The 144,179-nt window shown below is 42.1% G+C and overlaps 2 protein-coding genes, 1 long non-coding RNA gene, 1 other non-coding gene and 1 pseudogene across 5 annotated transcripts; 2 read left to right on the top strand and 3 right to left on the bottom strand.

Annotated features, from left to right (window-relative positions):
* Nucleotides 1-35,675: 35,675 nt before the first annotated feature.
* Nucleotides 35,676-45,444, bottom strand: LOC121280265. The gene is made up of 2 exons (XR_005943578.1): nucleotides 45,138-45,444; nucleotides 35,676-35,979 (listed from the first exon to the last, which is right to left on the bottom strand). It is a non-coding gene; the product is annotated as an uncharacterized LOC121280265 (long non-coding RNA).
* A 229-nt stretch (nucleotides 45,445-45,673) lies between these two features.
* mvda (mevalonate (diphospho) decarboxylase a) lies at nucleotides 45,674-88,015 on the top strand. 2 transcript variants are annotated; one of them, XR_005943577.1, is made up of 11 exons: nucleotides 45,674-45,813; nucleotides 47,841-47,911; nucleotides 56,563-56,677; nucleotides 62,742-62,888; nucleotides 63,605-63,804; nucleotides 69,888-69,962; nucleotides 71,156-71,371; nucleotides 75,141-75,256; nucleotides 82,779-82,887; nucleotides 84,254-84,459; nucleotides 86,234-86,313. XR_005943577.1 is itself a non-coding variant. In XM_041192081.1 (10 exons), the coding sequence occupies exons 1-10, from the start codon at nucleotides 45,744-45,746 to the stop codon at nucleotides 86,306-86,308; spliced, it is 1,194 nt and encodes a 397-aa protein (XP_041048015.1). In that variant the 5' UTR covers nucleotides 45,674-45,743; the 3' UTR covers nucleotides 86,309-88,015. The 2 variants fall into 2 exon arrangements, 1 of the variants encoding a protein (XP_041048015.1); XM_041192081.1 differs by lacking the exon at nucleotides 84,254-84,459 and having other exon boundaries at nucleotides 86,234-88,015.
* trnat-ugu lies at nucleotides 55,783-55,855 on the bottom strand. The gene has a single exon. It is a non-coding gene; the product is annotated as a tRNA-Thr (tRNA).
* A 6,070-nt stretch (nucleotides 88,016-94,085) lies between the features above and the next one.
* Nucleotides 94,086-119,414, top strand: LOC121280591 (cytochrome b-245 light chain). Its single transcript, XM_041192765.1, has 6 exons — nucleotides 94,086-94,249; nucleotides 94,691-94,760; nucleotides 101,392-101,466; nucleotides 101,722-101,805; nucleotides 103,478-103,559; nucleotides 117,338-119,414. Exons 1-6 carry the CDS (start codon nucleotides 94,192-94,194, stop codon nucleotides 117,533-117,535), a joined length of 567 nt encoding a protein of 188 aa, XP_041048699.1. The 5' UTR covers nucleotides 94,086-94,191; the 3' UTR covers nucleotides 117,536-119,414.
* A 20,993-nt stretch (nucleotides 119,415-140,407) lies between these two features.
* LOC121280613 lies at nucleotides 140,408-140,622 on the bottom strand (annotated as a pseudogene).
* Between the last annotated feature and the right edge of the window lie 3,557 nt (nucleotides 140,623-144,179).

Below are 144,179 nucleotides of genomic sequence, written 5' to 3'. Positions count from 1 at the left end.
AGTGATGGTAATGCCATTTAACATCAAGGGACAATGGTTGGATTCTCTCTTGTTGGAGATGGTCATTGCCTGACACTTTTCTGGTGTGAATGTTACTTGCCATTTGTTACCCTCAAGCCTGGATATTGTCCAGGTCTTGCTGCATTTGAACATGGACTGCTTCAGTATCTGAGGAATTGCAAATGGTGCTGAACATTGGGCAATCATCAGCGAACATCCCTACTTCTGACCCTTATGATGGAAGGAAGGTCATTGATGAAGCAGCTGAAGAGAGTTGGGCTGAGGACACTACCCTGAGGAACTCCAGCAGTGATGTCCTGGGGCTGAGATGACTGACCTCCTCCAACCACAACCATCTTCCTTTCTGCTAGATAAGTCTCCAACCAGCAGAGAGGTTTCCCCCTGAATCCCATTGAATCCAGTTTTGCTAGTCAGCCTTGATGCCAAACTGCTGCCTTAATGTCAAGGGCAATCACTCACCCCAGGAGTTCAATTCTTTTGTCCATGTTTGAACCAAGGCTGTAATGTAGTCAGGAGCTGAGTGGCCCTGGCGGAACCCAAACTGGGCGTCAGTGAGCAGGTTATTCCTAAGCAGGTGCCGCTTGATAGCACTGTTGATGACTCTTTCCGTTACTTTACCGATGATTGAGAGTAAGCTGATGGGGCAGTAATTGGCCGGTTTGGATTTGTCCTGCTTTTTGTGTACAGGACATACCTGGGCAATTTTCCACATAGCCGGGTAGATGCCAATGTTGTAGCTGTACTGGAACAGCTTGGCTAGGGGTGCAGCAAGTTCTGGAGTACAAGTCTTCAGTACTATTACCAGAATATTATCAGGGTCCATAGCCTTTGCAATATCTAGTGTCTTCAGCCATTTCTTGATATAACATGGAGTGAATCAAATTGTCTGAAGACTGGCATCAGTGATGCTGGGAACTTCCGGAGGATGATCCATCTGATCATCCACTCGGCACTTTTGGCCGAAGATTATAGCAAATGCTTCAGCCTTATCTTTTGCATTGCTGTGCTGGGCACCACATTATTGAGGATGGGGATATTTGTGGAGCCTCCCCTTCCAGTGAATTGTTTAATTGTCCTCCACCATTCACAACTGGATGTGGCAGGACTGCAGAGCTTAGATCTGATCCATTGGTTGTGGGGTCGCTTGGCCCTGTCTATCGCTTGCTGCTTATGTTGTTTGGCACCCAAGTAATCCTGTTTTATAGCTTCACCAGATCGACACCTCATTTTTAGGTATGCCTGGTGCTGCTCCTGACATGCCCTCCTGCACTCTTCATTGAACCATGATTGTTCCTTTGGCTTGATGGTAATGGTAGAGTGGGGGCTATGCCAGGCCATGAGGTTACAGATTGTGTTTGAGTACAATTCTGCTGCTGCTAATGGCCCAAAGTGCCTCATGGATGCCCAGTCTTGAGTTGCTAGATCTGTTCGAAATCTATCCCATTTAGCATGGTGGTAGTGACAGCCTACATGATGAAGGGTATCCTCAACGTGAAGGCCGAACTTTGTCTCTACAATGACTGTGCGGTGATCACTCCTACCAATACTGTCATGGACAGATGCATCCACGGCAGGCAGGTTGGTGAGGATGAGGTCAAATATGTTTTTCCTTCTTGTTGGTTCCCTCACCACCTGCCGTAGACCCAGTCTAGCAGCTATGTCATTTAGGACTGAGCCAGTAGTGGTGCTAATGAGCCACTCTTAGTGATGGACATTGAAGTCCCCCCACCCAGAGTACATTCTGCGTCCTTGCCACCCTCAGTGCTTCCTCCAAGTGGTGTTCAACATGGAAGAGCACTGATTCATCAGCTGAGGGAGGGTGGTATGTGGTAATCAGCAGGAGGTTTCCTTGCCCATGTTTGAGACTTCCTAGAGCCCGGAGTTGATGTTGAGGACTCCCGAGGCAACTCCCTCCTGACTGTATACCACTGTGCCACCACCTTTCCTGGGCCTATCCTGCCGGTGGGACAGGACATATCCAGGGATGCTGATGGCCGTGTCTGGGGCATTATCTGTAAGGTATGATTCCGTGAGGATGATTACGTTAGGCTGTTGTTTGACTAGTCTGTGAGACAGCTCTCCCAGTTTTGGCACTAGCCCCCAAATGTTGGTAAGGAGGGTTTTGCAGGGTCTACAGGGCTGAGATTGTGTTGTCGTTTCCAGTGCCTAGGTTGATATTGGGCGGTCCGTCCAGTTTCATTCCTTTACAGTGACTTTGTAGCAGTTTGCAAAGTTCAGCCCTATAATTCTGTACAATGAAAGGGTGACATCATGGTTTGGTGTGAAGCTGTCTTTGGGATAGCATGGATGGTATGGGCCTGCAGCTCACTAAGCTGTCCCAAGAGGCTGTCTATGAGTCTTCTCATTAATTGGCCCTTAAGGGCCTCGATTGGAGTGAGGGTGGGTGGGCTGTCTTAGCCTCACCAACCCTACATAAAATTGAGGATATTCGGGGGCAGGCGGGAGGGCAGTGGCAATACCATCTGGCTAATTAAATGGCCGCCCTGCCTGCATATCCGCTGGCAGGGGACAGTTAAATTCTGCCCCTGGAAATTCCCCTGGAGGTGGAAACACATTGGGGAGCCAACCTGACTCTGTTTTCCCCATTTTCCTACCCCTTCTGCCTCCAAATCTGTTTCCAAAAGGGCTGGGAAATTCAGACTGACTTGCAGAAATCCACAATGCCATATTGCCCTGTTGTAAAAACATTGTCACAGGGAACTTGTGTGCCACACCATCTTCTGGCTGACAGAGCTCCATGATATGAAGATTTCATCACATAGAACAAGTACATAGGGACCAGGACAGATTTGCTGAGTTACAGAAGCAAGTAGGACATGCTGCTGGGCAGTCCAAAATTTGGAATGAGTGTGAGGCAGTTTTGAAGTCTTGCAGCAAGTTCTTGCTGCACTGACATGTAGCACGAGCTGCTACCAAAAATGACCAGGTACAAGAGCCAGATAAATCTTTGCTTATTTTTATGTTTGTATTTTTCCCCAAGAAATCTAATTTAGCTGTTGGCAGGAAATGCTTTATAAATGAACCGCCACAAAGAGCAACTGAGAGAAGAATGAGGTATAATGAAAAATATCAATGGACTACACCCTCTCTTTTTATGATTTCACAATAAAATGGTGGATGTGTACAATTTTACAATGGGCGATTTCATTAAACAGGATTTCAATAGTGCAACTATTAAAAGTACCTATAATAATGATGCTTTAGCACTTCCAATGCAACGGAATAACTACTTCTATAAATATGGAAAGCTTAATAGTCTCGTTGAGGACTCTGATTGTTGGAACATAATTGCTCAATGAAATCATGAAACTCCAGATTGATGGTAGTAGCGAGGATTCCAGTAGAAATACAAAGATGACTGGGTGGTTAAATTCTAGCCAAATGGAATTGGGAATTGCTTTGCGCTGGGCTAGCAGCACCAAAATATAAAGGCTGAAGAGTGCAAGAAGTTGGTTGTCAGGGTTTATCTACATGTTCAGCGTGAGTTGCTATTGTCTGTTACCCTCCAGATCACCCGACTGATGAACCCATGTGTATTTTGACAGTAATTGTCAGTGTCTTATTCAGCTGTCTGTTTTGTTGGGAAGTGACAAAGGAAAAGACATTTACCTTGGTTGTTTCAAAGGAAGGGAAGTCATTGGAATATTACAGTATAAAAATATTCCATTCAACCTGTCAACTCCACAACAGTGTTATTCTCCACAAGTCACCTATTCTAAAATTACTCTCCTGTTTTTGTGTCTATTTCCATTCCCCCTTTTAAAGCAACTGTCTAATTCCTTTAAAGAAATTTATAGACTTTGATTCAATAATGGTTCTTGGCAGAGAATTCCAATTCTAAGTGACCTATGTAAAGACATTTTTCTTTTACTTCCATTTAATTGATTTTGTGATTATCTTAAACTTATACCTTCTCACAACTGAAACAATTTATCAGATTGTAATTTGAGATTGTACATGCTTTGAGAAATACAAGCATCCAGCAGGGTATGTTAAATTTCACACTGATAGTTTTTTGAAACAGAGTGAAAAAAGCTAAGTTCAGTTTTCTGCTTAGTGGAATTGGGGGAGTAATTTTAACCTAATTTGCTGAGTACGAATCCCACAAGTTCAGGTAGAACACCCATTTCACACACCATTGACTCTCCGTTGACTTGAATAAAGAGTGAAATCTGGTGGAGTGTAAAACCAGTGCTGCATCAGTTTACCAATGGGCTGGTTAGGTTAACATTGCCCCCATTAGGTCTTTATGCTGTATCGTTATTCTTGTCCTCTTGATAACACTTCGCATTATATTCTGGCTTTTTGAATAGGTTTATTTGCTGGTTTAGGATCGTATGTTCTTCGTTAAATATTCATTGGATAGCTTTCACCTATTTAAGTGTCCTTTATAGATCAGAAATCAAACATTAAGTCCCTGAAGCCAACAGTGACCAGTCTAAATAGTCACTTTGGAGGCTCTATTGGATCCAGCTACCATTGAGGATGTGCGGTCCATCTCTCTCACCACTCATTTTACCCAATTAGCTGAAGGTTTCATAGTGAAGTGGACAATGAGCGATATGATGAAACATTTAGACCATCAGTAGTTTGGTAACAGAAAGGGATTAGCCCCAGTCCATTGTCTCATAGATCTTCTCAATCAGCTGTGTCGTAATGCTAAATTTAAAAAATCATCAACAGTTATGCCATGCCATCTGATTTTTCCAAAGCTTTTGACCATGTAGACCATGGCCTCGCAATCAACAATCTTCTTCAATTTTGAGTGAGCCATCATGTGTACATTGGATCTCGGACTTTCTCAGCCGTTGACAACAATGTGTTTGATACAAATTAAGTACTTAACTGGATAACACTAAGCTGGGGCCCCACAAGGAACCAAATTAGGCTCTATTTCCAGCCATCATGAACAATGACTGTATTGATACTATTCATCGCTATAAATAAATGGATGACCTGACCTTCTTGGAATGTTGTAATCAAGGCAACACATCTCACATGCAAGGGGCAATCACTTTGCAGACTGAGTGGGCAACAGTGAATCACGTGAAATTGAACCCCAAAAGTGCAATGCTATGGAATTGTGTTTTATTTGCAAACCCCCTGATTCCTCTCTCATCAACTTAGGTAATGCTGAGATTCCGCAACACATGTGCATTAAACTATTAGGAATCTACATTCAAAATGATCTCCAATGGGATTACCAGATGCGTGAAATGCCTCAGAGAGCAAATGGAAGACTTCAGATGCTATGTTTTCTCAAGCATCACAACGTATCTCAAACTGACCTATTCACTATGTTTAATCCTGCAGGATTATAGTATATTTAACAGCTTTTATGATGTGGTTGATTTTTCGGCAGAACATTCTTGACCGTTATATCTTTCCCCCTTCTTCCCCCCTGCCCCCCGCTGCTCCCCACCCCCACCAACTGATTAATGTTACCGATGGCTGGATAATCTAAGCGTGCATTCTCCAAAACAGCTGACCAGCAGAGAGAAGATGCGCTTTCTAGGTTGACACCAGTCCCATCAGTTTCTGTTTCTTTTTGTGATTCAGTATTTGGTTGTTATACAGTGCTCTATCTTGTGGTCTTGCAGCAAACTGGCTGAATTCATCCAGTAACATAGATGATATGTAAATTTTGCAGAGATGAGGATTCAGACTTGTCATTATGAGATGAAAGTTTAAGCTGTTCAAATATATGCAGCTGTGGCGTGCCCTCACCACAAAAATAAGTAACTTTATTTTACTAAGTATTTGCAGAGCCCATTGCCTGTTGCCAGAATTGATGTGCAACTTCATTAACTTTCTAGGGGCATAAGGGAGTATATTGAAATGCAGATTTCAAATTGTCTTCCCTGTACTAAATGATTGTTATTAGTCCTCAAAATCTAGCTGGTTGCACTTCTCCAGCTGGACTGTTTTGCGTATCTGTTTATTTCTGTGCCATAAGTTGTAGATCAGAAGGAGAATGCAATTGTTGTCAGTCTTTATTTTTAAAATGGTGGACCTGGTCCATTGTTTTGTGTGTTTTGCCTCCATTTGTAATTTTAAAAGATAAAAGGGTGGTTAACAAAATTGAAGTTAATGGAATAGGGTAGGGGGCGACAATGTCAGCTTGGATAAAAAATTGGCTTAAGGGCAGAAATAGCGAGTCGTGGTAAATGACAGTGGTGTTCCCCAAGGGTTAGGGCTGGGATCGCTGCTTTACATATAAATGACTTGGAGTACAGAGTAAAATTTCAAAATTTGCTGATGATTTAATTATTTTAACTCAGAGGTGTGGCAGACAGCATGGATATTACTAATTAATTGTAACAAGACATAGGCTAGTAGACAAGTGGCAAATGGAATTTAATACAGAGAAGTGTGAAGTAATGCATTTTGGCAGAAGGGATAGGGAGAGAAAATGTAGACTAAATGGCACAGTTCCAAAGAGTGTACAGGGAAAGGGGAAGCTGGGGTTCATGTGCACTGGTCTTTGAAAGTGGCAGGACATATTGAGGGAGTGGTTAGCAAAACATCTGGGATCTTGGGCTTCATAAATTGGATGCATTGAGTACAACAGCAGGAAAGTTATGCTGAACCTTTATAAAGCTCTGGTTAGATCACAGCTAGTATATTGCATCCAGCTCTGGTCACTACACTTCAGCAACAATGTGAGGGTCTTTGTAAGGATGCGGAGGCGATTTAGCAGAATGGTTCCAAGCCTGAAAGATTTTAGCAATAATGTTAGATTGGAGAAGCTGATATTGTTCTCCTTGGAGCAGGAGATTGAGGGGAGATTTGAGGCAGGTGCACAAGATTGTAAAAGATTTAGATAAGGTAGACAAAGAAAAACTGTTCCCATTAGTTGATTGAATTAAGGGACTGCATTTTTGGACAAGATACAGGAAGGATGTGAGGAAGAACTTTTTTACGCAGTGAGTGGTAATGAACTGGAACTCACTGCCTACAAGGATGATGGAAGCAAGACGATGATTAATTTCAGAAGGAAATTGGATGGGCATCATGGGAAATAAACTTGCAGGGCTACGAGGATAGAGCGGGTGGAGGAGGGGAGGAATGGGACTGACTAGGTTGTTCTACAGAGAGGCAGCCTAGACTCGGTGGGCTGAATCACCTCCTCCTGTGCTCTAATTACTCTATGACTCAATGTAAGAGCCATTGTTGATTACGCAGAACCTGTTTGGAATGCTGGTCTTTCAAAGAGCAAGTGAACGAGTTCAAAAGCTTTCAGAAATGAGCACTGAAATTGATCCTAGGTAATGTGTACCAAAGCTACTCTGATATAAGCAGTCAACTAAATATGTGTCCCTTTGCTGAAAGGTGGAAACAGCTCTGCCTAGACATTGTTAGAAAACTCTTCAATCCTACCTCCCATTGCCACAACCACGTAAAAATAAATCTGTAATGGAATTAAGGAGAAAAGACCATTCCACAAAAAGATATAAAAACTGAAAAGACTGAGGCAGCCCAATTCCCCTACTTTATAAAAATCATAAATAGTATGTAAATGTTTGAGAATTTAATGAATTCAACCTGACAACATACAATTTATGGACTTGAATATAAAGTGCAGAGTGCAGTTGGCCTTCCATTTCTATTCTGTAAATTAAGCAGATCTGCACTTTCAATTTGTGTTGAAATTATCATAATTGTGCAGTCCTTTTTATTATTTTATACTTTATTTTTAGTTTAACGATTGTCTATAACTATGTTATGAACTATGTTATGAACTTAATTACTGATTTTATTTGTATCGTTATCACAATTCAGCACCAGCCACCTGTATGCTTTCTCAGTAAACCAAAAATTAGCTATCTATGCAACAAGAAGAATGTCTCACATTATAACACACTTGTAATTTCAGTTCTTGTGCATTCTTAGTCAACACAGTTCGTTAAATTTTGAATTGCATGGGATTTCAACTTGTATCTGCTGCATGATCAATCAAGAATTCTTGCTTGACGTTAGCGCCTTTTTAAGGTTAATTGTTGTGCTGTGAAATTACAAAACATCAAATGATATCATAAAACTGATGTACAACAACAGACAAGCAAAACCCGACATTGCACCTGCAATCAACATAGATACCGGAAATGATAAAGGCACACATTACCCAGCCGACCCTGCAAAGTCCTCCTCATCAACATTGGGGATTTGTGCCAAAATTGGGAGAGCTGTCCCAGACTAGTAAAGCAACAGCCTGACATAGTCAGATTCACCAAATCATACCTTACAACAAATGTCCCATCTCCTCCATTCACTATTCTTGGATATGTCCTGTCCTACCAGCAGGCACAGTGTTATACAGTCAGCCGGAAGTGGTCCTGGGAATCTTCAACATTGAATCCAGATGTCATAAAATCTCACATCAGATTAAACATGGGCAAGGAAACTTCTGCTGAATATCACCTACCACCCTCCCTCAGCGAATGAAACAGTGCTCTTCCATGTTGAATACCACTTTGGAAGAAGCAGCGAGGAGACCAAGGGCACAGAATGTATTCTGGGTGAGGACTTCAATATCCATCACCAAGAATGGTTCAGTAGCACCGTTGTTGACCATGCTGGCTGTGTCCTCAAGGACATATCTGCCAGACTGGGCCTGTTGCCCAGAGGCAGAAAGGAGGAAAAAACCTACTTGACCTTGTCCTCACCAACCTACCTGTCACAGATACATCTGACAATGACAGTATTGGTGGGAGTGACCACCACACAGTCTTTGTGTAGATGAAATTCCGTCTTCACTCTGAGAACAAACTTGTGTGGCACTACCACCATGCTAAATGGGATAATCTCAGAACAGATCCAGCAGCTCAAAACTGGGCATCTATGAAATGCTGTGGAGCATCAGCAACATCAGAATTGTATACAGCCACAATCTGCAACCTCATGGCCTGGCATTTCCCTCACTCTACCATTACCATCAAGCCAGGAGACCAACCGTGGTTCAATGAGGAATGTAGGAGGGCATGCCAGAAGCAGCACCTAGCATACCGAAAAATGAGGTGTCAACTCAGTGAAGCTACAACACAAGACTACATATATGCTATAGACAGAGCAAAGTGATTCCATAACCAATGGATCAGGTGAAGGCTCTAAAGTACTATCACATCCAGTTGTGAATGGTGTTGGACAATTAAACAACTAACAGGAGAGGAGGCTCCAAAAACATCCCCATCCTCAATGATGGGGAAAGCAGCATGTCAGTGCAAAAGAAAAAGCTGAAACATTTGCAGCGATCTTCACCAGAAATGTCATGTGGATGGTCCATCTCGACCTCCTCCTGAGGCTGCCATCATCATAGGAGCTGGTCTTCAGTCAGTTTCAATCACTCCACACACGAAATCAAGAAACAACTGAAGGCACTGGATACAGCAAAAGCTATGGCCTCTGACAACACCCTGGCTGTACTAATGAAGGCTTGTGCTCCAGGACTAGTTGCAATCTTTGCTAAGCTAAGTTCCAGTACAGCTACAACACTGGCATCTATCTGACAATGTGGAAAATTGCCCAGGTATGTATTGTCCACAAAAAGCAGGACAAATCCAATCCGGCCAGTTACCTCCCCATTAGTCTACTCTCGATTATCAGCAAAGTGATGGAGTTGTTGTCGACAGTGCTATCAAGCAGCACTTACTCAGCAATAACCTGCTCATTGATGCTCATTTTTGGTTCAGCAGGGCCACTCAGTTCCTAACCTCATTACAGCTTGGCCCAAACATGAATAAAAGAGCTGAATTCAAGAGGTAAGGTGAGAGTGACTGCTCTTGATATCAAGGCAGCATTTGACATCAAGGAACCCTAGCAAAACTGAAGTCAATAGGAATCAGGGGAAAACTCTTCACTGGCTAGAGTCATATCTAGCACAAAGGAAGATAGTATTGGTTGTTGGGGACATCACTGCTGGGGTAGTGTCCTAGGCCCAACCATCTTCAGCTGCTTCATCAATGACCTTCCCTCAAACATAAGGTTAGAAGTGGGGATGTTTGTGGATGATTGCAGAGTGTTCAGTATCATTCACAACTCCTCAGATATACTGAAGCAGTTCATGCCTGCACGGAGCAAGATCTGGACAATTTTCAGATGGGATGATAAATGGCAAATAACAAGTACCAAGCAAAGACCATCTCCAACCAAGGAGAATCTAGATATTCCCCCCTTGTCATTCACTGGCATTTTAATCACTAAATCCCCACCATCAACATCCTAGAGGTTACCATTGACTAGAAACTGAACTGGACCAGCCATGTAAATACTATGGCTACGAGAGCAGGTCAAAGGTTGAGAATTTTGCAGCAAGTAACTCAACTGACTCCCCAAAGCCTGTCCACCATCTAAAGGGACAAGGCAAGATTGTGATGGAATACTTTGCACTTGCCTGAACGAGTGCAGCTCCAACAACACTCAAGAAGCTCAGCACCATCCAGGACAAAGCAGCCCACTTGATTGGCACCCCATCCCCCAACATCAACATTCACTCCCTCCACCACTGTGTGTGTACTTACACCATATGAATTGCATTGGTTCAAGAAGTTGGCTGATCATAACCTTCTTAATGGTAATTAAGGATGAGCAATAAATGCTGGCCTTGCTAGCGATGCCAATATCTCAAGTGTAAATAAAAAGGCACTCCAAAATGGAATAGTTTTTCAAAAGGGGTCTTCAAATCAATTTGCTTTAGATCAAGGGTTTACTTTATCTACCTAAGTATATACTATATTTTTAAAATCAGATTTAGTCGTCATTGTTTCTTCTGACCTCCAAGGCCAGTTCAACTTTAAGTCTTTCCCTGTTTGCAGGTGCTCCGTAACTGTGACTGTGGATGCTTTCTCATCCCCCTCCATCTCTATGGCATTATGTGTTTTCAGTGTGCATAGACACAGCTACCAAAAAAGAGTTTTAAAGAGAACCATTTCCATGGCAACAGCTATTTGTTTATGCTCTTTGGCCAAGGTTGCACTGCTGTGGCTCTCTCTGAGTAGAATGGGAAAGAATGGAGGTTCCTGCAGTCTCTCAGAGCCTATTCACTGCAGATAATTAAGCTGTACAACGCAAACCATTGGCTGCCCCCAACTCCCCATCACTTACACAATAGTCCTGTAATGCTTAATGAAGTAAAAGTTGTTGATATGCTAAAGTCTTTAAGGGAAACTCAAGGGCACTATTAAGTAAAGCCCAATTTTGAAAGAATGTAGCTTTGTACTCACCCCTTTCATCAAAGAGCTGGTTCCCATGTGTAGAATTTCTTACAGCGTTCCTCTTGTCACCTTGTTTATTATGAAACTCTGTGTAAACACTGTCCCTTCATAATTTGTCTCACTCTTTTTGACACCTCACTGTTCCTCTTCTTTCATCTGTGATGTTGTCTCATTCTCTTTATGCTACTTCTTTCCCACCTTTCTTCCACTCATTCATTCTCTTACAAACACAGAATTACATGGAAATTACAACACGGAAATGGGTCATTTGGCCCAACTGTCTACATTGCTGTTTACCTTCCACTTAAACAGCACTCTTGATCCCACATGTGTCTGCACTGTTCCCATATCCATTAATGTCTTCCCTTCGACATCCTATCCAACCTGTTAAATGTTTCATGATCTCCGTATTAATCAACAACCCATAACCTCAAAAACTTCTGCATAAAATGCGTTTCTCCTGCTTTCTGTTTTAAATAGTTTTATTTTGATGTCCCCTTGTTTTATGCTTTCACTGTCTTGCATGAAGATGTATACAGCACTCCCCAACATATTTAAAATTGCCACAATTAGAATTGTCCATTCATCAATTATGTAAATAAAGAAAAATACAGTGACCAATTGTCAAAATATTTGTGGTCATGCTTTCTATTTTCTTTTCCAATGCCGCTGAAAGCCACTGAGCTTTGAATCCTGAAAATATATTGATTTCTGCATTGAACAATAAAAAGTTGTGAAAATATTACTTTTTAATGATTATTTTGAAGGAAAGGTCAAGAAGGCAGCTCACCACCATCTTCTCAAGGGCAATTAGAAATGGGTATTAAATGCTGGCCCAGCCAGCGACGCCCACGTCCCATGAATGAATTAAAAAAAGTTTCAAGTTCCATATACCTAAAGTTACCATTATACATATATCAACGTACGTAACAGTTCATTTACATAGTAATGCAACTGCTAGATGCGAGAAATGTCTAAATAAATGTGCCAACAAAATATGGGTGAAATCCACCTCAGGCAGTAACACAAAATAGGTGATAGCAAATTGGCTGCTCATTTTTACACTCTGCGCAACAATCTTTTCCATGAAGCCAATTTCTCCCCCATTGACTTGTACCAAGGACACTACAGTGTGAGCTCAAATAAAGACAAAATTTTGAAATTAAAAAGTTAGGTCAATAGTTCACATATTCAGTTGTATTACTTTTGTGCTATTGATATATGAACACACGACATACAAATTAGGAGCAAAGGTAGGCCATTCAGCCCCTCAAGCCTGTCCCACCATTTGATAAGATCATGGCTGATTTGATCATGGCTTCAACTCTACTTTCCTGTCTACCCCCTATGCTCTTTGATTCCCTGAATATTACAGGTGGGCGGAAGGCTCACCACCTCCTTGCCCCCTCCTGCCCCCAGGAGCAAAGTTGGCATGGAACCGAGATGCTCCACAACGGCCGCTTAGCAGCCATAGCACGCTGCGGGCAGGCTAAACAAGGGCCCAGTGGGGCTTCTGGCCTGCACCGGGAAGGAAGTCCTGCCGACTGGAACTCAGCTCTATCAGTCCTGGAAGCACCAAAAGCGTGTTAATGGGCGTTGCTGGGATTGCAAGAGGAGGAGGAAGGCGGCCTATGGATCCCCGGAAACAGCTAAATCCGGGGTCTTGGGCAGGGATGGTTTTGGGCAGGTCAGGGAGGAAGGTATGGGAGTTAGAGGGGTGAGTTAAGGCTGTCGGCAGGTAGGGAGAAAGGGGGCGATCTTAGGGGGGGGCCACTCCCTAATCAGCAAAGGACAGCACCAAAGATAGAACTCCCCTTTCATTCCTGCCTTTTGAAGAAATTCCTTTAAAAAAATCAGACTGTCCACTCCCATCCGACTGCCTACACCAAGGGTGGAATCATCCCAGATTTGCACTAAGTGTGGCAGCGGGCGGGTTAAATGGTGTTACATCCGCCTGCCATGATGACGGGTTTTCATGCCAAATTGTTCCAAACCCGCCGCGTTATTTATGCATTCCCAAGAAACACACCATTTCCATGGTGGGCTCTCATTCATCCACCTGCCACCACCTCACTGCTTCATCATGCCAGATGCCATATTTAAAGTCCAGCCGCCCACACCACATCTCAGTGCTTCCAACCCATGACTGCTCCAGGGAAGATGTCCACGAAAGGCAAGAAGACTGCAGGCCCTAAGTTTAGCAACACATCACTGGAATGCCTTTTGGACGCTGTGGAGTCCCACTGCAATGTCCCTTAACCCCGCGTTGCCCACAGTATGGGGAGCAGCATCAGCAACCAGGCTTGGGAGGTGGTGGCAGTGGTGGTCAGTGCCAATGCCCTACAAAAGGAGGACAGCCACCCAGTGCTGTGAGATGATGAATGACCTCCTCCATTCCGTCAGGGTAAGTCACTCTTCTCATCACTCTCAACTCACACACTCACAAACCCATTACACATCCACTGGGCCCTCACTCACTGCCAGTTCAATGGGCATCACCATTCACTCTCTCACACTCACCACCATTGTCCTCATCCCATCCATGGGACCATTCACCACCCACACATGCCAGGCATACTTATCATCTGTCCGGCAGGCATCCTGCTTACACTCTCTCCATCTCTACTCTAGGACAAGCTGGCACACAACAGGGAGACATCGCAGACTGGTGGAGGAATGCCTGAAATCAAGGTCCTCATGGACTTTGAAAACAGAACCATCCAGCTGGCCGGCGACTACCTGGACTGGTCCTGTGCTGACGGTGAGGTCAGGGTGTTCTACAAAGTGAGGGTCCAGCAGTGCAACATCCATTAGGCAACCATGCTATAAGTAATGTGTCCTGTTTTACAGGCCACTGCCATGCACTTGCTTCCGCAGGGAAACAGCTGACAGAGTCCATGACCCAGGGCCTCCAACCAAGCCTCAAAGAAACTTCTGAAGAAGAATCTGGAGGCACCTTCTTTGAAGTCCGTTCACAGCGCTCACCCACACCCTCCGCCAGCACAGAGACACAAACTTTGGTGGGACCGAGCTTTAGAGTAGCCTTGGGATCGCAATCTGGTGAACACATCGCACTTTCTGATCCACTGCAGGCGGCGGCAGGGACTTCCCAGGTGTCCAGCACTCGGAGGATTGCTGGAGGCCAGAAATTTGTTGAGTCCGAGTCAGATGACGAGTCTCTGGACTCAGTCATGTCACAGTTTCTGGAGCTGCAAAAAACAAGCTTGGGAACATCAGGAAGAAATGGCCACTACACTCCTCAGATTGCAAAGCATGATGGAGGATGCTGTCTGTCTTCAGGTGGAGGTGATAGTGCTGGCATGCCAATGCACGGAGGTCAACACTGGTAGTATGGGGCCACCATGGAGACCTTGGTCCAGGATGTCGCTCCTGCACTGCTGCGCGGGCTCAACTCCATTGCTGATGCCATAGCTGGTCTCTAGCAGTGTGTCCATGACAGGGGTTCTGGGCAGCTCAATCTCACTCCAGCTATCCCTTCTCAAGGAGTCAGTCTGTGGCCCTTGGGCACCCATTGGGAGGAGGGTCAGCTGGTGCATACCCCGGGGCCATCCATCCAGGTGACTCCGGCAGTGTCCGGCCCATCTGTATCCCCTCTTCCTGTGACCTCAGCAGCTCCAGTCCCACAGACCAATGAGTGTGCCACTGCCACAGAGCAGGCTGGGACCCTCCAGGTCTCAGCCCTCCAGAGGATACCTACCAAGGTCATCATAGACTGGGCGTATTAGTCAACAGGCTGCCTCCACCTCCACTGTGGATGTTGGAGGAGCACCAAGGCAGGCAGGCTTAGGAAAATTAAGAAAAATTAGTTGCACAGCCTGGGCAAGGGTATTAATCACTTATACATACTGTTCGCTATTGTCAATAAACTCCCAAGAATGTCTCCCTGCCTATGGCTCCTTGTTTTGATGAGCAGTGTTCTTGTCACTCAGATGTGAAACCTTTCTGCACAAGATAAAGACAGGTGTCTCAGTCCAGGGCCTCTTCCCTGTGACCTGTGCAGCCTTCAGACCAAAGTGATGGTCCAGCCTCACACTCCCTGGACACATTACTGGTGCCTGTACCTCGGCGAAGCTTGTCATTGCTGCCAGAATGTAGTGGGCAGGCATCACAGAGTTCCGTCATTCTCTATATGTTCTCAGAACATTTAAGGTGGGGCTGGCCCCCATCTCTTCAGCATCTGTGACCAGTGATGCTGTACTCCTGAAGGGCTCAGGTGCTGAAGGCAGACAAAGGATCAGATGCTTCTAAAGTTTCATGGTTGTGTGTCTATGATCTGACCCTATTCACAGAGCGCAAGTGAGCTGCCCTCAGCCAGACAGTAAACAGAAATTCCCAGAGGCTAAGTGAAGAACTATGTAGTGTCCTCACTGCATGTCATCATCATCCTCCTGCAATTGAGCAGTTATTAGGGCTTCCACTACATCTCCATGACAGGAGCATTCTCCCCGAGAGTATTCATGCTACCATAAGACAGACTGGAGTCAAATGTTCACAGATGCAATGTGAGGATCCATAGTGTCTCCTCACTGCATGTCATCATCATCCTCCACAAATCTAGCAGCTGTGAGAGCCTCCCAGGAGTGCCTACCTCATCTAGCCAGTGCGAGGGCTTTTTCCCCATCATAGTCGCCTTCAAGGACCTCCTCACCCTCATCCTCGTTGGCGTCCTCCTCATTGGAGGAGACCTCCAGCTCCTCCATCTCCTCAGCCAGCTCCTCTCCCCATTGCAGCACCAGGTTTTAAAGGGCACAGGAAATGATGACAATGTATGACACCCTCCGTGGACTGTATTGCAGAGCTCCACCAGACCGGTCCAGGTGCTAGAATCTCATTTTCAGCATCCTGATGGTCTGCTCCACCAAGTTGCGAGCTGCAGCATGAGCCTCTTTATACCGTTGACCTGCTGCAGTCTGAGGCCGCTGCACAGGTGTCATCAGCCATGGCCTCTGCGGATAGCCCTTATCTCTGAGGAGCCATCCCTGCAGCGTCTGGGCCCTGGAAGACTCCAGTGATCTGTGACCAACTGAGGATGTAGGAGTCGTGCACACTCCCTGGAAACTGTGCGCACACCAGCAGGATGTGTTTCTGGCGGTCACATACCAGCTGTACGTTCAGTGAGTGGAACCCCTTGTGGTTGATGTAGTTCACCACGTGTTGCGACGGAGATCTAAGCACCATGTGAGAGTGCAATCGATCACAACCTGCACTTGTGGGAAACCCGAGATCTGGGTGAATCCAATTGCTCTCGAATCCTGGATGTCCTAGTCCCAGGCAAAATGCACAAAGTTGTGTGATCTCATGGATGCATTTGTAGGTGGAGGCTTGTGAGGTCCTAGAGGTCACCTGTGGACGCCTGAAAAGGGCCACTAACATAGAAATTGAGCGCTGCTGTCACTTTCACGGCCACTGGCAGCTGATGCCCTCCATGTCCCCATGGCGCCAAATTCTGCTGTAGCTGGCAGGTGTGAGTGACCAGTTCCCTAGACATGTGCAGCCTTTGGTGACACCAGTTCTTGGTCATCGCCAGGAACAAAAGGCGGTGTCTACAGACCATGGGTGTCACTAGGCGCCAACCAGCCACAGCTCGCTGTAGCTCGTCGGTGATGTGTACGGGAGCCACAGCCTCCCCTTCTTCCCAAGGTTGCTGCTCCTGCCTCTGTGCAGCCAGGCACCTCAGTCGCTCTCTTCTCAGTCGTCTTCGCTCTCTGTAGGCCATCAGGCTTACAGCTTGTTCACCAGGCTCCATGATCCTGATGTACTCCTCCTGCAGGATGAAAGAGAGACACATGGGTTAGCTTGGGTGCACTAAGAACCTGTCCTAGTTAAGTGTGAAGGCTCCTTAATGCTTCCTGGAGAGTGCTGGCCACCACTTGGATGGCCAGAGATTAGTGCGCTTCATAGCTGCCCAAACCCCACCCACCTCTGCTCCACTCCACCCGATTGATTGGCAGCAGCTTTGCCCATTGGATTGCATGCTGTGCTCTCAGCTCAGATACAGGTATTCTTCTAACCCATGCTGCATGGCTGCCCTGTTAGCTCAAACCATGGGGGAGACTGGTCCAAACCAAGATGCTGACATTACAAGGGGCTGTGAGCTCCTCCAGCAGTGACTGCTCCATGGCCAGCTTAAGCACGGAGATTGTACAATGTGTGCAGTCATCCAACTGTCCATTAAAACACTCATGATTTTGCAGTCTGTGCCCAAAGGGTAAAAATCTCTGGAGCACTCGGTGGCACTTCGATGCCTCTGCATTGCTTGGGTGGGCAGATAAGCTAGAAGCCCAACTCCAACCATATCAATGTGGCTGTGCCTGAACTGTCTCAGCTGCAGAGGAATGGTCACTTTATACAGGATTCCCTAATGCGTGGCTGCTTCCCTCACCCACCCTACTCCCCACCCCAAATGCTTTTGCGCTATATTCAATGGCAGGGTTGTCCTTGCCCTGTCCCTCAAAGTCGCCTCAACAGCAGGGCTGCCCTTGACACACCCCCCCACCAACCCAACCCAACCCCAATGCTCCTCAAGCTTGGAAGTCCAACAGGCGATCCAAGCAAGCGCTGCACATTGGTGCTGTGTAGTCACCTCCAAGTTTCCCTCAAAGTGCAGCCCGCTAAGTGCACGCCTTTTATGTGCTGTTGTGAAACACATTGGCTTGCTTTCCTGGCGACATGGACAGATGATGCAGTGGTGGAGATGGGAGGGAAATGATTCCGGTGGGCTGGCCTAATAATGATATGCAGATGTATTACAATGAGGTTCCCAATGTCCTATGGCAGGAAATGTGGCTCGTCATTGGCGGGTTGAGTGGCTGATTGCGAACTGGTTTCATGACAGCATGAAACCAATTGCACCATATTGTCCGCTCACACCACCGAACGCACCCGACACCGGCTAGCACAGAAAATCCCTGTCCAAATGTTTCATGATGTGGGCAGTATATTATCAGGGTCAACTGGTTTGGTAGCAAGTCTAATTGATCCTTGAATATCCAATTAAATATGGTGGAAGGGTGGCTGATTTCGGCACCCACCATGGGGATGAGCTCAGGGATGGTAGGGAAGGGTACCCACCCTATTTTACGTGCCCTGCCCTGCTGTAAAATGCAGCCCTAAGGATCTAACTCAGCCTTAAAAGTGTTCAATGAGCCAGCTTCCACTGTTCTCTGGGGAAGAGAATTCCACATACTAAGGAAGGAAAACATTTCTCCTCTCCTCATCTCTATCTTAAATGGGAGATCCCTTATTTTTAATCTGTGCCCCCTCAGTCTCTCTCGCAAGGGCAAACATCCTCTCAGTATCCACCCTGTAAAGTCCCCTCAGGATCTTATATGGTTCAATAAGATCATCTTTCATTCTTTTAAACTCCAATGGATACAGACTCAACCTGTCTATAGATGTCTGTAACATCATGTTTATTAAAGTTTTTGTAAAATATTGCGCTGGGAATGAACATTATAATGTGAACAAGAATGATATTACAGAACACTGCACTAAAACTCTGTCCTCAGAAGATGCATATGCACCATGGCCTCAGTTCAATTTCTCTTAGTATCTATGCTTCTAGACTCTGATTAAGAGTCTTACTATCAAGTTATCCAAACAACCTCATTACAAGACTATTCTTTCACCACTTTAAAATGTGTGTGTCAATTGGCATATTTTAAGTGTTTTGCACAGTTTTACCATTAGATAAAAAGCTATAAGTAATGTATCAATAATTAATTATGACATTAAGTGCAATAGTGAGGAGCCAATACGCTGCAGTATCATTTAAAATATATACTGTCAGTGAATATATCTGCATCATCTAAGATAAAATAGAAAAATAATACATGAGGATATGTGAAACCTAAAGTGCTGGTAATTATGGATAAAGACCATCTTGCAATGGCATATGTCCATTTATAATTATTCTTCCTCATTCCAAAATATTAGCTATAAGCTAATTGGCTTTATAAAGAGCATTGTCTCAGCATTCGGATGCCCCTTTTTTGGGTATGGGGTCACAATTTGTGACCTGCTTGCACCTGCTGAGATTACGATGGGCAGCGCACAAATTTGGCGCACCCACCTCATCTGACTGATTTTAGCATCTGGCCGAGGGAGTCCTGTGCCACTGTCTTCTTAATGCTACCAGCTGGGGAGCCCAATGGTGTTGTTCTGAAGCCACATGGTACAGCCAATCTGCTACTCTCAAAGGCAAGCTGTCCCTCCTTAAAAGGGAAGCTGCAAAATATTGCTGCAATTTAAATGATAGCAAAGTGAATGCCAGGGCAGAGAGAGAGGGTTATAACGTGATGGATATGGCACTGGTGGCGTTAGAGGTGGAGGTGGACAGGAGGACAGACAACATGGTTCCACCAAGAGGCCCTCAGTAAGAGAATGAGAGCAGGTCACCGGAGAGTTCAATGCCCGGAATCGGGACATGAGGACCAGGAAATGGTGCTACAAGAGGTCTAATGATCTCCTGTGGGTGCTCAAGGTCAGGGAATGCATCTTCACATGACATCTCCTACCCGCCATTCCATCAGTCACTCACATTGCTCAATGCACCACACCATCATTCACCCAGCAGCATTCCTTCACACTCAGGTCTAACATCCAGATACTCCATCGCACCCTCACCTTCCAATGCTGTCAGGTTAACACCCACCTCTTGCTGCCTCCACATGCCCCCAGCTATTCTGCTATAGTATGCACATCACTCAAAAGTAGGATAGAATCCTGTGTGTGGTGGGGGCTGCCATCTGGAGAGCCAACATGAGACACACGTCACCTCTTTTATACCAAACATTTTTCCAATCAGGACTTAATTGGGCTGGAAGCGGGAGGGTGGTGGGGTCCCCACCCTTCACCTTCCCTTCTGATTTAATGCCCAGCACCACTAAACTTACCATGGAGGAGGGCACAGGATTCCACCCATAATGTAACACAATCACTAACATATTCTGCTCTCTCTTTCTCAGGACATAGGGCCACACAATAGAAGGGAGTGGAGTAAAACAATTTGCAGACAAGTACACTCTCATCCTTTAAGGAAGAGATGGTTCTCTACATTATGTGGTTGGCTGAGACAGGGCCTGCATTTGGCTTTGATGAGAACATTGCGGATGATGGTATGTTCCTGCCTTATGCCCCTATTCAACTCCTAGCACATCCTCATCCCGCTATCTGGCATGATAAGCATGTTACAGATGGATTTTTGCTTCCCGCCCGAATACCCTTCCCTCACCCTAACCCTCCCCTTTGAGTTCCTGCTTTCAGTCACCCACAAACTGCCACCAGTCCAGCCACAGGAGCCCCAAGGTGGGAGAGAGCAACAGCAAAGCTGATGAAGAGGCCCCATCACTTGATCTGAGACTTGCAACCACCAGCTCAAATATTGGCGCATTGAAGGCTAATATAGTTAGAATAAGCACATTGTGATTTCCCTGTGGGTTAACAACTGGTTGGGGGAAAAGGATGGTTTGTTTTCCAGCTTACTGGAGGGCGGGATTGCCGACACGTTCTGCTGCAGAAGATTCAGATGGGGTGACGGGGTTTCATACAGGTGAGCGCTTACGGTGCATTGGCTGGTGTGCCAGCAGCTCCTGCACTGTCAAGGAACATGGAGGAGTCCAGCTCCAAGTTGGCAGATATTACACAGAGCTTGCCCTCTTTGCAGCCTCTACTCCATCTCCCTGTCATTCTGCAGACCCAGAGGCACTGTCACGGCTGTCCCATAGCTGTTGCAGCCTTTATATGGACAAGTCCGCTAATGCCTTACCATACCTGAGAGGAGGTAGTAACACTCCATGGCAAATCTAAGAACTCAACACAATACTCTGAAAAAAGAGACATGCTGTTGAAGCTTTTTGTCTTGCACTCATCAGGACAAATTTGCAAGAATACCAAGTCTAAAGTGAACAACAATTTGTACTGCCTGAGAAGAGGGAGGTGATTGGTTGGCAAGTGCACTCTGATTGGTAGAGCTTGCTATGGAGAATGCTGCAGGGAAAAGTTAACTCTAGAACGCAACTGTGAGCCACACTGCAAGCCCAACTGATAATCTTAACTTGGCTGTCAGTATAATTCTTAACACAATCAGGATTGTATAGCAAGTTCTGTCCAATTGTGGAATCACATCTAATGTTGGACACTATGTTCTGAGTTTTGTAAGCTTAGGCTGGTTGGGTACAGTCAGTACTTCGCCTGTTGCGACCAGCCAAAAGAACATGCTGTTTGATATGATCCACTAGTCATACAGTCTACATACCTAGCATCACACTGGCACTGAAATTCATATACCACATTACTCATTTGTGTGATAAGCAGAAAGTCTTTCTGGGTTGACGGACGCATCCTGTTAATGGAGAATACCACGCATGTTGCTACTGCATAATAGCAGCATGGAACAGCTAGCTTTATCTATTGCTCAGATTTTTGAGACATCTTGCCCTTCCAGGATGACCTGAGGTAGATTGGGCACTTTTCAGGACTGAAAGTGGCAACTAAAGGCCCATTCATGAGTTTGCATGAGATATAGTTAGCAATGATCTAGTCAAGGTAGCCATTATCTGACAGGCTAGCTTTGATGCACTATTGGCCAAATGGTTGAATGATCTGAGCAAGTTTTCCACATACATGGTGAAGGATTCCTTCACCCATGCAAAGACCATACAGAACTTAAATATCAATAGCAATGCCATGTCCATGTGCTCGTTTGACATTGTATCTGAGGTGCTTAACCTGCAAGGCTACAGACCAGGTGCTGGAAAGTGGGATTAAAATGAGTGGCTAGTTTCTTTTTTCTCTTTTTGGCAACGCAGGCATGATGGGCTGAAGGGTCTCTTTCTACACTAACTTTTCTACAGTTCTATGGTTAGCCTGTTTACCAATGTACTGCTCAAGGAAGCCATAGATATTTGCAATGCATCACTATATGCGCCACCATTGTCTGAATCTGTATTCATTGAATTTATGAACCAGTAACTCACGCAACTGAATTCAGTTTTAATGACACCAGGTATGCCCAAATAGATGGTGTTACCATGGGATCCTCCCTAGGCCCAGCTCTTGAAAACATCTTTGTCAGTTTCCATGAGAAACACATCTGTAATGGAATGGCATATAATCTCCTACCCCTTGCTTACTTCTAATACATAGATGATATATTTGCCATATTTGAATTTGCAGCTGCATGTAGAAATTTCCTTACACACCTTAATGGGCTACAAATTCACCTTTGAAGCGGACCAGTCAAATGAGCTCCTTTCCTTGATGTACTAGTTGAGAAATCTGCCAATGTGTCCTCTACTACTGTCTAAGGCAAGCCCACCTTCACTGTTCTATATCCACATTGGGATTTCTACAGTTCATATGCTATAAGGTTGGCTTTATTGGCCACATTGTAAATAGGGTCCGAGCCACTTGCTCACTATGCAAGCTTGATGCTGAAATAGGGCGTATTAAAGCTATTCCATAAAGCCAGTCCCTGAATCATTCCCCATGGCAATGTATTGGCCAATCAGCATCAACCTGCCTCGTTTGAATTTAAACAAGAGCTGGCAGTTAACTGTTCCTGGTGCATTCTCCATGCAACACCTCTACCAATCAGAGTCCATTTGCCAACCAATCAACACCTTCTTCTTATGCAGTATAAATTGTTGTTCCCTTTAGATTTGGTATTCTCTTGACTCTGTCCTGATGAGCTCAAGACGAAAAGCTTCAATAGCATATCTCTTTTTTCAGCAATATTCAAGTTCTGTACTACCAAGCAACTATTTAATACTCTGAAAACATTCCAGAGTACTTCTAGACACGTTGCAATTGAAATTTTTTTTAAAATTACCTTACCTGCATTCAGGGTGCCTGGCCCTTTAAAGTGCAGGATCATCCTCCAGCAGAACACTTATTGATTGCAGAGTTTAGGAAGATGTTGTATGGACCCGCGTGGTCCAAATTTGGTATCCTTGCATCACGTCTCCACGTATGCCCTTCTGATCAAATGCTGAATGGAATGCTTGGCAAGCAACCAGTAGCACAGGGCACCCCACAAAAGTGGTATAAACAGCAGAATTTCATATCCCATGTCTCTGAATAGGAAAGGCCTGTCAAAACAGGCATTCCAAGGTACAGTGCATGAAAATAGCATAGTACCACCAAAATGCACTTCAAAGAAGTAAATATAAGAAGATTTGTAAATAGCAGCAAGGTAAAGAAATCCAGTAGATTGGAAAACAGAGTACAATGGCAAGGATGCCTGGAATTACAATGGTAACATTTTTTCTATGTGTGAATCTTCAATTACTTTATTGAACAGTGATATGGAATTAGTAAAAGTAGGTATCATAACACAAAGGAAATTACAAGATGTTAAAATAAATTGTAATGTTTAATTGATTATATATTTCAATTCTTATAAATGCTAAGATCATTATGCAGTTTCACATTTCATGGCTCGATATTGGTTCCATTACCAGTAACCTACAAATAAAGTGATATTTATAGTCAAGCATTGTTGCTTCAGAAATTACAGTTTGGTTGATGGAGTATACAACCATTTAATAATGTGATAGGTAATTTGATGCATTGGAAATGTCAATTTTAACAGACGAACTCATATTGGAGTTCAGTGTAAATGGTTTTCACAGTGCATCAGTCTTGTTCATTTATATATCCCAAAATCAATAACATTTTAATCAATAATTTTACTCTCAACTACAGACAAGTTTTGTATCTTATCTTAGCTCCTACAACCTTTTCTCTACATTAGATTGGTTTATTATGAAGATATCTGTGCTGTCATTCAGAGTTAGTTTTTGTTTTCCATTTATGCTATATTTTCTTCCATCATGTTAATCCCCTGTACCTATACTAGCATTCTAAATTAAGTTAGGGAGAGGAGGTCACAAATGCAAGTACTGCTGCTCCTTTGTCCCTCACCTAATTTTTCCCTTTGCCCCTCCCCACCAACCCCCCAATAATCACTTTGCAGTGAATATTTTCTATCTAGTATTCAGATGACCTCAGATTGACATTTTATCTTCTAGGAGATGGCCAATTCCAAATGCCAGTCGAGGCACTAAACTGATCTTAGGTATCTTAGTCGGGATGCTAATGTTCTTAATGCTATTTCAGTGGGAGGCCTTTAACAGGAAGTAGCACATGAAAAAAATGATACAGAGAAAAGCAACAGCAGAATAGCGTGAAAATAAAGTTCCAGGTTTTTGAATTGTGGTTTTGAAGGCTAAAATATAACCTTCGCCCCATTTTCACTTTAAAGAAGGGAAGACGGCCATCAGTGTTTTTCGCTTCACTTTCCATTGAGACTCTTTTGTACAACCTGTTTTATTTCATCCCGAAATCCAGCCATTTTGTGCCCATTATGCACCATCAATGCATTGCTGCTAGGAGCTTTTCATGCCTAAACAGAGAGGTTCTGAGGTTATGCTAATTTTTGACAAAGGCAGAGATGTGGAGACAGAGCAGGGCAGGGAAAAGAACCCTTGCTGTCAAATAATTAGAGCCACAAAGGATCATTCTATATTCTACAGGACTATCCCAGGGTGTTTATCTCTAACTAAATTACAAATGAGAAGAGGAAATCTAACTGTAAACAAACATGTTTTTATTGTATTTTACACCAGCAGGTGTTACCCTTTTTGACAGAGATAGCCTAAGCTGGGGTTCAAACTTTCTTCAAAAAAATGTTTTTTATTCATTGATTCGAGAACTCTGTAGAATGATTAGAAGAAAGTGCAAAGTAACAGGAAAAAAACAAAATTAAGAATAAAACCCACGAGTTTTTGAGATGCTTAGGATATTTGCATTTTCCTTGACAAGTTGTGGTAAGTAAGATGGTGCTCTGATTTATGTCCGCAGAAGTTACCCCATGACCTGATCCTTTCCTGACCCTGGCTTTTGGAATAAACGTCTTGGACATGGTAAGTTTCAAAGTTTGTCTCAGAACTCAACTGTTCATCCAGATTTACTGAGTGTTATTTTCATTACAATCATGCATAAAAGAGAGAAATCTGCAAACAAATAAAAATAATCTAATGCAGAGCACTAATTACCTAAAGCAAAAGGAGCAATTATAAATTAAACATAAATCTTAATAACTGGTTTCTCATTCCTTTCCCTAATAAATCTTGTTCGTCACGATAAAGTGATTCTATATATCAGGAGGCAGTTGATTAAGCATTACTGATTGACTTGTAGAACAGAGGGATCAGCATGTTGCAATTTTGAAATTGATTACATTCTGATAACTCTTAACTTTGGATCGGTACCTGGGTTTGAGATTGCTATTTCAGCTTGGTTAGAGAGAAACCACATTCTTTACATAAAGCATTGTGATTTTCAGATCTACTGTTTCTTATAGCTAAACTGGAATGGATGCTTTTAAAACGCATAGTATATAGCAGTGATTAAATATGTTATAACCAGAATCATTGGCCTGAATTTTGCTCTGGTAATGACGGTGAAACTGTCAGTCTTTGCTGTCATTACTCTAATGAAACTGACAACAACTTTGGGAGTCTGGACATGTACTGAATCATTAGGAAGTCCAGAGGTTGCTGTCAACGAGCCTATGCTCTTCCATAAGTTGTGTTGTAGGGATTCCGACAGGCTGCAATCTCTGTTGTAATCATGATTTGGCATAAATTTTCACTTATACCACTGTTAGTCTCACAACAAAAATGCTTACAATAATTACACCTTGTTGAATGAGGTGTAACATGGTTTTTAACCACATATTAAGTTACTTCTAAACACTCAAACCGGCCCTGAAAAGCTAACTTTATATTTATGGAATGTCAAATTTCTCATCAATGATAAGAAACTCCATACATTTTTAAAAATGTAATTTTCCTTTTTTATAGGCCTGTTTGTCTTTATTTTAGCTTCTATCTTAATATAGTCATAAGCATTAATTTTACTATTTGAAAATGTTAATGAAAAAGGAAGGGATTCAGTGCTTTTCGCTTTCTGTTTTGTTATATGTGAATACTTCAATGTGAATGGCTGCCTACCTACTTGTTGGCATCACTTAAGAATGTAAAACGACATAAGAAACAGGAGGAGAAAGCCATATAGCCCCTTGAGTCTGCTCCGCCATTAAATAATGAGCTCTGATGTGGTTCATCTGCGATTTGTAGTCATTAAGCCTGTGTGTCCCCCTCCCCCAACATCTTCATAGGACACACCAGGGTGGGACTATCTGCCCCAGAATCATGCATGTGCAGGGAGGCAAAGGTATTTGCTAGCCCCTTGCGATCCACGTGTACGGAATCTCTCACGCACACTTAGCCTTTGCCCTTCACACATTCATCTGTTCCAGCTGCCTAGTATTGTTCACACTACATGCTGGGGGTCCCCTTCAGTTATCCAGATGAGCTGACCTGCTGCTCCATCCACCCCTGCTGACCCAACTGCCATGCAGCATCTGGAGCTCTCGACCATGCGAGTGGCCATGGTTCCTGTAACCTTTGATGTCCAGTGCAATAGCTTTACCCCCTCACCACCCTACCCCAATAACCAATAGCCACCCCCACCCCAAGTGTAATATCTGACCTTCCCAAGGTTACCCTCCAACCCGCCCCCTTCACCCTCTGTCCTGTGCAGCTGAATGTCCACATCCCCTGCCTTCCCAAGGAACTCACCCCCATGACAGTAGGTCTGCCCCCTCACATTCTGCCCAGCCCCAGAATCCGCTTTTTCTTCCGAATCCCCTCCAACAACTGTCAAAGACCAATCACCCATCAAAGGGGAGGCGATGGTGTAATGGTATTATCACTGGACTAGTAATCCAGAGACCCAGGGTAGTGCTCTGGGGAGCCGGGTTTGAATCCTGCCACGGAAGATGGTGGGATTTGAATTCAATAAAAACCTGGCATTAAAAGTCTAATGATGATCATGAAACCATTGTTGATTTTTATAAAAACCCATCTGGTTCACTAATGTCCTTTAGGAAGGAAATCTGTCGTCCTTGCCTGGTCTGGCCTACATGTGACTCTAGATCCACAGCAATGTGGTTGACTCTTAAGTGCCCTCTGAAATGGCTTAGCGAGCCACTCAGTTGTAACAAATCGCTAAAAAGGCACAAAAAAGGGAATGAAACCGAACAGACCACCCGGCATCGACCTAGGCACTGGAAATGACAACAGCAATCGCAGCCCTGTTGACCCTGCAAAGACCTCCTTACTAACATCTGGGGGCTAGTGCCAAAATTGGGAGAGCTGTCTCAGACTAGTCAAGCAACAACCTAACATTGTCATCCTCACAGAATCATACCTTACAGATAATGTCCCAGACACCACCACCACTGGGTATGTCCTGTCCAACCAGCAGGCCAGACCCAACAGAGGTGGTGGCACAGTAGCATACAGTCAGGAAGGAGTTGCCCTGGGAATCCTCAACATCGACTCCAGACCCCATGAAGTCTCATGGCATCAGGTCAAACATGGGCAAGGAAACCTCCTGCTGATTACCACATACCACCCTCCCTCAGCTGATCAATTAGCGCTCCTTCATGTTGAACATCATTTAGAGGAAGCACTGAGGGTGGCAAGGGCGCAGAATGTACTCTGGGTGAGGGGGCTTCAATATCCATTACCTAGAGTGGCTCAGTAGCATAACTACTGACCGTGCTGCCCGACTCTTAAATGACATAGCTGCTAGACTAAGTCTGCAGCAGATGGTGAAGGAACAAAGAGGGAAAAACATACTTGACCTCATCCTCACTAACCTGCCTGCCACAGATGTATCTGTCCATGACAGTATCGGTAGGAGTGACCACCGTACAGTTCTTGCGGAGACGAAGTACCACCTTCACATTGAGGATACCCTCCATCGTGTTGTGTGGCACTACCACCATGCTAAATGGGGTAGATTTTGAACAGATCTAGCAACTCAAGACAGGGCATCCATGAGGCACTGTGGGCCATCAGCAGCAGAAGAATTGTACTCGAACACAATCTGGAACCTCATAGCCCAGCATATCCCCCACTCTACATTACCATCAAGCCAAGGATCAACCCTGGTTCAATGAAGAGTGCAGGAGGGCATGCCAGGAGCAGCACCAGGCATACCTAAAAATGAGATGTAAACCTGGTGAATCTATAAAACCGAACTACCTGCGTGCCAAACAGCATAACCAGCAAGTGATAGACAGAGCTAAGCGATCCCACAATCAATGGATCAGATCTAAGCTCTGCAGTCCTGCCACATCCAGTCATGAATGGTGGAGGATAATTAAACAACTCACTGGAGGAGGCCCCACAAATATCCCCATCTTCAATGATGGAGGAGCCCAACACAGCAGTGCAAAAGATAAGGCTGAAGCATTCGCAACAATCTTCAGCCAGAAGTGCCGAGTGGATGATCCATCTGGGCCTCCTCCGGAGGTCCCCATCACAAATGCCAGTCTTCAGCCAATTTAATTCACTCCACATGATATCAAGAAATGGCTGAAGGCACTGGATACTGCAAAGGCTATGGATCCTGACAACATTCCGGCAATTGCACTGAAGACTTGTGCTCCAGAACTTACTGCACCCCTAGCCAAGCTGTTTCAGTACTACAATACTGGCATCTACCCGGCTACATGGAAAATTGCCCAGGTATATCCTGTACACAAAAAAGCAGGACAAATCCAACTTGGCCAATTACCGCCCCATCAGTCTACTCTTAATCAGTAAAGTAATGGAAGGGGTCATCAACAGTGCTATCAAGTGGCACTTGCTTAGCAATAACCTGCTCACTGATGCCCAGTTTGGGATCTGCCAGGGCCACTCAGCTCCTGGCCTCATTACAGCCTTGGTTCAAACATGGACAAAAGAGCTGAACTCCTGAGGTGAGGTGGGAGTGACTGCCCTTGACATCAATGCAGCATTTGACCGAATGTGGCATCAAGGAGCCCTAGCAAAACTGGAGTCAATGGGAATCAGGGGAAAAACTCTCCACTGGTTGAAGTCATACCTAGTAGAAAAGGAAGATGGATGTGGTGGTTGGAGGACAGTTTTCTCAGCTCCAGGACATCACTGTAGGAGTTGCTCAAGGTAGTGTCCTAGGCCCAACCATCTTCAGCTGCTTCATCAATGACCTTCCTTCCATCATAAGGTCAGAAGTGGGGATCTTCTCTGATGATTGCACAATGTTCAGCAATATTTGCGACTCCTCAGATACTGAAGCAGTCTATGTCCAAAAGCAGCAAGACCTTGATAATATCCAGGCTTGGGCTGACAAGTGGCAAGTAACATTCATGCCACACTAGTGTCAGGCAAAGACCATCTCCTACAAGAGAGAATCCAACCATCGCCCCTTGATGTTCAATGGCATTACCAACACTGAATCCCCCACTATCAACATCCTGGGGGGTTACCATTGACCAGAAACTGAACTTGAATAGCCATGTAACTATTGTGGCTCCAAGAGCAGGTCAGAGGCTAGGAAGCGTGCGACAAGTAACTCACCTCCTCACTCCCCACTGCCTGTCCGCCATCTACAAGGCACTGGAATGTGATGGAATGCTCCCCATTTGCCTGGATGAGTGCAGCTCCTACAACACTGAAGCAGCTTGACACCATCCAGGACAAAGCAGCCTGCTTGATTGGCACCACATCAAACATTCACTCCCTCCACCACCGACGCACAGTAGCAGCAGTGTGTACCATCCACAAGATGCACTGCAGGAATTCACCAAGGCTCCTTAGACAGCACCTTCCAAACCCACGATCACTACCACTGAGAAGGACAAGGGCAGCAGATAAATTGAACACCACCACCTGAAAGTTCCCCTCCAAGTCAGTCACCATCCTGACTTGGAAATATATCACCATTCCTTCACTGTGGCTGGGTCAAAATCCTGGAACTCGCTTCCTAACAGTACTGTGGGTGTACCTACACCACATGGACTGCAGCGGTTCAAGAAGGCAGCTCACCACCACCTTCTCAAGGGCAACTAGGGATGGGCAATAAATGCAGGCCCAGCAAGCAAAGCCCACATCCTGTGAATAAAAGAAAAAAAAAATCACCAAACACTCACTTTCCTAGCTTCCACTGCCCCCTTTAACCTTCATCATCCCTTCCTATCACCAATTTCCTCAGTGTACCCTCCAGAACTCATCAGATCACATCATGGACCTCTCCCTCTGAACCCCTTTCCATTCTTCAATTCCAGCCCCACCCCCCCTGCCCCCCACCATGCCTGTTTACACCTGCACGACACCATCACATACTCCACCATGGCCTTTCCTACCTTCCCGCTCCATACCACCATTACACAACCCCCACAACAGTTCTCATTTTCTCCTCCTACCCCAACCTCCCCCACTTTCCTCTAGGCCTCCACATCCACCCCATGTCTTCATTCCTCTCCTCCCAGTCTAATCTCCCCACCCCCACCACAGGCCATTACCACCCAACAGTAGCTCATGCAGCTATCCACCTGCAACTTGTTTTTCTATTATTCGTTCAAGGGATGCAGGCGTCACTGGCTAGGCCAGCATTTATTGCCGATCCCTAATTGTCTTTGGCATTTAAGAGCCAACCACATTCACATATAGGCCAGACCAGGTAAGGCCAGATTTCCTTCCCTAAAGGACAGTAGTGAACCAGTTGGACTTTTACAACGATCAGCAATGGTCATCATCATCAGACTTTCATTTCCAGATTTTTATTGAATTCAAATTTCATCATCTGCTGTGGTGGGATTCAAACCCAGGCCCCCAGAGCATTACCCGGCATCTCTGGAATTCCAGTCCAGTGACAATACCACTATGCCATCACACCTCCATGGTGGTGGAGGATACACTTCCTGGAAGCATCTACAGCTTGAAGATCCACCTCCTGGAAGCTGCTGTGAGATGATCCATGTAATTAATGCTCCACCACCCACTGCTGCATGCAATGTTCCAGGGTACATGGTCGCTGGAGGCCTCCATCTTCCACTCCCCTCAAGCTGCCCCAGGCATTCTTCCAGCCAAGGCCCGACATATACACACCATGTTGGTCTAGACGTGTTCTGGGCCAGTGTGAAACCCCATTGGCAGTACAGCTGATTGGACAGGTGGAGAAAATTCTGGTCAGGCCTTCATCTGCATCTCATTAATGGGATGCAAAAGGGTTTCACGTAGGCCTCTGGCAGGCAGGGAGACCTGCCATGACGGGTGGGAGTGCCTGTTCCACACTCCCCCACCTGCCATTGGGTGGTGGGGGGTGGGGGTGGTGCGGGGTGCGGGGGGTGGACTAGAAAAATTTTGTTTGGAGGTTCTCTCTCCAAGAATGCTGCCTGAGTTGCTGAGTACTTGCAGTATTTTCTGTCTCCAAGATATTCGCCTGACTTCACACCGAATTTAACCTGCCATCGGGAAAGGGAAAGGCCATTCCACAGAGATTTCTGGATCTTTGTGGGAAACTTTCTTTAAGGTCAGTGGTGAGCTTTCGTGCTTTACCACTCTGCAAAATATTGGCCATTAGCTTCCATTGATTGGAGAAAAATTATGCTGCAAACAGAAAATAAATGTTGGACTTTTTGGGTAGCAATCTCACCATAAGAGAAATATGGTCATTTGGGATAATTGAAATTCTTTCATGAATACAGTTTTAATATAACTTCATTATAAATTTGGAAAAAAAAATGTACTAACCGTGTCCCTAGCTAAGCTGTTCCAGTACAGCTACCATACTGGCATCTACCCAGCAATGTGGAAAATTGCTCAAGTGAAAGCAGGACAAATCCAACCCGCCCAATTACCACCCTATCAGCCTACTCTTGATCATTAGCTAAATAATGGAAAGTGTTGTCTACAGTGCTATTAAGCAACACTTATTCAGCAATAACCTGCTCACTGACATTCAGTTTGGATTCAGACAGAGTCACTCAGCTCCTGACCTTATTACAGCCTTGGTCCAAAAATAGACAAAAGAGCTGAACTCCTCAGGGAAGGTGAGAGTGACTGCTCTTGATATCAAGGCAACATTTGACCAAATGTGGCATCAAGGAGCCCTAGCAAAACTGGAGTCAATGGGAATTAGGGGAAAGCTCTCCACTGGTTGGGGTCATACCTAGCACAAAGGAAGATGGTTGTAATTGTTGGAGGTCAACCATCTTAGTTCCAGGACATTGTTGCAGGAGCTGCTCGAGGTAGTATCTCGGCCCAAACATCTTCAGCTGCTTCATCAATGATATTCCCTCCATCATAAAGTCAGAGGTGGGTATGTTTGCTGATGATTGCGATGTTCAGTGCCACTCATGACTCCTCAGATCCTGAAGCAGTCCATGTCCATATGCAGCAGGACAACACACAGGCTTGGGCTGATAAGTGGCAAGCAATATTCATGCCATACAAGTTCCAGGCAATGACCATCTCCAACAAGATAGAATCTAACCATCTCCCTTTGATGTTCAATGACATTACTATCTCTGGTTCCTCCGCTATCAACATCCTAGGGGGGTTACCATTAACCAAAAATTGAACTGGGCAGCTAAATCAATTCTATGGCTACAAGAGCATGTCAGAGGCTGGGAATAATGTGGAGAGTAACTCAACTCCTGCTATTCCAGTTCTCCTATGGGAGAACTGGAATGGCAGAGACCCAATCTTTTGGTGGGGCCCAGATGAGCACTCCTGCTTTTCTGGGCCCCACAAAGATAAGCTTTAAACTTACCTAGCAAGGCCTCTACTGGGGGTGTGCCAGGTTCTACTGTGTTGTATTTGATGCAATGAGTGGAAATACTTCAGAGTTCTAGCACCTGAGTTATCTTTTATATATTTTCCAACACTGTTCATATGCAAAACTTAATTTGAAATTACAGTTTTGTAGTGCAAGGTAAAATGCTTTATCGTGGCAACCATTGCTTGAAAACTTTGCAGCTTAGTATGGAGGTGACTTGATAAGGAGTGGACTCTTCACAAAACCTTTCATGCGTTGGGACAACTTAGAGGAAAATAGCTTCAAGTATGTGAATAGAACTGAATTGACTTCATTTGATGTTGGCTTGATTATTCATCTTTTATTTATGACTTGGCTTGAAGAGGACTCATGTTCCTTCCCTGCGTATCGTTTGGTGAAATTGCTGCCACTGTTATTAATCATTATTTTAGTTCCTGCTAGTTGTCTTGCAATAATTCCTGAAATTCAAATGCATTGCAAGTAGCTTGTGCAACTTTGCAGCAAATGGCAACCAGAATCATTAGTGGTTTCATACTTTGAACTTTTTCTGATAAATTCTTTGGACCTCTACCCTTTGCAATTTAGTGTGTAAATGTGATCTGTGTAACTTATACAAAAATATTCAGAAGTTAAAATACTTATAGGCCAGATCACTGATTTTTTTTCTTACATCCAATGCCTAATAAAATGGCAAAAAAGAGTTTATTGTTCCTAATATAATTTCTTGTTGGTAGTTCTCTTTCTGGACAAGAATATATATTCTCACTCATGCTTTAGTAGCATGACTAAACTCAAGAGTCAAGTCAAAAGTACTTCCCTTAAGTTTACAGCCAAATCTGAACAGTGAGAGAGAAGCATTATTTTTAACTAGTGGAAAGAGTGGATATGGCCAATTTATTAAAAACCCTCAATACAAAAGAGGCTTTCAATTTAATTAAGCTTTTTCAATTAAATTTCTAAAAGAAGTAAATTGCACCCATGTAAACAAGTGAATCATCTCTTAAATTTGATATGAATTAGTTTGCTTGAGACTCAGATCAGGGCCACTTTATTTACTGATCGACCACTTGCTTGTGGTCATTCAGTACAAAAAGAGCAGCTAACACCAACTGCACAGCATTCATTACAAATGGCACCTGAATTGCTTGGCACAGAGACCTTACCAGCTCACTATGAATGATAGAAGGCACTTTTTTGTTGTTTTCTGTTCATAAGATTCTAGAATATTTTGGGTTGCATATTGTTCTAAGCAGTGAATGAACAGCACAAGCCATTCTTTAGACTTGCACATATACTTTCAATGGGATTCAATGGGATTTTGCTGACAGCCAAACAATGCAGTGTCTTTCACAGGGCATCTGGGACCTGTGTAAACCAATCAGATTCAAGATTCACTTATGAGCAGCATATAGAGCCTGAGCCAGGAAGTGTCAGTTAGAATAATGACTTCAATATAAATCAGGTATAGAAAGCAAAATGTGGCAGTTGTGTACACTTACCTCAGAGTTGGAAGGTTGTAGGTTCAAGACCCACTCTAGAGACTTGGGGCAGGATTTTTGGTCGGGACACCGAAATTGGGGTCAAATGAGGAACCTGACCCCGCAACAGTCACCCAGCAGTGACTTTTCCTGATACAACCAATTAGATGCCAGAAGATGCAAGTGTAAATTCTCAAAGCTCATGGGCCAATAGGAGGCCTTCAAACACAGAAGCAGCTGCAGCCTGCCATTGCAGGTAAGGGGGAGAGTGGACACCTCCATCTTGAGGTGCCCTCTCAGCATTTTTAAAAGATTTAAACTTAAAAATAGAAACAGCTACTGGGCCACCATTGTGGAGGAGATAACCATCCACAGGGTGTACTGTGGTAGCAACTATGACCAGGCAAGCAGTATGGGACCTCAGACTGCCTAGAATTACGTTCCACTGGTCTGCTGCCAGGAGGCCGTCTGTTCCCTACGCCGCCAGGTCTTACAAGCTGACTGAAAAATTCCAGTTGGCCTTTGATAGCTAACTATCTGCTGCTTGCAGTGTGTAGCCCATTTTCCCCAATCCCACTTCTGGGAAACTGGCTGGAGGCAAATGGTGCCAGCAAACCAGCGCACCAGCTATTAGCATGAAATTAAAAGCCCACTGCGTCCGTTCTTGCCCCCTATTAAATTCTGCTTTTCAATACAAAAATATCTAGGCTGACACTCCCTACTGGGGAAATGCAGTATTATCAAAAGTGCCATTTTTAGGACGAGACATTTAACCAAGTCCCAATCTGCTCTCTCAGATCCAACTGCAGCATTTCAAGCAAGAGTGGGGTAGTTCTCCACAATGTCCTAGGCCAATATGTATCACACAGAAAAAAGAGATTATCTGGTCATTATCATATTGCTGTTTGTAGGACCTCACTGCGCAAAAATTGGCTGCTGCATTTCCTACATTATAATGGTGTCCACACTTCAAAAGTACTTAATTGGTTGTAGAGCACTTTGGAGTGTCCTGAGTTTGTAAAAGACACTATAGAATTGTAGGTTTTCTAATAAAGAGGGGGAAGGGAATATATGATTGAGAGAGAGAGATGAGAGACAGAAAGAAAACAATTTAAAAAACATTTTAAAAAAACTTCTAATAATAATTAAAAGCTGAAGTGTGAGACTTCACATTTGTTAAAGTTAATGTTCAGTGCAGAGAGATTGGTAATAATTAAGCCTTATCACACCATTAAAATGTACTTGCACTGAAATGGACAAGCACTAACTTTTTCTGGCAAATTTATTGCATTTCTACGAAGTACAGAAACTTCATGCCATTAAAAACATTTGAATCATGAATCAGAGAAGATACCATTTTCAAGAACCTTAAGGAGAAACATTGCATCTTAGACAACAACTTCCAGATTTGCGTTTAACCAAGCATAGGTGGTCACTGGAAGTTGCTATCCAATTTGCAAATAGATAATGGTGCAAGCTGTTAGCCTCACCATTATTTTTCACAGTAAGGTCTGGCCCATTGAAATAAAACAAAAAATACTGAAAACATTCAGCAGGTCGGGCAGCATCTGTGGAGAGAGAAACAGGGTAAAAATTTCATGTTGATAACTAACTTTTTTGTTAGAACTGGAAGACTGGAAGAAGTTTAGATACATTAGCAAATTTTAGCAAGTACGGAGGGAGGGAAGAGGGGGAGGGGAAAGAACAAAACATAGGGTCAGAGTTAGGTTGGAAGGCAAAAGAGATTAAATGACAAAAGCGATGAAAGTGAAAGACAAAATGAGATGGTAGAGAGACAACAAAAAAGGGTCAAGAGAAGGTGTAAATGGGAAAATGCAGAATCATTAACAGTTGCTGTCCAATAAAATGGGGGCAGAAGTTATAATCTGAATTTGTTGAACTCTGCTGAGTCAGGAGGGCTGTAAAGTCCTCAATTGCAAGACGAGGTGCTGTTCCTCGTTTATGTTGAACTTTGTTGGAACAGAGCAGGAGGCTAAGGACAGAGGTCAGAGTGGGAGCAGGGCAGAGAATTTAAATGACAGGTGATTAGATGCTCGAGGTCACACTTGAGAACTGACTGGTTATGTTCAACAAAGTGATCATCCAGTCTGAATTTGATCTCCCCAGTGTAGAGAGCACATTGTGAACAGCAGATACCAGACACTAAATTGAAAGAGGTACCAGTAAATTGCTGTTTCACCTAATTGTTTGGGGTCTTGGAGAGTGGGGAAAGAGATAAAATGGCAGGTGTTGCATCTCCTGCACTGGCATGAGAAGGTACTATGGGATGGGAGGTGGGATTGAGGTAGATTGAGGAGTGGACAAGCTATAGAGGAGGGAATAGTCACTTCAGAGTACTGATAGGGGAAGGGAATATGTGTTTGGTGGTGGCAATGGTGGAGGATAATCCATAGAATGTGGAGGCTGGTGGAGTGAAAGGTGAGGACAAGGATGGAAGGGAAGGGGTGAGAGCAGATGTGCGGGAAATGGAATGTTCATGATTGAGGGCACTGTCAACACAGCAGAGAGCAATCCTTGGGTTGCAGAAAAAGGAAGATATGGCAGATGCACTGGTATTGGTATAACAGATCTGGTGGAGAAAAACTGGGAGAATGGAATACAGTCCTTACAGGAGGTGGGGTGGGAGGAAGTGTAGTCAAGTTAGATGTGGGAATCAGTGACCTTTTGGTGGAAAATAGACAGGAAACATTTACATGGATAACTCATCTCACAGGTTGTTGAAAGACAACTGAGGGCTGGTATAATATTTCCCTGGTGGGCATGAATTCTCAACATGTTAAATAAGGAGAAAGGTTCTGATAGCGATTTTAAAAATTGCAGCTGTTACCTAAAAGGAAAATAACAGCTATTCAAAACGACAAGTCTTTCTGAAAGGTGGTAATGTGATCTTGACATGATTGTTTCTTTTACAATCATTTTAATGTGATATATACATTAGCTTGCACCCGAGGCTGCGATTGTACTGTACTGGTACTGGTCTTGGACCAGCCATAGAGTGTGAAGCACAGTCGGCAGCACCCAAGTACATTGCAAGCTGCAACTTGCTTACAAACCCTGCTATTTGTCAAGAAATAGTTGACGTTCTGAAAGCAACAACAGTAGTACTTGTGTTCCCAGTACCCACATGTTTCTAAATCTAAGCAGTACAAGAAAGGGTCTCACACTGCTAAGTTTTAGTTCATTTTGGAGTCAGGTGGCATTCTGACTCTGGAACTATTGTGTCACTGAGTTATATGCCGCTGAAAGCATTTTGCACTGAGTCAGAAGTAGCACTATAACTGTATTCTGATAAAACTCAATTGTTCTTGTTTTCTGAGAATGACATGGGGAATCATGGGGTTTTCTACACCATCCAAGTCCCATCCCAAGTTTCTTCCCCACATTTTCTCCCTTGTTTTTCTCCCTCCAGAATCCACAATTAGTAGCCCTTTGCCTTCAGTGATTCCAATATTCAACTCAACTCACCCTAACCTCCCTAAATCTTCCCCACTATATAAATTCTTCTACCCATAGTCACAGGGTTCAACTTCCATCTGCAAGTCACTAGTCTTACCTTTCCACAATCTGACTCAGCCTCTGTATTGTCATATTGCTTCCTGACCTCTGGGGTGAAATTTTAGTTCACTCAAAACCCATCCTCTTACAGTTAAAAATCAAACCCCTAGTCTTGGATAATCCACAATTTACTATAGTTAACCATCAGGAAGTCTGAAACCATTGTATTTGGCCCCACCAAAAAAAAAATCCATACCCATGATCATCCTTTGTCATTGTCAAGCTGATTTCTAACTTGCAGCTATGTTAGAAACATTTTTTTAGTTGTTTTATGCTAACAACTAATTATAATAGCTTTGGTTGTCTGTCAATGACAGAATTTGTTATAATGTTAAAATTTGGTGTTTTTCATCAATTCATATAGTACATCTACTGGATACCACACCCAGTTCCATAATCCATTTCTCCAGTGAAAATAAAGGTTATTAGGATAATCAAGACTTTGAGTCTGTTATGGGCTGAATGGCTTATTTCTGTCCATATATTTCTATGATTCTATGATACTTCCAATTCACAGTATAATTTAAATAGCAGATTTCATTATACTGATTTTTTTTTGTTCATATGCATTTTGTTTGTATGGAGTGTGAAGTGAAGGTTACCAGCTAGGTTAAGCTGTAATGATTATTCTCTTTAAAAACAAGATGGATATTAGGAGAAGTGTTTGCAACAAATACTTTTCATGCTGAAAGAAAAATAGATTATCTTTCCAATCAATGAGTGTCCAAAGAAAGATAACGTGCACAACAATCAGTTGGGTTTATTTACTCAATGACCTTTTTGATGCAGAAGCCTCAATTTCATGTTAAAATACAAAGGATTCTAGATTGCACAGATTACATACAAAGGACAGTAAAGATACCAAAATGATATTGACTGATAAGGAATGGGGGAAACTAAAGGATTGCCTTAAGTATTTTAGATACAAATTAGGAACAATATGATTTAATGGTTAAATATACCAGTGTGTGTAGGTCATGCTGACCTGAAAGGTCCCAGGTTTTATCTTTGACAATTCACTCATCATGCTGTAGTCTTCACTATTGGAAGCAGCTATTTAACATTTAGGCCATATTAATATGGCCTAAATCACCTTAATTCATAGGAAAAGACCTGCAGTAAGGGAAGTAAAACATCACCACCCATACCCGCACCACTCCTAGCTCCCATTCCTGTGCCTCATCATCCTTTGGGAGTTCAGAAACTACAGTTTCTGTAGTCCCTAGGAGAGATGCAACTCCAGCTGCATCCATAGAATTACCTGGAAAAACTCAGCAGGTCTGGCAGCATCGGCGGAGAAGAAAAGAGTTGACGTTTCGAGTCCTCATGAGAAGGGTCATGAGGACTCGAAACATCAACTCTTTTCTTCTCCGCTGATGCTGCCAGACCTGCTGAGTTTTTCCAGGTAATTCTGTTTTTGTTTTGTTTTGGATTTCCAGCATCCGCAGTTTTTTTGTTTTTATCCAGCTGCATCCAGCCAGGGTGGAATCTGCCCCTTGATTTTAACTGGCAGTGGGTTGAGGATGGGTGGTGGCAAGAGCAGGAGGCAACATCTGGGATCTGCAGGGACTGTGTTCAGCACAAGCTTTGTCTATCAGAGGACTCCAGCCAGGGAATATCCATCACTGGAGGTCTCAGGTAACCTCTATCTGGCCCCAGCTGCATTTTCCAGCAGGTTTGACCTGGCGAGAGAGCCAGCACTGCTGCCCTGACTGGGCTTTGTTAAAATGTCAGATTTGGCCCCAACCTGCCTATTTAAAGCGGACATAGGCACAAGGACAGCACTAGGCTATTCAGCTCCCCAGGCATGTTTCAGTTGGTAAGAGCATGGCTGATCTGTAACCTAACTTTATTGACATACCTTGGTTCCTTATCCTGTCATAGCCTTGGCTAGCAAAAAACCTGGTATACCATTGGCTAGCAAAAACCTATGCATTTGATTTAAAACTATTAGTTGGGCTAAACATGCACTGCTTTTTGTGGGAGACAGTTCCATACTTTTACCATATTTTATTTGAAGAACAGTTTCCTGACTTCTCTCCTGATGTCTGATTTTAAGATTATGTCCCCCTTTATCCTGGTCTCCCCCTGCAGCTGAAAAAGTTTCTCTACTCCAATTCCTTTCAAAATTCTAACTGCCTCAATCAATTCACCCCTTAACCTTCTAAATTCCAGGAAATATAAATCTAATTTATCTAAACTCCTCAAAAATTGGTTTGGGTGGGAGTCCTTACTGCCTGCAATCCATTTTTACTACCACCCACCAGGGTGAGTTAAAACTGGCCTCAGCCCACAGGTCAAGGGAACAGAAAGGTCAGCCAGAGTTATATATATGTTTGGATACTGGTTGAGGACATGTTTAAAGTCAGCTATGATCACTAAAAGCAAAAGCTGATAGTTTTAGCTTCAAAAAAGCTGGCAAAACCCCTAAAAAGCTGACAACTGACAGCAAAAGCTGTATCCATGGTACACTAACCTCTCAAGTCTGAAATGCTTGGAACAATGCCTAACCACAAGTGTGTAAACCAGAAAACACCATGGATATATCCAAACCCATGACCTCTACCATCTAGAAGGTCAAGGGCAGCAGACACATGAGAACACCACCACCTGTAAGTTCCCCTAAAACCACTCACCATCCCGACTTGGAAATATATTGCCGTTCCCTCACTGTCACTGGGTCAAATCCTGGAACTCCCTCCCTAACAACACTGTGGGTGTACCTACACCAAAGACTGCAGCAGTTCAAGGCAGCAGCTCATCACCACCTTCTCAAGGGCAGTAAATGCTGGCCTAGCCAATGACACCCACATCCCGTCAAAGTGAATTAAAAAACCCACAAAATACTGCGGGTGCTGGGGATCGGAAATAAATACAGAAAGTGCTGGAAAAACTCAGGCCTGGCTGGTCGATTCCAATGAAGGGTCATATTGGACATGAAGCGTTAACTCTCTTTCTCTCTTCACAAATGCTGCCAGGCGTGAGTTTTTCCAACTCTGTTTACCATATATACAAAAATATTTACTCGAAACAAAAAAAAGTGATAAAAACCATTATAAAAGCAGTAATAAAATAGTTTTACTTATCCAAATACTGTATCTTTCATGTTTCTGCCCCCAAAGTGTTGTACTAAAACAATGCTTGGGTCCACTTAAACAATTTCCAGACAACTAGTATTTCTGAACAATAGATTTCAGGACTAAAGAAGAAGTTGTTCCAGTGTAATTGGATTCTAACTGCACTGACAAATCTTTGATAAAGACAGCCTATGTTCCTATCATAATATTTTCATTCTCCCCGCCTTTTGAAAACTAGGTTTTGGTTTATATTTTAACTCATTGATGGCACAGAGTGTAGACCAGGTTGCTAGTTTTTCTTTTTTGATATTTGTGAACTATCAGCTGATTACTGTCACAAAAGTCAGAAAACTGAAATTGAGAAATGAAACAAACCAAATTCGAAGAGTATTTGAAAAGGACAAAGTCTCGAGTGCTATGCCAAGTGTTACAAATATGAGGTCTATAAGATTATGTTTTGGGATTGCCCTTAACTTAGGGTAAAATGAATGGGGCTGTGTGACCTGTTCTGAGGTCTGCCCAACAATAGGCCTGGGTAACATGGCTGTTAAAGTTTAAAGGGATGCCCAGGTTCTTTGCCGGAAAGAAGATACAAGTTCTTCACACTAGGAGACAATGGCACAGACGTGCTTTAAACTGTCCAATTACTTCCAAGATAAAAAGAGAGTTGGGGTTTCAAAGATTGCAAATCAGTATTTCTACCTGGATAAGAGGCCCTTGTGATTCATGTTGCCATGAGAGGAGAAATTTCTAAAATATCTGAAATCTCAGACAGGTAGCCTACCAGGATCTAGAAGAGTGGGACCAGCTAGATGCCAAAAATCTCCATGGCTCATCATGCAGGAATGCAGATGGGAGCTTGTGCTCTGATTTGTAAAGACCAAATTCATGAGGATTTCAAACAATGCTGGAAGATTTGTCTAACTTGCACTAGAGGGAGAATCTTAAAGAAAAAGGGGCTAAGTGTGTTGTTATTCAGCTGACAACAGTTCAAATAAGCAACGTTATCCAGTATGTTTTACGATTTAATTTGATGTGCCATCTAATGCTGATATGTTATAACCTACTCAGGGACCAAGAACAACTAAAACTTATATTTATATAGGGCTGTTAACAAAGAAGGGTCTCAAGGCACTTCACAGGAGTATTATAAAAACAAAGAATGAGGCCTAACCACATTAGGAGATATTAGAACAGATAACCAAAAGAGGAAGGTTTTAAGGAGCGTCTTAAAGGAGGAAAGTGAGGCAGGGTGATGAAGAGGCTTAAGGAGGGAATTCCAGAGCAAAGGCAATGGAAGGCATGGCCACTAATGATGGAGCAATTATAATTGGGAATGTGCAAGAGGCCAGAGTTAGAGGAGCACATATCTTGGAGGGTTGCAAGGCTGGCAGGGATTACAGAGATAGATAGGATGAGGCCATCGGGTGGTCTGAAAACAAGGATGAGAATTTCAAAATCAAAATGTTGCTTTACCGGGAGTCAATGAGCACAGGGGTGATAGAGGAATGGGACTTGGTGTGAGTTAAGACATGGGCATTTGGATTACTTCAAGTCTATGGAGGGTAGAACATGGGAGAACGACCAAGAGTGCTTTGGGATAGTCAAGTCCAGAGGTAAAGAAAGCACAAATGACCAAACAATATAAACTTCACAAGAACATTGCATTATACCTAGAACAATGTGATAAGGCTGAAAAAGTTGCACAAACATAAGTTTCCTCAGACAATAAAGTACTTTATAACTGTAAAGCTTCATAATTTTTTCATTCAGCATTAAACATTGATATCTTATTTTGATTCAATTCTCATGTTATTGCTTTTATTCTCCTATCAAAGTATTCTTCAGCAAGAATAACAACATGGGGACATACTCCTTGCCCTCTGGCCATCATTTCTGCAGCTGGTCACTACAAGTCCCCCATGGCGATGTACTATGACTCGATTTTGCCATTTTTCTGGCCACTTGTCAGAACTGAAGAGTTCTTTTTTGGTGTGGGGTGGAGTGCGGGTGGAATTGTAAAGATGAAAATTAACAGACTACATAAATGAATTCTACTCTTCCTATTGTCATTTGGCTTTTGGTCCTACACACACCTACATCAGTGACTGTCTGCTCAGTATTAACATCCAAAATCAATCTTGAGTTTAATCACAGTATTTGAAGCCTGTGACGATCTACAAAAGGAAAAGCCAAGAATGATTATAATTAAGGATATGATAGGTTTTAAGTAAGTAAAATGGGGCTTAAAAACTTATACATATCTAACTTTACCCAATTCTAATGAAAGGTCATAGATCTGAAACATTGGACTGAATTTTCATGGTGGTAGGACTGGAATCCTGCTCTCACAGCAATCAAGGACAATTAAAGCAGTTTAAAAAAAACTGGTTAGGTTTGGATGTCGACATCTTTAAAAGGGATGCATGGGATACCTGGATCTTCAGAAACAGATCAGCTGAAGGGAAGCGGTTAAACAGTGGGAAGCCAGTCATGGCCCTCTATGAGGATCAGCAGGGCAAAGGAGAACTCAGCAGTTGGTAAGGTGATGCCCTTAGTGCTGCACAAGTAGCAGGAAGCATGGGCACTCAGCACCCAGGCACTGAACAGGGTGGCAAACCCCTGGCTTTGCAGGGGCAAAAGAGCAGAGGGCAAGGCTGTCAAGGACAATTAGGCAGCCACCCGCCAAGAAGGAAGACTCCAACTGGCAATAGGGGCACAACTATCAGGTTTTGGGTTCAGTGGCAATGAAGAGTAACACCTTCCTCAGACACGGGTGAATCCCCAGCAGCAGGAAGGTACAGGACAGGAAGAAGGGGCTGGAAAGAAATGGACACCATACCCTCTACTGCCAAACATGGAACTATATGGAGATGAACAAAATCCAATGCCTCAGGAAATTGCGACTCTTCTCTCCAATGGTCAGATATCAGTACCCTTGTTGCTGAAGACCTTGCACCATTGGTTACGATGCCCGGCCAGTAGCCAAAGTCACTGTGGCCTTGCACCTCTTCACTTCAGTTACAGCCCTTGGTATCATCTTGCAAGCAGCTAGCTGCCCATGCTGCATCTTGAAGGTTACTGATGCTCTCTGTTTGGGCTGGACAGTACATAAATTTCACAAGAGATGTGGCCTCACAGAGTCAGCAGGCATTGGGTTTCACTTCATTTCACTGGATTATCTCAAGTTCAGGGCATCTTCGATTGCACCCATGGGGGCATGAAGGCAACCAAAGAACGCCCACTCAGATGTATCAACAGGAGGGGCTTTCACTCCTTCAACATTCAACTGATATATAACAAGAATTTCCTCCATATGTGAGCTCAATTTCCTGGCAGTAATCATAACTCCTTCTTCCTCTGGTAGAGGAGGTTGCCTCAGATGGATCCCAGAGAACAAGAGGTGTGGGCCTCAAGGGTAGTGAGGGCCTGAAACATAGCTCATCAGAGAAGAACAAGAGGTGAGAGAGGGGGAGAAAGAGGAGTCAAAGTTGAGATGACGCTGAATGTGGGTTCCCTGCTGCATGATCAGGTGGTCTGCTCCTTCCACCTCTCCAGGAAGAGCACCACTCTCAACTTTTTCATGGCCTCCAACATAATCCAGGTCAGCAAAAATGAGGCAATTCAGCCCTGGCCCGGGTGCCGGGCCTCCAGCTCTTCTGTGAAATCTCAGTTCCCTCTGATGCTGTGAAAGGTTTTGGCACAAACTGCAGATCTCTGCCTCAAGAAGAGTCAGCAACCAGTGATGGCTCAAGTGTGATGCCTACACGGGTTCCACTTGGTCTGATTCCCTTCCATTCCCACTCGCACTGGCTCCAATCGGATAGGCAACCAACTAAAGGATTACTAAGTAAAAAAAAAGACTTAAACCCTAATCAGCTTCCAATTGGAAGCGTGTTTCTGACCCTAAAACAAACCCAGTTCCTCCTATTTCCCATCTCCCTGGCGAAATTTCGCTTTAACCGTTTCTTGATGCTGCTGCCGATTTCCAGAATTTTACGTTTGCTTTTAAATGTTAGATTTCCAGGATCTTTGTTTAAGATTAAAATTAAACCCGAGTTCCCCAAACTGACCTTTGTAATTTTGGACCAACACGTAATCGTACAAGAGTTCAGTTTAGGTTCCCCCACACATCCATCCATCCTCCCATAGAAAACATTAGGAGTCTCCAAAAAAGTCAGCTGAAATACCTGAACCCACACATTGTAGAGGCCGCACAGGCAGTTTAATTAGAGAGCTATTTATAATGATTATTAACTCAGTCAACAAACAACTTGTCCGACAGCGAACTCCAGCGGCAACTCATCGGCAGACATCCCCTACCCCGCACAAACATGGCGGCCAGCCGGCTGGCTGGCAGCTAACGTTGTTGTTGTTGTATTGTGCTACATCAATTTGTTCCCCCCCCCCCCCGTGATCCCTCACTTTAAAAGGGACCGGGCATAGTTCCATCATCTCATTGGCTAGCTTTACCGGTGACGTGATGATGGTACCACGGTTCTGATTGGTCTATATCAGTGACCACGGGTGACGGTAGGGAGCGAGGTTTCACTGATTGGCGAATCAGGCACTTGCTGTGAAGCTCCAGCCAATCATCGCGGAGCGATCGGAAGGCAGGCGTGTGGGGTGATTGGAGGTGATGGTGGAGCTGAATTGACAGCGGCGGCTGCCTCCCATCGATGGCTGAAGACAAGAGAATGTTCCTTGTGACCTGCACGGCCCCTGTCAACATTGCTGTGATAAAATACTGTGAGTATCGATACCGAACTCAGCAACAGGCTCAGTCCCTGTATCCTTATTCTCCTTAATACACCTTTGTGCCAGCTATTTCTACTGGTAAAAGCTGGATTGTGGAACTAGACAAACTCTTTCAAGAAGCTGGTACAGACACGATGGACCGATTAGCCTCCTTCCGTACTGTAAGGTTCCATAATTCTTCATTGGCTGCTTGCACCACATTACCTATGTCTCTCCCAGGGTATAAAATGTGCAGTGCACTGTAACCTAACTGCTGAATTTGGGCTTTCTGCAGTGTGAGACCAGTCCCCATCTCTTGGGGTTAACAGTAGCTGTAATCTCAGTTCAACTGATGCAAAATGAACTTCTTCATTTCGAAATATCAGCCCCCAGGTAATCTGGTGGACTGTGTTTAACTTCCTAATATCAAAATAAACTGATGGGGCAGTTGGCTTCTTACTAATATTTACAATTACCTACATTCTAAGCACATAATCAAATTGAAAATACTTTGGAACTGGAAGTAGAACATGGCTTTGCCAAATATCAGATTGTCACTTTGGCATTGCAGATGGCTTTCTGATGGTGATTGCAGAGAGTTTCTTTTATGCTCAAAATAAAATAATTACATTATCTAGATTAGAGGTTTAGAGTAAAAAAATATTTATTGTTTAACTGTTTCCTTTCATTGTATGCACTGGGTTGCTATCTTTCCCTGGAAAGTGAGGTTGGAGATGGAATGGTAGGTTGCAAGGATAAAGGGATCATGGGAGATTTTAAGGAGGCATTTAGTAGAGGAGAAAAGAAGTGGAGGGTTATTATTGCCGCTCAGGATGATTCTGAACTAATGGATGGTCTCATAAGAGGAGAGTGATGGTGCTTGTTGTGGACCAACCAGATTGGGTGATACATGGTCCAGCCAGTTGTCCACCATGTTTAAGTCTGCACCTCATTGTACATGAGGGAGTGAATAGTGAGGCCATACTAGGGGAATGTAAACATTTTGGCATGACAGGCATCAAAGTTACAGGTGAGGGTGGTGAAGCTGATGGAAAAAAAGAATATTATGGTGATTGGAGGGTGAAAGACTAGGTGGATGGGAGTTTGAAGGTGCGGTTGTACTTGCCATGAGGAAGAGATTTTTTTTCCAGTAGGCATGGGAGGAAGTGGGATTGAAAGGGGGATAAGAGTAGTGTGTGGTAAGGGGAAACAGAAAATTGGTTAGAAATGGCCTTCTCTGTGATCAAGATCATGGAAATTGACAGATCCAGTGAGGTAGCATGATCAAGGGGGCTGGCTGTGCAATAAATAAGAAAGTTTATATGGAGGGAGAGAAGTGAATTAATTCAGAGGCAGGGCAGGAGGAACTAAGATGGAGCTTGCAATCAGCAAAACTGAGGGGGTCGCTAAGTGTAGAGTCTTATGACAGTATATCTCGGTGAAAACATGAGGTGTGGTGGTAGAGAATGAGGATTTTAAAGGAAATATGTGGGAGGCCGAAGGTGGTGAGGCTGTTAAGGAAGGAGGGCTACCAGAGAAGTAGGGGAAGGGACTAATGTGTAACAGTGATTCGGGCCGCACCACCACTGTGATTATTGAGCATTTCAGGTTAAAGACTAGTCAGAATGCATTGCAATCATCTACAACTTTATTAGTGATGGGAAGGGCCTTAGTCATGAATAATGGGACATTCTGGAGGGATGTTTACTGCCCCTCTGGCAGAGCCCAAAGAGGTCAGTGATGGGTGGGGCAATTGGGACTTGAAGAAGGTTGGTGAGGTGAGCCCCCAGAGTGCAATAATAATGGAGCATTTGGGGTTCTGCCTATAGGTAATGCCACAATGGGTTCAGAAAATTCCAAGAGGCAGAGGGTGATAATATATACCTACGTCATTCAAAGTAAGGCAAGAGAGTCAAATTATCAGGCATAAATAGAAATTGGTGAAAAACAAATTTCTAGTAGGTGCCAGGAAAGATTCAATGTCTAGTAATAATAATGATCCAATAAGAATCTAAAGCTATTTTACTTCTTGCGTGTAGGGGGAAAACGAGATGAAGAGCTGATTTTGCCAATTAACTCCTCACTAAGTGTAACACTACACCAAGATCAGGTAAGGTTTGAGACTATAAAGACTTATAAACATTAAGGCTAGGGTTGATGAACAACGGAGCATCTGCATGTCCAAACCTAAATCCCATTCTTGTTTGATATTTGCATTCTGCTTTACCTTCTAACTAGACAAGTCCACTGAAATCCGCAGATGGCCTAATGGCTAAAGATGCCATCAGTTGTTTCTAAGCCATACAAACCAGTTTGATCCTTGGCCTGTGCTGAATACACTGACCACAGCCAGGGCAGCAATTGAAAGTTATTGGCCTCAGGTCCTGAACAAGACAAGGGACAAGTCAAACAAGGTTTTCCTGCAGGGTAATTGTCTAATGACACATGGTAGAAAGTGTGTATGTGTGTGTGCCCTGCCTCTGAATTAATTCACTTCTCTCCCTCCATATAAAACTTTATTTATTTCACAGCCAGCCCCCTTGATCATGCTACCTCACTGGATCTGTCAATTTCCATGATCTTGATCACAGAGAAAGCCATTTCTAACTAATTTTCTGTTTCTCTTAGCACACACTACTCTTATCCCCCTTTCAATCCCACTTCCTCCCATGTCTACTGGAAAAAAATCTCTTCCTCATGACAAGTACAACCACACCTTCAAACTCCCATCCAACTAGTCTTTCACCCTCCAATCACCATAATACTCGTTTTTTCCCCCTCAGCTTCACCACCCTCACCTGTAACTTTGATGCCTGTCGTGCCAAAATGTTTACATTCCCCTAGTATGGCCTCACTATACACTCCCTCATGTACAATGAGGTGCAGACTTAAACATGGTGGACAACTGGCTGGACCATGCATCACCCGATCTGGTTGGTCCACAACAAGCACCATCACTCTCCTCTTATGAGACCATCCATTAGTTCAGAATCATCCTGAACAGCAATAATAACCCCCCACTTCTTTTCTCCACTACTAAATGGACTCAGTCATGGCAATGACAGTCATGCCATTGCTCCTGTTCTAGCACAGCCACTTGATTGAAATATTGGTAGTTCTACAGCAAGGCTCAGTATCTCGAGGAGAGGAGGAAAAAATTTTAGCACAATTCCAAAAAAAATACATTGAATGGATTGGTACAAAATGTAGTACTGCAGCTTCCTGGTACTGGACCATTTCTGAATAAATTCAGTTTGGTTCCTTTAATGAAGGAACCTGAAAATGTATAAAGATAAATCGTTTTGTGATGGTAATGCTCTTTCTTTGAAATCTGCATATTTCTGTGAGGAAATAAATTCCAAGTACTAATGACAGATTTTTTTAAAAAAGTAGAAACCAATAATGTCTGAAAATGGTAAGTACAATATTTCTCTGTCATTTGAATGAAAAAAAGACTGATTCATTTTATAGATTTTGTTCTGCAGTTTGGGGTCAGCGTCAGGCAGTTTCAAGTCAGGTTGGTATGGGTCTGATAATGCTGAATTCCACCCTCAATCTGAATATTTTCTAGCAAAAGTTGAAACTCAAACTCAGAAGAGCAGGTTAACATTTCGCTTCCTACGCTATTACATTTTTGACTTTTGGTAATGATTGTTGAATTACTTTTCTTTAGTGTGCTTTTATTAAATGGGAGCAGCATTCAGGTGTAAGTTTCAGTTGTGTAAGTTTCAGTTCTGGACCCATAGTTCAGACGAGCTACAGCCACTGGGTATGGGTGCACTGTTGCAAACTTTATAAATTTATTAAGTAAATCACAGTTTGTACAAAAACATGACATAATAAAGTAATGCAGACCTAATAATGTAATGCAGACCCTTAATACAGTCGGTTCACTTTGGAACACCAGCTTCTGATCTTCCGATAGACTACTGTCAAGAGACAGCTCCGCTGTCAATCTTCTTCCTGCTCGTCTTCCTTGAATTGCACACTGTGCTGTTGAAAGTTGGTGTTCATTAACTCTTTCTAGACACAGCCCCTGTGCATGATCAAATAGTGTTCATGAACTCCCAATTAGTTTGGGCAGTGCATGTTCTGCCTCGGATTGGTTTCTCCAGGGCGATGGACATCTACTGATGTCGCTTCCTGTTATCTCCCATTTGGTTTCCTAAAGTGTAATTTACTTGTAGGATAGTCACTCTCATTGTAACTTTTTCTATTATTTTTGTTAAATTTTATGGCCTTTCTACTAAGATAAGAGATGTCCAGGATAGTTTCTGATTAATATTTGGGCTGAATTTGCCTAATCGATCAATATTGTATGTCCTGTAGAATCCTCATTAAGGCAGGTGCCTATCAGTATGTTTTGGTTAAGAAAATTGCTTGACGTTTTTATAGTGGCAGCAAGTGCTTGGAACTAAGTTAATTATAAGAGTACAAAGTGGCACACAAGCCATTGCCCCTTCAACATCCACTCCCTCCATCACTGACACAGTGGCAGCAGTGTGTACCATCTACAAGATGCACTGCAGCAATTCACCAAGGCTTCTGCAATAGCACCTTTCAATCACACATCCTCTACCACCTAGAAGGACAGGCAGTTGCATGGGAACACCAGCACTTGAAGTTCCCTTGAAGCCACACAATCCTGATTTGGAAATATATCACCATTCCTTCACTGTGGCAAGGTCAAAGTCCTGGAACACGCTCCCTAACAGCACTGTGGGTGTACCTACATCACATGGACTGCAGCGGTTCAAGAAGGCAGATCACCACATTCAAGGACAATTAGGGAAGGGCAATAAAAACGCTGGCCTTGCCAATGACACCCACATCCCATGTAAGAATTTAAAAAAAGCCTTAAAATAATTCAGAAATTACAAAGTTACTTTATAAACAAACTCTATATAGATTTTATGTATGATCAGTGCATAAAGACAATTAGTATTTTAAAGCTGAGGTAGCAGGATACGCTTGTAAAATAGGGCATGATACATAAATGAGTCAAAAGAGTTACACAGCTACAAAAACTGATCACAAAACATTACAGAACCAAAATAATATAGGCCTGTCATTTTTTTTTTGAAAGAAAGTGACTGCTGCTCTTTTAAGACACTACAAGTTAAAAGGCTAAATTATTTAAGACATAAGGCTGAAGGTTTGAAACCTCACAGCTGTTTTCTTCAACAATAGGGTTTTCCAACAAGTACAGCTGTTAAGTGTTAATTGCTGGGGAGCGTAACAGTTCCATACTCAGATTTGCTCAACCTTGACTGACTTCACAGCACTTGCTCTGTAGCTAAACCATAAATGTGTAGCTTTATACTGGCCTAGGGCAATGTGGCATGATAGTTACCTATGTTACTCACAATAAGAGTTTGTGGTGAAAGAATTAATCCAGGCTGGGCTTTTGGTTCAAGCTGGTTTATTTTCAAGACAACTCCTCAGTGCTACTGACTTCTAAGTAGCTTCCACAAAAAGTGTTCCAGCTGTATCTTTTTATTCTATTTAGATGGGATAATCAAAGCCCATCACCTGTTTAACTAGCAATTGGTTTTAACAAGGTGATTGCCATATTAACAGATTCCCCTCTTTTCCTTTTAAATTTAAAACTAAAAATCTAAAGAACATTTGTTTTAAAACAAACAAAAGGAAATAATGTCACCAATTTCCACACCCATAATTCCTGAATTTCTTTTACCACATATATAAACAATTATAAAACAAAATAATTTTTCTTTATTGCATCATTATAAGACACCCCTCTTCCAACACATTTAATAATTTTTTTAGAGCCGGCACTTCTTTTCGTGAAACAGTCTAATAGTTGGTGACTTGTCAACCCATTTTATCTTAGAGATCTCTCTTCTCTCTAAACATCTCTTTTATGCTGGCTAGGTCTATTCTTAGCCTTTTTCCTGTGACACTTTTCATGGAATGAACGTTGGCCCAAGGAGACCAGTTATTGACATAACATTCTATGGGCAAATGTTCCCACATTGCCCTTTATATAATATTTCTGTCAGTATATTGGAGAAGTTAACCCCCATATCTAATGCTGCTACCAAGGCCAGCATTTCAGCAGCTAAGGTACTTTTCACTACCCTTTTATTTTCTTGGCCTCCCAAGCCAGTAGGCAACGCTTATCATTCTTTCCCACCAAGAATATGATAAACCCTGCTGTGCTAGAGTACCCATCTGGAAGATTGGAATGTGAAGCATTGCTAAGAATGACCAACCTCATCTTCTGAATCACCCAACGTTACAAACTTGAGCACACAGAATTTAATTATTTTTATTTGCTTGCTCTCAGAATATGCTCAACTGTAGCATGTTTCATCATGGTACTCAGCTCCAACACATCATAACTAGCGTCAGGCCTAGTCTGAGTGCACAACCAGTTCAACTGCCCAATCAAGCTTCTGATTTGTTCTGTTTCTTCCTTGGTAGCAGGATCCTCTTTGTGTGAGGATCTACCATAAGTTATTGGGATAGGATTAACATTTTCTAGATAAGATTGCTGATTCAATGTCATTCCTAACTTGCTCTGCTTAATGTCTAAACCTATGTATTTAAAGGCCCTTGAAGCCCAACTTCCGACCTGGAATTCCTTCTTTATCTTCGATTACCCATTGTTTAAATTCTACAGAGCCTTCCCACAGGAAATCATCGACATGCATGATAAAGATTCCAGCTAGTTTCTTTATGGAACCATTAGAACATCGTGGGATCTGCCTTTAACTCTCTGCAACCTGTTTTCCACAGGACAGACTTCACGGAAAAATACCACACTCTTGATGCATCATTCAACCCATAAACACACTTGTTCAATTTCCACAGCTTTCCTTCTACATCACCAGCTTCTTTAGGTGGTTTCAAAAAAACTTCCCTAGAAACTTCTCCTGTAAAAACACTGCCTTTATATCAGTCAATTTGCACTCCCAGGAATAGGATGTCAAAATAGCTAAAAAATTTTCAAACTCACTTTCCCCACAGTAGGCGAGTTCTTTCTGACATCCTGATCTCATAGTCTCTCTTCAAAGCCTTGGGCGCCTCGGGCTATTAACCTCACTTTGGCCTTGCATATGCCATCTGGGAGTACCTTTTCTGTACAGATCCATCTGAGATAAAGCTGGCTGTCCCTGATCAGGTGTTTCAGAATATACCCTAATTTCCTTCCAACTTTCTAACTCTTTGTTTGGCTTCCTTTATCAGCTTACTTTCCAATTTATTAGCAGCTACTATAATCTCTCAGTCATAAGGACTTCTACTTACTATTGAGATTTCTAGCTTGCTCTCTAGTCCTCCTTGTTAAGCTACGGCCTCTACTCACATTCCTCTCCCTTTCTGGACTGCTGCTATATGATCATTCTCCCATGCGAGCAGAACCCTGTTCACAAATCCGTGATTTTTTTTTTAGGGTTACGACCACTTTCTGGTCCACAGTCAGAACTCATACTGTGTATTCTGGGTTTCCACATCTTTACCTCGGTTTGCCAATCGATAGGTCTTGTCTCCTATCTTTCATCCTGCACATTTAGCCAATGTTTGTATTTATCAGTGGCCTTTCCTGCTCTCCTTATGATAGTGGCATCCCTCCACATGCTGGTCCCTTCTGGCATGTATGTTAACTTTGTTCCTACTCTGTTGCCCTTTTGGACTAATAGGGTTGTCGCGTACCTCAGCATTACTTTGTTCATAGTTAGTTAACCCTGTATTTGCCATCGTCTACTCCTCATAACTACCCAGTGTATGTGTATGTGAAGTGCATGGTGCCTCCTCGCATTCTATGTCCTGTTCAGAGCCTGTAAAGGTATAGTCAGTACCAATTAACTGCGAAGAATGAATGCTAACAGTTTGATTGCCATGTCGCACATTTACTACTTTCCCATCACTCCCTATTACCTTGCCAGGTCCTTTCCATTCTTTCTGGCCTTCCCTTTTATAATATACCATGTCTCCTTTTCCAAAATGTATTCCTGATGGTCTTATGCAGTGCTGTGGTGGTGTCTTGCGATATTTAAGGCAAATTTCACACTGAGCAGTGATTTGTTCAATAAGGTCATCATATCCTTTATCGTTCACTCCCACATCTCGGAGTAGAGCCTTCAGTTTCTGTGGCGCCGGATATACAAACGGTCTATGTAATTTCCAAATTATCTTGTTGTCCACCAAATTTTTATTCTCAGCAGTTAAGAAAACTTCATGAACTTCAATGAGAAATCTCTGGCTTCCTTAGTGAAAAACAGTAATGGCCTGACCAAGTTAAATATAGATCCACATTTTTTCCAAACACAACTGCTCTATCATTCTTCATGCCTAGGGTCATTTGAGCCACCTTCATTGCAGATCAACTCAACAATAGCAGTATCTCACTAGAAACCGCATCAGTACTGATAAACAGATTGATCCCTGCTATCTTATAAGGGAGGACCACCCATTGAGGATGTTAATGTATTGCCATCTCTGAACTTGAAGCAGGGAGAGCTTTCATACTCCTTGAGCTTCCCCCAGTCTGCCTCATCAAGAGACTCCAGATAGCAGTCAATCCATGCCACACCGTAGAAGTGCAACCATTGTCCAGAACTGCAAAGTTGAAGGAATCTGCCATCAAGATACTCATCACCGGATTCAAACTCAGTGATCAATACAATTCCATCACGGCAGTCACCATCATCATTTTCAGTTTCAGATGAATCCGTCTCTTGGGTCAATTGAAAAACACAATTCCTTAATTGTGGGCAGTTCATCGCATAATGATACTGGGAATCGCACTGATTAACCACTCCCCGTGCACCTTTTTGGGTTTAAACGCCTACAGTCACCATCCCAGAAATGCTTTTTGTCCTGACTCAAATTGGCTAGTGTTACAACAATTTTCAGACCTCGTCATTAACCCCAACTTTGTATTGGAATCCTTATGTAATATTTGGTCAACCTCAAAATTAGGCCACCATTGAATCCTGAAACATAGTTGTTCGCATTTGTTAAGAAAGTGGCAGTTTCCCCAGAAATTTTTTCAGGGCAGCAGCTGTTTGATCTAGGAGAGGATTTCTCCCCCGTAATTGAACCCGTTAGCACTAAAAGACTATCAACATGAGAAATGAGAGCACAGTCCAGTAATGTAAATGCCAATTCTGATTCCAGAATTTCAAGTTCAATTCTCTGTAGTCTCCTATACCATTTATCAAAATCCATGATATATTCTTCCATGGACTGATCATCTGATTTCCTAAAGCTATCAAAGACCATCCAAGCTTCATACACTTGCAATAACTCATCCTTTTTGTAGAACTTACCCAAAAATTGTAACAGAAGGTTCAATCCCTCTTCATGATCCAAATCATCTACTTTACACTCTGAAAAATACTTTACTCCTTATCTTACTTTCGGCTGGTAATGATAACGCCAAAGCCAAACCTTGCTTCTTCCGGGGTATGGAAGTAACCCAGCTCCACATTTCAACTTCAGCCTTCCATTGCTGATAAGTTTCAGAGTCAGAAAAAATTGATGGATAGTCAAAGCTTGCAATTTTGCACCATCCTTCTGCCATTTTGTAACTTAGATTGGCAGCAACAATGCACTTCTTTTCCCTCAGAGGATTGAGACAGAATTCTTCATATACAGAAACCAATCAGCAAAGCTTAAAGTTCATCCTGTGCTACCATGTTACTCAGAATAGTAGGTTGTGGTCAAAGAATTAATCCAGGCTGGTCTTTTGATTCAAGCTGGTTTATTTTCAAGACAACTCCTCAGTACTACTGACTTCCAAGTAGCTTCCACAAAAAGTATTCCAGCTGTATCTTTTTCTTCTATTTAGATGGGATAATCAACACCCATCACCTGTTTAACTAGCAATTGGTTTTAACAAGGCAATTGGCATATTAACATCCTATAGTGATTACAATTAAGGACAATATCATATTAGATTAATTGATTAAAATACTTTGATTACTTGATCTTTTGATGTTAAAATTCCAGGCAAGGCCCCAGCGAGATGTGAACTCGCGACCCCTGGTTTACAAGACCAGTGCTCTAACCCTTGAGCTATGGAGCCGATTACTTCATCATTGCACATAACTGTCTTACAAACTAATTATTAATTATGACCTCTCCTACACAGGCTGGTTGGATGTGTTCATATTAAAAATACCATTGGAAATTTAATGTTCATCCCATTTGACTGAAATATGTTTAAGCCTTGGCATTAGTAGCAGAATACTATATTTTAATGTACATCCCTTGTAAAACATGCTACTGTAACAGGAAAGCAATAATATAAAGAAAAGTTGATCCAAAATTTGTGATTTAAAATTTTTCCCAATGTTAACCAATGAAACTACATAAACTTATAAGTTGCTCTTATATGAACATAAATTGCTGTACATAAAATTGGCTGCTGCATTTCTTACATTACAGCGGTGACAATCGAAAAGTACTTAATTGGCTGCAAAGCACATTGGCATGTCCTAAGGTGATGAAAGGTGCTATATAAATTCAAGTTCTTTTCTTTTAATTGAGGATTGGTAACAGTAGGACATTTGAGGGAGTGTTTTGATCAATAGGTTGAACTAATGTCTAGTTATGAATATGGTAATAAATTAGATGAATTCCTGTATTAACTCTTATGGAGCTCATTATTCCTATAGCTAACAGTATTAAAAAAGATGTCTTGTGTGACTGGTTCTGTAATCCAGCTGGCATCCTAGTGATGGGTTTCACCAATTTCACTCCACCAGTACTTTCTATTTTTTGTGATTTCAGTTAAAAAGTACAACCACAGTTGCTGCAAGCCGAGATTTTAAGGAGGACAGAATATGGCTAAATGGAAAAGAGGAAAATATCAACCACCCAAGGCTGCAGTCTTGTTTACGAGAAAGTGTGTATCCATTATGCAATCAAAATAAGCTTTCTGAAAATGGCACTATAGCAATTAAATGTTCTATTGATTGCTGACTTATGTGAGAAGGTGTTGATTCTTCTATGTCAATCAAGTATCAGTCCACACTTTCTGCTTTAGTACATTCCAATGAGAAAGAGAAAGAAAAATTCCAAGAAAAGGGCCCACCATTTGTGGTTAACTTAAAAAGTTAAAGACAGTATCAAACTTAAAGATAAAGCATATAATTATGCAAAGATGGGTGGCAGATCAGAAGATCGGAAAGAATATAAAGAACAGCAAAGAATGACAAAAAGATTAATAAGGAGGGAAAAATTAAGAGTGTGAGAGAAAGCTAGCTATTAAAATAAGACAGATAGTAAGAGTTTTTATAGATATTTAAATAAGAACAGGTGTAACAAAGTGAGCATCAGTCCCATAGGGAGTGCGTTTGGGGAACTGATAATGGAAAGTAGGGAGATGGCGGATGAATTAAACAGTTATTTTGCTTTGGTCTTCACGATAGAGGACACAAGTAGCCTCCTAGATATAGCTGTAAATCAGGACATGGAAGGGAGGGAGGAACTCAGGAAAATTACAAACACCAGGGAAATGGTATTGAGCAAATTGTTGGAGCTGTGGGCTGACAAATCCACAGGTCCGGATGGACTTCACCCTAAGGTCTTGAAAGAAGTGGCTAGTGAGATAGTTGATGTACAGGTTTTAATTTTCCAAAATTCCCTAACTTTGGGGAAGGTTCCATTAGATTGAAAATAGCAAATATAACTCCTTTATTCAAAAAGGGAGGGAGAGAGAAAGCAGGAAATTATAGGCCAGTTAGCCTAACATCTGTTATAGGGAAAATGTTAAAAGCTATTATTAAAGATGTTATAGCAGGGCACTTAGAAAAATTCAAGGCAATCAGGCAGAGTTAATATGGTTTTGTAAAAAGGAAATCATGTTTAACCAATTTATTGGAGTTCTCTGAAGGAGTCACGTGCTGTCGATAAAGGGGATATACTGTACTTAAATTTCCAGAAGGCATTTGATAAAGTGCCACATCAAAGATTATTGCAGAAATTAAAAGCTCATGGTGTAGGGGGTAACATATTAGCATGGATAGAAGATTGTCTGGCTAACAGAAAGCGGAGAGTTGGCATAAATGGGTCTTTTTACTGGTTGGCAGGATTTGATGAGTGGTGTGCCAGAGGGATCAGTGCTGGGGCCTCAACTTTTTACAATTTATATAAATGACTTAGATGAAGGGACCGAAGGAGTGGTTGTTAAATTTACTAATGACACAAAGATAGGTAGGAAAGAAAATTGTGAAGAGGATGTCAGGAGGCTACAAAGTGACAAATATAGGTTAAGTGAGTGGGCAAAGATCTGGGAAAATGTGGGCAAATGTGAAATCGTTGATCTTGGACAGGAAGGAAAAAAAAGCTTATTATCTAAATGGTGAGAGATTGCAGAGCTCTGAAATTCAGAGAGATCTGCATGTCCTAGTGCATGAATCACAGAAGGTTGGTATGCAGCAATTAATTAGGAAAGCCAATAGAATGTTATCATTTATTGTGAGGGGAATTGATTACAAAATTAGGGCGTTTATGCTTCAGTTGTACAGGGCATTAGTGAGGCCACATCTGGAGTATTGTGTACAATACTGGTCTCCTTATTTAAAGAAAGATGTAAATATGTAAGAAGCAGTTCGCAGAAGGTTTACTAGATGAATACCAGGAATGGGCGGGTTGTCCTATGAGGAAAGGCTGGACAGGTTATGCTTGTATCCAGTGGGGTTCACTGTTTAAAAATAAGGGGTCGCTCATTTAAGACAGAGAATTTTTTACTTTCAGAGGGTTGTGAGTCTTTGGAACTCTCTTCCTCAAAAGGCAGTGGAAGCAGAGTCTTTGAATATTTGTAAGGCAGAGCTAGATAGATTCTTGATGAACAAGGGGGTGCAAGGTTATCAGGGGTAGGTTGGAGGTTACAACTTGATCAGTCATGATGTTATTAAATGGCAGAGCAGGCTCAAGGGGCCGAATGGCCTACTCCTGCTCCTAATTTTTATGTTTATTTGTATGTATGTATAAATCAGCTATGTGTTAGTACAAATGGCTGTCCAAAATAAGGGATTTTTGAGGAAGGAGGTTACGAATATTTTGTGGCTTAGAATGATGTTGCAATTCCAAGTTATCCTTAAATGTTCTGATATTTACATTAGAATTAGGTTTGTTGAACCGAAAGATTCTGATTGGCACAAGCAGTTGTATAAAAAATGATTTCCCAATCTGCTGCCTGCATTTGTAAATTTAATTTAATTACCTCTATCACATGGGGTTTAAACTGATTAATACATGGACAAGTGGAGTGTAGAATCTTGTGTACAAATGAGGAAGAACTTGACGTCCGCTTAACAGTTTTCCAGGTTTCTTTACGTTTTGAATAGATATTGTGTTCTTCTTAGAGTATCTTTTATTTATCATAAAGGACCAGTGTACATCAAAGAAGTTTAATTATTGCCTTTTTAAAGCCTTTGTACACCAAACAATAAGTGTGATGTTCATGCCCATGATGAATGCACAATTTCGTTGAATCCTTGTGGTTTAGCGCTGCATCTTCACTCTCTTCATCGCACTGTTGGTAGCGATGCCTTCAGCTCCCAGCCACATAATCTGGAATTCCAGTCCTAATTCCCTCCACATTTCTAGCTTCCCCTCCTTTAAAATCCTTCTTAAAGCAGACCTCCTGAATCAAGCCTTTGGTCACATCTTTCCTAATGTCTCCTTTGATCTTAATGTCCATTTTCCTTTAACCTCTATGAAGCATCTTGGGACATGTTTCTACAAGGTACTTTGTACACAGCAAAGAAAACTGCAGACACATTGCTGCATATTACAATTATATATAAATTCAATATTGGCATTTGGCCTTGATTCCTACATTATAATAATGGCTATACTTCAATAATACTTATTGGCTGTAAAGCACTTTGGGATGTCCTTTGGTCGTGAAAGATGCTGCAGCAATGCATGTTTTTAAAAATTTTTTTTACAGTTATTTAATGGGTGCTAACATAAAACTTGGTGATTTGTTTCTTTTCACCTTTTGCTTGCCTCATTTCCCAGGATAATGTTCTGGGGACCTGGGTTCAAATCCCGCCACGGCAAATGGTGGCATTTGAATTCAATAAAAATCTGGAATTAAAAGTCTAATGATGACCACGAAACCATTGTTGATTGTTGTAAAAACCCATCTGGTTCACCAATGCCCTTTAGGGAAGGAAATCTGCCATCCTTAACTGGTCTGGCCCACATGTGACTCCAGATCCAATGCAATGTGGCTGACTCTTAAATGACCGCTGAAATGGCTTAGCAAGCCGCTCAGTTGTATCAAACTGCTACAAAGTCTCAAAAAAGGAATGAGCCCAGGTATCGACCTAGGCACCAGAAACAACAACAGCAAACTCAGCCCTCTCAACCCTGCAAAGTCCTCCTTACTAACATTTGGGACCTAGTGCCAAAATTGGGAGAGTTGTCTCACAGACTAGTTAAACAACAGCCTGACATAGTCATCCTCACGGAATAATTTCTTACAAATAATGCCCCAGACACCACTATCACCATCCCTGGGTATGTCCTGTCCCAACGGCTGGTGGCAGCACAGTCAGGAGGAGTTGCCCTGGGAGTCCTCAACATCGATGCCAAACTCCGTGAAGTCTCAAGGCATCAGGTCAAACATGGGCAAGGAAGCCTCCTGCTGATAACCACATGGCGTCCTCCCTCAGCTGATGAATCAGTATTCCTCCATGTTGAACACCACTAGGAGGAAGCACTGAGGGTGGCAAGGGCACAAAATGTACTCTGGATGAGGGGCTTCAATGTCCATCAATGGGAATCAGGGGGAAAACTCTCCACTGGTTGGAGTCATACCTAGCACAAAGGAAGATGGTTGTGCTTGTTGGAGGTCAGTCATCTCAACTCCAGGACATCACTGCATTCAGGGAAGTGTCCTCGGCCTAACCATCTTCAGATATTTCATCAATGACCTTCCTTCCATCATAAGGTCAGAAGTGGGGATGTTCGCTAATGATTGCACAATGTTCAGCACCATTCGCGACTCCTCAGGTACTGAAGCAGTCCACGTCCACCTGCAGCAAGACCTGGACAATATCCAGGCTTGGGCTGACAAGTGGCAAGTAACATTTGCGCTACACAAGTGCCAGGCGATGATCATCTCCAACAAGAGAGAATCTAACCATTGCCCCTTGATGTTCAAAGGCTTTATCATCACTGAACGCCCCCACTATCAACATCCTGGGGGTTACCATTGACCAGAAATTGAACTGGACTAGCCATATAAATACTGTGGCTACAAGAGCAGCTCAGAGGCTAGGAATCATGCGACAAGTAGCTCACCTCCTGACTCCCCAAAGCCTGTCCACCATCTGCAAGGCACAAGTCAGGAGTGTGATGGAATACTCCCTACTTGCCTGGATGGGTCCAGCTCCCACAACACTAAAGAAGCTTGACACCATCCAGGACAAAGCAGCCCGTTTGATTGGCACCACATCCACAAACATTCACTCCCTCCACCACTGACAGACAATAGCAGCAGGGTGTACCATCTACAAGATGCACTGCAGGAATCCACCAAAGCCCCTTAGACAGCACCTTCCAAACCCACGACCAATACCATCTAGAAGGACCCAGGCAGCAGGTAGGTGGGAACACCACCACCTGGATATTCCCCTCCAACCCACTCACCATCCTGATTTGCAAATATATCGCCGTTCCTTCACTGTTGCTGGGTCAAAATCCTGGAACTTCCTCCCTAACAGTACTGTGGGTGTACCTACACCACATGGACTGCAGCAGTTCAAGAAGGCAGCTCACTACCACCTTCTCAATGGCAACTAGGGATGGGCAATAAATGCTGGCCCAGCCAGCATAGCCCACATCCCGTGAATTAATAAAAAAATATATATTTTAACATCGAGGTAGATGTTTTGCTAGTCCTATTTACAGTTTTTGCTCAATTAATAGAGGCTTCCTTATGGTTCTGATGCTTTCTCCTTTTTTAAACTACCTAAGATCACACTTCTTACAAAAATCTCAAATTTGCATGAAATTTTGAACTAAACACTATATTGAGTTTAATGCAATATTTACAATTTTACCACAATCTGTAACTCAAAAAAAATGTGGCAAAATGGATGCCTTATTTGTGCTTTGCATAGATTACCCCTTTAAGCTCTTGTATCAGTTTAGAATTTCCCTAGGGTCAATTGCCAATCTTTGGGTTATAACCACACATCAATCAAGAATCCATTTTAAAATAGGACATTGACGTTCACATTTTTCCTTAGAAATATGAGGGAAAAGTAAAGTACACAATTTCAATCTAAAGCCTGTATTTAAACAGAAGGGATTCGGTGGTAATATTGAATACATAGGGGAGGATTTTTCCCTCGTCAGGCCAGCTCAATAGGGTTGGGCAGCCAACCACTGCCCGCAATCTGGGCTGGACCGCGATTTCACGCTGGTGGGCCAATTAATGTTATAAAACATGTCTCCGCTGTCACATGAGCAGAGACATGTTATAAATGAAATGTTAAAATTTTTATTTTATTTTTAGTTGCAATTGGAAACCTCATCCCATCCGTGGATGAGGTTTCCTAAAAAATGCAAAGGCCGCTTGACCTTTTTGGCTGCCTGCCAGCCATAACATTTCTTTCTATTATGACTTTAATGGCCTTAATAGGCCTTTTAATTGTTGGCGGGTGCGCTGCCGACTCCGGTATGTGCCCGCTGACCGAAATATCACGTGAGTGCGTGATGACGTCGGGACGCTCGCCCAACGTCATCGCACGTCATTTTATGCTCTGCCAGGTTGGGCGCGCGTTTTGTGTTTGCATTGTAACTGTTTCTGGCAGTGTTTACAGTATTTGTAAAATAATATGGACTTTTTTATATAAGCTTCCAAAATGTTTAAAGCGTGATCTGTAATTACAGAAATACTTGGATCTGCAAATTTTCATGAGTTTGTAATTTTGTTTCTCTCCTAGTCCGTCGTATAGCAAGAAAAAGAAGAAGCAGTGGTGATGGAAATTCTAACACGTTAACCCTCCACCATAAAATTCATATCTGCTCTGTAAATAACTTTCCCACAGCAGCGGGTCTGGCATCCTCTGCAGCAGGTTATGCTTGTCTGGGTAAGCAAGTTGGGAAACAAACCATAGACCTTTATAACATGCATTCCAGATAAAATGGGGGTGGGAATTAGTCTGGGCCGCAACACAGAGGATCCAGGCTGTCCAGAAATTAGACCTGGTACCTCAGTTACACCTTTACGGCCTCACAGGCGGTTGGCAGTTTTTTGAGTTCAAACAATTAATAGGGGGAGTGATTCAATTTTGTTTTCTTTTTAATCCTTTGACACATACTTTTCCAAAATTCGCGCTACAGCACTTCCAATAGTGCAGCTCTCCCCCAGTACTGCATTAAAGTATAGCACTCCAGGACTTGAGCACAAAAATTAATCTTGAGACACCAGTGTAGTACTGAGCGAGTGCTGCACTGTCAGGGGTGCTGTCTTTCAGATGAAATGTTAAACCGAGGCCCTCTCTGCCTTCTCAGGTGGATGTAACAGAGCCCATGATAATATTTTGAAGATTTATCCCCGATGTCTTGACTAATATTTATCCCTCAATCAACATTATTTAAATAAAATATTTGGCATTTTCCTTTTGCTCTTTGTGGGTACTTACCATGCGCAAATTGGCTGTTGCAATTCCAACATTACAATGATGATTACACTTCATAGGCACTTCATTATCTATAAAGCACTTTGGGATCTCAAGTCATCATGAAATGCAAGTCCTTCTTTCTATGTTTTGCAATTTCACTAACTGATGTTCCTCCATTGCAGTCTACACACTTGCCAAGCTGCATGGTTTGGAAGGAGAGCTGTCTGAGATTGCTCGTCAGGGGTCAGGTAGTGCATGCAGAAGCATGTACGGAGGGTTTGTGCAATGGATAATGGGAGTGAAAGAAGATGGGAGCGATAGCATCGCACAGCAGATTGAGCCAGAAACTCATTGGCCAGAGCTCCGAGTTCTTATACTAGTGGTGAGTCTGTGACAACCTGAACAAAGTCGTTCTATAGAGTCAGCACCTCTCTTGGGCCTGCTTGTACGGGAAACTGCCTTTTTAACAATTATGTTTACCTACATTCTTTTTCACTTTAAACGCAGGATTAGCTGGAGATTGTTTTAACAGTGTCGAGTAGGCTGTGGATAGTTGGATGTTCTACAAAAAGTATAAAACGTTTCATCCACCCTAATTGAAATGAACATAGAAGACACTGAAATAAAAGCAGGAAATGCTAGGAACACTCAGCAGATCAGACATCATGGCAGAACTTTTAGCTTGGTGAACGGGCGCACGCCCGACCTGCTCGAGTGTTAAGTAAAGCGCATGATGTCAGCTGGACGTGCCTGCGTTAACGCACACTCTCGCGATATTTCGCTAGCGGGTGCGCAATGGAGACGGAGGCGCACCCGCCATTAATCAAGAGGCCAGTTAAGGCCCTTGAGACGCCAATTATCTCCAACTTTACATAGCCCGTGTGATTTTTAGGCCATCACATGGGCAAAACAGGCAGGCGGGCAGGCCACAATTTGCAAAATCTCTTCCATGGGCGGGATAAGAGGGGTCTGTGGCCTTGTCAAAGCGATTAATGAGGAGTTCAGGATATCACTTGCTGCTGGTTGCTTCTGTGAACAGGAGAGCTTCATCTCGCTTCAGAGCTGCATTCAGAGAATTTAGAAGCTTCAGTTCAGGACTCAACTGTTGTTTTCCAGGCCCCCAGAGGATTCACACAGCATGGGCCCTTCCAAGTATCAGACAGCCTTCCCTTACCCCGGGAATGGGGATTGTGGTCTCTGCTGGTGGCACCTCCTCTGAGGAGGAAAGGAAGGCCAGAAGGGGGTGGATGCCAGGTGTCCCTATTCAGCTTCCAGCTGAGGGACCTGTGGGAGGAGAGGCACAGGCACAAGGGGCTCAGGGCCATCAGGTAGTCCAAGGCTGAAGGGGCCGCAGAAGACACCACAATCCTGCTGCCAGGGTTTACAGGTGGCGATGCAGCTACCTCAATATGTCTGAGGTCCAGTGCTGACGGAGGCTCCATGTCTCAGGGGAGACAGTGACCTCCATCTGTCAGAGGATCAGCCCTGAGATTAGCTCCGACTGTATTGGTGGACACCCCATGGCAGTGGCGCTGAAGATCACAGTGGCCCTCAACTTCTATGCCTCCAGCTCTTTCCTGGGGTCAGTGGGGGCTCTTTGTGGAGTCTCCCAGTCAGTCCATAGTTGCGTCAAACTGGTGATACGCGCTCTGTTCAGGCGTGCGTTGACTTTCATTCGTTGCTGTATGGATGAGGCCTGCTAGGCAGATCGAGCCAGAGGCTTCGCAGTGATTGCTGGGTTCTCCCACATCCAGGGTGCAATCGACTGCACACGTAGCCATCAAGATGCCAGTGGGTGAGCTGGGAGCCTTCATCAACATGAAGGGATTCCACTCCATGAATGTGCAGATGGTGTGTGATCACAAGATGCAGATTCTACAAGTCTGTGCAAGGTACCCTGGCAGCTCTCATGACACTTACATCCTGAGACACTCCCAGGTGCCGAGGCTCTTCAGTGCTCCAGTCCGACTGGATGGATGGCTGCTGGGTGAAAAGGGCTATCCCCTCAGAAGATGGCTCTTGATGCCTCTCTGCCACCCAAGAACAGAGGCTGAGCAGCGGTATAACAGGAGCCATACCTCCACAAAGGCGGTGATAGAGAGAGCCATAGGTTTTCTCAAGATGCGCTTCTGATATCTGGACCGTTCAGGAGGCACATTGCAGTACCACCCAGATCATATGTCATTGATAGTGGTTGCATGCTGCGCTCTGCACAATCTGGTACTCGCAAGGGGAGACACAGTGAAGGAAGAAGATCTTGAAGCAGCTGCACAGGCAACAGATGATGAGTCCAGTAGTGAGTCTGAGGACCAGCATGGTGAGGAGAATGTTGAGGGCATAGACGCTGATCTGGGTAGCCTACAGGGAGGCAGGGACACCCAGCACACTTTGATCCAACGCTCCTTCAGCTAGCTTACCAAATAACCACAACATGCCAGGGCTACAGCCTCCATACTCAATCCCTGACAGGACCATTTTCTTAGTCAACAACATACACTATGTGCCTTTGCAATAAAGTTTCAGGAGACACATGTCCATCATAACATCATGGCCTACCCTGCACCTACAGAACAAATGAACCATACAGAGGCCAGTTGCACAAAATAACATCTCATTTACTTGTGAATTTGAAACATTGCTGAAATTAACATTATCCGGTGTTTTCCATCACCATTAAAAAAAGAAAATTAAAATTGGGGAACCAAATATCACCCTTAATAAGCCCGTGTTGTGCTTAAGGTGCTTTAAGTTTCCGTTTGCGGGTGCTATGTCTAAGTGCTTCCCTCTTGCTGACATCGGCATTGGAGACAGCGTGCTGACTCTGCTGTCTTGTTGGCCTTGATCACCTTGGCAGGCGTCCACTGGCCCGTGGAGCCTGTGCTGGCTCTGCCTGGGAGGGAGAGGCCAGTGCCACGGCTAGCATCTCCCCAGTCGCCACAGTCACTGGCAGAGGGGTGGAAGAAAAGCTGCCCTGAGAGGAGCCCGCAGAGATGACAGGCAGCTCATGTGCCAACGTCAGGCTGCTTTGGACCTGCTCATCAATGATGGTCGGGCCTCTAGCTGGGATACTGGGTGCCCAATCCATCTCCCACACTGACGCGGACCAGCTAAGGTCATTGCCGGTGTGAGGGTTTGCAGGTCTGAGTGCATCCCCAGGAACCCCTGATTGACTCCCTGGAGGAGCCTCTCCATGAGAGTCGGTACTCTCTCCATGGAGGAGGCATTGCGCTCGGCCATGTAGGTCAACGCAGCGCTTATGCTCCGCAGGGACTCCTCTACAACTGACCCTATGGCACGCATTCCCTCATGTATCTCCACCAGATCCTCCTGCACACCCTGCTGGACATCCAACATCTGCTGCCTCATGGACGACTCCAGAGGCCCATCATCAGCCATCAACTAAGCATTGTCCTGTTCCCAGCAGTCCTGTGACATCCAGCGCCCTGGGCACTCTCTGCCTCCGCCTGCATCTCAAGCGAGTGTGAAGTGCCCTCGCCAATGTGCACCAATAGTCTGCACTGCGATGCTATGCCCACCAAGGTGCTGGTATCTGCGCTGGTGCCTGTTTGACAGAGGGGCGTGATGCAGGTGCGTGATGAGCATGGTGGGCCTTCAGGCTCCTCATGACGACCAGTTGCGGGTGAGTCTAAAAGGGAGAAGAAGGACATGTCATTAGTTTAAGTCATGACACTGTCACTGCGCATGCCTGGCACCCTAATGAGACAGAGATATACGTCATGTTGCCCTCGTCTTTTGACTATCAATGGAGATTCCAGGCTCCAGGTTCACATCAATATCGATACTACACTGGAATGGTTGCAATAACCGACATTCTCACCTCAGTGCACTGCACTCTTACCTTCCTCTGGCACCCCAACCTCAGTGCAGCCGCTTGATTGAGGTGCATGGCACTTCTCCAGCTCCAAGGCCTCCTGCTCGTATCGCGTGAGGATGAGGAGATGTGGGGGGTCCCCCGACAGTCCGCGACCTCCCAGCATTGTTATGGGATGTTTTCTCCTGAAAGGATGGAGGAGCATTGATTAGTTCCCCCTCTACCTGCAGCATCACTGCAGCCTGGCCAATCCCACCCGAGGACCACCTCCCAGGGCTCAGCCGATTCGTGACACTGGAGCCGCAAGGCAGTCAGTCCAAGTAACCAGGGCTTACCCCCTTGGCCAGCTCCTGCCTCATTGACATTTTCCACTCACTCTAACAACTCTGAGGTCCACAGGGGGATGGGCAGTTTTTAACTGTTCTGCAAAGTGACCCATGCCAACATGGTACTCACCCTTTCTGATCACAGCAGATCATTGAAGTGCTTCCAGCGCTGCACCCATGTGCACCTCACCACATGGTGGCTGCTGACTCAGGATGCCACCCCCTCCCAGATCTTTTTGGTGAGGTGGGGGGGGCCTCCTCCTCCCGTCTCTGGGGAGAAGCGTTTCTCTCTGCACTGCCACTTCCTCCAGGAGGGCTGCGAGGCACTCATCCGAGAATCGCGGGGCCGACTGCCCTGCTGGCCTGATCTCCCACCTGCTGTGTCCACTCGCTACTGTCTCCATTCACAAGAATTCCGTGTCTTTCGGTGGCAGCCTTCCAGGGGCTGCCGAGATTGCATTTGAATCAGCCGCTAGGTTGCTGTTGGATCCGAAGGAGATCATGACCCCGACCCTGTCCGCCCTTTTGGGCTCATTCCCAGGCCATGTATCATGTTGGGCAGGCCTTAATTGGCCCGCCTGCGTAAAATCATGGAGCGCTGCCATTCGTGGGTGGTGGTTGGCTTCCCGAATGCCCCGCCCACACGCCAAGGGCAAAATTCTGCCCCATGTGTGGACAAAGGAAGGTAGAGTTAACATTGCAGATCAATAAACTTTTGCCAGACCTGAGAGATGAACAACTTATAAGGAGGAACAGAGCTGGGAAGAGAAGGCTGGGAGATAATAAGTAATGGTCTGTGATTTAGTTGGAAAAGAGATGACTAAATGACAGAAGTAGGGAATGATTAAGAAAAAAGAAACAGTAATGAGAGAAATTAGAAAATCAAATATGTATCTGGGACCCTTTATCATGGAGGGGTGGATTTTAATGTGGTTGCCTATTAGTGAGCAGTAATTACTGAGAGAAACAATTGTATTACTGACCCCACTAGCCACCATTTTCATTGCATGCAGTAATTCACGTGTGCAAGTGGGTGAATAAACAAGTTGCACTAGTAATTTTGTAACAAGTAAAAAGAATATGGAATTCCTTCAGCATTTTGTTGTTTTAATATGTAGAATGCTTGTCTCACAGAGTGTTTGGTATTAGAAAGCATTAGCTCTTTTTTAATGTTAATTTGCTGTAAACCTTCAGCATACGATAGAAAAGATATAGAAGGACTGGTCATATCCTGAGAAGGGTGAAGGAGAGGAGAAAGCTACATCTTTATATTCCTTTGTTAGTAAAGGACCCTTAAACATGGCACATTATTAACAGAGAACGTTGTATTATGCTAAGACTCCCAAAAGAGTAACTAGTTGATATTTCCTTGAATCATGAAAAATATTGCTTCGTACTCATCATCGCACATGTTTTTTATGCATTTGTGTGATGTGGGCATTGCTGGCTAGGCCAGCATTTATTGTCCATCCCTGAGTGCCCTTAAGAACTGCCTTCTTGAACTGCTACAGTCCATGTGGTTTAGGTACACCCACAGTGATGTGCTCTTTATAAACTTTAGAGAATTAACCAATATGCCACATTACAATCATTTACTATTACTGGATATTCCAGAGCAACCTCAACAATATAAAGCAATTTACAAATGATTCAGTCTAGTTTTCAAACATCCTATACCTTCTGCTTCCCATAACAATCAATTATGGTTCAATCTGAAGTGTTTTTTGTGTATGGTAGTTTTATTTGCAAAATTAAAGAAATACGAAAAGCAAAAATTTCAAACATCAACCCAACAAAGATATATCTTAGGTGCTAAAGCCTATCAGAGTTTTTGCACTTTACAATTGCCTCATTTTTCCTCTCTCCCAACAGTCCTAATTTTGGCCCTAAGTAGCTACTACTATCAGTGGGTATGTATTTCAGATTTATGGCTAACAGTATCATCAGCACATTAGTTCTTTCGTTGCTGAAATAAAAATGTTGTAACCCTTGAATGTTTTTTGTGTGCCAAAGCAAGTTGTCTTGTAAAGGTCACCCTAAACCTATACATTAGCAAACTGTTTGTGTAGCTCTTACTTTCCATGCACTTACTTTCATTGTTTTCATTACAGTCTTTTAGTGGAGACCATGATTATACTAAACTCAGTTTTTAAAAAAGTAGTCATCTGATGTCACGCTCTGGCCAACCTATGTTAGTCTACAATCTTCAGATTCTAACTTGTTCTAAATGGCCTGCTTTTCAGTGTTCCAGTCTCCTGTGGTAGTGAACATGTCTAGAAGCTCAGCTGCTTTTTGCTTCTTTTCCAGGTCAGTGCAGAGCAGAAGCCTGTTGGTAGTACAGCTGGGATGCAAACCAGTGTCAAGACCAGTCCATTGCTGAAGGTGTGAAATTCTTTCATTTGAAGTATTAGTAATCTTTTGTAAACCTAGAATTACCTATAAATTACAACAAAGAATTGGGGCAGGAGGAGGGCAAGTGCGACCTTCGCACATGCGCACAACTGAGTGCTGCATAATCTCCCTGAGGCACAGAGCTGCCTCAGGGGGATGAACATATATGATCAAAAATTAAAAATGTAACGAAACATGTCCCCTCATGTGACTCTGTCACATGAGCAGGGACATGTTAATGAAAAATTAAAGTTTTTGTTTTATTTTTATTTGCTTTTGGAAACCTCATCCTGCCCATGGATGAGGTTTCCAAAAAAGTACAAAGGCCGCTTGGCGTTTTCGCCTGCCCGCCAACGATAAGGTTGGACTGGCAGCGAAAACTTAACTTTTTAATGCCCTTAATAGGCCTTTTAATTGTTGGCGGGCACGCTGCCGACTCCGGCACATGCCCGCCAACCGAAATATCGCGCGTCATTTTACGCTCGGTCAAGTCAGGTGCGCGCCCGGCCGCCCGCTGAGCGAAAAATTTTACCCCCAGTCTTTAAATGGGACATGGTCTCTGCTTCACACATTCCCAAAGCCTCAAAGTCTTCTGTATAAAAAATAATTTGAAAAGAGACTCAGTGTAAATAGCCCAGCAGAAGAAGGGGCCATTTAAAAAGGGCCCCAAATGCAACACAAGTTAAAGCGATGACAAATTGAATAGGAACCCAAAATGGCTAATGGTTATGGTAATGTTAATTATGGTAATTTCACAATTATGCTACTGCACAGACAACTGAGTTCAGACGTCACCATGGCAAAGTTGTGAAATTGAATTCAAAAAATCTATTAGCCCCTGGGTCTGCATCACTGAGGACTTTACACTTATCAGAGAGAGATCATTTTCAAGCCTTTATTCTGGTCAGGATTCAGCCATTGGTTCCTTGTAGTGAAATTAATTGATTTATTCTGCTGTACCTCTGAAGGATAAAAGTAAACCTATTCCTTAAAAAATTATATAGCAACTGATAATTAATCTGTGACCTTTCAGTGATGATTGATGGTGGGGGTCATGGAACAGGTCTGGAATTTTCTTGTTTCCCAATTGGAAGAAGGTGATTGAAGAAAAATGAGTGGCTGAGAGGGTAACTAGAGGAAACCAGTCCATAGCTGAAAGGGAATGTGCATTTTCTATTTTTCAGTATCGTGCTGAAATAGTTCCAAAACGAATGAAAGAAATGATTGAAGCGATCAAACGGCAAGATTTTGAAATCTTTGGACAGTTAACAATGAAGGACAGTAATCAGTTTCATGCAACATGTCTCGACACCTTCCCTCCAATCTTCTATCTCAATGATATTTCCAAGCGCATCATTAACCTGGTACATAAATACAACTCCCACTTTGGAGAGACACGGGTAAGATGTTTACTGTTATCCATACCAATAGCTGTGTCCAAGTTAAAAGGTGTATACATTGCTATTCTAAACTTCGCTCATTTCCCAAACTAAAGGTGATACATGGGCCAGAATCTCCTGTTTGGCGTACGGGGGTGGGCCCTGCACGCTGACGAGTAAAATGATGCGCGGTGACATCGGGTGTGTGTCTCGAAGTCACTGCGTGTCATTTTGATCTTCTGTTCAGCAGGCGCACACCGGAGTTGGCTGCGTGCCCACCGAACTGTCAAAGACCTGATAAGGCCATTATTAAACTAATTAACCCTATTGAGAAAGCTGCCCGTCCAACCATAAGGTCCCGGCGGCCTTCGCATTTTTCATGAAACCTCATTCACGGGCGGGATGAGGTTTCTTGAAGGTTTCATTAATGAAATAAAAATTTTTATGAAAATTCATGAACATGGCCCAGCTCATGTGATACTGAGGGGATATGTCTGAATAATTTTTATTTTTTTATTTTTTGCAAATTTAAAACTTAAGTTAATCTCCCTGAGACAACTCTGTGCCTCAGGGAGATTTCTGCTCTCTTTCCCGAGCATGCGTGCGAAAGAGCACAGGCCCGAGTCTCCCTCCTCCCCCCACTCACACAGGTAGCGTTGAGTGCCTCCAGACACGCGTCACCCTGGGCAGGCCTTAATTGGCTCCACGCAGCCAATTGCGGGCGGCGATCAGCTCCGCGCCCACCCGCTCCCAACTGGCCCGCCCGACGGGGACAAAATTCTCCCCGTGAACTTTCATTGGAGAATTGGTAAAACTACCCTTTTCTGACTCAGTACAAGTTCTGGTCAGCTTGCTGCTAGGACATTCCAGATTATTCCAAGGTGTTGTAATATCCTATCAGCTTTGGGCCTGAATTGAAATCTAAATGTGATAAAAGTCCTGTTTGGCTCCAAGGGAACTGTGAGACCCTAATGGACATGAATCCATTCTGCAGAGGCTTTCTTCATATCCCTCTCCCCAGCTGAGCCCAGGGACATTGTCTTGACTCTGCCTCCTAAAATAGTGATTATTTTGAGCATGTGCTCAACTCTGCAAATAACCCCACTAGGCAATATGTTTGATTTTGAAAACTAATGTAAAATACCTTTTTGTAAAAGATCGAACAGTCATTTGGGCAAAGAAAAACAGCTTGTGTTACTTACAGAATTCAACTTCCTGTCTCTGTGACTATTCCCTAATACAAAATAACAAAAATGATAACCTGAACCTGAATAGAGATAACAAGTAATAATGATTGGTGCCAAATTGTCTTGATTTGTACAAATGTCCTGCACATATTTTTATACACTGTCATTTCCATTCATTTTGAGCATCCGTATACCATTTATTAACAAGAGGGGAGAGTTGATTCATATGTATAAAATTGCCAAACACATTGCACACATGATAAACTTTTTTTTTTGCTGTGCTTCCTCTTCCTCATTCCTACCCCATCCTCAACAACTTTTATAGCATTTTTGAATGTAATAAAAGTCCCAAGGCCCTTCACAGGAGTATTATAAAACAAAACACTGAGGGGCGGATCTTCCGGTCGGCGAGGTGGGGGTGGGGGGGCGCTTGCCGACGCGTCAAATGGTGCGGGATGACCGTCGGGTAGAACTCCTAACGTCACCCTGTGCCATTTCCATTTTCAGGTCGGTGGGGGCACAGCCAAGTCAGCTGTGCACCCGCTGATCTGTCGATGGCCTATTAAGTCCATTTAAAAAGTAATTAATCTCATTACCGGACCTGCTCGTCCACCTTAGGATTGGCGGGCAGGCCGGGAGCCCTGGCGGGCTTAACATGAAACCTCATCCATGGGCGGGATGAGGTCTCATGAGGGTTTTTAAATATTTAATAAAGGAGTCATTAAAAGTGATGGACATGTCCCAACTCGTGACAGTGTCACATGAGGGGACATGTCAGGGAAATCATTTGCTTGCCATTTTTACATTTGGAACCGATCTCCCTGAGGCAGCACTTAGCCTCAGGGAGATCAGTGCGCTCTTTCGTGCGCATGTGCGAAAGAGCGCACTCCCTGCTGAGGGAATCGCCCCATCCGCACAGGGAGCGCATTGCGCTTCCTGGCGGATGACACGTAAGATGGCGGCAGATCGGAGTCGTGCCTGCCAGCGTCCACTCCTGCACTCCCCCCCCCCCAACGGGGGGAAAATTTTCCCCTGAGTCGCATAAGGAAATATTATGCCAGGTGACCAAAAGCTTGGTCAACAAGGTAGATCTTAAGGAGGAAAGCGAGGTAGGGAGGCAGAACAAATTGTTCCGTACCAAGGATGAGAGTAAAAGATTGTACTGAATCAGTACTGATTGTACTGAAGGCTCTAGATTCTAATTTCTGCCTTCACTTGCAGTTCTGTGGCTCGGGTTTTACTCTGCTTGATTCTAGGTGCCATATTGCACTTGTCAATTGTAACTTGTGATGTTGTGAAAGAACACCATACAATATTGCATCAGAGGACAAACACAGACCTAGCCCTAGGCACAGCAGGAGTTCCTTGTTTAAGACACAGCCCTAACAAAATAAAGGGTGTGAACGCCTCATCTTTTATGTGAGCATAAGTGATCCATGTACACTATGTACTCGCAACAACTATGGCCTACACTAAAAGTCTCTGATTAATGCAGACACCTGTTCCTAAAATACAAAGCAATTTACAAATTCACGTTAATTCATAGAGGCTGGGATTTTCCGGTCCTGCACAGATGAAAAGTTTGATGGACCAGCCAAAGGTCTGTTGACTTAGGGCGAGACTGGAAAATCCTGGCCATAGTTTCAATTTGAAGATCTTGTTTTCAGTAGTGCATTATCTTATTTTACTGTAGAAAAATTGTAACAAAGCAACTTCTTCAAAAAGCTTATACTTTAAAATGTAGATTTTATTTAACTTGGAAGAGTTGCCTGTCCTATCAGCTAAGAAATACACAGACTAATCCAGCCAATTTTCCAAGTGTACATGTATTTCGATATATCAGATACTTCAACATGGTTATGCATCATTTAATTTATCTATTAGGAATCTAATGGAACAATCCTTCTCTTACATTAAAATACCATAGATTGTAGCATAAAAGTTGACCTTTGAAGTTTTGAAAAATCATTCCAAAAACAGGGGTGAGCTTATTCGCTGAGTATAAAATGTGAACTGCCAGTGTTGGTGCAGGAGGACCCATTTCTGATCATTGGTCGCCATGTGCGGTCTGTTCTGTGTGGGTGTGCCTTAAACTCCCACACATCTTGGCAATATAGCCCGTACCACATGCTTGTTCCCATGCGCCACTTAAAAGGTGAGTATAACCCTAAACCTGTAGCTCTGAGCTGAAAAATTGAGACCAACTCCTAATGTGAGTATAGCCCTAAACAGGCATTAATTACCAGAAAAATGGGGAGTTGACTATACACTGAATTAAGGCCTGAACACGCATTTTAGCGCCAGAAGAAATGGGTCGTCTTAAATACCGGGTCAACTTATATGCCACAACCTACAGTAACTGCTCACTGATTATAAACACCATCTGCATGTTATTTTACCCTTTAGTTCCTGAAGAACGTTGAAATGAGCCCCAGTGTGTATAGTGGAAACTGAGGGATGAAATACAACCTTTCTGGTGATATGCACAGTAATTAAGAATGTACTGAAAATACACAGATATTCTGTAAATTAGTCAGGCTTCTCATAGCTTTTTGATGAAATGTAGAGCATTTTTGTTTCTGATCCATTTTTGTTTATGTTAGGTAGTGTACACATTTGATGCGGGTCCCAATGCAGTTATTTATACACGAAAGCAGCATGTGGATGAGTTTGTGGAAGTTGTGAAACATTACTTTCCTCCTGAAGAAAATGGTGAACAGTGAGTTATATGTTCCTATTATAAAGTAAAGTTCTATACTGTTGCACATGATGAAAATCTGTTTGGTTTGCAACCTTTGCTCTCCTATATCTATTGAGGGATACAGCCACATTACTTTGATCTTAGTGACCTTTGTTAAGATTGTATAGAAGGAGGAGAAAGTATTTCTAGAACCTGCAGTTTCAACATTTTATCGTAAATTTCTGGCTTCCTGGCTCCTGAAAATTCCTTAACCTCAAATACCAAATGTTATGATTGGTTTTGAACATGTTTCCGAATGTACTAGCTCTGGTTTGCACTAGCTCTTTCCATCTTCAATAAAATTGAAGAGCTGTTTACAAGTGTTGCTGTTGTGCAGGAGGAAGTTGAGATTACGCTGTACTCTATATATACTTGGAGCTTCAAAGCTCAGTTGTACATTGTTAATCGTGTGACTATATAGGTCATTGAGTCATGACAGCACATTCAGTCCATCAAGTCCATGTCGGCTCTCTGTAGAGCAATCCCCTCATGTGCCTATACAATTTCCTTTTGAAATTATTGATCATTTACTTTCATCGTCCTTGTAGGCAGCAAGTTCCAGGCCATTACCACCCACAGAATAAGGAAGTCCGTCCTCACATCCCCCTTGAATCTCTTACCTAAAATCGTTAATCTGTTTCCCCTCTTCCTTGTACCATCAGCTAATGGGAACAGATTTTATTTGCCTACCTCATCTAAATCTGTCATAATCTTGTACATCTCTGTCAGTCTCCCCTCAATTTTCTATGCTCCAAAGAAACAGCCTCAATTTCTCCAACCTAACTTTTAGCTAAAATCCCTCATCCTCAGAACTATTCTGCTAAATCTCCTCTGCACCCTCTCAAGGTGAAGGTTGATTGGTTAAATATACCCACATTCAAAATCTGAAGCTTGAAAAATTTCTTTCCTAGATGGATAGCTCATAGAAAATACTATGTCGACATATTAGCCTTTTAATTCCCCCTCTCACTTCAAGCTATGCTGATATAAATAAAGGGATTTGTTTGGGTACTTGCCAGGAAACAGAACCCTTTCATTTATCCATCTGGCAATGACTGCTTGTCAGATTTTGAACATCCAGGTGGTTTTCTCCCTTTGCATACTAGATTCCTTTCCCAAATGAACAATTGGGAAGCTGTACTGCTCAGCATGACTCAATGACCTTCATCTGCAAAGTATTTATTACATTACAGTATATAATAGTCATAAGGTTCTTGTCACTCAACAGTAAAATTCCAGCAAAGATGTCAGGGTTGTAAATTTAGTGTAATAGATGATGACTGAATAAGGCATTCTGTTCTATCAATTCAACAATGTGCAATGAGGAAGCTGTTGTAGGACACATCACTATGTGCAAGACTCCTAGCAACCCGTGGATTTCCTAAGGTGTTACTTATGGGGAATCTGAGGATATAGCCTTTAATAAGAAAGCATATCACTTGGGGCAAAAGCAAAATGCTGCAGATGGTAGAAATAGAAAATAAAAACAGCAAATGCTGAGCAGGTCTGGCATCATCTGTGAAGAGGGAAACAGAGTTCATGTTTCAGATCACGTTCTGAAGAAAGCTCCTTGAGCTGAAACATTAACCTTGACACCATCAAGGACAAAACAGCCCACTTGATTGGCACCCTGTCCACAAATATTCACTCCCTCCACCACTGACACACTGGCAGCAGTGTCTTCCATCTACAAGATACACTGCAGGAATTCACAAAGCTCCTGAGACATTATCTTCCAAACCCACGACCACAACCATCTAGAAGGACAAGGGCAGCAGACACATGGGAACACCACCACCTGGAAATTCCCCTCCAAGCCACTCACCATCCTGACTTGGAAATATATCACTGTTCCTTCACTGTCATTGGGTCAAAATCCTGGAATTCCTTCCCTAATAGTACTGTGGGTGTACCTACAACACAGAGACTGCAGCAGTTCAAGAAGGCAGCTCACCACCACCTTCTCAAGGACAATTAGGGATGGGCAGTAAATGCTGGTCTAGCCAGCAACGCCCACATTCCATGAATGAATGAAATTAAAAAAAAACTGTTTCTTGCTCCACAGATGCTGCCAGACCTGCTGAGTATTTCCAGCATTCTCCATTTTTATGTCACTTGGGGCATTTGGTTACAGGAGTTGATATAAATCTTGTTTCTGGACTAGGTTAATTTGCTTGTAAGAATTTGTGAAGGGTATGATAGTGATGAAGTATGCTAGGCAAGTGAACATAGTGACCAGAGGTGAGGAAAATATTGCAGATTTTTAGGGAGTAGTCAGTTCTTGGAGTATAGTGTTGAGGTGGAGGTGCAGTGAGAATCTAACAGCAGTAAGTATTTGAAGTGGGGGGAATTAGAGTAATGAGGAGTTAGGGGCCACAAAATTGGGCTTGATAGTGCTGCTGGTACCAATGCTAAGGAAGCCCCAAAGAGAAATAATGGTGACCGAACGCTTCTGGCCACTTCCAGTGTGGCCCGTACAGCCGCCCTGACTGACATGGCATCAGAAACATGTAGAGTGGGCAGATTGTAATGTTAATCAGCCTCTAGAGCTGAATTAATACATGTTCTGCCAACATGGACCACATGGGTCTAGTTCACACCCTGTCCTGTTCACTCTTGTGTTAGCTGCACAAGAGTCTCCACATTAGTGTTAGTTAAAGGGCCAATCATCCAACTTCCAAGTGAGGTGTTTTTAACTTATTTTTGTTCTTGTAAATGTTTGTGGAAGTACTGTAATGTGCTCTTGGAGGAGTTTTGATGACTTGTTGAATTTGAAGGCACCTTGCTGTATTCTTACAGGGAGGTCGAAGAAATTTCCTGCCCGTTCAGCTAGTGTTACGGGAGCTATGTTTGCAGCCCCTCTTGGGTTGCAACAGAACAAAGTCATGGAGCATAGGCTACACAGATGGGAAACTGTGCACTGAAAGAGGAGAAGGAGGGCTCTCAATAAAAGGCCCTGCCTAGCAGGGGTCTTCAGGGAGTACCTGAACCTTTACCTCAGGCAGGAACAGTGTGTGAGGTGCCTACAATTTACCAAGAAGGTGGTAACTGAACCATGCCACTTCCTTCAACAGGACTTGCAGCTGCACAGCAGGAAAAGACAGTGCTGCCAATGGCCATTAAAGTCAATGTCGCCTTTATCTTCTACACAAGTAGATACTACGAGGTGGGAGCAGGCAACCTCACCAACATTCCCAGTTTCCCATCTTCTGCTTTATCATGGAGCTATCTGAGGCCCTGTATGTCAGGAAAGGAGGCTTCATGGTTTTCTCTCTTACCAGAAAAGCAGGAGGAACAGGCTCTTGGCTTTGTCAGAGTATTCCCGATAGTGAGCCCACATGTATACAGGGAAATATACCAGAACAGCGAAGGTTACCATTCTCTCAGATTGCAGTTGGTGTATGACAATGGCCAGAACATCATGTTGGTGGGTGCCCACTATCTTGACAGAAGCTATACCATCTTCAGCCTGTGGCAGTCAGTTATTCCCACAGTCTTTGGACCCACATGACGAATCAGACGCTGGTTGTTTGCTGATGAGGCATACTCTACATATCTGGCTATGACCCATCTACATCACCTGACCACATGAGGACAACATGCCTATAACAAGTGCCATGCAGCCACAAGGAGCATTATGAAGCAAACAACTGATGTGCTGAAACAACAATTTTGGTGCCTGGACTGCTCAGGAGGTGCTTTCCTGCATTCAGCTGAGTGTGTGTACAAATTTATCATAGGTTGTGGTGGAGGCAGCAAACCAATTATCATGAAGGCATAGCCCTTGTCACCAGTCATTCAGTGGCCAGCTTGAAGAAGGAAAAGGAGGCAGGCACAAGGTATCTGGGACCTTCCACTCCCAGACGAGCTATCTGTGAACGGCTACTGACACTCTGGTTTCCTTATGTCATCATTCCATCATCAGCATTGCTCCACAATTCTCCACCTTTCGATCCATCAGCTACATACCAAGAATCATCATGGCCAAAATCCTGAGATAGATGCCACCATCAAAAAAAAAAGTCTTTCCATAACTGTTTTTCAAATAGTGCATACAAAGCGGAACTATTCACCCTTCTGCATTCCTTTAGTGCCTGTCTAGCAGATGTCGTTGCCTGTCCTAATGCCCCTACGCAGTGCTACCACAGTGGCTGCAACATGGCTGATGGAAGGCTGCTGATTTTCATTGGAGGAGACTCAAGTAACCATGTGGTATGACCCCAAGCAGCTCTGGGCTTGGAGGGCCTTACTTCAGGCTGCACACCTTAGCTTAGGCAGCAGGCTGGGCTGGCCAGCTGAGGACACTAGCAAGAAGACTGGCAGAGTGGCAGTGGTGGGAGCACCACGGATCCATTGCCACTTCCCTGGATTAGTGCCTCAGCATTTCTAGTCATCTGATAGAGGGCAAATTGTTAGACTGCTGTGAGAATCGGTGTGCCCTTTATGAGCACTGAAATCCACAGCCTTGATGACAGCAGTCTGAGTTTGTATGGCAGCAAACATGGATTGCATGACCTAAGTCTGAGTTCCTCTGCAGTACTCAGATGTTGCAGTGGAAGGAAAAGACATTGGCCTCCAGATGCTGCTACACAGGTGGGCTCACAAGTGTTGTCATGGAATTACATACGAGCACACAAATTAGGAGCAGGAGTAGGCCATTCAGCCCCTCGATCCAGAACAAAGCTTGTTGTGCTGCCAGCCTCAATGGAACCTCAAGGTGAATGGTGATCCCCGTGCCTGAAAATGAGAGTATTTGAATTTCCCCCCAGGGTGTACAGAATAGTAAAAGCAAAATACTGTGGATGCTGGAAATCTGAAACAAAAGCAGAAAATGGTGGAAAAACTCAGCAGGTCTGACAGCATCTGTGGCGAAAGAAAAACAAAGTTAACATTTCCAGTCCGTATGACCCTTCTTCAGATCCTTTTGTACAGAATGGTATACTTGGATCTTGGGTTTATGGGCCCATAGAAGTGCAATGATATGGGGGGAAAGGAATCCAAGTTGAACAAAAAGAGCAAAATTCCAAAAGAGGGTAAATGACTCTGGGACCAAAAAAAAAGTGTAATAAAATATAAAGACAAAAGAAAAGTAAAAAGGAATTAGGATTTTTTAAAATGCGAGGAAACAAAGAACACATTGCACAATGGGACTTTAAAAAAAATATAACCAAGAAAGAAAAACAAATTAAACTATTGGAAAATACAAACTGCAGAACTGTTTTGTTTTAAAAAAGCAAGAAGGAAAGAAGAAAAATGCAGCAATATTAGAGCCAATAAAAAGACAGTACAACTGTGGCTGTTAGAGAGCCTGACTGTTGCTATGTCAAAGAAAAAGTAGAGATAGGCAATAAAAATTGCATCCGAATGGTTTATTAAAAACCAAGAGAAAATACAAAACAAGATCACAACCTGGGAAAGAATTTTCTCCCCGTCAAGGTGTTTGTGCCGGGGCAGGCGGGAGCAAGTGCGAATCCGATCGGTGCCCCCGATTGGGTGCATGCCGCCAGCTGTGCGCTCCCTGTGCGGGCGGGGTGGGGGGAATTCCCTGAGGTGCCTCAGGGAGATTAGTTTAAGTTGTGGAAAGTTTAATGAAGGTGAAAAAAAATTTTAAGGACATGTCCCCTTGTGTGAAACTATCACATGAGCTGGGACTTGTCCATTAATTTTTCCAAAAAGTTTTATTTAATTAACAAATCCTTCATGATACCTCATCCCGCCCGTGGATGAAGTTTCATGAAAAATGCAAAGATTGCCTGGGCTCTTCGCCTGCCCGCCAACCTTAAGGTTGGATGGGCAACATTCTTAACAACTTTAATTAGTTTTATAATGGCCCTAATAGGCCTTTGACAGTTCGGCGGGCAAGCAGCCAAGGTGGCTGTGCGCCCATTGAACTAACAATCTAAATGACGAGCGGTGACTTTGGGACGCATGCTCGATGTCACCACATGTCATTTTACATGTCAGCGAGTGGGCCCCGCCCCCGCTTGCCGATGGGAAAATTCAGCCCCTGGGCGTTTAGAACAAGGGCAACATTGTGGGATACTGAGTGCAAAAAAAAACAGGCCCGTGTTAAAGAAGCAGTCTTTTCAATTGGTTTGTTTTCTTGGTAATTAAGGGGGAATTAATTAAAGGAAATTAGTTTATTGATATTTTATTAAAATAAAAGTGGCCTTGAGATTTAAAAAGAGGCACATAATTCTGTCAGAAGGGGCACAGGCTTCTTGTGGAGTAATTAAACTGACTTGTAAAAAGTAGCTAAATCTTTATTTAAAGTGTTAAAAACATGGGAGAGAGGAGTTCTGACAAAAGGCTATCAATTTGAAACATTAACCCTTTCCACTCTCCACATATGCTGCCCAACCTGCTGAGTGTTTTTTTTTAACTTCAGATCTCTAGCATCTGCCTATTTTGTTTATTAACAACTTTGACAAAAACCATACCACTACTCACAAACAATCACAGAATCACACAGTGCAGAAGAGGCTCTTCAGCCCATCGAATCTGCACCGACACGTGAGAAACACTTGACCTACCTACCTAATCCCATTTACTAGCACTTGGCCCATAGCCTTGAATGTTATGACGTGCCAAGTGCTCATCCAGGTACTTTATTAACGATGTGAGGCAACCTGCCTCCACCACCCTCCCAGGCAGTGCATTCCAGACCGTCACCACCCTCTGGGTAAAAAAGTTTTTCCTCACATCCCCCCTAAACCTCCTGTCCCTCACCTTGAACTTATGTCCCCTCGTGACAGACCCTTCAACTAAGGGGAGCAGCTGCTCCCTATCCACCCTGTCCATGCCCCTCATAATCTTGTACGCCTCGATCAGGTCACCCCTCAGTCTTCTCTGCTCCAATGAAAACAACCCAAGTTTTTCCAACCTCTCTTCATAACTTAAATGTTTCATCCCAGGCAATATCCTGGTGAATCTCCTCTGCACTCCTCCAGTGCAATCACATCCTTCCTAAAATGTGGCGACCAGAACTGCACACAGTACTCCAGCTGTGGCCTCACCAAGCTTCTATACAACTCCAACATGACCTCCCTACTTTTGTAATCTAACAATCATTAACTTTAATATTGTTCATCGGCATGTGGGCCTAAGGAAAGAAAGTTATTTTGAGAACTGCTTTTCTACGATGTTCTTAAAGTATCCATTCTTTGAAACCTCCATTGTTTAAATACCTCGGCCCCAATATTTATGGGGAGGTGGGGAGAATGGGAGTCATGCACATTTGTCATCAGGAAACCTGGAAATGCCTGGAATGCTGATGTCCTCCTAAATTTAATGGCAAGATCTAACTTAAATGTTTTTACACCTCTCTCCCAGCCTTTGATTCTTTTTCTTAAATATTTCATTTTAGATAAAAGATTGATTTCAATGAAAATACACAAATGATGGGTGGAGTCTGTGTTAAAATGAAAGAGCGAACAGAAAAGTTTAAAGGAATTGTGTTTTATCTCTCTCTACATTTTGTAAGAGTCTAATCATTTTCTAGGTTCCTGAAAGGCTTGCCTGTAAATTCAGTATCTGTATCAGAACATCTGAAGTCCAGCATCAAGATGGGTCCAGTTAAGGCTGGAATTCAATACATCATCAACACTCAGGTAAATGTTTAATGCAGTACCTCCAAATAACTTCTTCTCCCCTGTCTTTTTGCTGCTTGGTTTCAGGATACCATTCTTTGCATAAAAGATTTCTTCTAATCTCCCACTCTATGTAGCAAATGCTTATCTAGATATCATGGCCTCTTGTCTTTGATTTAAATACCTATGGAAGTGATCCATCTGTGTTCATCTTGTCTATTCTTTTTGTCATTTTGAACGTTTTTCAATTGCCTGCAACCCAGGGCTGAATTATGCAAGGTGTGGATAGCCCAACACCAATACTCCCCCATCCCCAGCTAAAAAGCCAGGGTGGGGGAGGCAGCCCATCAAGGGCAATACCAGCTGCCCCACAGCCATTTAACAGCCAGTTCACCATTAAAAGGCAGGGAGGCAGGATTTCCACCATTCAGGAACAGTAAGTCTCCTCGAACCCACCCACCCCCCCCTGCTTAGAGAGCAGCTATCCAATCAGAGGCTGGCAGCTCACCATTATTGTGTGCAGCATTTGCTCAGTATTTAGGAGCCTTGCCGGGTGCAAAGCTGACAGGTCCTGGTGAGAGGGCTGGGGCTGCGGTTTCAGTGGATAGAGAATAACCGGGTGCAGGTGTAAAACCTTGGAGGGGCCCTCCATTGGTCCTGGGGGCCCAGTAAAGAGGGACAGCCTCTTGCCCACCACCAGCTCGCACAGGGAAACGTGCCAGGCTGGCTGCTTGACATAGGTCTCTCCCACTGCTGGTTAAATCCTGTCGGTGGTGGGATGGGGCCCTGAACTGGGAATCAATTGGTCTACTGGCAGGTGGGCAGCCCAACACTCACCATTGATATAATTGCAGTGGTGGCAAGGGCGATGGGTAATTGGCAGGCAGGCTGCCTGCTGGACTTAACAAGCCCCCCTGCCCGCCAGCCTTTAAACCCATCAGCAGGGGGCACAAAAGCCAGTTGCTTTAATTTTCCCTATAACTCAGACGTTTTATTTTTATTATAACTCTGGTATTGAGTGCGCTTTTCCCAGGGCTATTCTTCCCTTAATGAGAAACACAAAGCTGCACACGGTATTTCAGATGATCTTTTTGATTTTGCATGCCATCTCTCTTGTATAACCCCCAAAATCCCATTTGTCTTAATTGCTTTCTTATAGATACACACTTTTATGCCTTGTACCTTTGCTTCTTTAGTAGGTTAATACATTTGACTATTTAAGGCTTTTTCCATTTTTATTCTTGTTCCCAAAATGTAATGTTATGTCATTTTTTTTAATATATCAAATTGCATCTGCCACTTACTGATCCATTTGTCTCCTTTGCTTATGCCCTACCGTAGCCCCATGCATTTTCCTGGTCTCTTATTACTCTTTCTCCCACTTTAGTATCATCCAAAGAATATCCACCCCTTTATTGCCCAAGTCCTGATTAAAGGCAGTTCAAGCAATGAATCTTGGGACAGGCTTACTAGCTGCTGCCCACAAACCTGAGAAATACTCTATGATCCATGATCCTTTCATGTTGGCTTTTAGCAATGTCTCTGAGACTGCCACTTTCCCTTCAATGAGACAAACCAGCCTTTCCTCAACAGGTAAGTTTGCGGCACTTTATCAAATGCTTTTAGATCATTTAGTATTTTAATATCAATATATTTTAGGTTAGTTAAACATCACCTACAGTTTGTGAGTCCATATCGACTAATTTCTAATCTTATTCATGGGATGTGGGTGTCGCTGGTAAGGCCAGCACTTGTTACCCATCCCTAATTCCTCTTGAACTGAGCAGCTTGCTAGGCCATAGCCGAGGGCAGTTAAGAATCATTGCACATTGTTGTGGGTCTGGAGTTGCATGTAGGCCAGACCAGGTAAGGATGGCAGATTTCTTTCCCTGAAGGGCATTAGTGAACAGATGGTTTTTACAACAATCACTGATAGCTTTCATGCTCGCCATTACTGAGACTAGCTTTATATTCCAGATTTATTAATTGAATTTAAATCCTAGCAGCTGTCATGGTGGAATTTGAACCCATGTCCCTGGGGCATTAGCCTGGGCATCTGGATTACTGGTCTAATGAGATTACTCCTAAATTACCGTCTTCCCTTAATTGGTCTATGTCTTTTAAATATTCAGTTAATTTGTGGTCAGGTTGATGGATCAATACTGCTTCCCCCCCCCCACCCCCCCCACATTTTGAACAGCAGTGTACCATTAGTCACCCCCCACAGTTCCTGCTACACATTGAAAAGATTATGTTTAGTGCCTTTATTGTTTCCTCACTAACCTTCAGCATTCATAGCATTTCATCCTGGATATTAAATATTTTTATCAACTTTAGCTCTGTAATAACCGTCTCTTTGTTAATATGCATTCATCCCTGTTCTAGCTAAAAGAATCCTTAGCACAGAATGCAACAGGTTAGGTTGAATAATGTAAACATTACATCCTTGAGTTAGTTTGATTTTGCTCTAGGATTGGAAGGAATTTCAATTCTGTTCTTGAATAGGTTACCTGTGGTTATTTACCTCCTCTTAGATTTTGTAAATTGAAATGAGTCCGTGGGCCAAATTTTGCCCTTGGCGGGGGTGCTCGGTGGAGTGGTCGGGAAGCTGATTGCCGCCCGCAATCAGCATGGCACCGCGATTTTACGCTGGCGGGCCAATTAAGGCCCGCCTAGTGTGGAACGCGAGCAGCAGCGCTGAGCGCTGCCTGTCCAGGCAGGGGGAGGAGGGAGAGCGTGAACTTCGCGCTTATGCGTGAAAGAGTGCTTCAAACTCCCTGAAACACGGAGCTGCCTCAGGGAGATGAAGTGCTGTTTAAAAAAACTAATGAAGAGAATAAAAATGTAATAAAACATGTCCCCTCATGTGACTCTCACATGAGCAGGGACACATTTTAATTCAAGTATAAAATTTTTATTTTATTTTTATTTGCTTTAGGAAACCTCATCCTGCTTGTGGATGAGGTTTCGGAAAAAGTGTAAAGGTTGCTTGGCGTTTTCGCCTGCCTGCCTACCGTAAGATTGGACAGGCAGTGTAAATTTGAATTTAATTACCTTTTTAATAGCCTTTACATGCCTTTTTAATTGTTGACGGGCACGCTACCGACTCCGGCGTAAACCCGCTGAAAGAAATATTGTGAGACTACGCGATGATGTCAGGACGCTCGCCTGACGTCATCGCGCGTCATTTATGCTCGGCCAAGTCGTGCGCACGCCCGCCGAGCTCAATATTCTGCCCCTTGACAGTGCAGATTAAAATTGCTTTGTTGGATGAAGAAAGCTTGATGACAAATATTTCTATGTTCCAATACTTTGCTCTTTTATGAATTTAGCATTTGTCTTGAAAGTCTGGATTTTCTTTCCAAAGGTAGGACCAGGGCCACAGTTGATAGAAGATGCCAACCTTCACCTACTTGGAGAAGATGGGCTTCCCAAGCAGTAGTACGGGAAAGATGTCTTTCTGCATTTGGAGGGAGAGCTCTAAGATCTTTTCACTGTAATAAACTTGGCATTTGTTTATCTGAGTTATATTGCACACTGCAGATCATCTCTAGTTTCAGTTTGTATCAACAAAGTACAAATGGTTCTTGCATACAGTTTTTGGCACATAAGATGTCTGATTTCTGAATACACCATTAAAGCCATGTATAGGTAGAAATTTGAAGTGTGACTTGACTGCTGCCTATCCCATCATACTCCCCAACATAGCTGGCCCAGGAATACAATTTAAAATACCTGTTTTCCTGGATCTTGGCTCAGTTAATAGTATAGGTTTTGTGTATAAAATAAAAACCCCTGCACTCTGCAGTAATAAAAACTACTGTGTTCTTTAAATGATACCTTTTATCCAGTCTAGTTTAATGTAATTTGATTTCTGATGAAATCCAATTTAAATCTCCATATCCAAAAGTCATAATTTAGTTTCTATTCAGATTTGCGTCTAGTGTATATAGCATTGAAGACAAACAAGGTGCTTCATTCAGATGTAAACAACTGACTAACAAAATTGATTAGTAGTACATGTAGAAGTTTACTTGATAGTTTTAATGAAATAGTATATAGGATATCCTTATGGGTCCCATAGCATCATTGTATATTTGAATGCATGTCATTGTTATCAATGGTAAAAGCCAAATCTAGGTGAGATTTGCATCTTAGAATTATAAATACTATAGATTTGTATTATCTTTTGAACATTGTCACTTAAACCTGCTATAATCCTTTAATTAATGCACTACATTTGCCCAAATTTTGGATCTATACCAAACCATATAAACCTCAGAAACTTGGTTAATGAAATAACCAAGTCTGTCTACAAAAAGGTTATATTTTTCACCTGGAACTCACTGTTGAGAACCACCAAAATCCCTAAGAACATGAAACCCTTTTCAAAGCTAGCTGGGATGTGACTGGTCCAGAATGAAATCTAACAATGCTATTGCAAGAAAAGCTGTACCTTCTGCATCAGTAATTCCCTGGGGAGGAGGAGGATGGGTAAAATCAAAGTTGGTGGGGGGCTACAATTGAATGTTTTATTTATTAAATTGGGAATTAGACATCTTTGCTCTTTTCATCTTTTATCTATTTTAATGTGTATTAGTTTAAATTTTATCTGCATTTTATATTACCTCTTTCTAACTATGGTATTTTATAAGTACATTGTTCACTAAGTCCTCTCCTTACTGGCTAATTATCAGTATGTATCAGTCAACCTGACCTCAGAGCTTTAACATTGTAACTTTTGGGAGAGCTTGCTTGTGTTCAGGGAATGGAGACAGGGCTGGGGTTTTGGAGTTTGGGTTTATTCATCCCTATGCCTTCGTACCATTTGTGGAGAATCCCTTACCTTCACTTTCTGACTTCATGTATAGCTCATTTCAGATTTAGAACTGGGGATTAACGGTGATGAATCCACATTCTACCTTCAGTTCGTGCACATTAACTGCATACTGTGGCATCTTGTACTAATTTCTCCAGTTTTTCTTTGCTTCTATTCCCTCCTGCTAACGCGCAATTCCAACATTGCTTTACTAACTTCAGTTGTATAAACTGAACAGTTTTTAAATTGATTTGATATAATACAGGAGCTGCAGACATTGTGTAGCAGAATTGAATGAATTCTTGTCATTAAATGATCATTTAGAAATTACCGCTGTGCTTGATCAATATGTTTATAGTGACTAATCCTGATTTTCATTTATATTCAATCTTAAAAGTTGCTACAAATTACATTTTTTCCTGATGTATTTATGTATGGAAATCAACATAAACATAAGGTGAGGAGAGAAATATCAGCTACTAAGCAAAGAACATCTTAATTCCAAAACCCAATTTTAACTTCAGGTACTCCCGGGCCAAATATAGCACAGTCTAGGTGCAGAGTAAAGCTTCTTTAGTATTAGTTAAAAGTGTACCTTCACACAAACCTCAGAAGATTTTTTTTTTGTTCCTCCACACCTGTCATCTGTTTGGCCTATTTGATTTATTAAAATCGCCAAATTATGGACAGTTTTGTGCCCACAGCTGGTAGGAGTGATGATGTGGGCTCATTTTTTGTAGTATTCTTGCAGCCAGCAGAAAAAGGAGAATGTTATCCCATCAGTCTGGGATGGATTCAAAGTCTGACATCTGCAAAAAAGGTGATGTTCCAACCTCATGCATCTCATGAATTTCTGAGAGGTGTGTCTTTTTAGATGAATGTCCATTATTCTCTGTAGGTGTTGAAACAATGCTATGTGCGATCTTGTTCTGAAAATAAATCATTTACTTATAAAATATATTTATGGTGGTTATATTATTAAATTGGCTTTATGTTAGTATCAGCCAAAATATATGCCTGTATCTGATAGATTTTCGGTTTCCTCATATAATATCTCCAGAATCCTAACTACCAACAGTCTGTCTACCACCAGCAGATTATGATCAGTAAAATAAGTATTCAGATTATGCAACAGATACTGCATCAGAAAAGAATATGGACGATGGGAGTGTTTTTATCAAATGGAATCAGCAGAGCCTGAGAGTTTCAGTAAAATCTAGGTGAAAGTTAAAGAATGTCAGCCAATGAGTGAATCAACACATGCTGGAATAATGCTCATGTAGCAATAAACATGGCCACAATAGTAGAACCTAAATCATTCTGTATGTGCGTGCATGCTGTTGCATTTTATGGATTCCAATTTGTTGTCTTCTTGCTAGCAATTGTCTGCCTTATGCCCTACCCAATTTTCTTTTCCATTGAAGTCAATGGGAGGGATGTAAAATGGATTGCTGATTCACTAATACCCATTTTGCACTCTCAAGTCAAAGATGAATTTCACCCCCTCGTGATTTTGAATGCAGTTTGTTTTTATACTTTAAAAGACTAAAGGGGCAGCTACCAAATTAAAGCTAGACAGATTGTCACACCTGTTTATAACTCCAGAAGTATATTTTTCAAATGAATGTTCATGTTCCTTTGAGATGTACATTGCTCATTGGTTAGGCTCGGCAGGACTTCACAATGTACAGTCACCTTTCGGTCAACATTTCAGTCAGCCTTCAGTCTCAGTGAGCTTTGCGAAGCCCCCCGAGATTAAGGTGGATGTGTGAGGAAAATGATGAAGAAAAGAGCAATCGAGGGCCCTTGTTATTTTATCATGTTCAGTGTCTAAAGTAAATGAATTCTTTTTACAAGTTTTGATGTGCAGCTACAGTTTCATCCTGGGAAGACAGCAAATAGAATTGTTCTTTAGACTGTGCATGTGAGGTGGAGGTACTCCAGTACCTGGCCAAGAAACTATTCCCTATCTGTTTGTCTTGACAGTGAGCAGGTTTTTTTTGAGCGTTCAGTTTTACTAGATATTCTCACACATGCACTTTAATAGGAACAAAGCCAGACCTACTGGGGACACTCAGGGACATCTGTAGAAAGAACAGGTAAGTTGCTGCTTCATCAAAACTCAAGTATTCTGATAAAGACTCCACATCTGAAATGATAATTTGACAATTTCTTCATGGATGCTGGTGCCCCGAGTGTTTCTAGCAGTTTCTGTTTTTTTTTTGTTTCAGATCTGCAGTTTTATGCAGGAATGAGAACCATTTGATTCCCCAGCCAGCTGTTAGAAAAATTATATTTCTGTTATGTAGCTGTGTGTCATACCAATAGCAGCTCTTTGCTTAAAATCATAGAATGAGAGGAACAGGAATAGACCATTTAGCCCCCTTGTTTCTGTTCTGCCATTCAATTGGATAATGACTGATTCTAATAAACCTTAACTGCCCTCCCTCCAATGCCAATATTTCCTGCCTAAGGGGTGATGCCTAGAGCTGCTTACACTACTTAAGGTGTAGAATAATCAGGGCTTTGTGCAGCTGAAGCACAATTTCTAACCCCTTGTATTCAAGTCCCCTAGTTAGTCCCAATCACCTTTTCAATTTTTTCCGCACCTGTCCATGATATGTTAATGATCTGTATAGATGGATTATAAAATCTCTTTAGACCGCCATTGTTTCTAAATTTTTAATATTAAGGAAAGTATTATTTTCTATCTGTTTTAAAGTGGATGACCTCAATTTGCTTACATTGAAATCCATTTGCCACAGTTTTGCCCAGTCACTTAATCTATCAATATCTCTGTAATTTTATGCTTCTATCACACTGCTTACAATGCCACCTATCATTGTGTCATCAGACAACTTGGATATGTGGCTTTCAATCCCATCATAAATAAATACTGTTAACAGTTGAGGCCCCAACACAGATCCTTGCAGGACAGCACTAATTGTATCCCGCTAATTAGAGTGCCTGCCCATTGCCCTTGCTCTGTCTGCTGCCCATAAGCCAATTTTCTAATTAGGTCAATAATTTGCCTTCAAGTCCATGAGCTTCAAATTTAGCTAATAATCTGTTATAAGGGACTTACCAAATACCTTCTGGAATTCTATATAAATAACATCCATAAACATTCCCATGCCAACTACTGTATTCACTTCAAAAAATTGAATTAAGTTCATCAGGCATGGCTCACCCTTTACAGTTCCACATTGGTTCTAATCAGTTGAAATGTTTAAGGTGTTTGGTAATTCAGTCTTGAATTATAGCAGTAATTTCCTGACAAAAGATGTTGGGCAAACTGATTTTTTTTGAGGTTCCAGGAGTTTTATTAGTGAAGGCTGATAACTTATAATACACCACTATAGTGACACGATTGCAGAGGTTTTGAACATTTACACAGATTCCACATGCTGGTCCTTAAACTCCACTTGCCTTGCCCCGAGGAGAACCACATATCATTTCTTTTCTGTGATTGCTGGCGGTGCCTTCCTTTTGGATCTCAGTTTGAAGAACAACCAAATTGCTGCAAGCCCTGTATTTGTAGCTATCACATAATTCTTCCTCCTTGTGATGGTGTAGGCATTGAAGTACTTCTGGAAGTCAATGAACTGGCGCTGACTACCAGCATGTCCCGCCATTCTCACCCCTCACACAAACTTCACTTGGCCGCTCTCTGTGTCCTTGCTTTCCCTCTTGCCACCTTTCTTAAACATGACCAGTGCAATTATTCAATCTAAAGGAAAAGTTCCAGAGTAATTTATAGTTAGGGCTTCTGCAATTTTCTCACCCAATTCCATTAAAGCCTTGGGATGGAAACCATCTGATCCTGGGGATTTGTCAGTCTTTAGTTGTCCATGTCATTATTTTTACAAGCAGAGCTCTTGACCCTTAGGGATATAAACTGGTTTTGTATCACATTAAAATTATTTTTTGAACATCTTCCACTGATCTTCTGTCATTTTACTTATTAACAGATTTACCCAATTATTTTTTCATTTATCCATGGGATGGAGGCGTCGCTAGCTAGGGCAGCATTTATTGCTCATCCCTAATTGCCCTTGAGAAGGTGATGGTGAGCTGCCTTCTTGAACCCCTGCAGCCCATGTGGTGTAGGTACAGCCACAATGTTGTTAGGGAGGGAGTTCCTGGTTTTTGACCCAGTGACAGTGAAGGAATGGTGATATATTTCCACACAACCTACTTGTGAGAAAAGTTATGGCTCATGGAATAAAAGGGACAGTAGCAACGTGGATACAAAATTGGCTGAAAAATAGGAAGCAGGGAATAATGGTCAATGGATATTTTTCAGGATGGGGGAAGGTTTGTAGTTGAGTTCCCCAGGGGTCGGTACTGGGACCCTTGTTTTTCCTGATATATATTAATGATCTAGATCTGGGTGTGCAGGGGACAATTTCAAAGTTTGCAGATGAAATGAACAATGGCAGTGTTGTGGACTGTAAGGGGGATGGTGTGGAACTTCAAGAGGACATAGACAAGTTGGTGGAGTGGGCAGATAGGTGGCAGATGAAGTTCAATGTGGAGAAGTGTGAGGTGATACATTTTGGTAGGAAGAACATGGAGAGACATTATAAAATAAGAGGTGAAATTTTGAAGGGGTGCGGAGCATAAAGACTTGGGTGTATATGTGCATAGATAATTGAAGATGGCAGGACAGGTGGAGAGAACAGTTAATAAAGTATTAAGTATCCTGGGCTTTATTAACAGGGGCATAGAATACAAGAGCAAGGAGGTTATGCTGAATTTATATAAGACTCTCATTAGACCTCAGCTAGAATATTGTGTACAGTTCTGGGCACTATATTATAGGGAGGATGTGAACACATTGGAGAATGCAGAAGAGGTTTATAAGAATGGTTCCAGGGATGAGAAACTTCAGCTATGAGGATAGATTGCAAAGGTTAGGATTGTTCTCCTTGGAGAAAAGAAGGCTGAGAGGAGATTTGATAGTAAGAGACCCTTGCACACGGATAACTCATATCAGACAGCTAACCTGTTCTATTACACAGAATATAATCAGGTGGCAGAATTTTTACTGTAGTGCTTTTCAAGACGTAAATGTTGTGTGACTTCTCATCCTGAAAATCAGTTGAAAACCCACCCACACAATCTTCTTTTGCAATATGGGAGATTCCTCCTTCTGTATCTATAATTGTCAAAGCAGGCACTGCACATTATTACACATAAGCTATAAGTGGATGTGTGAGAGGCAAAACAAGGAAGCATTTACACATAATGTTCTTCCTGACGTGGTCAGTATGTAAGATATAAAAGTTCATTTAGCAAGATGTTGGGTTGTGCTGGAGCTGATGTGGTCTGCGTTTGGGTTCATTGCAGGTTCCACGCCCAAACTTCCCCTTGGTTGAAAAGTTTTGCCTATAGCTAAATTTGTTTTCACATTGAACAACTTCCCGCTTTGACTCCATTCACTTCCTCCAAATAAAAGGTGCAAATCCATTGGGTTCTAGCTTTTTGAGCGATATATGCAACATTTGTTCCTGTTCTACTTAAGACCCCACCGTCAGTTCTTTTTCCAGTGCATTGATGACTATTTTGGTACCCTTTCCTGCTCTCAACCTGAACTAGAAAATGTCATCAACTTTGCTTCCAATTTTCACCCTTTCCTCACCTTCCCATAATCCACATTCAACCCTTCCCTTCACTTCCTCAAATTCTCTGTCTCCTATCCCTCTAGGGAAAGGCTATTGACTAATATCCACTTTTAGCCCACTGACTCCCACAGCTATCTTGACTACACTTCATAGAAACAACATGGGAACAGGGGTAGGCCATTTGGCCCCTCTAGCTTGTGTCACCCAACCCCACTTCCTGTTTTCAATGGATCCCCCAGTGCATCTTCCAGGGCACCTCCAGGGTGCGACCCTCCAGAGAATGAAAGATCTGGGCCAACGTAAACTCAAGGAACAGTATTTCATCTTTCAACAGGGCAATTTCAGCCTTCTGGACTCAATCTTGTGTTCAACAGTTTCAGATCATAACCAGTGTTTCCATTATTTCCCATGGCAGCTATGAGTGATGATTCTGCTTTTCCCACTTACACCTCCTCCAGACTGTTCCTTTACCGGTCTCATTACCACCGTCTTCTTTTGCCTTGCACCATCATCCCTTTTGTCATTTAATCCCTCCTATCTGCCACCTCATCACTGACCTTCATTTTTTGCTCTTCCCCTACTTGCTTAAAACCTGCTACATACCTAACCTGAAGCGTTAACTTAGTCTCCAATTCCACATCTACTGCCAGACCTGCTGACTGTTTCTAGCATTTTCTGCTTTTATTCAAACTTCCTCTTTCTGCAGCCCATGAAACTGACTCTGTTAAGGCCCAGGTGCTGTGCCATTGGTCACGTAGCCAGAAAAAAGAGGAAGTGACGTGAGGTTACTTTACCACAATCTAGAGAGAAAAAGAGACAGAGTGGAATCTGAGATTTAAAGCAATTGGAAAGCTGCGGAGAGTCTTCAGTCCGCGCACCATGGGCCAGATCGAGTGGGCTATGTGGGCAAATGAACAGGCTCTGGCAGCTGGGCTCAGTGAGTAATACAGTGACTCCTAAACTCTACAAAATTTTATCGTATATCCAAAAAAAAAGAATTTTTCTCTGCTTGATGTATAAACTTCACTTGGGGATTAACTTTCCGTCTGTGAACTGATAGGAGAATTTTCCTTAATACTTATTCCGCAGGAACTGACAGCATTTGTTAAAAGTGTTCATCATTAGCTCGATCATAGGGAAACGGTTACTGCTTGTGTTACTTTAGAACAACAAGGAACACAGGGGTTCGCCGTTTTAGCTTGTAAAACTGAATTTGTTACACTTTTACAAAGACTCCCGTATAAAAATTCCATGTTGTACCTTTTATATATTCTGAAAACAGCACAATTTTTCTGTCAATTTGGACGATTTTAGAGTTGAGATGATTTAGAAGTGTTGTATTTTTGTCTCTGATTTCTTCACTTGTATTTCCTTTTAGTTTTGCTAATCGGAGGCGTGGTTGGAGTGGCTGGGCACTTCAAAGGTTGGGAATTTGCTGCTTATGGCATGTATCCTTTACAATGTGGAGAGGCCCCAAACTGTTACACTTGATTCAAAGAGCCTAAGTCACATTGATCATTGAAAAATATATTAATACACATTTTTAAAAACTCGATTGCTAAACAAAGGGTGAGAGGAGGATCATGTGAAGCATAAATGTTGGGATAGGCCAGCCAGGCTGAATGGCCTGTTTTTTGTGCTGTGAACTCCTTGATCAAACTTTTGGTCATCACTTCTAATCTGTCATATTTTTTATCTCAGCATCTGCATGCTTCATGCCTCTGTGATTTTGCACATTAAAGACAAGTCGCTGTACCAACATCCATCGCTTGACTAAAAAACAGTTGGGTGTGTTGGCAAATACGTTGAAGGGTATTGAAATAGCAGTTATTAACTAGCATTGTTTGTTGAGGGCAGGGATGCATTCAGAAAGTGATGCCAGCATTTTGATTTCTAGTAGCGTCATCCAGTTAGCAAGATGCACAGTTTTTTTTTATTTGTTTATTTGATGCGAGCATCGCTGGCTGGGCCAGCACTTATTGCCCGTCCCAATTGCCCTTAGAAGGTGGTGGTAAGTTGCCTTCTTGAATTGCTGCAGTCCATGTGGTGTAGGTGCACCCACGGTTGCTGTTAGGGAAGGAGTTCCAGGATTTTGACCCAGCAACAGTGAAGAAATGCCGAAATAGTTCCAGGTCAGCATGGGTCTCTGACTTGGAGGGGAAATTGCAGCTGGTGATGTCCCATGCATCTATTGCCCTTGTCCTTCTAGGTGGGAGAGGTCAGGTGTTGTTGAAAGAGCCTTGGTGAGTTGCTGCGGTGCATCTTGTAGATAGTACACACGGCTTCTACTGTGTATCAGTGGTGCTACGGTGGTGGATGGGATGCCAATCAAGTGGGCTGCTCTGTCCTGGATGGTGTCAAACTTCGAGTGTTGTTGGAGCTGTACTCATCCAGGAAAGTGGAGAGTATTCCATTAATCTCCTGACTTATGCCTTGTAGATAGTGGACAAGCTTTGGGGAGTCAGGAGGTTGGTTACTGTCTGCTGAATTCCCAGTCTCTGACCTGCTCTTGTAGCCACAGTATTTATACAGTTATCCTATGGGTAATTTGGAATACCCAGTAGATTAATACCTGCCTGGTTCTTTTGCCTCCTGGCAAGCTGAAGAGTAGGAAAGAAATGGTAACCTTCCTTGAAATTTGGTGATGAAAATGCATCATTCTTTGAAGATCGAGCGGGGGTGACGAGGGATGGGGTGGGATTTGAATTCCCTCCGCTTGATGGAAACAGGATCGCAGGGGAATTAAAATGAAGGTAATAGGCATACCACCCTTTTCCTGCTCTGCTGGTACTTTTCCTGGCACCATCCACTGGGCAGCTGGGTTGTCCACCTGAATTAGATGGGAACACCAGTAATCTGTATGAAACAGGGTCCTATGACATGCATTAGTTGCCATTTTGATTGCCTGCATCAGCAACCTGCATTTACATAGTCCCTTTTAATGTGGTGAAATATTCGAAGCTGCTTTACACAAGTGTTATCAAACAGAGATTTGGTAACAAGCTGCACATAAACATTGGGACAGATAGCAAAAGTTTGCTGAAAGAGGTAAATTTTGAGGAGCACCCTAAAGGATGAGAGAGAGGTAGAGAGGTTTAGGGAGAGGATTCCAAATCTTAGAGCTAAGCAGCTGATGTCACAGCCTCCAGCTGTGGGGCAGAGGAAATTGGGAATGCACAAGAGGCCAGAATTGGATTGGTGCAGAGATCTTGGAGGGTTGTAGGGCTAAAGCTGGTTACTGAGATACTGGGTAGGGCATATGCTGTGAGTGCAAGTAAGCTGTATCAGGACAGCCTGTTTGCAGCTCTGTACATATGTGCTAGCGAGGGTTGACCCTCAAATTGGACAACGCCTCCAGCCTGCACTGTCAAGCACCAGTGACGGACTCTGCTGGTCAGTTGCCTGACAATTAAAATCCATCTACTTTTAAGACTCCAGAAAATCTTTGATGAAAACTGTAACTGCTTTGTATTACTGCACCTATTTCCAATAATCAATATAATTCACCTTGTTTATAAAGTAGAATTTTTGGCTCCAAACTAAGATTTCCCAGTCAAGTTTTCTGACCACATTACTGTCTCCTGATGTAACTGACTAATTGAAAAACTTCTGTAACATTCTTAAAAATAAAAACAAAAAAATACATTTTTAAATGTATTCCACCCATGGTTTATTTCACCCCACCCCCACTACAGCTACCTTGCTTGTCTTGCTCTCCAATCTTAATTAGCACATTCCTTTAGATAATATCACCACCTTCAACACCTCTTTGTTCTTTTGTCTGTGACATCTTTTGGTTATCTCCACCTATCACTGCTTGCTTGTCCCAACCACCAACAACCCCCCTCCACCCTTTAAACCAGGTTATATTTCACCCCTTTCCTATTTCAACTTAGTTCTGTTGAAGGGTCATGAGGACGCGAAACGTCAACTTTGTTCTTCTCCCCCGATGCTGCCAGACCTGCTGGGTTTTTCCAAGTATTTCTGTTTTTGTTCTGTAACATTCTGTTCTGCTGTGGTAACTTTGAGATCTCACGCTTAAATTTTACAGTGAAAATAACTGGTTATTCTTCATTCATTCAGCTTTAGATTTGTAAGTAATGGTATGCAGTAGTGCGTGTAGCCAAAAAATAAAAATTGCACTAATTCCCTTTTGGGCACAAGATTGCACTATAGGGTTAATCCTTTTTCCTTTTAACTTGGTTTGAATTCAGTTCAGACTGTTAAAGTCTCTGAATTGTCTGCAAAGGCCCTTAATAAAATTATTTTGGAGAGTGTTAACCCATTTCCGAGATGGTAGAAATGCAACACTTCTACAGTAGGGAACATTTTGCTGAAGTTGGAGTTGAGGTACGTGGTTGGGCCAAAGCTGAGTGAGCTTTACTCCACTACGAGAGTTTAGGATTGATAATATTCAGTGGGAAATGCAAATAAGTGTTCTGTTTCCCAACACTGATACCATCCATCTTAAACACTTTGAAAGGAATAACTCCATTGAAAATCAATTTCAGCATATTTTGTTATCCGTATCTCTTGTAGAAAAAGAATCTATTCAGTTTTCTCTTTAATCCTTTGTATTTGATAAGTTCAGCAGTGCTGCTAAGGAAAGAAAGATATATTGGACATCCCAAAGTGCATTAGAACAAACAAAAGCTTTTGCAGTTGCTTTTATGTCAGCATCGGTAAAGAGGAATATTGGATGGGATTCTTAATCACAGTAAAAAGTGCCTCCTAGAAATTAATTGTAATTTTTTTTCTCAGTTTTCTACCATCAATCATTTACAGTATGTTATATTTGGATACAGCAGTAAAAATTATTTTCAAAATTTCCCACATCAAATTGAAACACAAATGCTGAAAGCCAGTGAAATACTTCAGATCACAAACAGAAAAACAGCTGGTTGAATCTTATTTGCAAGCACCTCTGACTTACTAGGAATGCAACTGATGCAGATTTTACAGCTGTATAACAGAGAGTCAAGCCAAATTTGCTACAACGAATTTATTGAAGCTGCTTTTTATGCATTTATATAGCACCTTTAATATAGGAATGTGACTTGCCCTGTTGGCCTCTTGAGCTTGTCCTGCTGTTCAGTTAGATCGTAGCTGATCTGTACCTCAACTCCATTTATCTGCTTTTGGGCTATACCTTCTGATACCCTTACTTTAAAAAAATCTAGTGATCTCAGTCTGAAAGTTTTAGTTAACTCAGCATCCACAGCCTTTTGAGGATAAAGAAATGTTTCTCAGTCCTTCCTAACTTAACATATTCTGCATCATCCAAGGATTTTGTTTCACTGTATCTACCCTACAATATCTTTTTATTATTTCAAATGCCTTGATTAGATGACCCTTAAGTCTTCTATACTCAAGGAAATACAAGCCAAGTTTATAGGATCAGACCTCAATCCTTAATCCTTTAAGCCACATTATTGTTCTAGTGGATGTTCCATGTACTCCATCCATGCCCAGTGTATCCTTCCTGAGTTTGAAGTGAACACAGTACTCTAGATGGAGCCTGATCAAAGCACATATAACTGAAGCATAACTTCCCCCTTGTTGTATTCCAACCCCTTTTGAGATAAAAACTAACATAAAATTAGCATTTTAAAATTGCCTTTAGTAACCACTATCTTTTAGTGATTTAAGTACATGGCTAGTTAATCTTTTTCTCTTCCACAGTTCCTAGTTTTCTAGCATTTGGGAAGCACTTCAGTTTGTTCTTTTTTTTGGATCCAAATTGGATGCTCTCTGACTAACACTGTTTTCCAATTTGGTAAATTTTCTGCAAACATGGATATACAACTCTATTCCTTTATTCAATTTATAGATAAATATGGTGAAAAGCTGAGGCCCCAGAACAGATCCTTGGGGATCATGACTTGTTAAATCCCAATTGGAATTTGTACCCTTTAACCCCACGCTCTGTTTCCTACTTCTGCACCAGTTTCCAATCCATGTAAACCCATGCTCACAAACCTCAAGTTGACTTGAAGTGTCACCCAGCCAGTGAGGTATTTTTGAAGACACCATCATGAGTAGAATATGCAACAGCCAAATTGCACTTAGAGTTCCTGTTATGACCGATGTGGTTGGTAAAGCGGAGTTATTTATAAAAAAAAATTTAAACAAGTGTCATAACCAATAGTTTTAAGTGTTATGTTTGAGATGCAGCTCTAAATTCAGGAATCAGACTTGTAGTTCTCGAGGCCTTACATTAAACTAGTTGAAACATTTGTTTAATTACACAGGTTAAAATATATGCACATAGCTACAAATTACTGCTAATATCAATTTTAACAAGTTCCCACTAATCTCCATTAAGGCAACAGCAACCAAAACTTAACCAAAACACCAGGCAAAGCATTTTTACCTAACAAATTCAAAATGAGGTTCTTTCCACTGTGGAGCCGGTTGGAGACTTGCAGCTGCCTTTTGATCTTACATTGCCTCTGCCTGCACATCCAAAAACTACTGAAGTTATACCTACCAGCCCCATTGAATGTTAATCCTCACTGTATTAACAACCTCTTTGAACTTCACCATTTAACAATGAAACTCCATTCATTGTACCGTTTTTATTAGTAATATGAACATATGGCTTGGTAGCTGTCAGAAAGGTGGCAAGTTTTCACCCTACTTCTTGTATGCTCTATTCAAAAAATGCAATTGCACACTATCTCTCTTACATATCAAAAGTAGTACATTTTAAAGCACCCAGACTAGCTGGCTTTAATCCAATTAAGACATACCCATAGACTAACCTCTATTTTAAAAGGAAAAATATTTTCCAAAATATATACATTAATAGCTTCATGACAGTCCCACAAACAGCAATGAGGTAAACGATCTGATAATTGCTTATGGTGATGTTAGTTGAGGGAGAAGTCCTGGGCAGAATACTAGTTCCCTTGCTCTTTGAAAAGTTCAGGCCTCAGTTTAATATTTAATTCAAGAGGCGATACTGAACTCCCTCCAATACTGCACTGAACCATCAGCCCAGCCTCTGCTCAAGTTTTTAGAATAAAACTTCCAAATGAAGTTTTTTGACTTAGAGGCTTATGGCCAAAATCAGGAGGAGGAATGAATGGGCAGCCCATTTCGATATAGGGTGAATGTTTTAGCTATTGCTAATTCTTGACCATAATTTCAGTCAAATCAGCATCTCCCAACTTGATGAGCACTATTATATATGGTATAGAACCTGCACCTAATAGCAGAATTTTATCTGTTTTATTATAATGATCTTAATAAGAATGAAAGATTTAAGTGGTGAATACATCTTCATAACTTTGGTGAAGCTGTAAATGATCACGAGACTTTGGAGCCAGATATTTAGTTCTGTATTTGGACTACTTTTGGTGTGGAGGGAGTGGGGACCAAAGTTCAGAAAGGAAAAATGTTAAGCAGCTTGTAATTTCCTTGTCAACAGCCTAATGACAAGAATTAACTCACTAGATAAAAACAAAAAACTGCGGATGCTGGAAATCCAAAACAAAAACAGAATTACCTGGAAAAACTCAGCAGGTCTGGCAGCATTGGCGGAGAAGAACAAAGTTGACGTTTCGAGTCCTCATGACCCTTCAACAGAACTGAGTAAAAATAGGAGAGGGGTGAAATATAAGCTGGTTTAAGGTGAGGGATATTTCACCCCTCTCCTATTTTTACTCAGTTCTGTTGAAGGGTCATGAGGACTCGAAACGTCAACTTTGTTCTTCTCCGCCGATGCTGCCGGACCTGCTGAGTTTTTCCATGTAATTCTGTTTTTGTTTAGAACTAACTCACTAGTTTATCATGTTAGGATGGAAGCATTTTTTTTCTTTCTCCTAGTGAGTCACTGAATAATATATGAAATTACAGTAGATTTGGGGAGGAACTTTGTGATTGGCATTAGTGCTGAGCTTCTGGCAGCTATTCAGACTGTAGTGGTGAGCAAGTAATCTTTCTAGTTTGATATGTAATGGAGGTCATGAAACTAGACTAGGAAATTGAAGAAACAAGTACTGTGTGTACGAAAGGGTTGCCGGTGCTGAATCATAGTGGCTTTCACTTTTTTCTTCTTTAACTTGAGATACTCAGTGCTGCAGGAGCTTTTGTAATTTTATTGGAATACCCCAGAGGGAAGAGGAGAAAAGGAACGACCATGGAGAGACCGTAAGTAAATTATAAGTAGAGAACTGAGCATGATAAAGAAGTTAACACAGACTTAAAAGCGATTAGTTACATATGAGTACGTTATTTACATTAATTAAAGCAGTCCTGTTGGTGTAAAGAAGGATAAAGCTACAGAAGGAAGGGGAATAGAAATAATTGAAATAATTTTTTTTTAAATAGGAAATTTTTTTTATATAGGGCATTTGTAATATTTTGTTTTATCTGATGATAATTCCATCCTTTTTTTGTATCTAGGGGTCAGCGCTTTCTGGCAGCTGTTGTGAAATTGTTTGGACCTTTAACCCGGAATTACTATGTCCGTGCTATTCTACATGCATGGTAGGATTAAATTGAGTATGCATTAGATAATAAACTTGCACTTGCCCTTTAAATTGTGCAGAATCCCATTTGAAACTCATGGGTGTTGTTTCCTGATTGGCACAGGTACATCATGTCTTTCCTTTTTGTCTAAATAAGCATTATCTGTATTTGAATTTGAGTTTCACGCTGCCTTTTAAATTCATTGTCTCTGTGAAAGTCATGACTGACTTCCTTATAATAATCACAGAGATGAAAATTTAAGACACAAAATAAATATTGACAATGTCAATGCACACGTCCATCACTCTTGATTTCACACATTCCCATTCGCTTCATTATTAAAAAATAATTAATATACATAAACAGGGGTCTAAGTTGATCATTGTGATGGGAAAATCTATTCTATGTGAATGACATTGTCAAGGAGTTGAAATATTCAATTATTTTTTGACAGAAAATGTTGGTATTGTACAGCAGGTCTGTCAGCATATGTAGAAGCCAAATGTAGTGAACGTTTCAGACTCAGATTCTCTGTAAGAATTGAAAATTTGAGACATAAGGAAGAATTTATTAGTCTGACAAAAAATGGGTGGGGATTAATCTACAGAGAGGAAATGAATGGTTTGAAGGATTAACCTATGGAGAGGAGGTGAATGGTTTGAATGACTTGCAATCTGTTTAATCAAATAGAAGGAAACACTAATCCTTATATAGAATTACATAGATTTTGCAGAACAGCAGCCAAATGTGTCTGTTAGTACTTTATTGTACACAAGACTCCTCCTGTCTTACTTCATCTCTTTCTATTAACATATCTTTCTAATCCTTTCTCCCTTGTGGACTTCCCTTTAAAGACATTTGTGCTGTTTGCCTGAACCACTGCATGTGGTGAGATGTTACACATTTCCACCATGCTCCGAGTAAAGAAATTTCTCCTGAATTCCTTGTTAGGTTTATTAGTGACTTTCTTACATTTATGGCCTCTAGTTTAGGACCATCCCCACCCCACACCGCTCCGCCACCATTAACCCACCAAGTGGAAACATCTCTTTGTGTACCCTGTTAAACCTCTTCATGTACCCTGTTAAACCTCTTCATGATTTTAAAAATCTCTATCAGCTTACCTATCAGCATTCTCTTTTCTAGTTCAGTCTTCTGATAGTTGTACCCTGTCAATTCTTGTACAATCTTTTTATACTTTTTCCAGTGCTTCTATACCTTTTTGTAATATAGAGATCAGAACTGTGCCCAATACTCCAAGTGTGGTCTAACTGGGTTTTATATAAGTTTAACATAACTTCTCTGTTATATAATATATATTATCATTTCAGTGAAAGAGTGAAAATACACTCTCTATACTCTGTCTTTGCCCTCCCATACCATTCCAACTAAACCCAACAGCATTTTTCAGCCCTTTAACTTCATTAACTTTAGACCTTAGCTATTTCCCAGCTGTATTTATGAAAAGAGATATTTGGTGGATTTGCTATTACATCTTGTTCTTTAGAGTTTATTCATTTGTTTGCTAATTGTTGAGCCTGTTCATCTGCCTTACTTGTGTCAAATATGAGATAATTTAGAGAGTGTCCTTATACAACCTCCTGTGATATATAATTCACAATGTCTGGATGATGTTGCTGCAGCTCAGTGACAGGCTAACTGACTCTGCTGTTTATTTAATTCTCTCCAGCCTTGCAGTACCTGGAGGCTTTATATTACCCACAGTTCTAGGCACCGTCAATCTTGGCATCGCCAGTCTCATCTATCTACTTGTAAGTGTATTTTCCTAATATTATAGAATTATGATATTTGGAATATAATTTTTCTTAATGCTATAACCATTTCAGTGGATGTTATTTTGTGTGACTTCAGTATAATTATCCATTAAGTTTACTAAGTTTCATTCTTTTTCTTTACATAATTAGAAATGTGAATTTGCTTATTGTGATCAACCTGTGACCTGTTTATGTGGCTCTAAAACTGTTATTTATTTGACAATCACAAATCCAAACAATAAAAAGACAATTCTCAGCAAGCAACTGTAGCCGGACACAATCAGATATATATGAGTGCATTACTTAAATGTGGAACGTAATGGCGGTGGTATTCTTAGTGTAAAATAATAACAAATGCTTCATATCACTTAGTATCTTTCTGACGGTTCCAATTGAAGACTGTACTGCTAGGCTCCAGAGATTTGAGCACAGAAACCTAGGTTGATGCTCCAGTGCAACACTGAGGGAGTGCCACACTGTCAGAGGTGCTATCTTTCAGATGAGATATTAAACCTTTCTGCTTTCTAAGGTGGATGTAATAGATTCTGTTACACTATTTTGAAAAAGAGCAGGAGCGTTATTCCCAGTGTCCTGACCAGTATTTATCCCGCAAGCAAAATCAGAAAAACAGATTATCTGGTTGTTACCACATTGCTGTTTGTGCAACCTTGCTGTACGCATAATAGCTGCCATCTTTCCTACGTTACAACAGTGATTACACTTCAAAAGTATTTCATTGGCTGTCAAATACTTTGGGATGTCTACTATGGAAATGCAAGTCTTTTTTTTTGCTGATCACCCAGTTTATCTAGTTAGTAGATATAGGCATCAACCAGAAAAAATTTGATTTGATCCTCAGTCTGTGCCAAGGTAGCTGATTTCAGCTGGGGTGGCAGTAGGTAAACTGCATTTTTCTTCTGCACTTTTCAGTTAGAGAGTAAATGTCTATCATGGTTGAAACTCTTGGCTTAAAGTTGAGAACAGGATCAGGGAGCCTGCTGATGCTTACTGTTAAGTGTGAATATTAACACTTGAACAAGACACCACAAAGCAACAAGTACCCTCTGGAGTGAACTTCTGAAGCAGAAAGGTGAGGAGAAAAACATTGGCAAGTAAAATATTGTGAGAGATATAGGTTTGGTAATATAGGCTCACTAATAAGCGAAAGTAGCTGTGGTTGGTTGAGATGTAAAGTTTTGCCTGGAGTACATATCTTGGTACAACTATAAGTGGCATTGACAATTGTTCTATGCAGGACTGTCAGTGGATGGGGATGGGTCTTGGCTTTGTATCCTAAATCTCATGGTGCCTAGTCTGTGCTAAGATGAGTTGAGTAAACTGAGTTTGAGAGGGGATCTCATACCTACAGTAAATGTTAGCCTTTTTCAGCTGGAAAAAATGCCAAATGCTTTTTAAGTTTCTATCACTAGCTTCACTGGTATATGCAGAGATGTCTGTTTCAGTTAAATTGAGACAGAAATAACACACTTGGAACTGAGAAATCCATCTAGATGCAATTATTTTAGTTTATTATTTAGTTTAGTTTATTATTTAGTTTAGTTTATTTAAACATCATTTGTCTTGTCTGTAAAGCTTTTCTAATGAAAAGTGAACTGCCTCTCGACGTTTGTATTTTAGCAATTAGTTGAGTATTTTCATAGTATAATTTAGGGTAAACTACTTTTTTTAAAATTGCATAATTCGGATTCTTTATTGACAATTCACATGTTGAGAAGAGTTTGTTTTTTTAAAATTGCATAATTCGGATCCTTTATTGACAATTCACATGTTGAGAAGAGTTTCTTGGACTTCTTGAAGACCAGTTGGCTAGGTTCCCTTCAAGCTGCAGATGTAATCAGAATTGCATCTGCATTCAAAATTGATCTCGAGGCATTAAACTTTGGTAGTTTACAGCACAGAAGGAGATTATTTGGTCACCATGTTCATGCCTGCTCTATGCTAGAGCAATCCAAAACTACACCCACTGCCCTGCTTTGTCTCCATAGCCCTCTATTATCCCTTGCTTTCAAGTTTTGCAGCTTTCCCTTACAGAATGTAATCATTACTGCCATTTGGTGTTCCATTACTCTGTGTATAAATAAATTGCTTCTCACTTTTACTGACAATTTTAAATTATTAATTCCTCATCAGTGGTTCCCCCCAATAGAAGAAAGTAGCATTTTCCTATTCAGCCTATCAAAACCCTTTGTAATTATAAAACAATCCAATTAAATGTTCTCTTAATCTTCTCTGATCTAGTAGAAATAGCCCAGAATCACAAATCTATCTTCATAGTTTTCCACCCCTTGCATTATTCTCTATATTTCACATTCTTTATGACTTTAATGTCTTCCAGGTCTCTGTTCATCCATTTACTTACGGATTGTTCCATCTTCCTTACTCCTCTCATTCTGTTGATAGTAGTTCCAATTAATGTACTCTCTAACAAAAACAAAAATTGCTGGAAAAATTCAGCAGGGCTGACAGCATCTGTTGAGAGAAAGACAGAGTTAACTTTCCCTCCTGGTGTTTGACAGGATGCTTACTATTCCCTCCTAATGTACTCTCTAATTTTTTTTTGGAGTGCGTGTGTGATTTGTTGAAGTGCGCAATCCTATTTTCTTTGCTTGGCCTCTCACACCTTAACTTAGAGGTTGACTTCTGCTCAGCCTTCAAGGGTTGCTGCACAGCCTCAGAGCTCATAGGGAACATTGTTTGCAAACCTTTTCCCAATCTGGAAACATAGTTCTTTTCAGAAGACATCTGAAAGTTTCAATGCATGCATGCATTAAAGTATGCATATGATTTTTAATATACATAATATATATTATGTCATTTGCTAGTGCAAAACCTGGGTATTGCCAAGAAAAAGGCACATGTTATTGAAGCTTTTCATGTTGCACTCATCAGGATAATTCGCAAAAATACCAAATTGTAAAGAGAACAATGTGCTCCCTTTACAATTTGGTGTTCTTTGAATTATCTTTTTTCAGCAATATATTACGTCATAGTAATTCAGAAAACAAATAAAAACAAAAACACCACCTTTGCGTAACAGTGAGCACTTTTGAGGTTGGATTTGAGTCAAACTGTTGGGGCAGAGTAGAGAGAACTTTGCTTTGCAGTTCACTGTGCTGTACACAGGTTCTTTATATCCCTACCTTGCATTATACAAAGCTATCGTGAGAAAATGAAAATATAAAATGACTTACAAACAAAACCCAAGAAAATATATTATTTAATAGCTAGGTAGAGACCACTACAACTGAGGTGTCACAGCAATGTTAGGTTGGAGCTTTGTGGTGTTATTGTGGTGGCAGAGAAAGATGTTGTTTATCTTCAATTAAAGTCAACACCTGAAGCTTTAGTTTTTAAAATAGGCATAGATGATTTAGAAAAAGCAGTGTTATGATCCCGCTGGAGCTCGATAACTTTTAAAGAGGAAGTCAAACTTTCAGTTACTAGCTGATAGAATAGTACATTAAGTTTCATGTTTTAAAACTTTTACTGTATCAAATTATGACAGACACTATTGACTGAACACTTCTTTTGTAGGCAACTTGTACTTTAAACTATAGAGATAAGTGGTTCCTTTTTATTTATCACACATTGCTCTCTTCATGGATTTACAAATTCTTATTGCAAAACAGTTCACAGGTGCTCCCAGCTTCCAACATGTTATTTTCTTTTTTACTTTCCCAGTCCAGTAACCTCTAACCTCAGAGCTATCTCTCACTGTGAGAGTTACACCATAGGTTTGTCCTCTAACTTCAACCTAGGCAAGTCTTCCAACCTCTTTTAACTCCTCAGGAACTCGGGTTTCAATCTGAGCACAAGCTCACACCTGCATTCTGCTTGGTGAATGATAGAATCAGCATTTTCTCTGCTTAAAGTGCAGACCTGGCCTCTTCTATATCTTGCTCTCTACTTCTCAGTTGGTTACAGACCACATAAGGCAAGACTAAAGCTTCTGTCTGTCTGTGATATGTCTGGATTTATAGGGAAGCCTGTAACCTAATCTCAAAATGGCTTCCTGTACCCAGTTCCCCCTGGCAATGGGAAACGCATTAACTTTGTATCTTAGATAGAAATGCTAATTCATTATCTTTGATCCCAAATCCCTTTCACCTTAGAATAAAGGGTTAGTTTACAGTATCACTGTTTTCAACTTAAAAGCTATAATACCTTTCTGGGACTTTGGGTCTATTTATGGTATACTCAGTACCTGTTGGCATTGTTTCCAAGTGTAAATACTTGGCACCTCCCTCTCAATAAAACACTGAGTCTTCCTCAAATCTTAAAAAATTAAACCACTCGGGCTTACTGTCAGGCAGACTTCAGCACAGGTCACATGATCCCTTTCATCTACCCTACATTTACATACACGGTCCCAAAATTAGCAACCTTATAAACCAAAGGGTATAATCCTAACAGATAATCTTATAAACCTTACAATTGTAACAACAGTACCAAGGTAGAGAGCTTTAGTCTTATATAAGTGATACGATAGAGTTAATAAGTGTTATCAGAGATGAGCTTCTGTGTACTGAAGGCCCTGAATATAGACATCAAGATTTTTCTCATTGTCTTTATTATATATTTTTATAGGGTGTAACTCTAAAGCTAATCTATTTTTCGGACTCTTGACTATAAATTTAAATAAATGCCTTCTACATTTGATAAAGTGCAGCAAGCAGTCAACAGAAAGATCAATAGATCTGCCAGATCCAAGTTCCTTTATATGTTATAGGCCAGGTCTTGGGAAAATATTGTTTTTCTTACTCCACAAATTGCACTGCACCACTGCTGCCCGCAAACTGGCAACAAAATGCATTCTGAGGTTTCATGCATGTGTAGAGCAGCAATGATCAATTGGCCACTGCACACATTCATTGTAATTGTATCATTAGGCCTGATTGTCATTGTGAAACAGGATGCTAATATCATGATGAATCATCCTAAAGGCAGCAAAACATATGCTTAAAATCGACAGAAGATTCTGCAATCTGTGAAGTAGCTTTACTGGCTATAATTATGCTAGCAGCCAAGCAAAATCAGACCATAAGACGTAGGAGCAGAAGTAGGCCATTCGGCCTATCAAGTCTGCTCTGCCATTCAATGAGATCATGGCTGATCTGATAATCCTCAACTCCAGTTTCCTGCCTTTTCCCCATAACCTTTGATTCCCTTACTTTAGCCTTGAATATACTTAATGACCCAGCTTCCACAGCCCTCTGCGGTAAAGAATTCTACAGATTAACTACCCTCTGAGAGAAGAAATTTCTCCTCATCTCTGTTTTAAATGGGCGACCCATTACTCCGAGATTATGCCCTCTGGTCCTAGACTCTCCCACAAGGGGAAATAACCTCTCAGCATCTATCCTGTTTAACCCCCTAAGAATCTTATATGTTTCAATAAGGTCGCTTCTCATTCTTCTAAACTCCAATGAGTACAGGCCCAACCTACTCAACCTCTTCTCATAAAAAAATCCCTCCAAACTTGGGATCAACCTAGTGAACCTTCTCTGGGCTGCCTCCAATGACAGCATATACTTCCTTAGATAAGGGAACCAAAACTGTTCATAATATTCTAGGTGTGGTCTAACTAGTGCCTTGTATAGTTTTAGCAAGACTTCCCTATTTTTATACTTCATTCCCTTTGAAATAAAGGTCAACATTCCATTTGCCTTCCCTATTACCTGTTGAACTTGTATGCTAGCTTTCTGCAGCTTTCTGAGTTTTTCTCCATTTAAATAATATTCAGCTCTTCTATTCTTCCTGCCAAAGTACATAACCTCACATTTTCCCACATTATATTCCATCTGCCAAGTTTTTGCCCACTCACTTAACCTGTCTATATCTCTCTGTAGACTTTGTCATCCTCACCACTTGCCTTCCCACCTATTTTTGTGTCATCTGCAAACTTGGCGATAGTACATTCATTTCCCTCACCCAAGTCATTAATATATATTGTAAATAATTGTGGCTCCAGCACTGATCCCTGTGGCACTCCACTAGTTACAGGTTGCCATCCTCAAAATGCCCCCCTTTCCCAACTCTGTCTTCTACTGGTAGCCAATCATCTTTCCATGCTAATATACTATCCCCAACACCATGGGCTTTTAACATATTAAACAGCCTTATGTGTGGTACCTTTTCGAACACCTTTTGGAAATCCAAATATATTACATCTACTGGTTCCCCTTTATCTATCCTGCTGTTACCTCCTCAAAGAATTCTAATACATTTGTCAGCCATGATTTCCCCTTCATGAAGCCTAGCTGACTCTGCTTGATTATATTATGCATTTTTAAATGCTCTGCTATTACATCCTTTATAATAGACTCCAACCTTTTCCCAATGATGGATGTTAAGCTAACTGGCTTATATTTACCTGTTTTTTTTTTTGTCTCCCTCCCTTTTTGATTAAGGGTGCTAACTTTGGCAGTTTTCCAATCTTCTGGGACTTTTCCAGAATTTAAGAATTCTTGGAACATTACTACCAGTGCATCCACTATCACTGCAGCTCTTTCCTTTAATATCCTTTAAAAAGTAGAAGACAGTCTCTTCCTGGCCACCCAGGGCAGCAAAATGCACCAGTTTTCACTAGCTTCAGGAGACATGATTTATGGGAGCCTTTGGCTGAGTGCCATATGGAAATTTTCTGATTCTGGCAGAAAGTGTGCACAGTTAGAAGTAGTAAGTCTAGGCTGGAGTCATTGTGCTTTAATGATGCAGTTGATGATAAAGCTGCACTTGATGACTACCTCCCTTTATTTTGGTTTCTTTAGAAGTTAGGTGTTATGTCATTTTAAGAATTGATTCTGCATTTGTAACCAGAAATACAGTTGATGTCTATTGACATGTTTCTATTTCCTTCATGGAGATTAGAGTTGCTTTTGTCCCTGTTGCTTTGTTCCATGATTATTTATTAGATTCATGTTTGCTGGTCAATGCAGCAAACATGAAGGTTAAGGTCAGTAACTGGAAGCTGTTTCTGAAAGCTGCAGAAAGTACATACTACAGTCTGACTAATTTTCATGCCTCACTAGGCAGCGGTCTGCATGGTTCAGGAAGAACAATAAATTCAAAGAGGTCCAGTGCTTTTTAAGGGCAAGGGCAACACCATAGCCATCTTAAGGTTAGCTCCTGAGTGTAGGGTCTTTAAACGAAGCACAGTTTCTCTTATGGGCTATTGTACCTTGGACTCTAACTTACAGAAGCCTCTGTCAGAATGGACAGATTGGGTGATGAGCTCAAAACTATTTTGGTGGTATGTTTTGCATTCCTCAGTGGTACCTCATTATCTGTTTCTACAAAGATTCCTGCCCAGCCTACAGGAGTTCACATCAGTCAGGGCGCAGCAAGAGAGGGGACAGATGAAGCAGCTTTTTGGGCAAAAAGTCACCTTTCCAAAACTTCCCAAGCACACCCATGGGCTGAAGAGTTAGGCAGCCATAATATTATCAGGTGTAGCACTAAATGTTGCAGGGCCATTCTATGGAAGAGAAGCGCGAGAGGAGCCGGGAGTTGAAGAGGAGCGCGAGAGGAGCCGGGAGTTGAAGAGGAGCGCGAGAGGAGCCGGGAGTTGAAGAGGAGCGCGAGAGGAGCCGGGAGTTGAAGAGGAGCGCGAGAGGAGCCGGGAGTTGAAGAGGAGCGCGAGAGGAGCCGGGAATTGAAGAGGAGCGCGAGAGGAGCCGGGAGTTGAAGAGGAGCGCGAGAGGAGCCGGGAGTTGAAGAGGAGCGCGAGAGGAGCCGGGGGTTGAAGAGGAGCGCGAGAGGAGCCGGGGGTTGAAGAGGAGCGCGAGAGGAGCCGGGGGGTTGAAGAGGAGCGCGAGAGGAGCCGGGGGGTTGAAGAGGAGCGCGAGAGGAGCCGGGGGTTGAAGAGGAACGCGAGAGGAGCCGGGGGTTGAAGAGGAGCGCGAGAGGAGCCAGGGGTTGAAGAGGAGCGCGAGAGGAGCCGGGGGTTGAAGAGGAGCGCGAGAGGAGCCGGGTGTTGAAGAGGAGCGCAAGAGGAGCCGGGAGTTGAAGAAGAGCGCGAGAGGAGCCGGGGGTTGAAGAGGAGTGCGATAGGAGCTGGGTGTTGAAAAGGAGCTGAGAGAGCAGAGGTGACTGAGGGAGTTCGGTGAGGAGGGAACGTGGTGATCCTTTGAGTAGTCAGATAACTATTTACTACGTTTATCGCTTATAGTTTTCAAGGTCTTACTTTGTGGTTCATCGTTTGTAAGGGCTATATTCTGTAACAATGAGGAGCAGGGAAGAAGGGCCCTAGAGTAATTGATATTATTTGATATTAAGTATTTTCCAAAAGGTTTAATTTAATTTAAAGGGGTAAGTCATGGCAGGAGAGCTCAAAGCTGTGGTGTTGAAGAGGCTATTCCCTCCAATCCTGCAACTACCACATAGGCCAGTTGAAGAGAAGAAATTACTATCCCCGACCACATAGCATCCAGAGAGACATGGGCTTATTCAAGCAAATGCAAGGGAGCTGCAATCATTCCTAAGAATGAAGACCCAGCTCCCAGATTGATTACATTTCATTACTTTTGTACTTTTTCTTATCACAATACTTTTGAGTACATTTGAATATATCCAATCAGTAACCGACACGCAGATACCATGTTAAAACTATCCTAGTGAATACATAAACATGTGATTTTGCTAACCAATTATTCTAAAGGGTGTATACTTAATTATATTACCCAATCAAAATTAAAACATGTATGCAAATACCTTGGTTCTCACAACTCAGAACTGTTTGTGTTTCAACAAAACCTTCTCCTATCTTTGTATGTCCTCCCATATCTAAGCTAAACCATCTGCCCTGTCTCTATCTGAGAGAGGAGAATACCTAAACCAACTTTGTTATGTTTTATCTCCAGTCCAGCCCTCAAGGCTTCACCGCATCGTTGCACCACTTGGATGGTTCTGCCTGTGACTGGACATTAGCTCATCTCTTGAAACTGTGTAAATCACACAAACTCAAAGCTCCTTTGTGTGCAATGTCCATCTGCTTACCCTCAGCTGTCAATAGGTTTAGCATCCATGGCTGCTTGGAGATTTGAAGTGTTCTTCAGTAAATTCTTAGTGTTCTCTTTTAGCATTTTTAATTTTCCCCTAACTGTGTGTTCCTCCTGCTCTGTGTGGGAAGCCGGGAATATTTCCAGTGCCCGGGGCCAGCATGTGTGCGGGAAGTGTCTCCAGCTGCAGCTCCTGGAAGCCCGGGTTTCGGAACTGGGGACACTGTGGAGCATCCATGAGGCGGAGAGTATCGTGGATAGCATGTATAGAGAGGTGGTCACACCACAGACTAAGAGTCCACAGGCAGGAAAGGAATAGGTGACCACCAGGTAGAGCAAGAGGACTAGGCAGGCAGTTCAGGAATCTCCTGTGGCTATTCTCCTGCAAAACAGATATATCGCTTTGGATACTGTTGGGGAGAATGGCCTCTCAGGGGAAAGCAGCAACAGCCAAATTCATTGCACCATGGTTGGCTCTGCTGCACATGGGAGGAGTAAAAAGTGTGGGAATGCAATAGTTATAGGGGATTCTTTTGTAAGGGGTATCGATAGGCATTTCTGTTGCTGCAAATGAGACTCTAGGATGTTATGTTGCCTCCCCGGTGCTAGGGTCAAGGATATCTCGGAACGGCTACAGGACATTCTGAAGGGGGAAAGTGAACAACCAGTGGTCGTGGTACACATTGGTACAAACAACATAGGTTAAAAAAAGGGATGAGGCCCTAAAAGCAGAATATAGGGAGTTAGGAAGTAAGCTCAAAGGGAGTGATCTCAGGAGTACTACCAGTGCTACGTGCTTGTCAGAGCAGAAATAGGATATATCAGATGAATACGTGGCTGAAGAGATGGTGTGAGGGGGAGAGTTTCAGATTCCTGGGACATTGGGGGTTCTGGGGGAGGTGGGACCAGTACAAACTGGACGGGTTACACCTGGGCAGAACCAGGACTGATGTCCTAGGGGGAATATTTGCTAGAGTGGTCGAAGAGGGTTTAAACTGAAATGGCAGGGGGATGGGAACCTATGCAAGGAATCCGAGGAAGGGGAATCAAAGACAAGAACAAAATACAAGAAAGGGGAATAAGAAAAGTGATAGGCAGAGAAATCAAGGGCAAGAAGCAAACAGGGCCTCAGTGAAAAATATGGGGAACAGGCAAGTAATGTTAAAAAGACAAGCCTTAAGACTTTGTGCCTTAACGCGAGGAGCATTCGCAATAAAGTGGATGAATTAACCACGCAAATGTATGTAAACAGGTATGATATAGTCGGGATTACGGAGACATGGCTGTAGGGTGACCAGGGATGGGAACTGAACATCCAGGGGTATTCAGTATTTAGAAAGGACAGACAAAAAGGAAAAGGTGGTGGAGTTGCATTGCTGGCTAAAGAGGAAATTAATGCAGTAGTGAGGAAAGATATTAGCTCCGACGATGTGGAATCTGTATGGGTAGAGCTGAGAAACACTAAGGAGCAAAAAACGTTAGTGGGGGTTGTATATAGACCCCCAAACTGTAGTGGTGATGTTGGGAATGGCATTAAACAGGAAATTAGAGATGCATACAATAAAGGAACATCTGTAATTATGGGTAACTTTAATCTGCATATAGATTGGGCAAATCTAATTAGTAACAATACCGTAGAGGAGGAATTCCTGGAGTGTATACAGGATGCTTTTCTGGACCAATACTTTGAGGAACCAACTACGGTACAGGCCATCCTGGACTAGGTATTGTGCAATGAGAATGGAATAATTGGCAATCTTGTTGAGTGAGGCCCCTTGGGGATGAGCAACCATAATATGATAGAATTCTTCATCAAGATGGAGAATGAGGTAATTGATTCTGAGACTAGAGTCCTGAATCTTAATAAAGGAAACTACGATGGTATGAGGCGTGAGTTGGCTATGATGGATTGGGGAACGTTACTTAAAGGGATAATGGTGGATAGGCAATGGCAAACATTCAAAGAGCGCATTGGTGAACTGCAACAATTATTTATTCCTGTCTGGCGCAAAAGTAAAATAGGAAAGGTGGCCAAACCATGGCTTACATTGGAAATCAGAGATAGTATTAGATCCAAGGAAGGGACATACAAATTGGCCAGAAAAAACAACACTACTGAGGATTGGGAGCAGTTTAGAATTCAGCAAAGGAGGACCAAGGGATTCATTAAGAAGGGGAAAATAGAGTACGAGAGTAAGCTTGTAGGAAACATAAAAACTGACTGTAAAAGTTTCTATAGGTATGTGAAGAGAAAAAGATTGGTGAAGACAAACGTAGGTCCCTTACAGTCAGAAACAGCGGACTTTATAATGGGGAACAAAGAAATGGCTGACCAACTAAATACATGCTTTGGTTCTGTCTTCACAAAGGAGGACATAAATAACATACCAGAAATGTTGGGGAACACATGGTTTAGTGAGAGGGAGGAACTGAAAGAAATCAGTATTAGTAGGGAAATGGTGTTGGGGAAATTGATGGGATTGAAGGCTGATAAATCCCCAGGGCCTGATAATCTACATCCCAGAGTACTTAAGGAAGTAGCCCTAGAAATAGTGGATGCATTGGTGGCCATCTTCCAAGATTCTGTAGACTCTGGAACAATTCCTACAGATTGGAGGGTAGCTAACGTAATCCCACTATATAAAAAGGGAGGTAGAGGGAAAACAGGGAATTATAGACCAGTCAGCCTGACGTCGTTAGTGGGGAAAATTCTAGAATCCATTTTAGAAGATTTAATAGCTGAGCACTTGGAAAACAGTGGCAGAATTGGACAGAGTCAGCATGGATTTATAAAAGGGAAATCATGCTTGACAAATATACTGGAATTTTTCAAGGATATAATTAGTAGAGTTGATGAGGGAGAGCCAGTGAATGTGGTTTATTTGGACTTTCAGAAGGCTTTCGACTAAGTAGCGCATAAGAGATTGGCGTGTAAAATTAAAGTACATGGGATTGAGATGGATAGAAAACTGGTTGGCAGACAGGAAACAAAGAGTAGGAATAAATGGGTCTTTTTCCGAATGGCAGGCAGTGACTAGTGGGGTACCGCAGGGATCGGTGCTGGGACCCCAGCTATTCACAATATATATAAATGATTTAGATGAGGTAAATAAATGTAATATCTCCAAATTTGCAGATGACACAAAGCTGGGTGGGAGGGTGAGCTGTGAGGAGGATGCAGAGATGCTTCAGTGTGAATTGGACAAGTTGAGTGAGTGGGCAAATGCATGGCAGATGCAGTGTAATGTGGATCAATATGAGTTTATCCACTTCGGTAGCAAAAACAGGAAGGGAGATTATTATCTGAATGGCTATAAATTGAGAGAGGGGAATGCGCAACAAGACCTGGGTGTCCTCATACACCAGTCGCTGAAGGTAAGCATGCAGGTGGTAAAGAAGGCAAATGGTATGTTGGCCTTCGTAACCAGAGGATTTGAGCACAGGAGCAGGGATGTTTTGCTGCAATTGTACAGGGCCTTGGTGAGACCACATCTGGAATATTGTGTGCAGTTTTGGTCTCCTTATCTGAGGAAAGACGTTCTTGCTATAGAGGGAGGGCAGTTTACCAGACTGACTCCTGGGATGGCGGGACTGACATATAAGGAGAGATTGAGTCGGTTAGGATTATATCTGCTGGAGTTCAAAAGAATGAGGGGGGATCTCATAGAAAGCTATAAAATTCTAACAGGACTAGACAGGATGGATGCAGGAAGGATGTTCCCGATGATGGGGGAGTCCAGAACCAGGGGTCACAGTCTGAGGATACGGGTGAAGACAAATGTACCAAACTGACCATTTAGGACTGAGATGAGGAGAAATTTCTTCACCCAGAGAATGGTGAGCCAGTGGAATTTACTATCGCAGAAAGTAGTTGAGACCAAAACATTGTATGTTTTCAAGAAGGAGTTAGATATAGCTCTTGGGGTAAAAGGGATCAAAGGATATGGGGAGAAAGTGGGAGCTGACTATTGAGTTGGATGATCAGCCATGATTATACTGAATGGCGGAGCAGACTCGAAGGGCCGAATGACCTACTCCTGCTTCTATTTTCTATGTATGTTCTTCCATTACTAAGAAGTGCGCATCAATCTCCACCATGAGTGGCCCCTCTAAAAACAACATCCTACTGCCAAACCTTCCTCTCACTGAGGTAATAGACACAGAACAAAAGATGCCATCTTCAGTAATACAGTGCTTCCATAGTACTGTGCTGAAATATCAGCCTTGGTTACGTACACTTATCCATAAGCAGGATTTGAACCCACCACTTTCAGATTCAGAGGTAATAATGTTACCAGATGGCCACATGACACTTACAACTGACGGGAACCTTCTACTCAGTGCAAGTTCTGTTCAGCTGGAATATGATGTCTATTGCAAACATGTCATTTGCAGATGCATCTATGGTCAGTAAATTGGTTGATTGCACTTCTGAATGATGGTGTTCTAATTTTAATGCTTGTTTTAGACATAGTTTCTCAGTATTTACTCTATCAAATCCTTTTTATTGTTTTTAAATGCCTCAATTAGATCACCATCTGGAGTACTCCTTTCAGTTTTACCACTACCTCTCAAAAGACTATATTGGTCTTTGGAAGAATACAGATTCAGCAGAATTCTACCAGGGCTTTAATGGGTTAAATTAAGAGGACAGTTTACACAAGCTTAGCTCATATCATCTCCTGTTTAGAGATTGAGGGGTGGTTTCATGGCAACGTTCTCAAAAACTGAGAGAGCTTATATTTCTTGATCTAGGCTGCTTTCCGAAAAGAGGAATGGAATCCCATACAGGCACAGCAGTCTCAAAAAGGACACGTTGGAAAGAGTATTCATCAGCCACCCACAAATCCCCCACCACGGCCACCGGCTGAGCATCGAAGGAAACCAGTGGATGGTGCAGTAGCTGGGGCTGTCCATGTCAATGCCATACCAGTCACTCTTAGCTCAAACTGATGTAACTCCTCCGATGATCACTGCAATTGCTCACCTATCGTTTTATTTTACTGAACATCTTTAATGCAGTGCACTGGATTAGACCATGATTTCTTTAAAAGAAATGTGAACAGATTTTTTTCTGGTATGTATTTTTCTGCTTGTCACAGCAAGAGATAATCTGCTGCTTGTTTATTTGTCAACATTAATGTTTGTATAGTATTGTTACCTAAAGCTCTCCCACTTCATTTTTTCCAGAATTATGTTTATGCTGTTGATGAGACTTGTTCTTTTTAAAGTATTAATAAAACAATGGGCTAACAACTACCATTCTATTAAAATATCAATGATAATTAACAGTTGGGTTTGTAAACGAGGAAATGAATTATTTGTTCTAACATACAAATCTCTCAATATTTTTCATGTACATAATATGATGTAAATACTTGAGACATTCTAGTTCATTGCATCATTTACACCAAAACCAGACTGAAGTGTGATTGATGAATCATGATGCTTTGAATCCATTGCAACAGTGGGAGCTGATGCAATTCTCTAGAAGCTGACACACGCACGCGCATACGTAACTAATTAATAGCTGGCTAACTATTTATTTGTGAAGGTTATTCCTATACATCTTTATTAACTTGTGCTTAAAATAGCCACCAGTGCTCATATACAGAGCAAAATCATTTCCACGTTTCTAACCCTTCTGTTTATTAATGTGAGGGAGAGCTGAAAAGCGGACCATCCTCCTGGGCACCTGCTATTGACAAGTCTTTGAAGTTGTTGCATGGCCACTTAAACAACCAAACTTGGCAACAACGTCCAATTTCAAAGCAGCCTCAATTAGTGTGCTAATGTGAATCTTCCTTTTTCCATGGTAGCCATTTCTTTGTAACCTCCAGCACAGTCATTATGGTTGCTGGTATTTGGATTTTCACAGCCATGTCCACATCACCTACACATGTGCACAAAAAATCCTGTTGTGATCCCACCAATCACCAGAGGGTGTAGTTTCTCTGTGTCATCAGTAATGTTGGTTTCTAGGATATTGTGTTAGCTCTATCTGATAATACTACCAATTGACCAATGATGAATATCTTAACTTATCCTAAGCCAAATCCCCTGTGGTTATGGTAGTATCAAAGAGCATTCATTTCCAAGGGAATTATTGCTTCATGGCAGGTTCATATCAATATGAGCATAAATTCAGTACCAAATTGGTCATATTGCAGCAAAGGAATGAAGTAGCTCATTTATAACCACCAGGGATCATGCTGTAAGTGGCTAAATTCAATTTTCTTTTAATCCTTACAACCAATGGACAGAGACTTCTATCCTGTCATTCCATGCTGAATTCAAACGTAGTTGTCAGAGGTGAAAGCAATGTGCTCGGCCATTACAGCACTTCACCACTAAACAGTGCCAGTGTCACGAGATGTGACTGTCTTGAAAATCATGCTAAATGAACTAATGCGCATTTTTAAGTAGTATGTGCCATACATCGCTACTGTGACCATCAATCCATGGGTAAACTAGGATTTGGAGATATTGGCCTTTATTATTGAATATTGACCTATGATAAATATGATATTGTGAGAATACTGGGTTTCTGTCAAGTTATCCAAATATTCGTTTATTTTCCAGCTTTGAGCCTGTGTCTTTTTTAGTAGGTATTAGAAACTGTTGTTACAAACTATGGAAAACTGATTTTGAAATCAGTTTCTGGTTTGTGGTGACCATGTTCTTGAATAAAGCAATTGTGTTAACTGTATTGTTTCCCTACAGCAGTATTCACAAGAAAAATAACATTTGTCACTCTCAACAGATCAGATCCTGGCTGGAATACTTCAGTTTACAATATTAGAATGGAAAATAAATGAAACTTGATGAGCTATCATACAGTAATATCTGAAGTTTGTAACAATAAAATGTGCTGTATAAATACAAGGTGTTAATATAGAAAAACACCCCCAAGGTACTTCAGAAGATTAGGGTAAAAAAATAAAGAAGCAGATGGCAAGTCAACTGGCAGAAATAGTGATTATAAGCTTAGTTGAAGAGAAAAGTTTTGAGAATGCATTTTAGGGCTGAAAATGTTTAGGAAGGTAGTTGTTATGACACAGCAGTTGGTAAAGGCTGAGTTATTTAAAACCCCAGAGGGAAACTTTAAACAACTGTCATAACCTACATTTTCAATTGGTATGTTTGAGATGCAGCTCTGAATTCAGGAATGAAAACCACCAGGCCTCGAAGTTTTTTTATATAAATTAAATTAAACATTTATTAATTTACAATAAATTTAAGCACATACAGATGTCTACAAATTATTACCATAATAACTTTTAAACAAGTCCCCAAATTAATCACTCCCAGGTAAATCTTCCCCAAGGCAACAGCAACCCATAGACTTCAGACACCAGGCAAAGCACATTTTATCTTAAGAATTCAAAATGAGGTCCTTTGCAATTTGTTTCCTTTTCAGACACAGTGGTGGGGCTTACAGGCTGCTTAGATATTACATGCCTCTGACCCACACACAAAACTCTTTACTGTATATACCTAGCCTTCCCTCTGAATACAAATTCTCACTGCCCTTTGAACTCCACCTCTTCTAACAATACAACTTCTTTCATAGTACTGTTTTTATTAGTAATATAAACATATTGCTTGGTGTCTCCTAGCTACCTGCAAGGTTTCACTCCTGGTCTTTGAATAGTTTTATTCAATAAACTGCAGATGTACCTTGATTAACATCTCAAAACTACTATACATCAAAGCACCCAGACAAGCTTGGTCAATTAAGACACACATTCATACCCAAAGACACAGACCCCACTGCAAGTCCAAATTAAAATAATTTCCAATAACATTGTAAACATTATCTCTTCATGACAATAGCTCCAGAGATTAGAATTGAAGTAACTAAAGGACCTAGCATTAGTCAAGTGAAAGACTGGGGGAATGCATTGAAGAGCTTAATCAGAGGAACATAGTCTTTGGGAAGAGTGTTGAAGGAGATTGCAAACATAAGCTGGACAAGGCCATGAAGAAATTTATAGGGCAGGGCAAATATTTTAAATTCAATACTTTTAATAATTTAATGCTTCAACTTCGGTCAATAAGGATTTTTGAGATAGGCAAGTAAAATGTGTTCTGAGACAGAATACCTGTGACAAACCTTAGGGCAATTTGTAGTCGCTTGAGAGAGGTGAATGGAAAGTATTTTAACAGTTGAGTAGAGTTCCAGCGATGGGGTTCCCCTCTCCCCTGGCCAAGAGGCCCGATGCAATTTAAATGCAATCGGCCACTTAACTGGCCAACATTGGGGGTCTCATCCTCAAGGCTTCCAGAGGGTGGAAATTGTGTCCCCAGGTGCTGCTGGCCAAACAGAGACTGGCAGCTCTCTATTGTCAATAGTGTCACTGAAAGCGACGGCTGCTACTGGCAATGAGCTAAAGCTTTCACCAGGATTCATCATTGGACCTCTGGAGTGAGTGGAGCAGGATGGGAGTCACGGGGAGGAGGTCAGATAAAAGGGAAGGGGTGGGGGTGTTTCACCAGCCCCTCCCCTTCCTAATGCAAGGCCCCTCAATCAAGCCCTGTGCCAGTGAACTAGAGACACCTCCCACACCCCTACCTGGCACTGGGAAACCTTTTGGAACCATGGGAGATCTGTGCAAGTCCTGTGCTAATTCTGGTTGGCTCAGGGACAATTGGTGTTAAGTGGCTCATTAGTGAACCTAATTGAAATCCTGCTGTCAATGGGTGCAATTCCTGTGTTGGGCTCATCCCACCCCTCCACTAAATTGGGGACAGTTTTCCCGTCACTGGGAATCAGAAGCATGTACTCCCACCTGATTCTTCCAGCTTCCCCTCCGTCGTGCCCACTCAAGCAGGCTCCACTAAATCCCGATCAATGTTGCAGAGATAGAAAAAATTCTCCAACCAGTAGTTTATACATGTACCAACAAGACAATGTTTTGAGTTGATATATTCCTAAATGGGAAATTTCTTCTCCCACTGTCCCCCTGCTCCCTCTCCTGAAAGTATTGGCTGAAAATAATTTCTATGGTATCTGGTACATCCACTATTATTTATTTGTTAACCATTATCAGCAGGATATTTGACAAGACAAATCATGTCTTCCCCTGAAATCCGTACACATATTTCCAGGTGGGGTTACTGAATAGGGATCAGGATTCAAAGTTCCGGCTGGTTTCCCCTCATTTAATCAGAAGATATTTGTAGCAATTCTCTTGCCTCAGAAGGACTCAGGTGATCAAGCTTAGGACTTCCTTGACCTTTTTGTAGCAACACCCTTGATAAATTTGATGAGACTTTATTTTTAATGAAGAGTTCTAATTATTCTGTCCACCATCAGCTGATAAGACAGATGAAGTGGCAACCTGATCCTGAGCATCTGTAGATATCACTAATAGGATGGGGGATTGAGCAAATGTCAGCTAATCTGTAAACAGACCAAACCAGCTTGAAAAACAGGTCAGAGATTCAGTCATGCTTTGGAATTCTTTAGTCAACAGTTTCTTGTAGAAATGTTGCAACGAAATGGCAAGGTATCCACTCACCATCATTTCTGTCAGTGACTCACTCTTGGAATAGGCAGTCTAAACCTTGCCCTATAAATTTTCTGGTGCTCATGTCATAGAATCATAGAATGGTTATGGCACAGAAGGAGGCCACTCATCCCATCATGCCTCTGCTGGCTATTTGTGGGAGAAACTCAGCCATTCCCACTCTTCCGTTTTTTCCCTGTCGAACTGCAATTTTTTGAACCAATGTTTTATAAAGGTCCACCATAACTTCCTTGATGTACTCTATTTATGAAGCCCAGAATCCAATATGCCTTACTATACTTTCGCAACTTGCCTTGCCACTTTCAATGATTTTGCACATATACACCCAAGTCTCTCTGCTCCTGCACCCCCTTTAGAACTACATCTTTTATGTTACCTTTCCTTATTCTTCCTCAAATTTAATTAATTATCATTAATTTAATCTACCATTTGTCAACCTATTCCACCAGCTTGTCTATGTCTTCCTGAAGTCTATCACTGTCCTCGCAATTCACAATATTTCCAAGTTTGTGTCATCTGCAAATTGTGAAGTTGGGTCCCGCACCTCAAGTCAAGTTCATCAATATATATCAATAAAAGCATTGTCCCCAAAACTGATCCCTGGGGGACCCCACTATATACCTTCCTCCATTCAGAGAAACAACATTTTTCCACTATTTTTTGTTTCCTGCCATCAACCAACTTCATATCCATGTTGCAACTGACCCTTTTATTTCAAGGCTTCAACTTTGCTGATATCATGTGGCACTTTATGAAACACCTTTTGGAAGTCTATGAACACCACATCAGCCACATTACCCTCATCAACCCTTTCCGTTACCACATCAAAAAATTCAATTAGCTCAAAGGCATAAAATGAACATCTAAGTGTACAATATCATGGGCTGTGTGTGTTTCTTCCGCCCTGTAACTGTGCAATTATCAGCCATGATCTGATTGAATAGAGAGTGGATCCCAAACTGTGGTTTGCAAAATGTTTCAGGGGTTCACAGGAAAAATCCCGTAATAGCTGCAGCAGAATCACAGAATTTTAATGGCACAGAAGGAGCCCATTCAGCCCAACGTGTCTGCACTGGCTGTCCAAATGAGCTTTATGACCTAGTGCCATTGCCCTGCCTTTTACTCATACCCCTGCACAATTTTTCTATTCAAATAATCATTTAATGCCCAGTTGAATGCCTCAGTTGTACCTGCCTCCACCACACTTCCAGACCTGAACCACTTGTGTGAAAGAGTTTTTTTCTCATGTCACATTTGCTTCCTTTGCAAATCACTTTACATCTGTGCCCTATCATTCTTGATCCTTTTATGAGCAGGAACAGCTTCTCCCTATCTACTCTGTCCAGTCCCCTCATGATTTTGAACATCTCTATCAAATCTCCTCTCAGCCTTCTTCTCTCCAAGGAAAACAGTCCCAACCTTTCCAATCTATCTTCGTGACTGAAGATTCTCATCCCTGGAACCATTCTTCGAAATATTTTCTGCACTCTCTCCAATGCGTTCACATCCTTCCTCTAATGTGGCGCCCAGAACTGTACACAATACTCCAGTTGAGGTCTAACAAGTGTCTTATATAAATTCAGCATAACCTCCTTGCTATTGTACTCTATGCCCCTATTAATAAAGCCCAGTATACTATATGCTTTACTAACTGCTCCCTCCACCTGTCCTGCCACCTTTAATGATCTATGCACACATACACCCAGTCTTGCTGCTCCTGCACCCCCTTCAAAATTTCACCCCTTATTTTATATTGTCTCTCCATGTTCTTCCTACCAGTATGCATCACCTCACACTTCTCCGCATTGAACTTTATCTGCCACCTATCTGCCCACTCCACCAACTTGTCTATGTCCTCTTGAAGTTCCACACCATCCTCCTTACAGTTCACAACACTCCCAAGCTTTGTTTCATCCGTAAACTTTGAAATTATCCCCTGCATGCCAAGATCTAGATCATTAATATATATCAGGAAAAGCATCTGTTGAAGAGTCATACGGACTCGAAACATTAACTGTGTTCCTCTCCGCAGATGCTGCCAGACCTGCTGAGTTTTTCCAGGTATTTTTGTTTTTGTCAGTATTGGGACCCTTGCTTTTCCTGATATATATTAATGATCTAGACCTTGGCGTGCAGGGGATAATTTCAAAGTTTGCGGATGAAACAAAGCTTGGGAGTGTTGTGAACTGTGAGGAGGATGGTGTGGAACTTCAAGAGGACATAGACAAGTTGGTGGAGTGGGCAGATATTTTTAAATGTATTTCCATCCATTGTTTTATATCTACCTTTTAGCCTATTTCGATCCCTTCCCTTCACTCCACCCCACCCCCACTAGGGCTATCTGTACCTTGCTTGTCCTGCTTTCTACCCTTATTTAGCACATTCCTTAGATAATATCACCACCTTCAACACCTCTTTGTCCTTTTGTCTATGATATCTTTTGGCTATCTCCACCTATCACTGGCCCTCTACCCAGCTCTACTTGTCCCAACCCCCCTTAAACCAGCTTATATTTCACCTCTCTTCTATTTTTACTTAGTTCTGTTGAAGAGTCATATGGACTTGAAACATTAATTGTGTTCCTCTCCGCGGATGCTGCAGGACCTGCTGAGTTTTCCCAGGTATTTTTGTTTTTGTTTTGGATTTCCAGCATCCGCAGTTTTTTGCTTTTGCCCTAATACTGACCCTTGGGGAACTCCAATGCAAACCTTCCTCCAGCCTGAACAATATCCATTGACCATTACTTTCTACTTCCTATTTTTCAGCCAATTTTGTATCCACGTTGCTATTGTCCCTTTTATTCCATGAGCAATAACTTTTCTCACAAGTCTGTTGTGTGGCACTGTATCAAATAGCTTTTGAAAATCCATGTACACCACGTCAACAGCATTACCCTCATCGACCTTTACTGTTACCTCTTCAAAAAACTCCAAGTTGGTTAAACATGACTTCCCCTTTAATAATCCATGCTGGCTCTTCCTTATCAACCCATATTTTTCCATGTGAATACCAATTCTATCCCGAATAATTGTTTCTAGAATCTTGTCCATCACTGAAGTTAAACTGACTGGTCTGTAATTGCTGGGCTTATCCTTACAAACTTTCTTGAACAAGGGTGTAATGTTTGCAATTCTCCAGTCCTCTGGCAGCTCCCCTGAGTCCAGGGAAGAATGAAAAATTATGGCCAGTGCCCCAGCAATTTCTACTCTCAGTATCCTTGGATGCATCTTGTCTGGTCCCGGTGCCTTGTCAACGTTAAGTATTGACAATCTGTTCAACACTTCCTCCTTATCAATTCTGAATCCTTCTAGTGACAGAAGCTCCTCATCTGTCACCATGGCCTAGATTGCATCTACTTCCTTGGTAAAGATAGATACAAAGTATTCATTTAACACCTCAGCCATGGCCCCTTCATCCATGTGTAAATTCCCTTTTAGGTCCCTAATTGGCCCTAATCCTCCTTTTACCACCATTTTACTTTTATATGCCTATAGAAGACTTTGGGATCCCCCTTTATGTTGGCTGTCTTTTCTCATAATCCCTCTTCGCTTCTCTAATATGCTTTTTCACCTCCCCTCTGAACCTTCTATATTCATCTTGGTTCTCAATTGTATTTTCTACCTGACAACTGTCATAAGCACAATTTTTCTTCTTTATCTTAATTTTTATCTACTTTTTCATCCAGGGAGTTCTGGATTTGTTTGCCCTACCTTTCCCTTTCGATGGAATATACCTTGACTGTGCACGAACCAATTCCTTTTTGAAGGTAGCCCATTGTTCAGCAACAGGTTGTCCCGCCACTCTTTCATTCCAGTCTATCTGGCCCAGCTCCGTTCTTACCTCATCGAAGTCGGCTCTCATCAAGTTAATTATTCTTACTCCGGATTGCCTATTGTCCTTTTCTATCATTATCCTAAAATGTATGATACAATGATCACTGTCTCCTAACTGTTCCCCCTCTGAAACTTAATCTACTTGGCCCACCTCATTTCCAAGAACTAGATCCAACAATGCATCTTTTCTTGTTGGATTGGACACCTACTGCTGTAGAAAAATTATCCTGAACACAATCTAGGAACTTTTGCCCCTCTCCGCTCTTTATACTACCATTGCAGCAGAAGTATTTGCTTGCAGAAGTGCAGAAGCAGAAATATTTGCATCAAAATTATGGGAAAAGGACAGCCCTTGGTTTGGTGCCCGCCAAATGAACGGGGGCCCATTGCTCATTGACTATCCTGAATAACAGGCTACTCATCCAATGTCTGAAGGAGCCAATCAGGTATGTAGACCATCCTGATTGACAGACTACTTGGCCAATGATTATTGTTGTCCTGATAACAGCAATCATTGGCCCAGTGGAATGCACCTTGTCTCGCGCCTCACTTGAAGTTGGAGGGTTGCTGGTGGTTGGGTGTGCCATGTCTTTTGCTTGGTCTTGGGAGTCGTGTGCTGCCTGTGACTGTAGGAGTAGAGCTTTTGGGTAAGTATCTGCATTTTAATTTAACTCCCCAGCGGCCACACTCCAACTCTCCACTGCCCAACCACACCCTCCACCTGCAAAGTGCATTCACCTCCTCCCAACCTCATCCGTAAGTCCTTGCTACTTCAACAACATTTTCTGTAGCCCTGGCCTGGGTCTTTCCTCTCCCAACTTCTTCTCTAAATCCTGAAGGAGGACTTCAGGGTTTAGAGATGGGGTCAGGAGGGGAAGGGCTCTGGGCCACAGACAGACACCATATCTATAGCCCCGGATCCTTTCCCTCCCAATCTCTTCCGAGCTTGAAGACGTCCCCCAGCCCAGTCCAGTCCCTCACTGATGGGTCTGTAGCCCAGGGCCCTCACCTCATTTCTGGGATCATTGAGTCCGTCCCCAGTACCTGGGGGAGGAATTTTGCCCAGTAGAATGGTAGGGTGCTGCTTCTCTTGCTGATAGAAAATTGAAGATGCCTTCATTGCATCTCTACAGACTTTACCCTCACAGCCAATATTAAAGGCTCCATTTAGTGGCGACTGGCGATATAATCTAGCCAGAATTGAAATGGTTGGGCTAATACCCCATCAATCACACCTGGAGTCTTGCAATTCTGTAAGTAACTAGATTTGATTTTGTGCATCTAATTTGTATTAAGTAGCTAACCCTTGCTTATTGCATTTTGCTGGAATAAAAATATTTATTTTTAGGAGAGAGTTGGTGCAATTTGGCATTTTTGTGAGAAGGGTTTGCGGGATGATAAAGCTAGGGAACCACTGGAATAGAGGAAAAACTTCAAGGGACCGAATGGCCTACTATTCCTATGTCAGCTTGGAGTATTTTGAATAGAAGAGGATGATTTAAATCTGTCCCACTCACTAGTTCCAGTAGAGGGCATACACATAAAGTAACAATCCACACATGCAGCAACATATGTAACAAATCTCACATTTTATCAACTGTTAACATCCGGGGTGAGAATAGTTATGATCCTTTTCTTCATTCATGTGGAATATCAATCCATAGTGAAAATATTTTTAAAATGCTCATTGAACAGGTTACATATTTCAACGAGTGATGTAAGGCCACATAACTTGAAGATCCAAGTGCATGAGTGAGTTTGTGTGAAATTTATGTGCTGCTTGAAGCAGCAAAATATTACGGCATTTCTTCCTCATAATAAATTGGTGGTTACATCATTCACGTTACCTATATTGCGTGTAACAGATCTATAAGGGAACTATATTTAAATTATTCATAAGAAAGCTCTTTTCAGAGCATGCATATGAAACCATTTCCTGTGGTGCATTGGTTGAGCGATCCTGTTGCTCATAATTTTCCCACTTAAGTTTTGCATTTCTGAATTATTTGCACAGCAGTCAGATGTTCAAGTGCATCCCTCAGATTTATAATAGTGTAACAGCAGTGAATACATTTCAACATCATCCAATCAAGAAATTTCTATTTAGATTACCCGCCTTTAACATTTTGGTGTACCTTATTGTGAACATAATGGGTTACCATCCTGGCAAGGTTTTTCATTATTTCAATGTCATGTATCCACCATGCATTTAAGGGGCATGAGTTGGTTTCATAGATTCTTAGAAAAAACCTGTGAAAATATTGTCATGATGTTGCAGATGGATAATGTTACATGATCTCCCACTTCAACAGTGTATGAAGCCACATCACCTGTGATTAATTGTACTGAACTGAAGTTGAGCTGGAACCAACCGCTCAATCCTAATTCCTCCCCTTGCCCACCAAGTAAACTATATACCTGGCAGATCTGCTGGGATGAGTATCTTGTATGTATCTTGGTGTATGGAGGGCATACATCATTCAAAGAATAAGGTGAACTTTATAAGGGATTCCCAAGAAGCAACGAAGATAATGGTGAAATAATTGTTTAGCCTGCCGTTTGACTTCTTCCTTGCAAGAAGGTGGTGAACTGTTTACTCTGTTTTTGAACTCTTAATGAACTGAAATTGTCTCTTTCAGTTCACACATTTTAATTTTTTGAAAGAATGATGCACTCAATTATCCATTCAGCTATTTTGGCTTTGTCACTGGTTTGTATTGGATTTCTGCACTATAGGGAAAGCTTAAGTTGCTCTGTGCAAGAAACATGGGGAGCAATTTTAACTTTTGATGGATATTGGGCAGACAGTGGGCAGAGCAATTGCAGGGAAATCATGTTTGACCGACTTATTGGAGTTCTTTGAGGAAGTAACATGTGCTGTGGATAAAGGGGAACCGGTGGATATACTGTACTTAGATTTCCAGAAGGCATTTGATAAAGTGCCACATCAAAGGTTATTGCATAAAATAAAAGCTCATGATATAGGGGATAACATATTGGGAATCCCTTACAAAGTTCTCCTTATTCTTTGAATGATGTATGCCCTCCATACACCAAGATACATACAAGATACTCATCCCAGTAGATCTGCCAGGTGTATAGTTTACTTGGTGGGCAAGGGGAGGAATTAGGATTGAGTGGTTGGTTCCAGCTCAACTTCAGTTCAGTACAAATAATCACAGGTGATGTGGCTTCATACACTGTTGAAGTGGGAGATCATGTAACATTAAAAGATTGGCTAGCTAATAGGAAGCAAAGAGTAGGCATAAAAAGGTTTTTTCCAGGTTGGTAAGATGTAACAAGTGGTGCGTCACAGGGATCAGTGCTGGGACCTCAACTGTTTATAATTTATATAAATGACTTGGATGAAGGGATGGATGGGATGGCTGCCAAATTTGCTGATTACACAAAAATAGGTAGGAAAGTAAGTTGTGAAGGGAACAAAAGGAGGCTCCAAAAAGATATATATAGGTTAAGTGAACGGACAAAGATCTGGAAAATGGAGTTTAAGGAGGGAAAATGTGAAATGATCCATTTTGGCAGAAAGAATAAAAGAGGAGCATATTATCTAAATGGTGAGAGATTGCTGAGCTCTGAGATGCATGGGGATCTGGGTATCTTAGTGCATGAATCATAACAGGCTAGTATGCAGATACAGCATGTAATTAGGAAAGCTAATAGAATGTTATCATTTATTGCGAGGGGAATTGAATACGAAAGTAGGGAGGTTGTGCATGAGTTATACAGAGCACTAGTGAGACCGCATCTGGAGTACTGTGTACAGTGTTGGTCACCTTATTTAAGGAAGGGTGTAAATGCGTTGGAAGCAGTTCAGAGAAGGTTTACCAGACTAATATGTGGAATGGGCGATTTGTCTTATGAGGAAAAGTTGGACAGGTTAGGCTTGGAGTTTAGAAGAGTAAAAGGTGACTTGATTGAAACATAAGATCCTGAGGGGTCTTGACAGGGTGCCTGTGGGGAAGATGTTTCCTCTTGAGGGGGAATCTAGAACTAGGAGTCACTCTTTAAAAATAAGGGGTCACCCATTTAAGACAGAGATGAGGCAAAAATTTTTCTCTCAGAGTCGTGAGTCTTTAGAACTCTCTTCCTGAAAAGGCAGAGGCAGCAGAGTCATTGAAGATTTTTAATCAGAGGTGGATAGATTCTTGGTATGCAAGGGGGCGATAGGTTATTGGGCGTAGGCAGGATGCAGGTTTGAGGTTACTATCAGATCATCCCTGATCTTGTTAAATGGCGGAGCAGGCTCGAGGGGTGGTAATGGCCTACTCCTGCTCCTTGCTCGATTGATCCTACAACAGCATAAGACCTTAATTTAAATATTTTAATAAGGCTCCAAACTGTTTTGGGTCGAAATATGACTACCCATCTTATGGCCTGCTGGAATTGATTTGTGTGACCAGTGGGAGGTAGAAAACTTAATTTATATGTCAACTCCCTTCCATTCCGTATGGTACATGAGCAGAAACTTAATGATGGTTCTCTGGAGAGGCAGAATTTTGCAATGTTGGGCAATCTAAAGACTTTTTAGTGGCTTGCTAAAACTGAGTGGCTTGCTAGGCCATTTCAGAGGGACTATATCACCGTTCCTTCACTGCCACTATGTCAAAATCCTGGAACTCCGTCCCTAACAGCACTGTGTGTACCTACACAATATAAACTGCAGCAGTTCAAGAAGGCAGCTTGCCACCACCTTCTCAAGGGAAATTAGGGACGGGCAATAAATACTGGCCTAGCCAGCGGTGCCCACATCCCATGAATTAATTTTAAAAATACGTTTTTACATTAATTATGTGACATCAGGGAGCGTGTCATGGCATTCATTATCATTCTCTTTTTTAGGAAATTGTTCCTTAATGTCTATTGATGCCACTTTGTTGAAAGCAAGAATCAGCCATTAAATAATATATTTATACATAGTCTTACCCAGATAGCATTGAATTTATTGGCAATTCCTTTCATATTCCCTTAAAGTGACAAATGGAAGATTTTCATTTCCATTATACTACATAGACACATCTCTGTGGGGTGTAATGGAAAATTTGGTAGTTTTCCTTATGCCAAATCAGCCTGCACATGATGTATATGTCACTACTGCAGCCTGCCTGGAAGGACAAGGGCAGCAAATGCATGGAAACACCACCATCTGCAAGTTCACCTCCAAGTCACACACCATCCTGACTTGTAAATGTGTCCCTGCCATTCCTTCACTGGCTCAGAATCCTAGAATTCCCTCCCTAACCGCACTGTGGGTGTACCTACACCAGATGGATTGCAGCGGTTCAAGAAAGTGGCTCACCATCACCCTCTCAAGGGCAGTTAGGGATGGGCAATTAATGCTGGCCAAGCCAGCAACATCTACGTCCTATGAGCAAATAAATGGAGCTTGAGGGAGTCTTGGGTAAAAAAATGAGGTCATCAAGCTCCCACCTGAAACAGGTAATGGTATTAGTTTGTCCTGTGTGCACAGGACACCAGGTGCAATTATAATGGATGTTCAGTGTTACTAGAAAATCTGTGGACATATATTTAAAAAGTACGGTAATAAATTCCATGAACAGATGTAAGACAATTTTTGCGAGGTTGGTCCTTTTTTGTTTTGCTTTTATGGAAATTACCCCATGGCTGGTGTTTTTTTCTGCCCCTTTAGTTCCAATAGTGCCACCAACTGGTTTCCCAGCGGACGTTCCCCTATATCTTTGCCTTTGTTAGGAAAAAGAGGAAGACCAACAGATGAAATCATGCTGCATTGACATGTCAGCATAGCCTGGTTGGCAGCACCTACAAATGCGCCACCAACCATATCCAAACTACTTTGACAGATCTGCGGGTGACAATGAAGGAAAGCAGCTTCACAGGTTCTCAGTCTGACAGAAAAATCAACCACAGAGCTGTGCCACCTGCTGCAAGAATAATGGGTACTGTAGGCCTCCAAGCCTAGTGGCAATAATGCTTACTTAAGGCTTAAGCCTCCCCCATGCTCTTTCCAGGCAGGCTGCAGTACTGACCTATAAGGATGGGATGCTAGAGTAGAAAGTAGGGTCACCAACCTGGCAGCGCCATTTCCACTGCAGCAACCATCAAAACGAGTTAAGCCACTCAGTAATTTTCTCAAACTTGTGCCTCCAGAATAAATCCTTTGACTTTGCTTTCCACTCCTCTCCCCTCTCCTCCTCCAGCTTTCCCAGTGGCTGAAATCAAGTTGACATGCCTTTGAACCTTTCCGAAGGCTGTAAGAACCTAGAGTCCCCAAAGACTAATTAATGCCTTTTAAGTGTCCACGTTCCTTTAAATTGCACCTAAAGCAACTTCTGTTTCGCTGATTAGGTTAGCTCCCATCAGCAGGTTATAAGCTGCATTTGAAGTGCAAAATCGAAACTCCAGCAACTGAAAAATGGGAATGGGGTCAGTGCCAATTTACACCCTAGTATTAAGTCCTCTGCATCATCGTGCCCCCAACGCACTTTAACTGTGAGGAAATTTTGTGCCACAGTCATTGAGATAATTCAAACTTTTCTGTGTGGAGAATATCCTGAATATTAATACACTCCTGGGGATCTCTGGTCCTAACTAACAAGGTCAGATACCTCAAAGAGCATTGCTAAAATTGCATATATTTTTTATTAGTACTCAGCAGCAGCATTCACTAGCTAAGAAAATAAGTACAGAAAAATATATAGAATATGGAATTTTCAAGATGTTGTGCTTGTGCAATGTGAAATATCCAACCCAAAATGAACAAAAAATCCTTGATGATGCTGACCCCTCTTTGAACACACTTGCTAGTTTGAAGCACCCTCACATTGCTAAGCTCAGTAAAACTTTCAAACTGCAGTGAGGCCATCTTCACAATCAGGGCATCAGTATGAATCAAATATGAACAAGACAAAAAGGATGTCAATAATTATAATTCTTTGCGAATGATATTTCAAAGATAAGACTATTAATCAAATTTTCACTTAAAACTTTAAATGTAATATATCTGTCTTTCATATCAATTATCTGTTCATCTAGCTGTAGGTGTGCTCATCAAGACAGTGTCCAATGGGACTGGGAAACTATTTCTAACGACAGTTTTTCAGAAGATAATGATGTCCAATACGATTTATTTTGTTGGAATTGAAATGAGACTGCAAGGAGTGTTAACCTTGCAAAGCATGACACAAGTGAGACCAGTGCCTGGTTTGTGATATCAGAATGGCAAAAGGAGGACTACAGCCGGCCTCAATCTCTCTGAGCAAGAGGAGAAAAATATATCAATCAGAGTTTCTTACCATTAAATAATGACTCATATTAGGAAATAGATATGTCCGGATGTCAAAATTGGGCTTTAGTGTGATTCATAACCTACTGATACTTACACAATAACCACTTTGAAATAAGGAAGAGCAGCTGGCAAATGTAAATCCATGTCTTATCTTGAGTCAACACTTTCAGGAAAGGAGACAAGAAAAAAGATTCAAGATTAATTCAGAGACAGTGCGGTGCAGTGGCAGCCAAATTTACTAATGTATCAATTTCACAACTCTGGTAATTCCCATTCTTACAGCGTTGCATTGTCTGGTAATGTTCTGCCCCAGTGCCCCCAAAATATTTTGCAGCACATGACGAATAAAGACAACATTTTACAAAACCACATATGGAGCAGGGATGAAAGACTGGATTTTGCTACTAGGTCTCAATAGAAAAAAAAACAGTTTAACATAGTTGTAATTTGTAAAAGCAGGACACAACTGTAGCCAGTAACAGTGAATTCTGTTGGAATTTGCACATGTGAATATTAGGTGTGTACATCATTGGTTTACTTAGTTGCTGCCGACCACATTTTATCATCTTGGCAGGTTTGCTGTTCAATATGAGCTTGCAAACTTCATCCACTGCTCTCCTTACATTTTTGACTGTGCAGGAATTTACTTTTATTTAATTCACTTCTGTGATATGGGCATCACCGACAAGGTAAGCATTTATTGCCCATACTTAATGGCCCTTGAGAAGGTGGTGGATCTTATTGAAACGTAACAGTCCTTGTGGTGAAAATACACCCACAGTGATTTTAGGTAGGAAGATCCTACCTAATTTAGTGACAGTGAAGGAATGGTGAGATATTTCCAAACCAGGCTGAGGTGTGCCTTGAAGGGGAACATTTGCACTCATGCTAGGCCCTGTCATTAGTGAGCATGCAGATGTTCATGAAGCTGCCTCCTCCCCGTCATTATTTAATTGTCCACCAACATTCATGACTGGATGTGGCAGGACTGCAAAGCATTGACCTGACTCATTAGTTGTGGGATCTCTCAGCTCTGTTTATGGGATGCTGCTTCTGCTGTTTAGCATGCATGTAGTCCTGTGTTGTATCTTCACCAGATTGGCACCTCATTTTTAGTTGCATTTGGTGCTGCTCCTGGCATTCTCTCCTGCACTCCTCATTGAACCAGGATTGCTCTCCTGGCTTGATGGTAATGCTTGAGTTGGGTCATGAGGTTACAGAAGTTGTTAAATATAATTCTGCTGCTGCTGAGGGCTCACTGCACTCACGGATGCCTAGTTTTTAGCTACTGGATCTGTTCTGAATCTATCCCAGTTAGCACATTGGTAGTGCCACACAAAACGATGGAAGGCATCCTCAGAGTGAAGACAGGATTATGCAGTGGTGATCACTTCTATCAATGTTATTACGAACAGATGCATCTGTAACTGGTAGATTGATGAGGACCAAGTGAGTTTTTCTCTCACATTAAGGCCTCCCTGGCAGATTATATCCTTCAGGACTTGACTAACTTTGTAAGTAGGTGTGCTGCCAAGCTACCCTTAGTGATGCACATTGAAGTCCCCCAACCTGAGTAACTCATTGCTACCTTCAGTGTTTCTTCCATTTGGTGTTCAACATAGGAAAGTCCTGATTCAACAATTGAGGGAAGGCAGTAAGTAGGTGGTAATCAGCAGGAATTTCCTTGCCCATGTTCAAGCTGATGCCTTGAGACTTCATGGGCTTCACAGTCAATGTTGAGGACTCTCAGGATCATTCCCTCCTGATTGTATACCATTGCATCTGTCCTGCCAGTGGGACACAGCATAACAAGTGATGGTGATGGAGGAGTCTGGAACATTGCCTAAAGGTATGATTACATCAGGCTATTGGTGAGTCTGTGTGACAGCTCCCCTGATTTTTGCAGTTTCCCAGCTACCAGTTAGGAGGACATCACAGGGTCTGGACTGGGCTGTGTGTCTCTTTATCTTTTTCAGTTTTATTCTTATTAACATTTTGATGGCACTAATGTGGACTAAACCAGATTTTGAAAAAGTAACAATCTGGTAGCTTCGTGGCCACTGTTATTGATATTAATTCCAGATTTAATTGACTGAATCTAAATTCCTCAGCTACTGTGCTGGGTTTTGAACTTATGTCTCCAGTCCTCTTTATTACTAGTCTAATAGTATAGCCATTATACCACCACACCCCACAATGCTTGATGCTCTCCAGTACTTTATAATCACTATTGGCACATGAGCTTTGTCAGGAATGCTAAAAGGCTATTTGACTGTGTTCCTAGCATTGCTAAGTACAATCTTCTCTTCACCCAAAGTATACATTCACATGCTTCCGGCGGGGGTTGTGGATTCTGGGCAGGATTATAAATGGTGGCCAATTTTCATAATCCAGAAGCTAATTGAGGTCGACTAAAGCTCTAGCAGTGAAATCAACTCATTTAATACAGAACATTTATCAATCCTGGGCTCCTCTTGGTCAATAAGGAAAAATATTAGGTTTTTTTTGCAGAAATAAATTTCTAGAATCTGATGTTATAATATCACCACCGATTAATATTCAGCCAATAAACTCAATTTACCTCATTTATACCTAAGCACCAGAAACATCAATAGTAGTCTCAGTCCTATCAATCCTGCAAAGTCCTCCTTATTGACATCTGAGGGCTAATGCCAAAATTTGGAGAGCTATCCTACAGACTAGTTAAGCAACAACCTGACATTTTCATACTCACAGAATCATACCTTCCAGACAATGTCCCAGACACCACCATCACGATCTCTGGGCATGTTCTGACCCACTGCCAGGACAGACCAGATGTGGAAGCATAGTGGTATACAGTCAGGTGGGAGTTTCCCTGGGAGTCATCAACATGAAGTCTGATGGCATCAAGTGAAACATGGGCAAGGAAACCTCCTGCTGATTACCAGTTACTACTCCCCACTGATGAATCAGCACTCATGAGTATTGAACACCAATTGGTAGAGAACTGAAGGTGGCAAGGGCACAGAGTGTACTCTGAGTGGGGAACTTCAAGTCCATCACCAAGAGTGGCTCAGTAACAGTACCACTGGAGGAGCCAGCTGGGTTCTGAAGGACATAGCTGCCAGACTGGGTCTTTGGCATGTTGTGAGGGAACCAAGAGGGAATAATGTACTTGACCTCATCCTCACTAATCAACATGTCATAGATGCATTTGTCCATTGATAGAAGTGACCACTATTTTATATTTTTCTTGGATTGTGGCTTTAAAATTGGACTGTGGCTTTAAAAACTACCATGGCTGAAGTTGAAAGACATGTTCGCTGGAACAGGATGAGGAATATCTACAATGTTGCTATCTTAGAACATAAGGTGCCATAAGAGAACAGGATGGTGCTGGAAAGGAGTTCTGAACTGGAGGAACTGTCTAACAACAGTATTTTAATTGGCCCCTGACCAGGTGACCAAGGTTTTGTGTGGTAACAGTGCAGGAAAAACTGCTCCATGCCTGCAAAGAGGGAAGACCTGAAACCTCCCTTTCCAGTGTTTGTAAGATTCCAGCAATTCTGCCATAATAGCTAGCTGACTATCCTTCACATCTCTGTAACCTGCTTTCTCTGAAAACCTCTGTCAAGTGGAAAAGGGCACAAAATCACCAGTAGAGACATTGAAAAGCAAGTTTTTCAACCAGTGAACCACAGACTGAAAGTGCTGGGAGACCACCTTGTGTCATCAACAACAAACTGCAAGGAACTTGGAAGGCATCAATCAAAATCAACCCATCTAATCCTGTACTGCAGATTAGTGCTGTTGAACTGTTTTATCTCACTCTTAAAATCTCTGTGTGTGTGTTTGTGTGTAAGTTATTGCATTAGAAGTTAGCAGTTCATATTACTTTGTTTTGCCACTAGTTAAAGACAGTTTGCTCAATAAACAGTTATATATTTATTTAGTTTACAAACCTGGTGCTCACATTCTGTTAGCCTAAATTAAACAGTTAGATAGAATTGGGGCAATCTGGTGGTCAAACTTTTCACCTTTGCTGTGGCTTGGGGAACAGTGAGCCTTGGTATTACAGCGCATTATTCCCGGTGAGTTGTGACAAAGTTTGGGGGCTCGACTCCAGGAAATTTTGGAACAAAAGACAATGACAATTTGGGTGTAGTTTAGTAAGTAATAAAAGCTAAAAAAGAAACACCAGCTTTGTACTATCAAAAATAAGATGGCACTGGAAACTACTGAAACCTTCCTGCATAAGTGGAAGAGATGTCTCTAACAATTTTACAAGGGATCCCAAAAGGCTAATCAAATTGGCAAGTAACTTAAGAGTAGGATTGCCTGCCAAAGCTACGAAGGCAGAGATAATCAAAGGTATAGCACAGCCCTTAAAATTGGAAGTGATGCTTGACACTGGAGGTAATGAGACTTCGGTTAGAAATGAAGCTTGAATTTAAACAAGCAAAAGAAATGAAAACTTGAGTTAGAGGCTGTAGCAAGAGAAAGGGCATTTCAAAGGGACAGGCAGAAAGGCAGGAGAGAGAAAGAAAACAAGAAAGGGAATTAGAAATGGCAAAGCTAGAAAAAGAGGAAAGAGAAAAAGAGGAAGAGAGAGAGTTCCAGCTTAGAATGTTGGCAGTTAAAAAAGAGACACCAGGTGGTGAGGCAGGACTTGTCCAGATCAGAATCCAGTGGGGAGATGTTTACATTTCTACAAGCTCTTCCAAAATTTGAAGAAAGAGATGTTGAAGCATTCCTTATTTCATTTAAGAAGATAGCTAAACAGATGAATTGGCCAAAGGAAAACTGGACATTGCCCATGCAGAGCAAATTGACAGGCAGAGCACAGGGAATTTATGCCTCACTGTCAGAGGAGGTTTCTAGGGATTATGATGTGGTGAAAATGGCCATTTTGAATGCATTTGAGTTGATCCCTGAAGCATATAGACAAAAGTTTTGAAATTTAAGGAAATAGCCTGGGCAAACTTACATTGAATTTGAAAGGCTTAAGCAAAATAGTTTTGGCAGGTGGATACAAGCATTAGGAGTTGAAACTACCTATGAAGTTTTCAGGGAGACCATTCTCTTGGAAGAATTTAAAAACTCCATACCTTCTGTAATGAGAACCCACGTGGAAGACCAAAGGGTTGCAAATGTTATGCAGGCAACAGTAATGGCTGACAATTATGAGCTGATCCATAAAACTAAACATTTTTCTATCACCCCAGTAAATTTGAAAAGAGGGAGTGAACAGAAGGCAAGTAGCCAGGGTAAAGAATGGATAGCTGGGAATACCTTGAGATCTCGTCCCCAGATCAGGAAGGGAGGTACTGAGGGTGGAGGTGAAACTCGAAGGCCTAAGCGTTTCCATTATAACAAAGTGGGACACATTTGTTCAGAATGCTGAAAGTTGGGAGGGAAGCCCATGGGACATATTGGAGTTTGTAAGAGTGAGTCCAAAAAGGGAACTCAAAAAGAAAATGCCGCGTATCAAATTGTAGCTTTAACTACAAATAAGTGTCTGGAGGTAAACACTGCTGTGAATGCAGGTGAAGTGAATGTGGTAGATAAGTGATATAAAGGGTTTCTGTCCAAAGGGGAGATAACCCACTTTTCATCAAATGATGCAGCTAAACCCATAACTATATTAAGGGACACAGGAGCTACTGCGAGTTTTCCCTCCAGAGAGCTCAATGAAAGCTGAAATATTGGTAAACGGGATAAATGGAGAGTATATCCTGGTTCCATTGTACAAAGTGCAATTGGAATGTGATTTATTGTCTGGATCAGTGGTTGTAGAAGTCATTAAGAAATTACCTGTGGATGGAGTTGATTTGCTCCTGGGGAATGACTTAGCAATAGTGAAGGTTATAGCTTTGTCCATAATTATCGAAAGCCTGAGAGAGGCTAAAGAGACGGAGCAGCTACAAGAACAAGTTCCTGATATTTTTCCATCGTGTGACCAGAGCAATGGCTAAACAAAGTCTATCACCAGAGGTCAAAGTAATATCACGAGCAGATGCTAGAGTAGTTGAAACTTTCTTTAAGGATGAGGATAATTCAAAGGAAGCATTTAGCAGGCCTTCATTAATTGAGGCTCAGAAAGCAGATCCAGAGTTAAACAAGTTAGCACAGTCAGCCCACACTGATGTTGAGGTTGAAGGAGTTCCGGAGTGCTATTACCTTAAAAACGGAGTTAGAAACATACGTAGAAAATAGTTGCAGGAGTAGGCCATTCAGCCCTTCAAGCCTGCTCTGCCATTCATTATGCTCATGGCTGATCATCCAACTCAATAGCCTGCTCCTGCTTTCTCCCCAAACCCTTTGATCCCTTTCGGCCCAAGAGCTATATCCAACTCCTTCTTGAAAATATACAATGTTTTGGCCTCAACGACTTTCTGTGGTAACGAATTCCACAGGCTCACCGCTCTCTGGGTGAAGAAATTTCTCCTCATCTCAGTCCTAAATGGTCTACCCCATACCTCAGACTGTGACCCCTGGTTCTGGACTCCCCCACCACCAGGAACATCCTTCCTGTATCTACCCTGTCTAGTCCTGTTAGAATTTCATAGGTTTCTATGAGATCCCCCTCATTCTTCTGAACTCCAGCGAATATAATCCTAATCGACTCAGTCTCTCCTCATATGTTAGTCCCGCTATCCCAGGAATCAGCCTGGTAAGCCTTCGCTGCACTCCCTTTATAGCAAGTACATCTTTCCTCGGAGAAGGAGACCAAAACTGTACACAATATTCTAGATGTGGTCTCACCAAGACCCTGTGTAATTGCAGCAAGACATCCCTGTCCCTGTACTCGAATCCTCTGGCTATGAAGACGAACATACCATTTGCCTAGTTCTGATGAGAAAGTGGAGACACCCTCACAGACCTGACGATGAGGAATGGACGGTTGCTCATTGGATAGTGGTACCACCCAAATATCATAAGGAGATATTGCGAGTAGCACATGAAATTCCGATGGCAGAACATGTAGGAATACGGAAAACCCAAGCATCAGTGAACAGGTGTTTTACCTGGCCAAGACTTCATAAGGACGTAGTGCAATTTTGTGAGACATATCATACATTTCAGGTAGTAGGTAAACTCCAACATGTAATCAAATTAGAACCTTTAATCCCCATACCAGTTTTTGAAGAACCATTCATTGCAATATTTAAACCAGATGGATTTTGATAAATGTGTCCACATAGCAGCAAAGTCCTGACGGCAGCAACAGCCTGGAGTAACAGGTTGTTCGCATCAGAACTGAGGGGCTACCATGCAGGTATATTACTTTAACATGCCAATGACTCAAGTACCTTTGACTGTACAGCCACAAGTTGATGAATGTCAGTTGCGTATTAGTAGATTGTGTAGGGCCATTACCCAAAACGAAAGCAGGCCATCAATATATCCTTACAATCATGGATATGACCACCCAATTTCCAGAAGCTATTCCTTTAAGGACAATTACAGCTAAGGTGGTAGTGGAAAAGTAAACTCAGTATTTCACTTGTTATGGCCTACCAATTGAAATACAATCTGACTAAGGTTCTAACTTCATGTCTAAGATTTTCCAGGACATAACAGCAATTTTGGTATCAAACAACTAAAGTCTACCATTTATCACCCACAGACACAGGGAGCTTTAGAGAGATATCATCGGACTCTCAAAACCATGGTTAAGACCTATTGCCATGAATACACAAAGGATTGGGACAAAGGATTAGGTTTTTTACTACTTGCTACCGGAGATTCTCCCAGTGAATCCACTGGATTTAATCCATTTGAATTGATCTATAGTCATAAAATAAAAGATCCATTAAATTTTTTTAAAGAAAAGCTCCTGAAGTTGAAAGACAAATCCTCCATGTTGGATTACATGTCCATATTTCTAGAAAGACTCACAGGAGCATGTAAAGTAGCATGAGAGCACTTAAAAATTCCCCAAGCCAAAATGAAAGAATGGGCAGACAAACATGCTACAACTAGAACGTTCCAAGCAGGAGACAAAGTATTGGTATTATTACCTTTGCAGGTAAACCCCTGAAAGTGAAATTCAGTGGCCCCTGCAAGATAGTTAGGAGAATTAGTGCAGTGACTTATCTGATAGATACTCCTGGGCATAGGATGAAGAAATGGTTATGTCACATAAACATGTTGAAGTAGTATCATCGCAGAGGAGATGATCAGAAAGAGCAAGTGTGTCAGGTGGTCAGAGTAGTGGAGAATGACAAAGACGGTAAAAGTCAGGTAGAAGGAGAAGAAGACAGTGCACAAAGTGAACCACCTACAATTCGAATAGCCATACATCAATACCAGGACAGTTAGACACTGTGTTCTCATATTTAAAGGAAGGACCAAGGGAAGATCTAATAAGGTTACTTAAGAAGTATAAGGGAATTTGTAGGGATACACCTGGATGTACTACATTAGCTAAACATGATGTGAATGTAGGAGACTTGGTGCCAATGGAACAACATCATTATCAGTTGAGCCCAGGAAAACGAGCTCAGTTAGAAACAGAGATCAAATATGTGCTGAAAAATAAATTGATCGAGCCCAGCCAAAGCAGCTAGAGCTCACTGGTCATGTTGGTTCCTAAACCGAATAGATCCACTTGATTTTGTATAGACTATAGAAAAGTGAATGTAGTAACGAGGACAGATTCATACCCGATTCTTCAGTTAGAGGATTGCATTGATAAGGTGGGCAGTGCCTCATTTCTTTCTAAAATTAACTTCTTGAAGTGGTACTGGCAAGTGCCATTAACATTAAAGGCTAAAGAAATATCCGCCCTTGTTACATCAAGTGGATTGTATCAATGTCCAGTCATTCCATTTGGGTTTAAAAACGCCCCAACTACATTCCAGAGACTTATAAATCGAGTCATATCTGACGTACCTAGCTGTGTGGTTTATTTAGATGATGTCGTCATATATAGTAACACATGGGAAGAACATATAAAGCAATTAGAGGATCATTTAAGCAATTGTGGTTAGCTGGCTTAGTCATAAATCTGGCCAAAAGCAAATTTGCAAAAACAAGGGTAACTTACCTAGGTCACGTAGCAGACAAGGGCAGGTGTTGCCTAGAACAGCATAAGTGAACGCCCTAATAGAATTTCCCATTCCTAAAACCAAATGAGAAATTATGAAGTTTTTGGGAATGTGTGAGTTTTATAGCAAGTTTATGCCTAATTTCAGCACAATAGCTGTATCTCTAACCAATCTGTTAAGAACACAGGCAAAAGTGGTATGATCATCAGAATGCCAAGCAGCCTTTGAAAAGCTGATGGCAATCTTAATAAATTAGCCAGTGTTGGCCTCCCCTGACTTTACCAAGCCTTTCAAAATGGCGGTTGATGCTAGTGAATTGAGGGTAGGTGCAGTGGTATTACAAATATCGTAGGAAGTACTCTACAGTAGAAAAAGAAACTTTTGCATTGTTGTTGTTTCTTCACCACTTTCAAGTTTATGTCCAACACCATAACAAAGAAACACTAATCTACCCTGACCATAATCCACTGGTGTTTATTGAGAAGATTAAAACTCGAAATGCAAGACTGTTTAGATGGAGTCTATTGTTTCAACCATTCAATGTACTGATTGTTCACCTTGCCAGTAAAGATAATGCAATCACAAATGCATTGTCCCGGGTGTAAAATACTGAAATATGCATAAGGAGGAAGGATGGATGAATGAATGTAAGTCTCGTGTTTTGTTGTCCATATGTCACATACCTTGTGATGAAACGTATTTTTTAAATGGTGTTTCATCTCTTTTGAGGGTGGAGGCATGTAAAAAACCTATTTTTTAAATTTTTCTTGGACTGTGGTTTTAAAATTGGACTATGACTTTAAAAATTACCATGGCTGAAGTTGAAAGATATGTTGGCTGGAACAGGATGAAGAATATCTACAACGTTGCTATTCTGGGTACCATACAAGAACAGGATGGCGCTGGAAAGGAATACACCTGGACTAGGGGGAAACTGCCTAATGACAGCATTTTAACTGGCCCCTGACCAGGTGACCAAGGTTTTGTGTGGTAATAGTGCAGGAAGAACCGCTCTTAGCCTGCAAAGAGGGCAGACCTGAAAGCTCTCTTTCCTGTGTTTGTAAGATTCCAGCAATTCTGCCATAATAGCTAGCTGGCTATCCCTCACATCTCTGTAACCTGCTTTCTCTAAAAGACCTCTGTTAAGGGGAAAAGAGGAAAAATCACCAGTAGAGACATTGAAAAGCAGGTTTTTCAACCAGTGAACCACAGACTAAAAGTGTTGGGAGACCACCTTATGTCATTAACAACAAACTGCAAGGAATTTGGAAGACATCAATCAAAATCAACCCATCTAATCCTGTACTCCAGATTGGTGCTATTGAACTGTTTTATCTCACCCTTAAAATCCATGTTTTGTGTGTCTTAAGTGTCTGTGTATAGGAGTTTAAGGGGTAGAGTTTAAACTATTGAGTTAGAGGTTAGCAGTTCATATTACTTTCTTTTGCCACTAGTTAAAGACAATTTGTTCAAAAAACAGTTACTTATTTATTAAGTTTACAAACCTGGTACTCATATTCTGTTAACCTAAATTAAGCAGTTGGGTAGAATTGAGGAGATTTGGTGGTTTGGTCAAACTTTTCACATTTGTTGCGGTTCAGGGAGCTTGAGATTACAGCACACTATCCCCAGTGAGTTGTGACACACTGCACAGTCCTTGTGGAGTCCAAGTGCCACCTTCACATTGGATGCCTCCATCATGTTGTGTGGCACTACTACCATGGTAAATGGGATAGATTTCAAACAGATCTAGCAACTCAAGACTGCGCAACAATAAGGCGCAGTGGGCCATCAGCAGCAGCAGAATTGAACTCAACCACAATCTGTAACCTCATGGCCTGGCATATCCCCCACTCTACCATTACCACCAAGTCAGGCGATCAACCCTGGTTCAATGAAAAGTGCAGGAGG

The sequence above is a fragment of the Carcharodon carcharias genome, chromosome 7 (genome assembly GCF_017639515.1).
Source record: "Carcharodon carcharias isolate sCarCar2 chromosome 7, sCarCar2.pri, whole genome shotgun sequence".
Lineage (NCBI taxonomy): Eukaryota > Metazoa > Chordata > Chondrichthyes > Lamniformes > Lamnidae > Carcharodon > Carcharodon carcharias.
The sequence above is the reverse complement of the archived record's forward strand: the minus strand, read 5'-3'. Positions and strand labels throughout refer to the sequence as shown.

Bases quoted from the DNA above. Each gene is read 5' to 3' on its own strand.
- mvda (XM_041192081.1), top strand. From the start codon at position 45,744: ATGGCTGAAGACAAGAGAATGTTCCTTGTGACCTGCACGGCCCCTGTC. The intron at 69,963-71,155 runs GTGTGAAATTCT...TCTATTTTTCAG, and splicing joins AGACCAGTCCATTGCTGAAG to TATCGTGCTGAAATAGTTCC. The intron at 71,372-75,140 runs GTAAGATGTTTA...TGTTTATGTTAG, and splicing joins CCCACTTTGGAGAGACACGG to GTAGTGTACACATTTGATGC.
- LOC121280591 (XM_041192765.1), top strand. From the start codon at position 94,192: ATGGGCCAGATCGAGTGGGCTATGTGGGCAAATGAACAGGCTCTGGCA. The intron at 94,250-94,690 runs GTGAGTAATACA...ATTTCCTTTTAG, and splicing joins GGCTCTGGCAGCTGGGCTCA to TTTTGCTAATCGGAGGCGTG. The intron at 101,806-103,477 runs GTAGGATTAAAT...AATTCTCTCCAG, and splicing joins CGTGCTATTCTACATGCATG to CCTTGCAGTACCTGGAGGCT.